At 43.4% G+C, this 107,746-nt stretch overlaps 10 protein-coding genes and 1 long non-coding RNA gene across 15 annotated transcripts; 4 read left to right on the top strand and 7 right to left on the bottom strand.

Annotated features, from left to right (window-relative positions):
• The first annotated feature begins 1,614 nt into the window (after positions 1 to 1,614).
• LOC6602690 lies at positions 1,615 to 2,418 on the top strand. 2 transcript variants are annotated; one of them, XM_026990187.1, is made up of 3 exons: positions 1,615 to 1,824; positions 1,879 to 2,117; positions 2,191 to 2,418. In XM_026990187.1, the coding sequence occupies exons 1-3, from the start codon at positions 1,791 to 1,793 to the stop codon at positions 2,341 to 2,343; spliced, it is 426 nt and encodes a 141-aa protein (XP_026845988.1). In that variant the 5' UTR covers positions 1,615 to 1,790; the 3' UTR covers positions 2,344 to 2,418. The 2 variants fall into 2 exon arrangements, with proteins under 2 accessions (XP_026845988.1, XP_026845986.1); XM_026990185.1 differs by having other exon boundaries at positions 1,615 to 2,117.
• A 27,091-nt stretch (positions 2,419 to 29,509) lies between these two features.
• On the top strand, positions 29,510 to 53,212 carry LOC6602688 (UNC93-like protein). 2 transcript variants are annotated; one of them, XM_002027679.2, is made up of 6 exons: positions 29,510 to 30,618; positions 46,446 to 46,584; positions 50,828 to 50,962; positions 51,054 to 51,459; positions 51,520 to 52,373; positions 52,448 to 53,212. In XM_002027679.2, the coding sequence occupies exons 2-6, from the start codon at positions 46,537 to 46,539 to the stop codon at positions 52,619 to 52,621; spliced, it is 1,617 nt and encodes a 538-aa protein (XP_002027715.1). In that variant the 5' UTR covers positions 29,510 to 30,618; positions 46,446 to 46,536; the 3' UTR covers positions 52,622 to 53,212. The 2 variants fall into 2 exon arrangements, with proteins under 2 accessions (XP_002027715.1, XP_026846022.1); XM_026990221.1 differs by lacking the exon at positions 29,510 to 30,618 and adding an exon at positions 41,492 to 41,575.
• LOC6602689 (homeotic protein female sterile) lies at positions 43,786 to 45,268 on the bottom strand. The gene is made up of 4 exons (XM_026990223.1): positions 45,251 to 45,268; positions 45,008 to 45,190; positions 44,408 to 44,935; positions 43,786 to 44,344 (listed from the first exon to the last, which is right to left on the bottom strand). The coding sequence occupies exons 2-4, from the start codon at positions 45,008 to 45,010 to the stop codon at positions 43,865 to 43,867; spliced, it is 1,011 nt and encodes a 336-aa protein (XP_026846024.1). The 5' UTR covers positions 45,011 to 45,190; positions 45,251 to 45,268; the 3' UTR covers positions 43,786 to 43,864.
• Positions 53,213 to 53,761: 549 nt separating the features above from the next.
• On the bottom strand, positions 53,762 to 55,902 carry LOC6602674 (dnaJ homolog subfamily C member 22). Of its 2 annotated transcripts, none has more exons than XM_026990222.1 (2): positions 55,559 to 55,902; positions 53,762 to 55,504 (listed from the first exon to the last, which is right to left on the bottom strand). In XM_026990222.1, exon 2 carries the CDS (start codon positions 55,464 to 55,466, stop codon positions 54,207 to 54,209), a length of 1,260 nt encoding a protein of 419 aa, XP_026846023.1. In that variant the 5' UTR covers positions 55,467 to 55,504; positions 55,559 to 55,902; the 3' UTR covers positions 53,762 to 54,206. The 2 variants fall into 2 exon arrangements, with proteins under 2 accessions (XP_026846023.1, XP_002027714.1); XM_002027678.2 differs by having other exon boundaries at positions 53,762 to 55,488; positions 55,559 to 55,901.
• Positions 55,903 to 56,168: 266 nt separating this feature from the next.
• On the bottom strand, positions 56,169 to 57,660 carry LOC6602672 (zinc finger C4H2 domain-containing protein). Its single transcript, XM_002027676.2, has one exon. The coding sequence runs from the start codon at positions 57,485 to 57,487 to the stop codon at positions 56,507 to 56,509; it is 981 nt and encodes a 326-aa protein (XP_002027712.2). The 5' UTR covers positions 57,488 to 57,660; the 3' UTR covers positions 56,169 to 56,506.
• A 2,912-nt stretch (positions 57,661 to 60,572) lies between these two features.
• LOC6602669 lies at positions 60,573 to 78,498 on the top strand. Of its 2 annotated transcripts, XM_026990081.1 has the most exons (9): positions 60,573 to 60,625; positions 68,738 to 69,494; positions 72,838 to 75,214; positions 75,287 to 75,413; positions 75,488 to 76,128; positions 76,209 to 76,304; positions 76,920 to 77,054; positions 77,118 to 77,641; positions 77,708 to 78,498. In XM_026990081.1, the coding sequence occupies exons 2-9, from the start codon at positions 68,749 to 68,751 to the stop codon at positions 77,841 to 77,843; spliced, it is 4,782 nt and encodes a 1,593-aa protein (XP_026845882.1). In that variant the 5' UTR covers positions 60,573 to 60,625; positions 68,738 to 68,748; the 3' UTR covers positions 77,844 to 78,498. The 2 variants fall into 2 exon arrangements, with proteins under 2 accessions (XP_026845882.1, XP_026845883.1); XM_026990082.1 differs by lacking the exon at positions 60,573 to 60,625 and having other exon boundaries at positions 68,738 to 69,323.
• LOC6602670 lies at positions 68,179 to 68,508 on the bottom strand. The gene has a single exon (XM_002027674.1). It carries the CDS (start codon positions 68,506 to 68,508, stop codon positions 68,179 to 68,181), a length of 330 nt encoding a protein of 109 aa, XP_002027710.1.
• Positions 78,499 to 82,664: 4,166 nt separating the features above from the next.
• Positions 82,665 to 93,336, bottom strand: LOC6602668 (E3 ubiquitin-protein ligase UBR1). Its single transcript, XM_002027672.2, has 8 exons — positions 93,222 to 93,336; positions 91,667 to 92,256; positions 88,272 to 88,606; positions 86,022 to 88,195; positions 85,832 to 85,943; positions 85,636 to 85,764; positions 84,140 to 85,568; positions 82,665 to 84,056 (listed from the first exon to the last, which is right to left on the bottom strand). The coding sequence occupies exons 2-8, from the start codon at positions 91,839 to 91,841 to the stop codon at positions 82,924 to 82,926; spliced, it is 5,487 nt and encodes a 1,828-aa protein (XP_002027708.2). The 5' UTR covers positions 91,842 to 92,256; positions 93,222 to 93,336; the 3' UTR covers positions 82,665 to 82,923.
• A 1,090-nt stretch (positions 93,337 to 94,426) lies between these two features.
• Positions 94,427 to 97,750, bottom strand: LOC6602667 (integrator complex subunit 4). Its single transcript, XM_002027671.2, has 2 exons — positions 95,652 to 97,750; positions 94,427 to 95,577 (listed from the first exon to the last, which is right to left on the bottom strand). Exons 1-2 carry the CDS (start codon positions 97,740 to 97,742, stop codon positions 94,591 to 94,593), a joined length of 3,078 nt encoding a protein of 1,025 aa, XP_002027707.2. The 5' UTR covers positions 97,743 to 97,750; the 3' UTR covers positions 94,427 to 94,590.
• A 462-nt stretch (positions 97,751 to 98,212) lies between these two features.
• On the top strand, positions 98,213 to 98,950 carry LOC113566088. Its single transcript, XR_003408936.1, has 3 exons — positions 98,213 to 98,269; positions 98,332 to 98,803; positions 98,885 to 98,950. It is a non-coding gene; the product is annotated as an uncharacterized LOC113566088 (long non-coding RNA).
• Positions 98,951 to 99,699: 749 nt separating this feature from the next.
• On the bottom strand, positions 99,700 to 100,504 carry LOC6602665. Its single transcript, XM_002027669.2, has 4 exons — positions 100,420 to 100,504; positions 100,139 to 100,355; positions 100,025 to 100,074; positions 99,700 to 99,967 (listed from the first exon to the last, which is right to left on the bottom strand). Exons 1-4 carry the CDS (start codon positions 100,448 to 100,450, stop codon positions 99,714 to 99,716), a joined length of 552 nt encoding a protein of 183 aa, XP_002027705.2. The 5' UTR covers positions 100,451 to 100,504; the 3' UTR covers positions 99,700 to 99,713.
• Between the last annotated feature and the right edge of the window lie 7,242 nt (positions 100,505 to 107,746).

The following is a 107,746-nucleotide window of genomic DNA, read 5'->3' as shown; positions in this document are numbered from 1 at the left end:
CGCTCTGCTTGGTAACCACCCGAGTCCCCGGTTCGCCCTTGGGGCCTCCGGAGATGGATTGGCCCGATCGGCTTTTCGGATCCATCGAGGATGCTTCCTCGGGACCCCTGTATCCTGGCCCATTAATGCGTTGAAATATAGTAGAGCTTACTTTGGCACGGTAGAATTCTTAAAAAGATCTTATAAATATCTTTTCAAGGCTGTAATATGTAATAATCTTATCTGAAATCACATATCCCGTTAGCAAGTAGAGGTCTTCCGCTCAGGACTACATCCGGCTGTGGCTCAAACTTCGGCTGTACGGTGATCTAGTTAATCAGTCAGGGAAACAAGTTTATATAAATATGTAAAACGTTATAATTTTATGTGTTTATCTGTATGTGTACATATAATGATATTAATAACTATTAAGATTCTTAGCTGTGTAGGTACATACCTCATTTTATGATCGCAGGGATATCCAAAGGTCACCGAAAAAATATATTAGCCAGAGCCAGAACACCCATCCAGTGAATCTTGCCACGCGCTGCGGCTCTTGCTGGTATTGAGGCTGTTGTCTCGTTGGCGTTTATGGCCCAGCGAATTCTGTTCTCCCATCGTGAAGAGTTTCCCACTGTTATCGGGCGTCGTGTGTCGACCCGATTTAATGTTTTATAGTCACCATGGCCTACAAAAAAGCCACAACCAACAAAGCAGTGACAAACATCCAGTCAGTTGTCCAGGGTCAAGTGCGTAGTCATTGCCGCTGTCCCACAGGCGTACACGACTCACGCGTGATATACGGGTACTTGTTGCATTGAGGCCCGAGCTCAGCCTGCTTCCGGGCGAGGGGCGAGTGACTTCGCTGACCTCACTGACGTCTACGTAGCGTGAATGTTGATGTTCTTTTGCTTACACCCTGTTCTCGTGGAGCTAGAGGCTCTAAAATAAAACTAAAATTCAGATTAAAATACTACTGTTTTTTAGTACCAATGATAAGTTTTGAAAATAGCTCTACAAATAACGAACTGCATAAATCAAACAGAAACTCCGCACTTAATAAACATATTTGGTCGCAGTGCATACATACCGGACCTAATTACAATATGTACAATAATAATATTATAGTCCGGAAGGAAGGACGCTTTTTTAACCGTTATTGCGATTTCTTTTATTTAGTCATGCGAATCGATGCACGTCTTTTAACCAAAATCCAAATACCTCCATTAATCAAAATCCATTAAATTCTGTGATATCCACCTATTAACGATTGAACAAAATTTGTATTTGTATCTAAAAGCATCTACATACAAATATGTGACAATTAAAAAATGTACAAGTTAATTTGGCAATTAGTTAACAATACGAATGATGATAGATAATTGCCCTTCAATTAGCCCACGGATATATAAAATGTGGCAACCGTACAAGGTCTGCGAGTATGTACTTCGCAATGGAGCAACTGCCGCAAGTTAAGTGGTACATTTCGCTGCTGGTGATCCTACGTATTGCAATCTGCATAGTGAGTTCAAACATTTTACTGTCTGTCCGTTAATCGTCGGTTTCTGTGTAAGTGGTCTCGGAAGCATAGTACAGATTCCGTAGCAAATGCCTTAACCACTATTGGATCGTTGTATTACACAGAATGAGATAAACCGAATTTGAGTAATTTGTAGAATACATATATAGCTACAAGGGTATTTAACGCTTCCAACTGTGTGTCATAGCTAAGTACAATCTTTCTACCCATGGCAAATTAATCGTTACCCTTCTAGTCAGTCAACTATGAGATCATTGGTGATGAAAAAACAATGGCCATCGAATGTAATGGCATGGAAAATGAGGGTAATATTCAAGTTAGGCAGATTTTGGACATAAGTGACGTCCACTTTGTGATAGCCGATGATCTGGAGACCCTGTACTACAGTGGCGATATCAAGGTGCTATTGGATATACCCCATACCCCGATCACTCTTCAGTTGGATGTTTTTCGCTGGGTGCGAAGCGAGTGGCTACCCATACCTTTATCGATAAAAAGGGACAACTTCTGTCAGGCGCTCCTGGATCCGTGGGAGTTGTGGCATCCTGTGGTCAGGGAAATCCCTAAAAGTCAGCTGAAATGTCCTCCAAATAAGTCAGTAAGCGACAAGAATCCTTGAGAGCCTGTAAAAGATTATGATGTTATCTAACCCTAATCATTCCTATCGGCAGCACGTCTACTCACTCAGAAATATCAGCAACCATTTGTTCGTGAACAATATGCCGTCTGTGGACATTGTCGGCGATCTCAAGGCGGTGGTCCACTTGAGCACGGATCAGTACAAGACCTGTATGGTGGTCTTTGTCAAGGTGTATGCGAATTGATAACCGTGACAAGATATCTGGCTGCTTCTTTTATGGCTTGATCTGCCAGTTGCTCTACTCTGTTTGCTCAGCTTCAATGGCGCGTTCTCCGTTTATGATTCTAACTAAATGATTTGCAAATAAAACAAAATATTTCATATTCATGCACTCGAAAAAATGCCAGAAATGATTACCTTTTATTATTCTTTTTTTTTTTCTTTTTTGTTTTGCTATACTTCCCCCTTGTTGGTGATAAGCCATAACTGAAATGGGAACTTAGCCCAGTAATCCCCTTGTAGTATTTGCCAGAAGCTCAAATGCGGCGCCATGCACAGCCACATGGACTGAACTCATTCTCAGCAGCGCGTGATGGGGCGTACGTATCCACTGCTGACTGCCCCGTGTTTCCCCAACTGCACCCTGAACTGCGGCAATTTACGATGTGTGTAGATTCGGGTTCACTGCTTCTTTCACACGAATTATCTATTTATTTACTTTGGTTTTCCTTTGCACGTGGTCTGCCAGGGAGTCCATTTGTCATGTGGAGCAGTTTTTGATTCAAGAAACTATCGAAATAATCTGATGGGGTTCATAATTAAATTCGAATATTTGGTGGTGATGAACTACGGCTAAGCGCCTGTTTAAACATATGTGTTTTAATTTAATAAATATCACGGCATAGGATGACTGAGAATGAAAATACTCCAATGAACTTAAACAACAATAAAAGATCATGAAAATGTTATTGCTATCAATGATTTTGGTAGAACGGGCAAAGCAGACCGCCCATTTCTATATATTCTTCTTCCACTTGGGAGAAGACACAACGGTTATGCGGGAAACAGAGAGAGCGAGCCCTAGTTATGTTATAATTCTTGAAATCATTCCGAATAAAGAAACTGGCGGTCATATCTCGAGGGAGTGTGTGGGTAAGTGAGATAGAGAATTGTCCCTGAGAACCTGGCGTCAAACAAGACGGACGGATGGACATGGCTATATCGCTCGGAAATAATTCTCGAACGAGTACATACGGTTATGTGTTAGAAAAAGTGCACATATTGTAAATTTTCCAAAATGATTGTAAGTTTTTCACTTAGCAGCTCTCACCACCTATTTTTTCCGCTTGTTTGAGATGTTTTATGGGCTATATTAATTTCTCTGTGCTACCTGTTTATTTGCTTGGGATTGTGTCATGATAAACAAACGATTAGCTGACGAAAGATCAGTCATACAAACAAAACATTTCGAGCCCGCACTAGACTTGTCATATAACAGATACATTAAAATGCATTTCTTTATTTGACTTATTAAATATGACTTTGAGTAATTTATGTGTCTCCATAAGAACTTTTTAAGATGTAGAATAGCTATCAATAAGGGTATTCTAAGTTGGTTGGTCAAGAGCAACATTTTGGCAAACACTAAAAGTTATCATTCGTCACACAAAATATATTATCATTCATTTAACTTTGTTAAAAAAGGAATTGATCAGAGAATATTAAACTATGGATCCAATACGTTTAGTTAATTTCTTAGATCAGTCAATCATAACGTACAATAGGCTTTTGCTTGGACTTATTCTACGAGTATATTAAGCTCCCGAATTCCACTGTTCAAATTCAAATTCTGATAGAATGGCAAATGAGAATCGATATAAAATGCATCAATAACAATATGTATAATAATGGTCACAGCTCATGAGAGCCGATCGAATGTGCTTATATAAGTATGTAAATCTTATACATATCCACATGCTCGTATGTACATACAGATGTATATTAGTTATCAGGCCGAAAGCGCTTTAAACTGGTAATGACTTGTTACTGTCGGATTTGAGGCTGAATCTGTAGTAGACTCCGCTTCAGATAAAGAGGGGTGGGGGGCTGCAGCAGGCAGGATCGTATTGTTCGATGTCGCAAAGAGGAAAAAAATGCTTGCCATGGGTTCCATGTCTTGTTAGAAACTTTCAAGAGGAGTAGCAAAATAAATAGACGAACAAACAATCTCTACGGAGTAAAATAGTCGTACAAAACGGTAGCAAGTGTAATAGGGTAGGTATGCACGTCATTCATATACTATGAATACTTGTACTATGTTATAGTTGTACAATATATGCATATATACATATGTACAATATATAGCTCTGCCCTTCCATTCAAATTGTAAGTCGCTGCTACGGCCGCGACTCTACGTTTGTACCCGATACTCAGTCAGTATGGCTCCCCTCCGGCAGAGGGCGCACACGTTCAGCACGAAGCGTGTGTTAGAGAGAGACAGAAAATAAGTAAGAATAATAAGTAAGATATGGTCGTTCTCTACGATTCTGCGTATTTTTTTCTCGTATCTTCAAAATTGTGGATGCCACAGATTTTCTTTCTTTATGCCGGCGGAGAGAGGCGTGGCAGAATTTTGAAAGAAATTTGATAGTGTGTTATCACAAAAGTCTGGATACAAAATTTCGTTGCTGTTACTCAGACAGACGGACGGACAGATGTGGCTCTAAAAACTTGGCTATTGATGCTGATCAAGCATATTTATAATTTATGTGGTCGGAGACACTTCCTTCTGGGCGTTACACACATCCCTTTCCCGCGAAAATCGAATATACCCCTATACTCTTTTTGAGTTTTGGATATAACAATGTTACGAAATGTAAACAAATAGAATTTCAGTTACGCGCTCAGGGAACATTAAATGGCGCGCACGAATACTCATTTGTAGCCGCTGTAGATACAGAAATTGTTATTAAAATTTCAAATTTAAATCCATTAGTAGCAGTGACCGTATCTGTTATAAGTTTTAAAATTAAAAATTGCAGTCTTACAATTATTTTTCAATAATCAGTTAAATAACTTTTATTTTTGATTTTAAAAATAAAAGATAAAAAATGACTCATAAATTAAACTTTTCAAATAAAAATCCAATATAATTATTTTTTTCTTCTATTGAAATACTAAAAAATAAGTGTTGTTTCTCATTTTTATTAAAAATATTATTACCAAAAATTGGGATATATAAGTTTTTTCTGATACCGATCAATTTTGGTGTATTCCATGTTGCCGAAACATATTTCCTTCACATTGATTTCTTTGGGTAACTTTTGCATTCATAACTCTTATTTGCGATCCCTGATTAGTAGTATTCCCATATTCCCCGCCCAGAATAAGAATAAACGACATATCGTAATTTTAATTGTGAGCCATATTTTTATATAATCGGAATAAAATGTCGGCTAATTGGAGAAACCATCCACAAGCTCTTATGAATGAATTTTTTAAGTTATCTACTTGATTTGTTCTAATAATCTGCAAAGCTTAACGAATTTTGTACATTTTTTAAGTTGTGCCTACGAAAAAGGAGCTGAATTAATTCGCTTAACTCAAACTTTTGATTTCTTATTGAAAATGTACGATTTTTATAAAAATCAGTAAGTACATAAATGGTTAGTTTAATTATTAAGCACTAATTCTAAGATTACACTACACATAAAATACATACAGTACATAAATAAAAAAAAACCCAAAATAAAATTGTCTACTTTGGGATTTGAGTCTATATTATTAAACTTTTGATCTTTACCTTAATGCATTGAACCACAGGAGAAAATGCAGATGCATTAGAAAAACTTTCAAACTAAACAAATCGATTGCATATGGCCATAATTGCAAATAGCAAACGATGGCAACACCTCCAGGAAGCTTTTCAAAAACGTTGATGCAACAGCTCATAAAAGCTGGAATAGATTTAGAATAGAATAGATAGATAGAATAGATAGAAATTATTAAGATTACGGTTACTAAAAAATACGGTTACACTCATTGTTCTGAGATGCAGAGAAAAAAAAATTGCTGCATTTTTGGCAATTCTTTTGAAAGAACGATGATTATAAAATGCTTGATCATGGATACACGATATAGACGAATACCAATCTCTACCTATAGGTATACGAACACCTGAAAGTTTTCTCGAAGGTGACAAAACGAAGATTGGTTCAATATGCTGTTAGCTTTCATAGGTGGTACATAGTATGTATGTACATATGGTCAAAATCGCGAAAAACATTTTTTTTTTATTATTTGGCGGATTCTTGATCATTTACTGCTAATAGTGATCCCAATCTGTCATAGAACACAATTAGCAAGGCGTCATCTGTTGGTTGTTTGCAAAATTCATACTTATTGAATCGCGACGCGTGAAAGTGAATAAAAAGATGTCGAGTGACAAAAAGATTTGTAATATTAAATATAAATTATTTTGTACCTGCTCATCCATATTTTCGAGTATAATTAGGTTATTTTTAAGTAATTAAATAAAATATTTGACCCCTATTTATACCCGATACTCAAAATGAGTATACTCAATTGGGGTATATTAGATTTGTGGTAAAAGTGGATGTGTGTAACGTCCAGAAGGAATCGTTTCCGACCCCATAAAGTATATATATTCTTGATCAGCATCAATAGCCGAGTCGATTGAGCCCTGTCTGTCTATCCGTCCGTCCGTCTGTCCGCCCCCTTCAGCGCCTAGTGCTCAAAGACTATAAGAGCTAGAGCAACGATGTTTTGGATCCAGACTTCTGTGATATGTCACTGCTACAAAAATATTTCAAAACTTCGCCCCGCCCACTTCCGCCCCCACAAAGGGCGAAAGTCTGTGGCATTCACAATTTCGACGATACGAGAAAACTAAAAATGCAGAATCGTAGAAGATGACTATATCTTCTAGTGTGTAAAATCTGAACCAGATCGTATAATTATTATAGCCAGAATCAAGAAAACAATTTCACTCTTTCTCGCTAGGTCTCACTCTAACACACAGGTTTCAATTGCACTTCTGTTAGATCTCACTATAAAACGTATATCTCAGAATTTCGCCCCACCCCCTTCCGCCCCCACAAAGAACGAAAATCTGTTGCATCCACAATATTGCACATTTCAGAAAACTAAAAACGCAGAACCATAGATAATGACCATATCTATCAGATTGCTGAATCTGAATGAGATCGGATCATTTTTGTAGCAAAAAGCAAGAAATCAATTTGCAGTGGATACGCAGCGCCCGACGTCACGCACAGAACGTTGCGGGGGGGAACGTTGTGAGTTGCTGCGGAGACCGCAACTCTACATTTATACCCGATACTTAGTCAGTATGGCTCTCCTCCGGCAGACGCCACTAATATTAAACGACACGGTAAAGAGTTCGTCCGAGAGAGACAGAAAATCAGTATGAACATGTCTGAAACATTTCGTCGGGCGCTGCGTATCCACTGAAAATAGATTTGTTCCTTTTGGCTATAAAAATGATCCGATCTGATCCAGATTCAGCAATCTGATAGATATGGTCATTATCTATGATTGTGCGCTTTTAGTTTTCTCGAATATTCAATATTCGTCCTTTATGGGGTCGGAAGGGGGTGGGGCGAAATTTTGAGGTATAAGTTTTATAGTGAGATCTAACAGGAGTGTGGATACCAAATTTGGTTGCTCTAGCCTTAATAGTCTCTGAGATTTGTGGATATCACAGATTTTCGTCCTTTGCGGGGGCGGAAGGAGGTGTGGCGAAATTTTGAAACTAACTTGTCAAGGTCCGATATCACAGGAGTGTGGATAGCGAATTTGGTTTCTCTAACTCTTATAGTCTCTGAGATCCTTGAAACCTGTGTGTTAGATAAAGACAGAGCGAGAGAGAATATAATTGCTTTCTTGATTCTGGCTATAATAAAAATATAACGATCTGGTTCAGATTTTGCACTCTAGGCCCCTTACTCTTCACACTCTTTATTAATGACCTACCTTCGGTATTAACATACTCTCGAGTGCTTATGTATGCGGATGATGTTAAACTCTGTGTCCAGTATAAGGAAATTTCATTTCATTCTCGCTTGCAATCCGATCTCAATAACTTTCAGTCATGGTGTTGTGCAAACTTGTTACACCTTAATGCCTCGAAATGCAAAGTTATGACATTTCATCGTTCTAGCCCCTGTTTTGGGTCCCTATACCCTATTTGGTGGTTCTCTTGAGAGAATCACCCTGGAGAATGATCTTGGGGTTATGTTAGACCAAAAGTTAAAGTTTTCTGAACACATTTCTACCATGGTAATTAAGGCCATGGGCGTGATTGGGTTTATAAAGAGGTGGTCAAAGGAATTTGACGACGCCTATATAACAAAGACTCTCTATACCTCGCTTGGTCGTCCGATCTTAGAGTACGGTTCCTGTGTATGGTGCCCTCAGTACAAAGTACACCAGGACCGTATAGAATCAGTACAGAAAAACTTTTTACTCTTTGCTCTTACTCTAGTAGACTACTATTAGTAAACCTCCCATCCTTAGTTAACCGTAGAAAAATGCTTGGTGTGATATTTATGCACAACTTGATCAGGGGTGACATAGACAGCCCTGATCTGTTGAGCCGCATAAACTTCACGATTCCTATTAGACTGACTAGAAATTTTATACCGTTGTTCCTTCCACTTTGTAGATCGAATTATTCCTTGCATGAACCGTTTAGGGTCTTATGCTCGGATTATAATTCCCTCTACCATATTATATCCACCACTAATTCTCTTCCTCTTATTAAATTACTAATCCTTACACACCTTTCTAGTAATTAGTAATTGTAGTGGTATTTGTACGCCTAGTTCTCTTAGTAATTTTAGTACTAATTTTCCTCGAATATTAGACTAATAGCTATCTTTCCTGCATTCTGGCGTAACAGCCTTCTGCTGGTTTCAGACGGGCCACTTGATGATGCAGTAATTGCATCGCCTCTTGCCAGATGCAGATATAGTCATCCTCTACGATTCTGCATTTGTTATACCCGATACTCAAAATGAGTATTGGGGTATATTAGATTTGTGGTAAAAGTGGATGTGTGTAACGTCCAGAAGGAATCGTTTCCGACCCTATAAAGTATATATATTCTTGATCAGCATCAATAGCCGAGTCGATTGAGCCCTGTCTGTCTGTCCGTCCGTCCGTCCCCTTCAGCGCCTAGTGCTCAAAGACTATAAGAGCTAGAGCAACGATGTTTTGGATCCAGACTTCTGTGATATGTCACTGCTACAAAAATATTTCAAAACAAAATATTTGCCCCGCCCACTTCCGCCCCCACAAAAGACGAAAATCTGTGGCATCCACAATTTCGACGATACGAGAAAACCAAAAACGCAGAATCGTAGAGAATGACCATATCTTTTAGACTACGGAATCTGAATTGGATCGTATTATTATTATAGCCAGCATCAAGAAAACAATTTCATTTTTTCTCGTCCTGTCTTTCTCTAACACACACGTAGCATAGGCGGCTTTGCTTAGAGTAAAACATTTGCGCCTAGATCTCAGAGACTATAAAAGCTAGAGCAACCAAATTTGGTATCCACACTCCTAATATATCAGACCGAGACGAGTTAGTTTCAAAATTTCGCCACACTTCCTTCCGCCCCCGCAAAGGATGCAAATCTGGGGATATTCACAAATCTCAGAGAGTATTAAGGCTAGAGTAACCAAATTTAGTGTCCGTACTCCTGTTAGATCTCACTATAAAACGTATATCTCAAAATTTCGCCCCACCCCCTTCCGCCCACACAAAGGACGAAAATCTGTTGCATCCACAATATTGCACATTCGAGAAAACTAAAAACGCAGAATCATAAATAATGACCATATCTATCAGGTTGCTGAATCTGGATCAGATCAGATCATTTTTATAGCCAAAAGGAAAAAATCAATTTGCAGTGGCTACGCAGCGCCCGACGTCACGCTCAGACTGATTTTCTGTCTCTCACGCACGCACTCTTTGTCGTGTCGTTTAATATTAGCGGCGTCTGCCGGAGCAGAGCCATACTGACTTAGTATCGGGTATAACCGTAGAGTTGCGGTGTCCGCAGCAACTCACCATGTCCCCCCTCGTTTTCGATTCTGTTTTCTCGAATCTTTGAAATTGTGGATGCCACAGATTTTCGCTCTTTGTGGGGGCGGAACAGATCGGTTATTGATGCTGATCAAGAATATATATACTTTAAGGGGTCGGAAACGATTCCATCTGGACAATATACCATATATAATATACTATATATAATATACTATGGACTATATAATATACCCCTATACCCCTATTTTTAGTATCGGGTATAAATATTAAAATAAAATTACGCAGTTCCATGCTTTCTTGGGAAAATTTAATTTCAAATGTGTGTACGGATGTTACGTAACAGTCCACGATTTTGACCGTAAGTATGTGTATATTTTGAATTCCATTTTTGCACAGCTCTTTAGTTTTATTTTGACGTTTAAGTTGCGTGTAAGCTAGCAGCAGAGAATACAATTTTTAAATATACAGCCAGGCTCCGTTCTTCACATTCACAAAAGTTTTCCGATTTACTTTTGAATACACATAAATTGGGGCTCCCGTTTTCACATTACGCAAGATTTATTCGTTTTCAAAACGAAAACATTTTCGTTCACGAAATGAAAAGCAAACGGCTTTTTATGCAACGAGCCGAACCTTAATTGCAAAAGTAAAAAAATAGATGACTTATTGATACATTAACATATGTAAACTTGACACCTACATATATCAGGGTAATTTAATTTTTGCTTTCTTTATTGGCCAGGGAAACAACAATTTTCGTTTTGGTGCAACAGCAAAAATATGTGAAAACTGGAGAACCTTAAAACGAAACCGAAAAGTTTTGATTGAAAACGTAGTCCGCAAAAGTAAATGAAAAACGGAGCCTGCCTGATAGTTCCAGAATTTAATTTTCGTGAAAATGGCTCTAGAAAAGACAAAATTTTTGATTAACCCTCCGCATCCTCAGAAGGAGCCACAGGAAAACCAGCAAAAAGCCTGACAGAGTGTTGAGATTATACAAGAAAGAGAAAACTTGTAGATGCAACATGTCATATAGGAGCGACAAGGACAACAAGAGGTCGCATATTACAAAAGCTGTTTCTAAGGCAAGATCGATGAGAATTGACAGGATAGAAAATAGCATCAGATAGTGCACACCACGTCAACGGCTGCCGATTGGGTAATTGGGAATTCACGGTGCGAGTATTTCCAGCTTTGATGCAATTTGATTTTCAATTTTAATTTGTCGCATATCGCAAACCACTCCACTTGACTTTACTCCAACGCGCTTCCTTACGTTCGACCAAGACCAGACCACGACAACCCACTGCACCCGCAGGCAGTTCTCTTCTCATTTGACTAAATAAAGAAACAGCATTTAATCAAAATGAGAATAGCAAACACGAAAAATACACAAAGTACGTATAAGTATGTACTTACGAGCACATCGTATGTATGTACAATGTTTTTGCGTCTCTCCGTTCGCATTTGCCTGTTGGGTAAATACTAAATATTAAATTAATTAAATAAATAATATTTTCGGAAACAAATAAATAACATGTTTTATTGCGCAAAAAGGCAAATAAGTAACGTAGAAGGTGGTGGAATAAAGTAAAGTGAATAAAGCTGAACACGCAAATGGGTGTTGCGATGGCCGAAAGACGGAAATCATCTACTCCACTTTTCTCCAGTCCACCCCCTCCACTCAACTCCCATGCAATCTAATCAATCCAAAATCCAATCCCCATTCCAATTCCCATTCATCTCCAAGTGAGAACTTTTCAAACAAGCCGGTGGGCACGTGACCGTGACTTTGACATGCTTCGATGAGCAGTGGGACAGGGGATAGGGCAGACAGGTAGGTGGATCAGTGTCTTTATTATTTGCCTAAACCATTTTCAATTATTTGTATGCAATAATTGATAGATTAACTAAATATGGCAATCATGCAATCGCATTTTTCTGATGAAGGTTGTCAGATTGCTGGATTGTCAGACTCCCTTTGGGTAAGTTAGCAGATGCAGTAGTTTCAGTCATCTAATTGCCTATTATCATTGTGCAAACTGTACAAAATGTGACAGGCATAGTCACTAGACATGGTGGAGGAGGGATGGAATGGATGGAGGTCAACAGAGAAGCTGATGGAACACGATACCCGGTCATTTGAGCGAGCCTGCTAGTATGTACATATATCACTATCAGCATACATGAATAAAGCACATCTATTATACGGAAGTCAGTAAACATTCATTGGCTTGGCTAATTAGGAACTCCATGGAGCTAGCAAAAACATTTCAATTTCAGAAAAATTTTCAAAATCTATAGCTCATAATAAGTACATCTCCGATCAATCGGAAAACTTTTGTGAAAGTGCAAAAAACGGAGCCTGGCCGAGTATTCAGTTATAATTTTCAGCAATTATTCCGCATTACAAACACTGAACGAAACGAGAAAATATTTCTTGCGATTTCTTTTCCAGTGTATGCGGAAGATATCGAAACCGCAAAGCCTTCTTTTATGTGCTTTTTCTCAAAGTGTTAAAGCAAACTGCAGCCGTCAGTTTTCATTCCTTAACCCCTGCCAGCCCCACCCACAGGCCTCCACCAAAACCAAACGGACCGCGACCAGCAAAAAAAACATTGGAGAATAACCAAGCACAAAAAAAACTCTCAAAAATGTCACATTTGCCCATTTGATTAGCACGGTGTTTACAGTTGCTCATAAAAGGTTGTAGACACTGGGCGTTAAATTGATTTTTATGACAGATCAGATCAAATGAGACTCATCTCATCTGACCATAACTGACACTGTTAACTGGTTGTGTCCGGCCGCTCAATTGAATCTTCCTCGAATTCCCCACTTGTCTGGGGAAGCGTTGGCATTACGTGTGTTAAAGATTCCATCGAATTGCTTTCCATACTCGTTTTTTCAATATTTTGACATGATCTTCTAGCATTTACTCGCGAATAGCAGCTTCAAAACCTCTTTTTCGGTGGAAAATTTTGATATGGTCGCGGTTAATTAATATTCAATTAGAGGCTCATAGCGATTTGCGCAATGCAATGTAAATACAATATGAACTGATTTTACTATTTTTTTGAAAAGTTTTGAAGTTTCAAATTTGCATTAGAAAAGTGGTTGTTAATTGGATACAATTTTCGCTTAGATAATCTTTAGATTACAAAAGAAGTAGATGTATAGGGTACAGAGGGCTTCGCGCTTTCATACCTACAAATATCAAGTATCTCGTAGATACGTAAATGATTACGGTGGCAAGAATGTCCTAACCCAACTGGATTTAAGTAGATTTTATTTTTCAAGGTTTTCCGACCGAGGTCTTCTCCCTTCTCACACGTGCCCCCTCGATCAGTCACGCTGATCCATTGATTAGGAGCTGAGGTAAGAGTCGGATATAGACATTTCAATTGAATTGAGCCAGTCATTAGCAATTAACACTATGAACATACACTTTAGCCAAGCCATGTGTTTAATTGACAGCAAGGCAATCATCTCTTTTAATTGATCTCTCTTTCTCCCTAGTCATACTTACAAAATGAATAGAGAATGGTATACCATACCTGTACAGATGTACATATGCACATACAAATCCATATGAATGTGTGTATATGTATGTATGTATATTGTATATTGTCCAACTAGAGAATGCCACAGAAATGGAAAGTTCTTAGGGCGCGGCTGTCGGTTTTGGAATGCTTTGCGATCTGAAAAACTCCGTAACAGGTTAACGCAAAGCACAAAAAGTCACCAGGGGAAGACATCGTGTGTGATCGATACATGAGGTACATGTGAGCAGGTACTCAACAGGAGTAGGCACGTTTCGGATTCAGATATTTAATGTTACTAACAATAGAATAGAATAGAAAACATAGAGACTTACAATTGCTCCTCATGAGCTTAAAACAGAAAAAATATCCGTCCCTGAAGAGAGAAAGTTGCAGAGAGCTTAGCTCTCTGGTTATTATAATTCTCAGAAATCTGCATCACTAACCCCTATTTATAGGGGTTGTTTAACGTAAGCTTGAAATTGTGAAGTGCCCAAATTCCCCGTTTGTTTCTTTGGCCTTATTCGAAAACCAAACTTTAGACGATATTTAAGACGCATGTGGAACAACATGCCACTGTTTTCGAGTATTCGCTGGACCTCTTGAAACCTACATACGTATAGTATTACTGAGATCTTCCTCCGCTAATCCCGCTCTCTCACTCTCACTCTGCCTCTCTCTCTACTTCTCTCTATAGATGTTGGATGGTACGGATGGTATTATAGGTATTCTGTGGCATTTGGCATAGAGAAAAACCAGCATTGATATTAAAGGCATATTGAGGCACAGCCACAAAAGCAGGAACTGCCAGAGGCTGCTATTGTGGGGATCAAAGAACTTCCAACCCTGAGACAATCAAGCCATAACAGTCTTGTCAGCCGACTCTACAAATAATTTCAGGTGTACGCATCCGAATACGAATATGTATTTCCATACGCGCAGATAAACACACTCATGGGTACGAGTGTGTCGCTCTTTTTTCTCGCGAAACGCTCGTGTATGTGTAATTTTTGATTTCAAGACACATCTTATTATATAGTCTTCTAGCTTCTTCTTCTTTTCCTTCCACTCTGACTCCGACTCCGAGTATATTTTGGTTTTTGTTTTCTGTTCCGAAGCTAACAAATCGGTCAACGGGCAACGGACCCCGGCACGTTTTATATTTGGCCGAAAGAACGCAACAAAAAATAATAAAACCGTTTAAATAAGGCTTCCGCAATGGCAAAACTCTTGGACCGACTTCTTCTCAGTCTGTTATCGTTCACCTGATGGCCGCAGAAGATTTTTGCCCTGTCGTAGCGGGTTGGGTAATTTTTCATGAAATTTCAAAAACCCCGCCGAGTTCGAAGAACTCCACACCCACAGAAACAACGGCAACAGCAACAAGGCCTGAAAACAACATAAACAAACCAAAACCGAAACCAAAGAAGAAGGTAAAAATTGGCAAACAAAATGGCCGGTAGGTTTGGCTTATATTAAACTATTAGAGGCGGTTCAGGGGCCGCTGATATCGTTGATATCGGTTGACGTTGGCCAACTTCCAGTCGGCCGACTGCACGGTGGCACACACGAATGAACAGCAGCGAAGAGCTCGGATCACTGGTATTTTTAGTACATATGAGTATGTGGCGCTGATTTACAAGGTGAACCGGTAAGGTAGCCAAGACCAGTTCAAAACCCCAGATCAAGTCGCCCCGCTTCTCCTACACTCCAGCGACAGCTCCACTCCAGCCCCACCTGCTCCGCCGCAATGATGAACCGACAGCAAACATTTTTGTTTCCAATTTTATACCAGTATTTTTGAAAATGTTTCAAAAACAAATGCCAGCTCTAATCCTGAAATGGATTCTGTTCTGTTCTATTTTGATATCAGCCCAAACTCTACAGGGTCCTCCATGTAGATTTCTGAGTCGACGAGTGCTTATTTTCTGCCAAGAAGCATAACCATAATCTTTTTGATGATGTATCACACTACTAATATAACATACATATCTATTGAAATAAGGATAGACTTCCCCCTCAAACGTTTTCCTATAATTCACAAATAAATACGAGCACATACATATGTACATATGTATGTATATTTTGATATTTTTTATTGAAAAATCTTTTTTTATACAATGGGTTACAACTTTGAGCCAGTTCAATCGAAGACTTTCACCCTTAACTGATTTAATAAATTCAATTAAAATCAAGCCGAACCTTACCTCAAACCTAATTTTAGTACCTTTCTTGCTATTCCAGACCTAACGTTCATATCTACAATCACGAGCAGAGTATTAACATTTTGATAACTGCTTAATTAATTTCTTGTTTTCTGTCGAATGACGCATTCATGCGAGTGTTTTTCTACACGTATTCGTTTAGAGAAGAGACAAACAAAAATCGAAGAGACGGCCAGAAAGGAGAATAAGTTAATTAATTAATATATAAAAATGCAACTCGAAATGCTTATCGAAACTTTATTGATTTTTGTTCATTATCGAGTGACATAGGTGATAATTATTCATGGGAAGAGAGAAAATATCGGCGCGGGAATCACCCACATGAGCCAAAGATGACTGAAAGCCAGTCTGAGTAGGTAAAGGATTCATATTCATCAATTCGTCTGATCAGATCTGAACAAGGAGTCCTGGATATTGTATTCTTTGAACATACATGGATGTACATACATATGTATGTAGATTGTTCTTTACTAATATTCTTGACACTTGAATTGTGCTCGAAAAGACAATAAAACCTATTGGTTGACCAGCTCCTGCGATATGGAGGAACAACTAACAACTACGTATGTGAAAGGGGAAATCCCTTGACCCAATCATGTATGCAAGGAATGTCAATACGTCCTTGGCCTTCACATACATATTTTTTGTTTTCGTCTCCTCTCTAGCTCCCTCTACCGCTACCTCTTTCTCTGCTTCTGTCTCTCGTCTTCCATAGTCAAGTATTTGTGAGGTTTCGTTGGACATGGAGGCTTTTTAAATAGGTCTACCATATACTGAACAATTGAATAAAAACTTTATTGCAATGATTATTATCATTGAAACTTTCATCCTTCACCTACATCTACTCGTTTGTAAGTCTTCAATATTGTATCCTTTATATAGACATATTTCAGTCGAATTCCAGTTTTAAGGGTACCCAGCCGTCGCGGTCACCGATGAGGTAACCTTCCGATTTCTTGTCTGGGTCTTTCGGGCAGACGTTTCATTGCTGCTCCCGTTGCTGTCGCTTCTGTGGCTGTTGTCGAACGTGCCGGCCCGGCCACCAACGAAATTTCAATTGTGGAACTTTTATTCGCTTCACTTGTCATTGCTGTTGTTGCTGTAATTTATTGACTCGGATGCTACGTGAGTGTTATTGAAAATGGTCATTTTGTGAATGTTCCTCGCATTGTCAGTACCTCGAACAGCCACAAAAGCCTACCTCCCCACCCATATCATCATTGTACGATATGCTGCCGCCGTCTCTTTGTGCTTGCTTTTTAAGTTTAATGTATTCAAACATTGAACTTTTACGAGTATTTACTGTGCAAGTGACCATACTTGTATGGTAAATGAGGAAGGGGAAGGGGCTAGTCGCCGAGCAGGGCTTGCGAGTATACTGGGCGTGGCGGCAACGGTTCTTTATTCCACTGCCGATATGCATAAGCCAGTACTATTTGCACTATTGAATCTTAAACATATATTTTTTTATAGTTTTATGCAAACCTCAAGGAAAATGTGCCGGTAGACCAATAAAATTAAATAATAATTATAATTTGCATGCGTTTACATGGTCCTTTAGCACACCATTCATGTATTTTTGCATGTTTAAAAAAAAACACACACACACACAAAATTCGAAAAAAGTTGTGGAAAAATAAATGAAATGTAAGCACGACTCTCTGGGACAGTTGTAGAGAGCTCTAATAATGGGCTGAAACATTAAACATCTCGAACGAAACAAATTCTTTCAGATTGACTTGAAACTCCAAAGTTTTGAATCTTTTGTATTAAATTGGTTTTTTTTACTCTTTTATTCGCACGTAAGCTTGCTTTTTTAAACTTAGCTTTTTGAGTTTTTAGAGCTTTTCAATTCAAAAAAGCTAATGAATGCAGATATAATTTAAAGCCATTTAAAGTTTTTCGGCTCATACAGAAAGCCACAAACTTTTTTTTTGTCGAACTTTTATCATGTCACTTATCTTCAAAAACGAATTTCATTTAAATTGTCTTTTTATTTCGTTTTTATAAACACACAGATGCACTCCTGTATGAAGCAAGGAAACCCATGAAATAAATGAACATAAACAAATCCGAAAAGTATGCAACGGAACCATGCTCGTGGCTGAACCTAATAGGAACAAAGATCCTTTACCCGAGGGGGCCTATAAAAATAATATTTGTGTACATAATTTCACCACAAAGTATACATTTTTGCCATGACGCACAATTATCATTTCCATCAGAGAGCAGTAAAATGAGCCAAATTACTAGAGTGACTCTAAACTTTTCCTCAACAGCATTCATATGTTTGAAATTATTCGGCACATTTTGATCGATGGCATGTCATTTGTCATAATGTTTAAAAAAAGACACAAAACAAAACGATGAATATAAAAACTGGTTTCGGCTCTCTAAGCAGTGGACAGGCCTCCTCCAGACAGACAACAAAATTCCCATTCCAATTCAAATTTTGGTCCCAATTTTGATTCCGATTCCTAGATTAAAAGCCAACAACAGAAACTGTTTCGCAAGACAAGCTTCGACTTTTTCATTGATTAGCGATAATCAAGCAAGGGTTGAAGGGGCTCTGACCGGGAGGAGGATGATCACTTAGCGTGCTAGTGTTAATGGTCCACCCTAATGTCGAACGGAACACACACCGCAACGGCAACGGCAACGGCAACGGCAGCATTAATTGAAACATGCAAACAATGTTCAAATATTTTTCCCAAAGTGACGACTTGCCTCCCTTCGAGTGGGGAAGGCTAAGCAAAGTCTGGTCTGGTCTGGTCTGGATTTGGGGGTTGTGGGTTGTGGGTTGGGGGTTGGGGATGCGACTGTAGACTGTAGAGTACGGGCTATGAATTTCACCTGGGACACCTGAAGCAAATATGGAAGCTATCAATTAGATATATCCGCCCCATCTCCTCCTCTGGCTGGCAAATTGATGCTAATTGCAATTCGCGTCGAGCGAAACAAATATTGAGGAATTATATTGGAAAAATAAAATAGTTTTCTCGGTTTGTAGGGGGTCTCCTTGCCAGTCCGCTATTTGTTTAATTTGTTGCAAAAATATTTATATTTGAATTTGTGTTTTTCATGTACTTACTCGTACCGTTTAATAGACGGTTTTTCAGCTTTTTTTACTATTTTTCATCTCATTTCGTTTTAAAGCAGCTGTGCTAATTTTTTCCCGCTATTGTTTGGAAAAACTTACCCTGAGAGCGTCGAAAAACAAAAAAGCAAATAGCCGTTGAGTACATAAATGATTATTTACACCAGGTGGAAAGAGTACTACGTCAATTTGTGTGGCGTGTGGCACAGCCATCAGCAGCAGTGCCAGGCGTTGGGAAGGTCGTGAACGCGACTTCAAAATGTATCTAGAATGATTCGAGCAAAATACCCAAAAACGTACCTAGAAGTAGTCTGGGGCAAGCTAAGACATTGAAATGTAGTTCGCATTTGATATTTACGGTCCCTACCTATTCTTCTGATACTGAAGCGTGTGCTTTGGGCACGAGGGAAATATATACAATACTCGCTAGAAATTGTCTTCTTTCTAAATATAAATTTACCTTTGTAATAGGTACATATATGAGATATTAAACATCGCTCGAAAGCAGCATGTGTACTGAAAGCCTTAGAGCCCATATCCGGTAAATGGACAGTCCATTTCCAAAGAGATCACAAGTTTTTAATTATTAAACATTTATTGTATTTCTCAATACTTGTTTAATATAACACAGAACGTATCTGCTAGCTCGCAATAAAATGCGGGTAATTCAGGTGACTTTCAGAACCGATCACCAATTGCTGGCAAATCATCTTCCAAGTCCATTAACGGAACTCAAGTGCATTTTTAACGATCCCCATGATTCAACGTAAATAAATCTTTTTTAGGGCCTGGCTTATGGGATGCTGATGTGGCCAGAATGAGACACAGGGAATACGCACGCAAGGCTGAGGCGGAGAGGGCGAGAGCCAAAAGAGGGCGAAACCAAGGGCGAAGAGAATTAATGAGCCATTATTACAAAATAATAAACTCAATAAAATGCAATCAACTGGGACCAGCCGAAAAAGGCTCACGCAATCCACCCCAGATCGCAGCTTCGAGCCTCAGACGGTCTTTCAAATTACACAAAAAAAAGTAGAGGGCAGAGAGAGAAAAAGCACTGCCATTGTTGGCGAATAAAATGTCGAATTTAAAGCTGGGTAACAAAAAAAAAATTTCAAATAAAGGGCATCGGGGGGAAAAGGATTGTGGCCAGGCACTGACATTCTTGTTTCGTGTGTGACTTACACTAGTATGGAAGTATGTAACACTACTATTGTGATCACAGAACATTGCGCATACGACACAAGCAAATGGTACAAACAATGACAAAAGTACAATTTGAGAGGCTGGAATTCGACACACTATGAACTCGAAACGCGTTGGGAATGGCACGGACAGTACTGGAGGTACACTCCCCGACACTTGAATACGACATACTAAAATGTACACTTTAGGCACCAATATTTCCGGCACAAGCCATAGAAAACGGTGAATTTGAATTTTCCTCAAATCTCTATTCAATTTAGCATAAATTAAAAAAAAAATAATAGCAATATTCATCAAAGTAGATTGAGAAAAAAAATTTAATTGACATAACTCAAATTTCCGCTCCCAAAAAATGCGACACTTGAATACGACATTCACATTGAAAAATTTTTTATTTTGGATGTGGTCGCGACCGGACATTGAATAAATTCTCAAAAATCAATTAGGGTGTCCTTATTACGAGAAAAAAATGTGGGTTATGGTAAGTCCTTTTCAAAGGACGAAAGCTCCACAATAAAAGCCTCGAAGGAAGTAGGTCCATCAATAATGAAAATAAGTGATGAAATTGGTAAAACTAGGTGTGTTCTGAGTGATTTCATAAAGAACGGGTCAAATTATGGCAAAAACATAAAAAACCGAACCAAAATTGCTACTTCCGAGACCTCCATAAGATCTCATCTGCGAGCCGCATCTTAAAAACACGACTAAAACTCGATTTAAAAATCGAAAACTGTACTTTTAGCTAGTGCTAAAATAATAAAACACGTTTTTTCGAAGACTCCACACCATAAGGGACTGTAATTAATAAAAAACCTCAGCCAACGGACGAAAACTTAGAATACTCCCGTACTTTTGCATATTCATATGGCGTGGAGTAGAGACTGTCGCTATATAGCATTTTCAAAGGGACAACAATTTTAGTTTGAAGGGTCATAAGGGTTTATTTTTTATATTTATAAGGACTCAAGGAAGTAAAGGAAGTGAGGAGTAAAGAAGAATTACAATTGGATAGTTTTCACAGCAGTGTGAGCGCTATTATTCTGTGGTGAGCAAGATCCTAAAACGGCGTGGACCAGTTGATTTTTCATTAAGTCGAGTTTATCAAATATGCAACAAAGTTGAGGGGTTTTTTATTAATTACAGTCCCTTATGGTGTGGAGTCTTCGAAAAAACGTGTTTTATTATTTTAGCACTAGCTAAAAGTACAGTTTTCGATTTTTAAATCGAGTTTTAGTCGTGTTTTTAAGATGCGGCTCGCAGATGAGATCTTATGGAGGTCTCGGAAGTAGCAATTTTGGTTCGGTTTTTTATGTTTTTGCCATAATTTGACCCGTTCTTTATGAAATCACTCAGAACACACCTAGTTTTACCAATTTCATCACTTATTTTCATTATTGATGGACCTACTTCCTTCGAGGCTTTTATTGTGGAGCTTTCGTCCTTTGAAAAGGACTTACCATAACCCACATTTTTTTCTCGTAATAAGGACACCCTAATTGATTTTTGAGAATTTATTCAATGTCCGGTCGCGACCACATCCAAAATAAAAAATTTTTCAATGTGAATGTCGTATTCAAGTGTCGCATTTTTTGGGAGCGGAAATTTGAGTTATGTCAATTAAATTTTTTTTCTCAATCTACTTTGATGAATATTGCTATTATTTTTTTTTTAATTTATGCTAAATTGAATAGAGATTTGAGGAAAATTCAAATTCACCGTTTTCTATAGCTTGTGCCGGAAATATTGGTGCCTAAAGTGTACATTTTAGTATGTCGTATTCAAGTGTCGGGGAGTGTACTATAATACTCGGACTCAGTCAGTATAACATATCTGTAAGTATGTATGTACAATGTACATTCATATGTAATTTCATGGTTTATGTAACGTACACAATACAATCCTGCTCACTCGCCCACTCGCTTACACCGGGGGGATGCATACTGGACGTGGGAGTGTAGGAGAGAGAGAGCTAGCACGAGGCTGAGAGTCAACCACTGGAAATTCATCATTATGGCTATAATAATGATCCCAACTGATCCAAATTCGGCAATCTAGTAGATACTCGTATGTATGATCATTCTCTATGAAGCTGCATTTCAGTTTCTTTTTATCTTAAAATTGTGAATGCCACAGATTTTCACTCTTTGAGGGGTAGTGAAGGGGCTTGGGAAAAAAAAACTTTACTCAGTGTGATATCGCCAGAGGTCGTATAATTTCTGAGAAGCAGGTGTCAAACGTGACAGATAGACGGATGAACAGATGCACATGCCACATGGCATCTGCTTCTCGGCCGCCTTTCCTACAAGCCACTGAATAAAGCAACACTGAATCTGCACTGAGGAGCAACTTTCTAAAACCAAGAATTCGCTTTCGGATTTAAGAACAGAGTGGTTTTCGGGATTTAAGATATAAGATTTCTTCAATTTCTTTTTTTCCAAGTTTTGTTTGTTCCCTCTTTTCATCAATGCAAATATCCACTGTCAGTAGGTATTTATAATTTTCTTCTCTCCAACATTCCGTTTGACCCTTTAACCTCTTCACCTCTTCACTTCATAAACAACTACATATGTTACATCCTACACCCTGCCCCTCCATAAATCGGAGTGGAAAACAACCAGTTGGGTTTATTTAATTGCTTGCATTCCCTTTGTCTCCGGCGTTCCTTCTCCCCGAGTCAAACCTGGTTAATGTACGAATACGTCCTTGACCATCATGGATGCCAAAATATACAACCAGCGAAGAAATGTTTTTCTGTCGAAATATATTAAAGTAGACTTAAGCTTTTTGCCTCAGCGGTTGTTGCTGTTCTTCTGTACGAACATGCAACTGCAGAGGTTGCTCAGATCAGATTGGATCCAATCGAGGCGATGCCCATGCCCCATGTCACGCCGCTAAAGCTGGTGCTGGTGCTGGTGCTGCCGCTGCCGAGACCCAGACCCACCAGACCAGTTTTCGATTGCATTGCGGCTGCGCGGCCGGGCCCGGGTCTGTGCCTGGGCCTGGGCCAAAGATTTATTTATAGACACTGTAACTTGCACTGCACTGACTGCATTGGCTTTTAACCTCCATTTGGAACACGCGGCGTATGAGTTATGTCGATTGCTGTCCATTGAAAATTATGCGACATGATTTTTTTATTGGGGTGGAGCTGAGCTCGTTCTTGAGGGGTATATATGTACATATGTACATAAGAACTTACATTTACCTAAAGCATAAATTCAATTAAATTCAATCTGAATGCTTTTTATTTTAGTTTTACTCCTTGAATAATAATAAGGATTTAAATGAAATGCCATGTTCAGGTGCTGTAATTTTTATTTAATTTTCTTTATCTATTTCTTCCACCCAAGAGAAACGTCAACAAAATTTACTAATGATATTATTTGAATCCTTAGATGGTAAAATATTCTATATTTTCTACTATACGTTCTTGCCTTAGAAGATCCCTCTGGGCCAGCACTACTCGTATATACAATGTGATGGGCTGGCAATAATCGTATTTAGGTCAACCATTGCGCTTCCTTAGTAAAGTCTTAAAATCGTTTTTGACCTGGGGAATTTCTTTGTCAGGTGCAGTTCTGTAAATCAACGAATGTTGTCACATTGAGCCTGTTAGTTGGTTAGGCTCGTTTTCAATATTTAATACCCACAAAGACGATAACCAACTCAAGCCAAGCCAAGCCAGCTTGGACGAAGCCAACTTAACTCAACCCAACCCAACCGAACTTAACCGAACCGAACCGAACTGAACTCAGCCGGGACGGGCCTGTCCGGATCGAACGAACGGTCCACCGATTCTAGTTTGAACCGGCCTCAAGCGGTTTAAGGCTGTTTGCGCGCTGCCGTCTCTGGCACTGGTGCCAGCGCCGAAGTCTTGCCAGTTTGAATAATATTTATTTACATACTCTAACAGAGAGTGCTTTAACTGCGACCACACATGCTAGCTATACATGCACTCTGGGAAGTTGTAAACGGTCCTTGAACTTAACGTCAGCATTGTATTCTTAGTGATTTTAGAGACCCTTGTCCGATTCGCGTCAAACTCTATCCAAATATACGGAAAATCTCTGAAATTTTGTACGTACAAGTACGTATGAGAGATATTTGGATTTTCCGAATGTTAATCATTGAGCTTCTTAACAATGTCCGGCAAATGTGATGAACATCGATTTATTTTTTCCCATTAATGTGGCATTGATGCTTCAATTACCCCAACAAAATAAATTGTATCTCACTTGTAAGTGGTTACGTTTCCTACTGGTCAATATACATAAATCTTTAACTTGATCTAGACATTAGGAAATCCGGAAGAGTATTCAAAACGGCGGCGTTGCGCAAACATATATATTTTTTTACTGGTTTTGTCACTCATTTTCCGATTGCGATCGGAGGCGCCAAGACAACCGGGTTCGAGTGCTGCTGGTGGGGCTGTGGGTGAGCTTTAAACAGATCTCCCCCTCAGAGAGTTGAAGCCAAAATAGAGGAGAAACGACAATTGGAAGATTGATGGCCCTACTGCTGGCTAATAGCTCTAAGCGGACCAGCGTAGCGGTACACGTACGTACCAGTCAACACAACCTTATTCGATACCATCCCGGCCCAGAACCATAGTTCCCGGTATCACTCTCACCGTTAGTCCCTGCAACACTCGCTAGTCTAGACTGCTTTACCGTTGCTCTCGTCGACTTTCTTGGCTTTGGCGTGGGACGTGGGTTGGGCAATTGCAATACTCGAGCTATGGGCTCTATACAGCTGTACAGAACCAAGCACGAGGAGTATAACAGTTAAATCTAGTTGTAACGGGCAGGTAAATCGGCGAAACAATTGGGTACAATTTTGGATGCCTTACGCATCAACAACTCCATTAACTTATATATGTAAATGTCATTAGAATGTTGCAAGTCGCACCCTTTTTCAATTAATGCTTCTTGATAGTTGAAATCAGGATCTCGCTTTGTATGCAAAAATAGATCGCAGTACAGAGCCCCAAAGGGAATTTTAGAAATAGCACACACTACATACAATATGTAAGTACAAAAGATAATGGAAAATTAATTGACCTCTTCCAATTTGCATATACATATATGTACATATGTATGTATGTATTCAATAATAAAAGCAACAGTTTGTACAATAAGAACACAATTTTAGAATGTTTGCAATGTTTAAGAGATTACAGTACACTAAAAAAAGGGTTCTCACCGTCACTAGTCACCGTCTTTCTCTGCTTCTATTATGCTCATTTGACCCTTCACAGCTTTTCTCTGGTTATACATATATCTGTTTATATGTATGTATGTTTATTATTACCTTTGAATTGATTTCCTCGCAGTTCATACCTCAAAATTCACAAAATCGTTGACTCAAAGCTGAACTCGGATTGAAGCGGACTCAAACCCATTGGGTCTGGGATGGAGCGGACCTGGGTCTGCAATCGCCTTAGTGCGAAGTTGTGGCTTTCGTGTGAGTTGTTCTTAATAAATCAACGAAAAGAAACGGAACGGAACGCGACGGAACGGAACGGAACGAGTCAAAGGGATTTTGGAAAAACCGTAAATGCAGATGATGAATTCTCAGCAATGTGTAAAACTTTTTCCTTGGACATGCCATCGTAATTATCTGACCAGAATTTTCTGCAATTCGAACTAAGATGAATGGAACCTGCACCGATTTTGTCAAGATAACTTGACACTAGAAATACTGTTTACTTTCCAAAACTCAAACTTCCGAAAAAAATGTTTGAATCTCTAATCTAGCTAAATTAAGAAGTACCAGATTATGGTTCAGATCAGATGAGTTCGGCCCTATAATGAGTACGATACCAAAACACAGATATATATACATATATTTACGGGGACACCGACAGCCGAGGCAGTGAACTTGAAGAGGTTATTACAAATTCAAGTGCGGCAGCATGGGTCGCTAAGACAAATACACGTTGCCACTGACCCATATTAGTATTAGTGGATCGCTCAGATATATGTTCATGTACATATACATATGTACATTTATCCAGGCGTGCGTGCTGACAAGGGTTTTGTCGCTTTCTTGGAAATAGATTTACAGTTTGGTGATCATAAAATGATTTGCAATTTGGTAAAGTCCAACACAAACAGAACTCTGGCAAGAAGATCCAGAAGTTCTAACGCATTCTTATCGCCCAAGCAACATCCATCCGTCAGCGGGTTAGTCAGAGTGGGTTAGGGCTAGGACACTGCAAAAAACGAACCACCCCGAATGCGATATACTGCTCCCACCCGTATCTGATATACAGATGCGAGTGGAAAGCTCCAAGTGTAGATAGCGGGCCTTATCTTTTGGTTAGTCAGACCCATAATACAGCAAGATTTAAGTATCTTGCGATGACTTGGGTAGCTTCTTTGTTTTTCTGCTGTTCGCTTCGGGGTTTTTTGTCATTGCCATTAGGCCAGGTTGTGCAATTTCACACACATTTGATTAATCGGCAGCGAAAAGTGGCCGGACGGCAGGTGACTATACGTAGAACAGTGTGTAGTACGAGAATGTGGCGTGGAGGCCTTAGCACGTGTTGTGCCACCAATTAGCACCCCATCGAAGTTACTGCTATCATGTGGTCTCTACGGAAATTTCATTAGTTTCATTACATTAAGTTGGTACTCATTTGCCGTTAGTGGCAGTGGCATCGCACTCCCCTTAGTCCACGCCTACGATATGCATCCGGGTGACGCATTCAAGAGGCTAATTAAATCAGTCTACCCGAGATAATTGTACATACTCGTATGTGCGTACAGACATACACATATACATATTATTAATCGCATTCGATCTTGGCAGAATCAGCTTGGGGCAGATCAGTGCAGATTGTTTTATGTACGCCCAATTAAAACTGGAGCTGGAGCTGGACGCTAGAGGCTGGGGACTTATCGGGGACCGCAAATGGAATGGCGTTAACAGGCTAATGAATAAATTAAAAATTAGCTGAGGGTCACTATAAATTGGCACACCGATAGACACACATACACTATATGTACCCACATACATACATATGTACATATATACATATTTACATATTTATACGCCACCAGTGAAAATGATACTGTAAAGCACTAGAGCCACCAAATTTTGTTTTTAGGCTCCTGTGATATCACACTGAGTCATTTGTTTTAAAATCTTGCCACACCCCTTCCGCCTCCACAAAGGATTAAAATCTGTGGTGAGATAGGACAATACGTAGAATAATTAAGAATAACCATATTTATCTAACCAAATTGCCGAATAAGGATCAGAACGGGCTATTATTGTACTCAGGAGGAACAAATGAAACTGCAGTGGCTACGCAACGCCTTCCACGAGCTTAGTCATTCCTTCTCTTTTGCACACTCTTCCTGGTGCAGTGTGCGTTTTCTGGTAAAAGAGAGCTGCGACTCACAACCTTACCGCTCGTTAATGACTGTTTGCGTCTAAGATCTTATTTATATTTGTTTATATTATTATTTGTATAATATAACATAATATAAATTAGAAAGTTATATTTATGTATGTACATACATGTATGAGCCAAATAAAACATGATTTAAGTTGATTTCTCACCAAAAAAAGGTTTTAAGTTTATTTTATCTATTTGATTCATGAAATTCTCTATACATTTATGATAAATTCAATATGCCCAGAAATGAAAGGAACGACCGAGTAAAACCGAAATAAAGAAATAAGTCACCAAAATTCTAACCAGATTCGAGCACGAAGAAGCGAAAAACATTACGGATACGCGATGTTGATAGATCGATATATATTTGCGTCTATACACACACATGTGTACATACATATGTACATATGTATGTACATATGTATGTTTGTATGAATGTTTGTATCAATATCGATGCCTGACAGATCTCGTGACGTTTGGCGATGACGGCGATAAGACGCGAGCACAAAAAATATGACGAAAAGCTAGAACCAAAATTGAGACACGAACACAATGGGGGACGGAGGAGCGGATAGGGTTGGGGACGACAATAAACAACAGTGTCGTTCATTCAAGCAAACAAATAATAAATTAATAAATTAAAAATGAGACGATAAAAATTGCTTGATGGCTGTCGGGCCTGTTGAGGCTGCCGCTGCCTCTTTCGATCGGCTTTTGTTGGATGTAGAAGGAGATGTTGGATGTGAGGATGTGGATGGGAGGCATTGTTTGTTTGTTTGTTGTCTTGCATTAAACAATTGACGCACTCGCCTACGGTGACACACTAAAACACAGGGCCAGAGAGACCAGAGAAGGAGATGGACTATCTATCAATGGCGTTTCGCCAAATGTTTTTTCATCTCTTCCATTAACAGTAATTATCGCAAATTATCGTATTTGTATGTGCTAACTGAACGTCCCGTCGTCGCTACACACAAATCCAATTTCCGTCCACATACACCTACACACACGCAGCCTGCTGAAGGAGGCGTGGCGTCGGAATCCAATAATTTCTAATGAAAGTTGAAAAGCGCCGCTTCAAGCGATTGGTTGGCAATGTGAACCCCACAGAATGTCGAGCCACAGCTAGTATCGAACATGTTCGAGGCCCGTTCGAGCCGCGAGGCAGCGATGCTGCGCAGTGGACTTGGGCACAGTGGTGCAATACAGGTTACATATGAACATACATTTGTATGTATTTCTTGGAACCAATTATCTCTGTATATTCTCTTTGAATTTAGCTTTCCCCAAAAACCGAATCCAGTATTACGATACGGCTACTAAGGAAGATTTCTAAGAACCTCAGATAAGGCGAACACAAAATTTAACAGGATTTTTTTGGATCAGTTTTTTTAAAGAATGTATGCTACTTTGCTGTTCAGACGAGTATAACCTTGTAGAGAAGAATAGAACAAGTTATTCTGTCAGTTATTCTCTATTTTAGTGCAATTCTAACGATTTTCTACCCACTGTGCGATGCTGCGCAGTCGAGGAACACCCACACACAACACTCAGCTCGAATCTGAGCAGACGAAAAAGCCGAAATCAAACACAATCGACAACCGCAACCGCAACAGCAACGAAAAAGAAACCGAAAAAGCTCGTGATCAGTGCACCGCTCTCTTCCCAGCGTCAGAGCTCTTCGGGTGCCAGCGCCAGCGGCAGCGGCAGCGCCGAAGCCAACGCCAGCGCCAGCGTCAACGTCAGCTACGACGCTGACGGCATGCAAACAGGATCTGAGCGTATATTACGTAGCGGTGGGCTTTAAGCCAACATCATTCCCCAGCCGAACGCCAACAACGCCAGCAGCAGATCCAGCGATCAGCGTTAAAAGAGCCACAATCCACGATTAGCCAGCAGCCAACCGCTAACCGCTAACATCGATAACGAGCAGCTGTTTTGGGCCCAGTGTCAGAGAGCTATCTGTCCGCATCTGCCAACAGCAGCAGCGATCCCCCGCCTCATCAGCATCAGCAGCTGAATTGTCAGCAGAAACAAGTGCAAAAGTGAAGTGAACTCCGCCGACAGCGACGCTCTCTCTGTCACCTCCACCTGCTCTGGAAGCTCCTCTGGTCTCTTGCGCTCCGGCTTCGTGCTCGTGCCGTGTTCGCCGCGGTTCGCTTCAGACTCGGACTTGGATTCGGACCCGAGATCGGGTTCGTGCGGCACTCCGCTCGCGCTCCAAGTCGCGCCGTAAATTACTTGCAAAGTTAAATTTAGTCTCGGCTTTTAATACCGTTTTTGTGCGTTTTCGAGTTGGTCGTGTTTTTGTTAACAACAAAATTCCAATAAAAAATCAGCTCGAGCCAAAATCAAATAAATATTCTGAAGAGGAAAGCTCTTCAGCTCCTCAGACGTTTTCACCAGAAGGAGAGACTTTAATGTGACTGCGAGAATCTTGAAATTGTGAAATATTTCCCGGATCCTGTTGATCGATTATCCTGCTGAAATTTGTTGTTTGGCAAATACCCGAAAATATATAATTTTTTTTTCTGTTGAACAACTTGAACGGAAATGTAAGCTACTCGCCCCCGCCAAGAACTGAGCCCCGCTTTCTGCTTAACATTTAGAACAATTGTTTTTCGACGCGGCCACCAGCTCCGAAACGTCCAGCGCAGCAAGCCTTAAACAACAAAATCCAATTACATAACATTTAATTGCAAAGAGCAGCAATTTAATATCATAATTTACAAAAAAAAAAAACGAGCTCACATATACCACACACGCGTACATTCGGGCGCACGCATACGCACACAAGCAGCGTATTAAAAGACGGAAGTGGATTTCGTTTAGCGGCAAAGCGGCGCATCCTGTTTTGGGCTTTTCAACATACACACACGAGAGAGAGAGAGAGACCTCGCGAACACGTATAAGAGTTGCGATTGCGTTTTCCCAAGAGATATAACGGTAAGTGAAGCTGTTATGCTATTATTATATTGGAATATACATAAGTATACTCGTAAGTTCGAACTAGTTCTCGTATTTCGAAGTGCTGTAGCCCGAAAGGACTTAAACGGTGAATGCAGAAAATTCTGGCGAAGTGTGAGATTTGTTTAATTTATTTTACAACAAAATATTGAAGTGTTTAGTACTAAAGCACAAAATTAATACTGTTCGTCAACCCGTAGAACAGTTTTCCAACAGCTGCCTTAGAGATGAATCACAAAATTCAACAATTAAAGAAAAAACAGTCCGTCAAAATAAACTGCGCAAATGGTCTCACAGCAAGCTCTCAGTTGTGCCAATTCCATTACTCGTAGTGGACCCATTAGTTTCGAAATTCCGATAAGATTGACAAAACTAGACCATAGTAAATTCTGTTTATCAAAATATTGAGTATAGTATATAGTGCGATGCACCAGTCGTTGCATCCCCTTGTATGTATATGTACATATGTATGTGCATGTAAGCAGTAAATTTATATTTTTGACTGCCAGAAGGGACAGAAACCCCAGCCAAATGTTAATAATAAACAAACAAATTGCATAAGCTTTTGCGGCTTGTGCGAGGCCCACCCGCAAACAAAAATAACGAAGCGAATCCAAACAAAGGAAAACTCTTGGAAGTCGTTAGCCAATTCTAATAAATTCAAAGCTGGGGTTATTCCCCCCACTTTCGAGGAGAAGTCGTGGAGGGCTCGAGAGATCAGGAACGGATCCAGATGAACATAACATAACACTGAGTCCTATCCGTACGATCGAGAGATCATTACATTCAGGGGAGGACCAGGTGCAGTTGACGTCAGCTTCGCGCTTCGAGAAGGGTGGTCCACTGCATTTGTCCTGCTCACACCCACAACACCATAGATAATAGAGAATAGAGCCATGCATGGACTGCATCTACAGATACCATGCGGCCGCGGTGGTGGCCGAAAATGGTCATGTGACGCCTCGTATCTGCTGGATACGTTCGTGATGTTGGCATGCGCACTGCATGGGGGTTATTTAAGCGCTCGTCGAACATGCGCAGCTTTTCAATGGCCGAGAGAGACTTATAAAGCAGGCAGCTCACACATCTTGCACACATTCACATCCCCCAGAGAGGCCGGCGATCCGTAGCGGATCAGCATAGAAAACTTTCACTGGCGGTCCAGTGGGACCGACTCCGACTCTGACTCTGACTCTGACTCTGACTCCGAGTCCGACTCCGCTTTTAGCTTGAGCTTAATTCGCATGAAGATGCGTTTCAGGCGGAAATCCGCACAAAAATTGCCGACTTCCAATGGCGATTTGCATAAATGTTGTTACGATAACAAATCACCTAGAAAAAATAGCAGCGAGCGCAAACTATGACAAACAGACAAACAGACAAACTGAAATACTAATACTTAGTTCTAATTAAAAGTGGTTGGAGGGAAAAAAACTAATTAACATTTTTCGAGCGCAGCGCAAAGCGAAAAAACACAAAAAAGTTAAGTCAATAGAGGTGAGAAAATCAATTCACAACGACAGACAGCGGCGAAGGCGAAGGCGAAGGCAGCGGCTAGTCAAGTGCCCACTTGAGTGGAAAATCAATGCACTTCCGCAAATATCTCCAAGCATATACACACACAGGTACATATACAGATACAGTCATATCCGCAGGCGCATTCATCAGGTCGAGAAGCACTCGTACACTCAGAAGTGGGGCTTCCTAAACCCTCTTTGAATGTAATTATCAAAAATTGATTGCAGCAGAATCCGGAGTCGCCGCCGAAGTAATTGTAAAAAACAAGCAGCGGTTCCTTATGGGCTCTTATATAACTTTAAAGGGCACCGTTTAGCTAGAATAATTAAGCAACATTTGCAAACGGTATTCAGCCACTCATAATAAATTAGTCAACGAAATCAATGCACTAACTAAGTACAATAGAAGCCAAAAATATTCTGGCCATTAATTCAACAGTTTGCCTGTTATTTTAGTTTATTGGCTAATTAAACCTTAAGAAAAGCAATTATGTAACTAAATATTCGTACTTAATTTGAGTCAATCAACGGGGGTTGGGACTTTTTGAATTATTTAAATCAAATATAAGCATCTAGGAAAAACATCAAAAATGAATTATTTGGTTGATGTTCCGCATCACCTAACATGCAAAGACAAGAACTAACAAGAACAATAACTAGCAACGAAAAAACACACAGATATTAAGGACATTTTATGGGACACTCAAGAATTAATCAATCAAATTCAAATCAAATTTCCAAGCAAGTTCTACAAGTTCTAGATACTCCTAAAACTTATTCCAAACGTTCTGAAAGAGATATACATAGATACAGATATAAATATAAATATAAATATATGTATGTATATGTAAAGATAAATATATGTATATGTATGTATATGTACATAGATATACGCAGAGTGTGACTCACGCCATGCATTTCCATTTGACTTTTTGATAAAAACTTCCTTTTTATTATTGGGCGCTCCTTTTCAGACGAAACTTTCGCCCTTTTGCTGGCTATTAAACAAAACATTATTGTTTTAATTTTTTTTTGCATTGCTTGCTTATTTGTGTTTATATATACGTTTTATTTGTAATTCATTTTCGGAGACTGCCTTAAAGACTGCCAACTCCTTTCGACAAGTATTCGAGGCTGTTGACGCTGCTTGTTGCATCTACAAAAACAAATTTCGCTGTCTGTCTGGCTTTCTGTCTGGCTGTCTCTCTGACTTTTGCTCTTGCTGCGGCTACTGCTGCTACGGCTGCTGTTTTTTATTTTGATATCGTGTTGTGATCGTTTGCACAACAATTTTGCGGCTGTTCTGCCGTGTGCCTGTGCCTGTGCCGTGCCGTGCCGTGCAGTGCTCTTCTGCTCTGCTTCTGATGATTATTATGATGATCGGGTTGGCAGGTTGACTTTATTACTCATACGCCGTGTGTGGCTACTAGAGCCAGCCCCAGGCCCGGCACAGCCTTCTTGACACGGACAGTGCCAAATAGCCGTGCAAATATTTGACCAACTCTTGTTAACACACTCTGCAAATAATTTATATAAACTTGAAATTAACATCAGCCATCAGACAGCAGACAGCAACCAGGCCAAACTGGAGCGACTTCTGAGAGACAGTCGTCGAATCTGTATGTCGAATGTTATCACTTCATTAGAGCTGGCAACTTTGGGTGCAGCTCGTCAAGACCATAATCACAATGATATTGATAATGATAATGATGATGATGATGTTGGGCAAATCTCTCAATTTCCATCTGAACATCTACTTGTAATTAGCTACCTCTCGATCTGCATGCCAGGTGGCCAAAAGAACAAGGCGAAAAGAGCAAGAAGCCTTTCCAGCTGATAAGGATAGGCCCCGTGTGCGGGGCCAAATTGGGAAGTTAACTATTATGGGTAAAACGGTACAGAGGTAGCTTCGAGCCAAATGCACACATACAAATGTACACTGAAAATGTTTTTAATACTATGGCGAATCCTATAGGGAACTATAGGGACAATTCGGGTCTGCAATCCATTCTTCTTAACGCCTTGGGTCGCAGCTTGGATCGTAGCCACTCAGTGGTACTGCTGTTGATACAACATCCATCCAATTCGAGCATTATATAAGCTTCCCCCAACCCCCTTTCTAAGCTATACTCGTCCGCATAAATATGTAAACAATATACAAGCCGTTGCCCCTATCGGATTTCTTTTGTGAATGAAATTAACATGAAAACATGACAGTAACCTTTAGAATCGAAATTTCGAGGCGCTGGAAAAACTTCCACGATGACAATCTGACAAGCACGGAGCCATAAAAGCCGTGAGAAAACTTTCCATAAACAGCGCGCAGGTACAGGCACAGGCTCAGGCTCAGGCTCAGGCTCCAGCAAGTCTGATCTGATGACCGATATATGTATGTATGTACATACATACATACGTCTTGGTGGGGCTTTCACCCAATTGCGGAACACTCTGAGAATAATCCAGTAGCAGTAGAAGTGGCGGTAGCAGTGGCAGTGGCAGTGGCAGGGGCAGGGGCAGGCGCAGGGGCAGTAGGTAACCGCCCAACGAACGATCATTATCGTGATAAGGCGCGAGGTTTATGATCAGGTTTTTATTGTTATTTATAGCCAAATAATTACCAGCTCCGGCCAGCCCGATAAGAGGTAGAATTCCCGGGCCTGGCACCTACTATGTATGTATGTATATGACCAGCTACTTAGTCAGAGGCCACGTCGCTGATGAGCTCGAGAAGCATCCAAAAGCTCGTGCCCGATCCGTGTTCCACGATCCACGATCCACGACCCACAATGGGCGATGGCCGATGGCCGATGCCCGATCCGCGAGGAACGCCCGCCCTCCCCAGATAAGATTCTGTATTTGTATTTCATAATAGTAGTATCATAGAGTGATATGATAGTGAAAGACTAGAAGACTCCCGTCCCGCGTTCAATGGCAAACATTGAACTTTGGAGTTGTTCTTATAAGCTTATACAACACGCTCATTATGCCACATTATTTGGAATAATCGAGATCCGATGTTGGTTTTTTTCGGATACTCTGGTGGGTCTTTCCCACCGAATTCTGCGTCGCAGAACGGCCAAAAACCAAGCAGTTGAGACTGGGGCTAAGGCTGCGCCAGAGCCAGAGCCAGAGCCAGAGGCTGGGGAAACACGAAACACTTAAGAACCGACAGCAAGTGCCAACAAAAGCCAAAGCAGATTCTTGATTTATTTGGCTAACAAATGAGGGAGTACTCGTACTCCTACTCGTTCTCGTGTGTCCCGGACAGGTGACAGGGCACTTTGAGGCCCAAAGAATTCCCTGCCTCGGGCCCCTACCCTGAACACCTACCAGATCACATGTATCATGCAGGGGCCATAATCTTTTCACGCTAACGAGCATTCTGGCCCAAAATAAGTTCCGTTCATACGAGTACACACAATGTGGGTTAAGCAAAGAATTCTTCATACATATGTGCCCGTGCCCGTGCCCGTGCCCGTCCCCGTCCCCGTCCCCGTGCCCGTATGTAAAGCCGTATACTTAGTCTTAGACGCGGACACATCTACATCTACATCAACATCCCATCTCATCTAATTACGAGTATTCTTACGCTCATAAAGAAACAAAAGCAAATAAATAAAACTACACACAAATGAAAATGAAAAGCACAGAAATTTATAGTTGACGCTGAAGCGGAAGTTATTATGACAGATAAAAAAGCGCAAATGGAGGCGAACTCAAAACAAATCAAAACGAAACTAATGCTGGTCTGGCACATCTAAAAAACATGGAATCGCAACAAACTGAAGCTCAATGCAATGTTTTGTTAGAACTTTTTGTGGAGTATATTTCACTCACTCTCTGTTCTGGCAACTGCTGATGCTGCTGCTGCTGCTGCTGCTGCTGCTGCTGCCACTAATTGCATTCTAATCGCAGATGAAGGTCTCGGTCTTGGCCATGTTTAGTTTTTGCTCTGCTGTTCAGATACGAGTCGGTACGCGCACGAGTACTGTGGGAAGCAGTTGGCCAAGATGTGCAAAACGAAACGCTCGGCATACGAGCAATGTGCCGCAATGAGCCGCAATATGGAGTGAAAGAGAACTGGCTTTACCAAGGGATCTCTTCCCTTTTTGTTCCCCTCTGCTGCGCTATATTGAGATACAGAATACTATTTTCATTCAGACTCCTTTCCCAAGAGCAGCAAAGCAAGAAGTGCTGCTTTATATGCTTCGATTCGTTAACCTAAAAGTAATTCGTTGTGTATCGTTATGGTTTATAAGACTTTCAAAAGGGATGAGAGCTATTTTCGATTCTCATACCTGAATACCAGAGACAGACGGGCTGACAGGGGTGCTGCCCTCACTAAGTATAACCTTTTTTATTATCCGTCATCCGCAGCAGACCCGTTCTAGAGCCGGAATTTCCCTTTCAATATAATGTCCTCCTTCAGTTTGTAAGTGCCAGATGCCTTAATCCCAGAAATAAGGTAATTACCGGGGCGGTGCACCGCGCCGGTCTTTATTGCCGGACATTGTATAACTGTTGCGGCCTGTATCGGACGACAAGAAGCAGCGATAGGGATCGGATCGTATCGTATCGGATCGGTGGTAATCTTTATGGCTGCCGCGAAATCAATCAATTTAAATTTGATTAGGCTGTGATTTCCACACGGCCACGGCCCCACGGAAAAGGCCGTATCGTACCATGGCTTAATATACGACTAAAGATACATATGTACATATGTATATATGTAGAAGCTGATATATGATGGGGGCTATGACGATTACAGTCTGGTTATACTGGTGGGTACTCGGTACCAATATAATATTTTATGGCCAACCAAATCACGCGAACTCACTTGACGGAAGCGGCGAATGCCGCTCCGCGTCTGAACCTTAGTTCATATAATATCAGAACAAAATAATGCCCATGTATATCCATATATAAAATGCATATACATGTGTACGAGGGATGGGGAAAATCATTGTTATTAATACGATTATTGTGTGCACGGTTGCGTGTTAATTTTGCTGTGATTCCACCTGGGAGTACCTTTTTGTTTGGCGTTTTTCCCATTTTCAATTTGCAAAATACAATGCAAATGGCTCTGGCCACTCTCCCTCCCTCTCCCGACGATAACCCCTTTCCAGCCCCATCCGCCCATCCGCCCATCCACCCATCCGCCCATCCGTCCTTCCCTTCGATGGAGATTAACTGTTATTAGGGGCCTTGTTATCAGATCTCAAAATCAATTTTGATTTTGGCCTCTTTTTGCTTTGCTTTGTTTCGGCTTTTTTTGTGGCTTCTGTTCGACTGATCTCGTTGACATTCGCGGGAACAATTAAAAGTTTGTCTGTTACTTGAACAAAACAAGATTGTAATTATATCACATATAGATATAGAGATAGAGACAGAGAAAGAGAGAGAGAGAGAGAGAGAGAGAGAGAGAGAGTACAGAGTATGTATGGCCTGGTACGAGAGTATTGTTATTGAGTAATTGTCGCACAATCGCTTTGCCAGTTCAATCAACTCGTCGCCAACAAAGCGAGAAGTACTCGTACTAGTGTTTTCATTTTCATATTCGGGACATTGTCAGCGACACCTGGAGTACGCTTGATACACTTTAAGATGAACTTTTTTTCCTTTACGGCTGTACCACTCTTCAAATGATAAGCGGTAAAAACTTCTGTTCACATTCGTTACACCCTATATCTAGAAACGGAGTGATTGACATGGCCCGAACGGCTAAACTTGGAAGGGTTTCCCTTGTACTGTGTATAGCTTTCTTGAAGCAGCGCAAATGAGCTTGAAAAATGGGAACTGCCACTAGTTCAAGTTTTCAATAATAAATAATAGTAATATTAGTAGTAAAATAAACATCTCTACCTTTACCTTAGGTCCAAAAGTATCCCCCTAGTATTTCTTTGGGGATGAAAAAGAGCGACGGGAATTCTCAAGTCGAGAATAATCCAAAATCCATAATCTGGAATCTATAATCTAGAAGCCATTAGACACTTGGTCGCTAACCATTTAAAACAGTTAAGCCATTTTCGTTGTTACTTTAATTAAAATATATGGAGAAGGGGAAACACAGGCAACATCAAGTGGCTGAGCCCCAGGTATCTGATACTACTCTATAATGAAATGAAATCAGCAGCTAAAAATATTGGCTATAAATAGGCAAACAACGAAATATACATATACATACGTATTGAGGCACACACATATGCATATACATATTTATGTATGTATGTATGCGCCTGGAACACAACGGAGACGAAAAACAAAACCAGTTGAGGACACCGATCCGTAGTTGATGCCACGTCTCCGTCTCCAGCCTTTGCCCACTCCAGATCCACAGACTAGAGACGTTGGCATTCACGTGACCAGCAAAAAAATTGTCATATATTTATTTATGGTGAATACTCGTACTTGTCACACATGCATGTGAACACACACACATACATATGTATGTATATATGTATACGAGTACGTGCGAGTATACCGTCTATACGATTACAATATGCGAGTACGAGTATGTGCATTTTTGGCAGGGTGGCATCGATTTTGGAAAACCTGATTATCGGAATTCGTGTGTATATCTTTTTGGTGTGCCCCTTCGGACGCTAGAATTTTTAATTAATCAATTGTTGGGCTGATATGATAAGTGCTCGCGAGTGCTCTACTGAGCAACAGCCATGAGAGTATGTAAAGAGCCAAGAATAGCCAACAACGCGCTGCTCATTTCATCAGGTGCTATATTCCCAGCTATCTGAGTTTCAAGCGAGCCTTCATTGGGCTTATCGTCTATCGACGGGATTGGTATATTTTCCCTGACTCATTTTCGTAGATTTTCAGTTTTTCCTGTTCGTGTCGTTTATCAATCTATATCTGCTTAGGGCTTAGCCTTCAAATGAGAATGGTTTTTGTAGTTGTCGGTTTGGCATGATAAGCTGTCTCTATCAATCAGCCATTGACTTATGTCGATGGCCTCTCGTGGCTCTAGGGCTTAAGTGTACATTGAGTAAAAGATTAATTGACTTTAAACGATATATTAACGAATCCGAGCACTCTACAATGTATCGGGGAGATTAGATGTATCGGGGACTAAGAAGAATCTGTATAATGATACTAGCACTTACTTACATACATTTGTACATAGGTACATATATCATTTTCTCCCTTATACGCGACAAAATAATTGCCCAACACTGCAAATTGTGCCTTTCACAGCACTGTGCGTTGTACTGTCAAGCCCAAGCTTTCTGAAAAAAACAACCAATGCCAATCAAAATGTATGGTTTCTTTCTATTATTTATATTGTTTCGGTGTCGGTTTTTGTTTTTTGTTTTCTTTGATCTTCTTTGAAAGTGGGTCAGCCAAAGCCAAAGCCAAGCCACAGTCAAACAATCAAACAGTCCAACAGCAAATACTATGCTGTAAAGCTTTAAAGCTGCGAGCCGACTCTAGGCAGGTTTGATCTTCTCCTAAGCCAGACGCCAGACGACGTGTGAATAAACCCATAGATAAGTCAAGTGCGCTACCCCTCAACTCGGGCATCGCATTATTGACACAACTGCTGTGGCCTGACAGTGTGACTGTGACTGTGACTGTGACTGTGACTGTGACTGTAACTGTAACTGTAACTGCAGCCGTAACTCTGGCAGGGACCATGATGCATCATGGCAGGGACTGTCAATGTGGTTGGCTTTACTGTGAGCACTTCTTTTTCGATATGTCGATGGAAATCCTAGAGGCAATTCCATCCGTCATTCTTCATTAGCGGCTGTCACTTGAGTCTCGAGTGGTGCGGGCAATAGCCAAATTTTTAATAATATTATCCCCGCGCACACCCCACCGCACACAGCACTCAACCACTCGGCTCGCTTTAGTCATAGACACTTGCGGGCATGGTATACCTCTTGGGCTATCTAGAACGACATTTGAGTATTCCGGAATTTCCTGAGAAAGTCAAAAATTTACCACAATTAAAACCATAAAAGAATCAAAGCGGAGGTAAGGAAAAATCCCTGAACCCCAACCATCTTTTTTTCCGCGTAACTCTGCCTAATCATTGTCCAATATTTATGAACGGTAGCTCTCCGCCAAAATCACAGTTCACATAATCACGCGCTAATAACTGCGATAAGGTGGCCATAAGACTCTCGCCGCCTCTCTGCCGCCTCTCTGCCGCCTCCCTGCCACCCCGCCATCGATCGCGCCCCGATCATCGATAGGATGAGCCACATGGAGCACTCCACCGCCTCCGCATCTGCCTCCACCATCTGCCCTTCGCCTCTGGTTTCGATTGCCCCGGACTGCCGCGGCCCGTGCGCGGTTATTAATTAGAATTTATGGTCTGGCAATAGCCGGGCCCATATACAGACAATAAATAGCAATCGTATATGTTGTTGGCCTGTCCAATCTAATCGCCGAGACACGAAACGCACAGCTCTTCACAATCGGCCAGGCCAACTTGACCGCTGAAGAGCCGCCTCGCGACAGGAGCGGTCTAGCGAGGCTCCATTGCTGCTATGCTCGTATCTGTATCGCTTGGTCTCAGACAGCCAACAGAAGACCCGTAGGAAGACCCTCAATTTGGGACATTTCCTGTCCCAGAACAAATGTGGAAGGAATAAGAAATCTAAATTGTACCCAAAATCAACAGTGTCAAGCTCGAACTCGTAGCCCTCGTGAAATTCATTAAGTGTTTTTTTCTTTTTTAAATACATCGTCTTGAACCGCTCCTGATGAAGCCGCCAAACGACAGTGGATACCAGACACACGCCCCGTCGCCGATCCACAATCGGCAATCGGCAATCGACAATCGACGATCGCCCATTGACGATCGTTCATCGATCATCGAAAATCGGATATTTCAAAGCGATCCGCATCGGCCAGAGCAGAGCTGCCAACGCAGCTACACCTGCCGTCACATCAGCTGGCTCTTCCTCTTCTGGCTATCTATCTTAGAATTGACCAAGCAAATCACGACTAACCAACCGAAAAATCAGCGCGCCAGCAGCTACTCCGCCTGCTGCCTCCTCTGCTCCTCTCCGCTGCTCCCCTCCGCTGCTCCCCTCCGCTGCTCCCTGCCTCTATCTCTGTCCGATTATTTACAGTTAGCTCCGTCCAGGCGATAACCTTGCCCGTATATATCTTGGTGAGCTCTTGGACCGCCAACTACGATTACCACGACAAAACGACAGCGACGCTGGCTGTGCCGCCGACGCTGGCAGCGACGCCTGCCACTAATCACTCCAATTAGCTAGAAAGTGCTTTTCGTTTAAAATTCGCACGTTGTCGCATTTTCTTGGCATTGTACTACTAGGCTCTGAGACAGCCACTTGGCCAGTCCAGAAAAGTTGTTGTCAGTTGTGTTTAGTTTTCTTCAATTCGAGCCGTATCCCAGAGGAACCCATTTTTTTCGAGCATACTGTGTGAGTGACTGATTGTGAGGATCCTACGACCGAAAACCAACTAAACTAAAACTCTCAAATTCAATTTAATTCAAATCGAAACCCTTCAAAACCGCAAAAAGCCAAAATAAAGCCAAATATCAGGCCACGAAATACATAAGTATCAAAGGTACAACGAGATCTACTGAAATTCGAATGCATGGCATACTCAATACAGGCCAAATGGACCAAAAATATACAAGCCAATAGAAAAAACAAACAAATATGCAATAATATTCAAATGAAAACAAGAGAAAAATCAGAATCTTCTACGCGTACCTCAAGTGAAATGTGACGAACTGTCTTTTTTTTAAGTACGATTATAATTATGTATGTATGTATGTAGTTTTGTCTGCAAAATCAAAATCTTAATCAGAGATTCCATAGACAATTTTCAGTCCATTTCCATACTATGCAAAAAGTTCGAAAAAGTTTTTTCAAAATTCCCAATTCATATCCATATTTGATGAGAAAGTTTTGTGTAATACCATTTTAGGACGTACAGTTTCAACGAAAATCTTTGGGAGGCCAAAACATACATACATATTATATATTTTGTATATTTTACACCCAAAATTCACAACGAAATCAGCCAAAATTTAGCATCAGCTCCATTCCAGCTGAGAAAGAGTATCGGCCCCATGTACTATGTGGCTCCAGTCGATTTCATTTCTCTGTTATAAATAATTGCGGCACTAAGGAGGCAGCTTGGGTGAAGGGCCCAAGTCCAAGCCCAAGTGTAAGCCCAAGCCGTGGCCAAAGAAAAGAAACAAAAACGCCATGAAGCGAAACAAAACCAAACCCATAACCAAAATCAAAAACAAAAATACAGCTAAACGGAAAACAAAACTTTTGGCTCGAGCCCACTTGTAGGCCACTTAAGGCCCGATCTATACACAGAGAAGATAATACCGATACGATACGATACGATACGATACGATACGATACGATCCGATCCGATTGTACATAAGAAACTCATTTCGAAACGGACTGAAACAAAAAGAAAGGCAAATGTAGCAATGATGTTGCAGCTACGAGTATATGTACATATGTATGTGCAATGTACATACATATTAGAGTGTACATACAGATGTACTCGCTTCAGTACTGACGACTGTGATGACTACTCCGATGGGATATTTCGCTAGAATAATAATTGAAACTGAAATTGCTTTTTTGTGTGTTTGTATTTTATTCTTAATGACGTTTGGCGCGTGTTGCCTTTATAAAAAGTCCACTCACACGCAGCAGCCATAAAAATCTTTGGCTCAAACGTAGAAAACCAATTGCTCAAACCAATTTCGGGGACCGAATTCATCTGTCAATTGGCAGTATCTCTACACCATATAGATATTCATAGCCATATGAATATACTCGTATATTGTACATATCTACATTATTATTTATATAACGTTTGTCGGCATTTTCGGTTTGATGCCTGCAATCAGATGTACATATGTTACGAGTATCTGCAATCAGTGAAAGCTAAGAAAAAGCTTAACGCTAAGGGTAAATGCGCGCACGTGCTGGCTAAATACTATTCTGTGCACTACAATAGGTTGTTCTATCTGGAGGGCTCTATGCTTGGACTTGGGCTTGGTCTTGGGCCAGCTACTGGGCTTAGGATACGTAATTACTTAGCATTGCGTGGAAGTTCGTAGAAGTTCGCGGAAGTTCGTGGATGTTCGTGGATGTTCGTGGAAGTTCGTGGAAGTTCGTGGAGCTGATGCTGACGTCAGACTCCGGCCGTTTGTCGTCCGTCGGCGGTAGCAGGTTCTTTATGAATTACGGTTATATTAATAACGAGTATGGCCAGGTTCTTTGTGATTTATGCTTTCGGTTTGTGGATTGTTTATTCACACGCTGCTTAAAACCCCACAAAACGACTGCTATCGGCGTAAACTACGCCGCAATCCGACACAATGTGCTATGGCCAATAATTCAGTCGCGTGTAGCGGGCTTTGAGAACCGAGCTTACAATTTAGCTTTCCCGTTAAGGAGGAAGCGTAACAGATACTGACTCGCTCGATCGCTGTTCGAGAAGCGGTTGAGTAACCCCTCTGCCGAGGGTGTTCACGGTTATGTGAAAGTCGGAGCCCAGCCGCAGTTCATGCTTATGTAACAAGCACTCTGATATTTTAGAGGCTTTGACATATGTGCATATGTGTGTGCAATAGGTACATAACTGATAAGTAGGAACGCATCTAACGGCAATGATTCATAGGGTGACAGAAAGAGAACAGGTCAGAATTTACTCAATTCCACAAACTTTTAGACAATTTCGGGATAACAATCCGTGGAAATGGCGCCCGGAAATGCATTGTCTATTGTAATCTCTGGTCCGGTGGGCATGGCCTGCATTTTCTTCTTAAAAAATGCATCCAACAACATCCCATGGCTGTAGACCTCATCGCCAGGCTTATTATATTTGAAGCAATTGTAGATGATCAGCATAAAGTCGGACATCGCATCGCCGACATGGTGGTAGAAGTTGTTCTCCACTCTATTTATGATGGTGCCGATGTCCATGGGCTTCATGACGACCTCGTAGTATTTTGGCACACCAAGAACCACCGTGTCCACCGGTCGCATAAACTCCGCGCAGAAATCCAGCTTGCACGCCTCGTCAAGTACCGATTTCTTAAAGAAGTCCAACTTATTTGTGTACTTGCCCAAGTTCATGGGCTCTGGCCCTACCTCGGGCTGCACACAAGTCGGCGGAGGATTCTCCTTGCCCGTCGGAGGCTGAAGCTGAACATAACGGAGTGGATTCAGCAGAATAAAACAGTATGGATCATGAAGTCTTCGTCTTACCATCTGCCTCGTCTTGACTGGCGAGCGTGTGGAGGCCACGGAAGGGGCCGGGACCGACATCGTGGATCTCAGCATCTTGCGATCATCGTCGTACGGATACTCGACTCCCTTGGGTATGGCCTTCAATTGCTTCATGAAATAGTCTTCCAACAACTGGCCACGCTCAAAGATTACACTTCCAGATCGATTGTACATGAAGCAGTTATGAATAATCAGCATAAAGTCAGACACCACCTCTCCCACGTGATGGTAGAATTTATTGTTCAATCGCTTGATGATGGTCCCTATGTCCATGGGCTGACCAACGATAGCGTAGTATTCTGGTGCCCCAAGTAGTTCCGAGTCTACAGGCTTCAAAAAATCTTTAGCGAAGGTCTTCCCGCACAATTCAATAAGAACATTTGTGCTCATGAAATGCATCTTGTTTGTGTATTGGCCGAAATTCGAAGGTTGAGGATGCACCTCTGGCTGCACATATGTCTCCATCTGTAGCTTGACCTTACAATCACATAAGTCCTGGGCAAGAGCCTGTAGATGGGGACGGAGACGGGGACATTGTTGAATGAAGCAGCACACAGTCTAAAATAGTCTTAACATTACCATCGTCCTAGTCTTGTTTAGTATTGAGTACTAATTAGCTACTTAGCGACTACTTAGTTCTCACTGACAGTTGAATCCTGTGTGGCTCCACTGGATATTTCCAGAACTGATTTCAATATTGACAAGATTTTTTTACAGCGAAGCTTTTCCACCACTGCCTTTAGGAAATGCACAACTGTTACACTGCTCGGTGTTAGCTAATTAATTTACAAATTGATTTTGTTAAAAATGCAAATTGCTTACACAAGCATCCAAGAACGTTTTCATTGTGGATTCCAGCGCAGTTAACTATCCATGTCACCGCTTACGTTAACCAACACTGGTAACCACTCAGTTGACGTTTATCAACACTGAGTGGAAAATAAAAACAGTCCGAGTTTTTCAAAGCGAACTAAGTTAATCACTAGCCAAGTCACAGTCAGTATTATCTGTCCATTTGCGCATCTTCTACCTCGGTTTCTCGCTCTTCTTGATTGGGGCTTTTCGATGCTATGCATAAATGAATATTAATTTTCGGGTATTGGTATTGTAAAAAGAAACTCCGCGGCGATGGTCATCGGCGACATGATCATATTCGTACATACATAAGTCATAAATGTTGTAGCATATTTATGCTGAATTCTTTTTTATTCTTTTTTAATATTCATTTTATTATAATCATTATGGGAATCTCCGATGCCAATGTCTGACCATACAAAATTTTACCCAATTTTGTTTTTTTGTTTTTTTGTTGCTGTGTTTGTTGTGCTGGACACGAGGTTTCTCTTGGGTGTTGTGTGTTGTCGCTTCAGTTGAGGGGCCCGGATAATGGTCGGGTGCTGCCTAATTTTCAATTAATTGGATATGAACTTGAACTACAGTGGGGGTTTGTGAGTATGGGAGCGGGTGTGGGTATGGGTATCCCGGAGGCTATTAAGAATATGGCAATTAGACAATAGCAAAGCTTGTAGCCAATGGGAACCGATGGGAACATAATCCCAGGCAAACACACACGGCAAGCCTCTGAATCTCATTCGGACAAAGCAAACAGATAGATATTCGTTTGTTGCCAAATATAGAAGTACTCGTCTGTGTATTGTATACGTCAGCGTCAGCCCCGTCAGAGTTCGGTCGGTCCGTCGTCACTTTCGACAGTCCCATCCATTTGTCTACGACAATTATGGCCGACAATTATGGACTGGGGCTGGGCAATTTCGCAAACGAAACCCTTTCTGCTGTTGCTTGCTCGTATTATTATTATCATTATCATTATTATTATTGGTATTGTTATTACCGCTGTGAAGCTTACAAACATACATATGTACACGAATATATACGCATAACATATATGTATAACGTACCGATCGTTTTCCCCCTCAGTTCACGATCTCTCAGATCTGCAAATATGTTTATAATCATGTAATTGCCTAACTCTTTCCTTTTGTTTTTTGTCTTGCAGCACACTCTTCCCTTTGGTTAATTGATTAACCAGGTCCCCCCGAACAGAGCACACTCGAAAAAGGGAACGGAGAACATAGAAATCCAGCAAGATGACTGGTTTTACCAACGGCGGATTCGAGAACGATGAGCCCGTCAAGGTGAGTCTTTCGGATTGCTTTCTGGTCGGCCTGGTCCCAGTAAATCTTAATGAGTTCTGAGCTCTGAGTTCTTCCTTGAATGCCAGCTGTTCTTTGTTATTGGTGAACGTCAATGTTAACGTACGCAATATGAAATCACCGGCTCCCTCAAAGACTTTAACTCGAAGAAAGATCAAACAAATCGCAAACTTTAATTCAAACTGATTGCTTTGTTGGCTGCATTTAAATTGTAATTCCCACCATTCGGTGTTCATTTACATTTCGAAGGATAGCCAGCCGCTACCGAACTGTTTCTTACTCGGTGTTATTATAACAAAGCTACATTTATAAACGGTAAATTGGGTTCTTAGACCCAAGACCTGTTAGCATAAGGAAATTCTGTCTTCAAATTTGTATTCAAATATCCACAGTAGTTGTCCAGTTTTCTAAGACCAATTAACGATATATGGTTTTATATTTCAGTGGGTTCGAGGCACATTTGTAATAACACCATAAAATTATATCGTCCAAAAATCATCGGGAATTCTCCAGTTCGCATAGAACGTGGGCCATGGGCAACATTTTAGAGCCATTGAATATACCATAAAACGCTGCCATTTTTAAATTGTTGTCACATTCTCACATATTCGTTGTATTTTTTTTCCTTTGCCATTCGCTCATGCGTGGATAACTCCAGGCCGCTCTGATGTTGATTTTAGTCTACATATGTAATCGTGTAGCATGTGGCTTATGCTATCCGGCATATAAGTATGTACATACATACATACATATGTACATATGTAGATGCGGTGGTGCTTATGAGCTGGATTACACTTATCGAGTGTCTGTCTGGGTCGTATGCTTTGTGTTGTGTTGTGTCGCATTGTATTGTATTGGGCAGTGTTGTATGGGGCAGTGTTAATGACTCTGTTTGCCTTCGCCAAAGAAATCATGTTTTATAATGAAACGCGTCGGATTATTCATTATGGCCCAGATGAGAAGGAAGTAAGACTATCGTATCCAAAAAGCCGGGCCGGGCTGAGGCGAGCCGCAGATGGAGATGGAGATGGAGATGGAGGTGGAGATGATGCTCGAGATGCTAATGATCATTGGCATGTTGGCCAGTTCGACAGCTGGACAGCTGGACAGTCAACCACTCCTTGGATTTTAATGAGGCGAAATAAATTTCACCTCAAGAAACCGAAAACCGAAAACCAAAAGCCTAAATCTGAAAACCGAACCAGCGCAAGAAGCAGAAAAGAAATGTGACAGCAGAAAGAGCTTAACACGCTCTCACACAGGCACACCTGTATATACATACATACATACACATACATATGTATGTATGCACGTTTACATATGGATGCTCTTGTGTTCGTGTCTGAATAGGGCTGCCAACTCATCCGTGCGAGTGCTGCCAACTAATTCCTAAGACATTTGGCAATCGACGGCTCGAAAAAAAACTAAATCCATTTGCACAAAACCGATTGCACAATTAAGCCACTGACAAGGTTTCATAATAAAATATTGCCAATTTACAATGATCCGAGACCACGCCACGCACCTCCCTGCACCAGCCCAAACTACACCACACTACACCACACCACACCACACCACACAACACCACATAACCCCTATCCACCCTCACCCCACCTCCACTCATACTGTAGTAATCAGTTCTAAAAAACAAAAACCCGTTTTCCTCGTTGTGGTCAAGACACAGAACGACTGCTGCGGTTGTGGTTGTGATTGTGGTTGTTACTGTCGGAGAACGTCCAGCAGAGAGCGAATTTATGTAAAAAAAAAACCCACAGCAAGAGGCATGTAAAGACTTGCTGGGAGTGGCATAAGGACAGTCCCATGGGAAGGGGCAGGGGCAGGGAAAGTGACAGAGGCAGCACGAAACGTGCCGCTTTTCAAAATAAAACGAAATCTCGTGCTCCAAACGCGCGTGCGCAGCATGTTGCACACAGTAGGTCGCTGGCAACATGCTGCCGATCGCCAGTGTAGACCGCCTCTAGGCGCACTGACTCTTACACACACACACACACAAACACAGCCACCCACAGTAACCACCAGTCACCTGGCAGCCAGTTGTAACTGGTTTGCAGCAGTTTTTGTTTGCTTGTCCCAACTAGAGACGCGCGCCGTTGACGCCGTTGACGCCGTTGACGCCGCTGCCGCTGCCAACGCCACGGCACAGCCGCCACTCTCGATAATCATTATGGATCCTCATCTTATTATTTCGCACCGGGCACTCGTGCTGCTGCTGCTTTGCGCTGCTTCGGGCCTTACCAGCTGTTGGCGATTAAAGCCTCGTTCAACACACATGCACACAGAGCCAGAGACAGACAGAGACAGATCGGTTTTCCCAGCAAGCTTTATGCTATGTCATGATATGCTAAAGAAGGTTGCCGCCTAACGGGTCAGCAAGCAATGCGCCAGCTGATTTAGACCATCTCACTTGTAGTTCCACAGTATGATTCTACGCTTTCTCTGCCACTGCGCCCCCTCCAGATCGACTACAAATCCGAACTAAGGCATTTCAGCTGCTTCACCTTTGCCCTTGCCCTTTCCAGTTTCGTTCCATTACGTTCCCGTCCAGTTTTATTTTTTCTATTCGATTCCTTTCTCTGAAAATCAAGCAAATATTTCAGTACCACTTGGTACCATTTGGGGGCACATGTCGGATGAGTAATAGTCGTATTTACGATTCTGGGGCGCGTTGCACGTGGCTCCACGGGGCACTTGGTTGAACGGTTTCTGTTCTGGTGTTTTTCCGATACGAGTACATTCCATTCACATTTTACGAGTAAATGCAACAAGAACCAGATCTACACACAATACTTTTGCGAGTTCCAGGTACAATTCTTAATTTTTATTTGTGTTTGCTGACGTTGTTGCGACGAGTGTTACGTATTTAATATTAATGCTGTTAATGGATCCGTTTTCTTTGGTTTCCCCCTTGCTCCCATCTCTTTTCGTACCCCTTATTTTGCTTTAAATCCTTTCAATGCGATTGTATGACGCTAAAATGTTTTGGAGACTTTTATTAGTTCGACGAAATACTGGCTGCAATTTGCCTACAAACAAAACGGGCATTCCAGACCCGACTCCTAACACACCAGCCTGCAGCCCATACCGCATCGTGTGACCAGCCACTACTATTACGAGTATGTGCTATAATTAAAACTATATTGTTAGGAAAAAAATAAAACTAAATCGAGTGAAACAAAGCAGTAATCGATTACGTCTTGCATAACGACGCGTGTGGCGATCGGCGTGTGGTTAGCCACCACCACCCACTCGGATTTTATGAACTTCCACTGCTCACTCCGCACTGCCCACTGCCACCACTGCCTTACCATCTTCCCATATCCTACCGCACTGCTCAATCACACTCGGTCTTGGTCGACCGATGTAACCTTCTGGCCATGTGCGGCGCATGTAAATTCGGCACCTCGCTCGATGGGCCGATGTGGGTTTCCTTTCGGCCAGTTCTCGGATCGATTTGGATTGTATCGTGTGCGTTCGGTGGGTTTTTGGGGCCTGGGGAGCATTTTTATGGCCATTTAAAGGCCGCATCACGCATGCGCCATGCAAAAGCGCCCGCGAAACGCGAGCAAAACGCGTGCGGCTGTTCAAATTGGTTTTGTCTCTTGATTTTTAGAAACTAAAAGCGTAAAATGCGCCAAGACATAAATAATTAATTAATGTGTATGTTGTGTGCAGTCTGTAGAGTGGAGACGCGACGAGAAAATGAAAGCTATCGAAGAGAGTTGCCGAATTTTGGATACTCTTACTTTATAAATATTAAAATGTGCAATTTTTCGCATGACAAATGTTCCAGTAGATCTTCATTCAAATCAAATTTCTAACATATCGAAGCGATTTCCATAAGAATAAGGGAAAGAATAATAATGGATATACATACATACATAGTACTACTACTATGATAGTAGTCCTCTGATTTTGATGGAAAGAAATTTGTTGAATGGCTATAAGCCATTTTTTTTAGGTATCGGGGAGCCATACTCGTAATAAGAAAGTTATCTCAACGAGCATCGTGGAAGCGAGGAGATAAGAAAGAAAGTAGGATCAGTGGCAAGACCATTTGCCTCATCCCCTCCCGCTTATTACACTCTTTTCTCCACCTCCTTACCATGGATGCCGTGGACCCAAGCCCACCGAAACAGAAACTGAAACTGACGATCATCCATAAATGCTGATCTTTTTCTCTGCACTTTTTTTTGTTTATTTTTAGCCGAAAGCTGGTTTTGAGCCCGACACCGCCTCGTTACGAGAGAAAGTTGTGCTGAATCCGGCCGAGAAATGGCGCATCTTAAAGAATATCTCGATCATCTCGATCGCCTTCATGGTGCAGTTCACCGCGTTTCAGGTGAGTTCCCTTTCCTACTATTTCCCAACTATCCCGTGTATCTATTCCCACTGACCAGGGTCTTTTCCGTTTGGCTTTTTGTTATCTCTAGGGAACAGCCAATCTGCAGTCCTCGATCAACTCAAAGGATGGCCTGGGAACAGTCTCGCTGAGCGCGATCTACGCGGCCTTGGTGGTGTCGTGTATTTTCCTGCCCACCCTGATCATCCGCAAGCTGACGGTCAAATGGACTCTGGTCTTTAGCATGCTCTGCTATGCGCCCTACATTGCTTTCCAGCTCTTCCCGCGCTTCTACACCCTCGTCCCCGCCGGCATACTGGTTGGTATGGGTGCAGCGCCCATGTGGGCGTCCAAGGCTACCTATCTGACGCAGGTGGGACAAGTGTATGCCAAGATCACGGAACAGGCGGTCGACGCGATCATTGTGCGGTTCTTTGGCTTCTTCTTCCTGGCCTGGCAATCCGCTGAGCTCTGGGGCAATCTTATCTCCAGCTTGGGTAAGCATCCATCACACAAACACCCAACTCACGATCCTCTCTAACGTTTCCTTCGCACAGTCCTTTCCAGTGGTGCCCATGGATCCAGCAGCAGCTCTAACTCCACGATCAGCGAGGAGGATCTGCAGTACTGCGGCGCCAACTTCTGCACCACCGGCACTGGGGGACATGGCAACCTGGAGCGTCCGCCAGAGGATGAGATCTTCGAGATCTCGATGATCTATTTATCGTGCATCGTGGCCGCCGTCTGCATCATTGCCTTCTTCCTTGATCCACTCAAGCGCTACGGAGAAAAGCGCAAGGGCTCAAACTCCGCCGCCGAGCTCTCGGGCGTCCAATTGCTCTCGGCCACTTTCCGTCAGATGAAAAAGCCGAATCTGCAGCTGCTCATCCCCATCACCATCTTCATCGGCATGGAGCAGGCATTCATCGGTGCCGACTTCACCCAGGCCTACGTGGCCTGTGCCTTGGGCGTCAACAAGATCGGCTTCGTCATGATCTGCTTCGGCGTTGTCAACGCCCTATGCTCCATACTGTTCGGTTCTGTCATGAAATACATTGGCCGGACGCCCATCATTGTCCTTGGAGCCGTGGTGCACTTTACCCTCATTACGGTTGAGCTCTTCTGGCGGCCCAATCCCGACAATCCCATCATCTTTTACGCCATGTCCGGCCTATGGGGCGTCGGCGACGCCGTCTGGCAGACCCAGATCAACGGCCTCTACGGGCTGCTGTTTCGCCGCAACAAAGAGGCGGCGTTCTCCAACTACCGGCTGTGGGAGTCGGCTGGTTTTGTGATCGCCTACGCCTATGCCACAACGCTGTGCACCCGCATGAAGCTCTACATCCTGCTGGCGGTGCTCACGCTGGGGTGCATCGGCTACGTCATCGTCGAGATACTCTACAGGAAGAAGGTGAGTGTCCCTCAGCCTCTCAGCCCGAATGTAGGCAATCAATTGATAACACCGTCCCCTTTCACCCCTTTTAGCAACGCAAGGTCAAGAAGCAGGAGAAGCTGGAGGCTGCCGAGAAGGAGAAGGAGGCCGCTGCTGCGGCTGCCGCAGCCATTGCTGCTGCCGAGGCCAATGCGATCGACGGCGTCGAGGAGACCGACGACGAGCTGGATGATCTCGAAGAAGACATTGTAGTCACTCGCCTGTAATCGGTGAAGACGGTGCCGATAGCTGTTAAGTGTTCGATCGATCGATCAATCGATCAATCGAATGATCGAAGGGAAGCGTTGTATAGCCCCCGGCGTACTTAGTGCATTGACCCCTCCCCCCCACCACACCATACCATACACCATCCCACACATCGATTGTCACGCACCATCCCTACCACCCTCTCCACTTCTCCACAGCCCCTCCTCCAGAGAAAACCATTTAGCTCAAAGACCATCCATACCGAGACGCACACACATGCCCCTCGATATGCATGCACTCGCATGTGTGTGTGTGCTTGGCTAACTTTAATTTGTACATAAAAAGAGAGAACCGAGAGAGGGAGAGACAGTGAGAGGAGAAAGATAGGCAAGAACAATGAGAGAATGAAAGCAGAATATGCAGAATATATTTGCATTTGATGTGTGCAAGTGTACGCACGCTCCCACTCACACATCACGAACATATATGTATACACACACACACACACACACACACACAAGCGTGCATATGTGTGTGCGGGCCCCTTTAAGCCTAAAAAATTGTTATTTTATTTTAAATCGTATTTTAACTATAATCCCTACCATAAATCACTTTTTCTTTGTAAATTGATTTTTTTTTGGTTGCCGCTGACAGAACAGAAAGAAAAACGTGATATTTCGCAACACACACTTCCAGACTACCACTCACACACAAACACACACGTACAGTCACAACAAAAACTATGCGATCCCATAGTCAAATTGTTGTAAACCTTAACTGGATCTATAATTGATAAATATACGATAACAAGACGAAGCAGTGCAAAGCAAACCGTAATTAAATAATTATTATATCTATAAAGAAAGCAAAAAATCCAGCAAGCAGAATGATATATACACGATTTTTGCTCAGTATTATGTTTTAAACTAAATCTAAGTGAGTTATTGTTTCCTGTTTTACCTTTTTCGTGAACGTAATCATCATTATGACACTCTGGTGGTTTCCGTTTGAGCAAACCCATTCCATTTCGAGTTGGGGCCTCCTGCAGACCAAGGTCTTGCAAAGGAACGCTAACACTCAATCAAGGATCAATCCCCTTACAGAGAAATCAAATCATATTCAAATATGAGCGATCACACACGCATATGAAAATACATACATACATATATACTTTTTCGTTTATTGAAACGTTTCAACTATATATTAGTGCAAAAATTTACACACACAAAAACATTGTTTACAACAAATTAAAAAAAAAAAATTATACTAAATATTTTCTTTTTTTTTTGCCTAGATTGTTAAGTAGTTCATTATATTATGTAAAATATATAAAATAAATAAATGAATATGAAACTAATGGTTGAGAAAAACCTCATTGTCGTCGTGATCTACCAATTTGGGCGGGGCCACGGGCTTCGGCGTAAATAAGTCACGCTTTGAACCAGAAAAAGGCAATCCACCTTATCTGGATCCACGTAAGCGGTTGCTGAATAACTGCTAAAGATAACATTAGTTTCCACCTAATTCGAAAGAAATATTTACGTAAGATGTGGGCTAACTTAGAGACTAAAGCCCCCTTAGGGTGCGACTTTTTCGAGCTGTTTCCTAGAGAACAATTGCATCGTCTTCCTGGAACTGCTTGTTCTTTCGCCGGCGGTTTGACTTGATCTTGCTGAGCACGTTATAGGCCTGCTGGATCTCGATGAAGCGCTGGTGGGCCTCGTTGCGCAGCGCCTCGTCCTTGACCTTATCAGGGTGATACTCCTTGGACAACCTGCGGTAAGCCGCCGTGATCTCGGCCTGCGACGCAGTGGCACTAACGCCCAGCACTTTGTAGGAGTTCCGCTCGCCGTCCACATCCATGCTCTCAAATACCTCCTTCCAGGTCTCGTACCAGCCGTGATGCTGTGCGTAGATGTAGGTGTCGTGCAGGGCCTGCTTGAGGTCCGTCCACCAGGCGGAGGCGAGAAAGTTGTGAAGGGCCTCGTGTATTGGCACCTCGCCGCCATCCTCGTCCGCAATGGTTCCGTTGAAGTAGACGAAGCTGCCCCAAAAGGTGCAGTAGATCAAAATGGCTCCCGTCAGCTTCAGGGATCGCTCCACTGGTCGTCCCCGACGTGGTGGAGTTCGGCGCCATTGCTTTGAGATGCCGTCAAAGGTGAGGGCGGACACCAGTCCCGTCAGCAGCAGTGAGTATGTCTCGTCGTAGATGAAGTACCGCGCTGGGTAAGCCAAATAAGCGGCCAGGAGACAGTGCCACCAAACGCCCTGCTCGCGGCCAATGTTCCCAACCAGCCAGATTCCCTGGGACACGAAGATGGGAATGGCCCAGTGCAGGAAGGATAGGTCGAAACCAGCTACAACTGTCTGCGGTATGGCCATCGCGAACAGCTGACCAAATAAATGACCGATCATCACCTGGCCCACGAAGCGCTTGGAGGAGTACGGAGGCCGCTGAAAGGCCTGCAGCTTGGCCACGAACGCCTTGACGAATCGCGGGTCTTCGTTGGCATCCCGCACGTACTCGGGTATCAGGAAGAGTTCACCAATCCAGCCAATGCCCATGTAGCCGCCCAGCGTGCATGCCCAAATAAAGGCGTGACGATCGCGGTGCAAGTAGAGATGATGCAGACCGAAGATACCGCCAAACAGCCAGAGAACGTAAGCGACTACCACTGACTTCTGGGCAGGCAGGGTGTTGACCTCCGTGGAAGATTCGCGGTTCGTCGACATGCGTCTATTTGGCTTGCTCTTGATGAGCGATTTGTCTGTGGGCGAGGGCGGGGGACTGTCGCTGGTGGTCGATTTGGCCTTTGCCTTTACAGTGCCACCGAACTTCGGCGACACAGTCTGCTTGGTTCCCATCTTCGGATGTGCACTCGGAGTACTAGAAGGAATAATCACTTTATTTGAATACGAGTTTAGTTCGAATGCAAGCAAAACTTTGGTAAACTGACCCAATTTCTTCGTGAAGAGTGTCGTTGCGCACGCGCAGTTGAATGTGACTGTTCCAGCGGCGGGAGTGGAGCGGGAAGCAGCAGCAGCAATCGGCGCCCAACTTTCTCTTTTCACAAATTCTGCGCACGCAGCCAGCGCAGCAAGAACAGGCAGAAGAGCTGGAGGAAACAGTTAGGGAACCGCACTGATGCGTTAAATTTCTATTAGTTCTTTACGCCTTTTATCCACGCTGCGAATTTAACTTTGACACAACAAAAATACAGACAATAAGTGCACGAACAGTTTGTTAAGCCAGAACCACTCTGTTGTTCTGCTAACTGTTTTTTATGGAAATCTCACTCTACTATTTACAGCGCAGCGACGGAGCGGAGGGTTTTAAAATTGAAGTAGCAGCGCAAATCGGCTAAGGCGTATGCAGAAAAGCCCTAAAGCGTAGACTAAAATCCCAAAAAGTGTGAAGTCAGCCAGGGCTGCATACGCACAATTGGGAAACATAAAACTCTTGTTCCGTTCCGTTACCTATTTTTGACCATTCTGATAAAAATGTATATTACACTTTCTTATTGATTCAATTCAGTTTTATTTTTTTTTTCAAAACGCTTACAATGCTTACACGTATAATGTATTTTAATGAAATTTGACACGTGATTTGCTTTTAAAAGTCTATAAATTAGCTTTAACTTACAATTTAAATCGAAAATTAAATTTGAGCAAAAACACTCTTCAAAAGGTCTTAGAAACTACGGTTTTCTTTTTTTGAGAATTTGTTATTTTGCTTGATGCATTTGCTTGGTAATACTTTGCTTGGGTTAATAAATAGTTGAAAAAAAACCTCTAGTCCTAAGGTTCCTTCCTGGACCTGGCCGGGAAATCTTCACGAATAGATTGATAAGAGTAGTTGATGTTCCTGCCGGTGGACGTGGATGTGAACCTGCACCTCCGGTCCTCTAGTTGTTCTTTTTCTTGGGCTTCTTGGGATTCCGTGAGCGCGACTTGGCCTTGCAGAGCGGGCAGATGGGGGCATTTCGATGGATTTGCTGATGGCACGACAGGCACGACTTCATCGGTGGCGGCTGCTGGCGGAGGTTCACGTTGAAGTCCGAACGGAACGACGGATGGTGGCCGATTCCAATCGACGGTGTTTGCTGAAGACGATTTGTTGGCGGAGGTGGAGGCGGCGGGGCCGAGAAATCACCTTTTCCTAGACGCACAGCGGCCGCGGCGGCAGCTGCGGCAGCCCCAGCGCTGCCTGCTCCAGGCGGGGCCGGTGGCATAAAAGCGTGTCCTGGTCCACCACCACCGCCGCCGGCGCTGACTGAGCTGCTGCCGCCGCCACCAGACGATGAACTGGGGGGCAAGGCGGTAACCGTGGCCTCGGGCATCAAGGGATGACGAGCGTGTGGGCGAGCCAGGGACGTTGGCTGCGTGACCGAGGCTGCTGCTGCGGCTGCAGCGGCAGCCGCTGACTGGGCGGCCACCTTGAGGAAGTTTGTCTGAAAACGATCCTTCGATATGGGACTACCCTCCTCCTCGTGCAGGTCGCGCAGCGGACTTAGGCCGAGATAGTCCCGTCGCATGTGATCGATTTGGTACTTGAGTGCCAAGTACTCCTCGTATACGCGATTGGCCATGTCGAAGGAGCGCGTCTGGTTCTCCTTTGTCTGCTTGATGATGTTCTCCATATCGTTGATGTCCGCGTGGATCTGGCGCAGTTCCTCTACGTGGGACATTTTCTCCTCGAGCAGGTGCTCCATTTCCTTGCGGTACTCTTCCAAACACTTCTCCTCGTCGTCGCTCAGCTTTACCTCCTTGATGATGCGCACCTTAAGTTTCTCGAGGGCCAGCGTCTTGTCCCGTATGTCCTTGATGGCTTCTAGCTTGGCATAGTAGTGTCGCTCGTTGGAGCTGGATATCTCGCTGGTGGCCATTTTGTGTCCGTGTGGGCCTTGTGTCTGCCGTGGCTTCCCCTTTCACTGAGCTGTTTGCTTTTATCTCGACACGCTGAGATTGGGATTTTCGATGCAGATGCTGGCATCCACGTCAGCTGGTGTCACTTGGGCACAATTTCAATGCATAAACTTTTTAATTGAATTTTATATTTAAATCTCAAATATTTGGTTTTTTCACTGCTTTCTGTATATGTATATATCGATGTTCACGTCGATGTCATCGATGTTTGGATGAACATTGCGACATCGATGTTTTTTCTAAAACATCGATGTTTTTTAGACTTTTTGTTTAGACGTTTGACCAATTACCAAATTTTTCCGAGCCAAATGAGGTGCGGCTAAGAAAAAATATTTATAAAGAAGGCACATACCAAATTACTCTGGTATAAGTGTGAAATGTATGTTAATGCATCAATAATTCAACTATTTTTTTCCTTTTGCAATTAAGATTCGTTTTGTTGTATTAAAAGCCGTTTACTTTTCATTTCATCGAAGAAATTGTTGTTGTTTTAAAAACGAAGAAGTCTTGCGGATTGTGAAAACGGGAAATCGAAAAACTTTTGCGAAATTGAAAACCGGAGCCTGGCTGAATAATTAATAAATTTCATTTTTTGATCCGCCGGGCAGTCTTTGGCCGTCATGGCGACAGGAGGCTGATACACAGTCCTTGTTCACTGGGGCCGCTGATGCCACACCCTCCGCGCTGTCTATTTCAATGGCGTCTATGCTATGGGCTATGATAATGTCGAATGGCTGTCCGGAGATGGCCAAGAGGCTCCTGCTTGATGCTGTGACTTCTGCCTTCGATCTGGAAGAAGTTATAGAAGGATTAGGGGTATCCTCTACCGCGCTCAGCAACCGCTTATCTTACCCCATTAATTTGTTGAGTGATCGGGTCATAGTTCACGGCACGGATTTTCTTGCCGGTCACTGGCAGCGTCACATTCGTATTCGCATTTGGGAGGCCCGAAATTCCTCCAGATACAAAAGTACAGGGTCTCCCGGTCCACAAACGAGGGAAGAAAATTTGTACAGCTGAGCTTGCTTTATATAGATTCTTCGCCCGCTATTCGTGCCGACCTGTTGACCAACATGCAAATCAGAGCCAGCGGTTCCACGCACAGGTTTTGTGCTTTTATCCATCCAGAGTACCATCCGAAATCCAATTGACTGTGGGACGCCTCCAAACTGTTGTTCTATCGCAATGTTTCAGCAGTTTTCGTGGCCAAAAGAGCATAACCAATTTCGAAGGCTGTGAATCGATTTCTTTAAGATTTATGCTTCTACATTATTTACATTTTGCTCAATTTATTACATGACGAATACACGCTAACGCTACTGTCCCATCCAGTTCACATTCATGTTCACAAGGCCGTTGGCCATTTCATTCAAATCCGCCAGCTGTGAAAGTGATGTGAATAAGAGGTATGGACAACAGGAAACACGTCTCAGAAAATGAACCGCATTCAAGGTAAAATTCACCCCTTTTTCCGAATATACTATGAGACGAAATCGGCTTTTGAGGCTCGTAGGCCCCTTGCTCACCTTTTTGTATAGCCCTTTTGTATTACGACTCATTTCTTCGTCGCAGAAGAGACAAGCAGTGTATTGTAAGGTCGAGTGATAACGGTGACACGCTCAGAGCATTGGCACAGTCGATCATATCGTTAGGAAAATGTAACGTTGTCCCTCTCGTATGTCTTATGGTATTTCTTGTAGTGGAAACAACTAATAGTAGTGACCATAAAGACCCCATATATTGGCATCAATATCAATATTTTTCGAAGTTGTAGCACGACTGCAGGCAACTTTTCAATAGAAATAACGTAGTTTTTAACTTGAAGATAACAAACAAAAAGACACGCGTAATTAATGGTTTTAACAATATTTTATTAATATGATATTTAATATGTTTTTTACAGTATTTCCATTAACTTTTCTAGCTCTGCGGCATAAGCTTCAGATTCGAATTCGTACGACATGGTCATACCAATTACGCATAGATAATTATTAGGTGCTTCGTAGTCAAAGCAGTACTTCCCAAGCCGTCGCAAGCGATACCTAAATTATTAATATCCTTTCACTGACAATACAACTTTACCTTATTCATAAAATAATATTGGCGCTGCTTAGTTTCATGGAATTCTTCAATTTTGTCTTGACCAAATCAAGCTGGCTAAAGACCCGCTCATTTTCCGCGTTTGACCATGGCAATGATAGCATTCGGAGATCAGCAGCTGCCAGCTTAAGAAATTTGCTGTTTCACCACAATCTTTATAAAAGTAAGCATAACTCCAAAACTTAGTATTTTCGCTGATTTTTTTGATTTTATTAAATGAAAATCGGTATATGTCAAACATCTGGTAAACTAGTGGTGGTATTGGCAAATATCGATCAATCTCACACTTTTTATGTAACCGATGGCAGCATTAAAAAAAGCTGAAAAAGCCAAAAACGTTTCTAAAAATACCAAATTCCCGCAGCTGTCTTTAAAAAAAGCCAGATCTGACGGGAAAATAGAGAGATCTGCAGCCCTGGTAGTATGTGTAGTATAAATTAATAGCCGCGAAACGAATTATGCCAAGTAGATTTTTGTAAAAGACAAAGGACCGAGAAAACTGGTGATAGCTGATCATTGAGCTCTGGTCATGATTTTCCAGCGTGAGGTGCGCGTTGCGTTGCGGTTGTGTCAAGTGTTGCCCCACATCCATTCCATCCACACCAGCGAACGCCGATCGCCAGTCGTACAAGCGAGCGATACAACAATGCGTCTGAGTGTGTGTCCGTGTGCGTGAACGTGAGGCATCCGAAAATTATTCATTCCTCGAATCATAAAATAAACGAAACGGAACAAAACGGCCGGCGGAAGGTAATCAATACGCGTATTATGTGAAGAGCCGCCCAGCTAAAATGTGTCAACAGGAACTAGTGGAAGCTCTAGCATATCTAGATCTTCTAAAGATATCTCCCTGATACCAGACTTGTTTTTCACTTGGGCCGTTCCCCTTTGTTTTCTTTTTTTTTTATTGTGGTATCTTCTATTGTTGTTGTTTGTAAAATACAAAAAAAGCACATAAATCGGATTCGTAATTCTAGTTCGACGCCAGCAATCGAAAGGTAAAGTTTTTGTATTATTTTTTCAGGCTTCAGTTTCGTGAAACCTGTAACACCATTCACCAACCTCTTACCCTGAAGTGTTTATCTTTCACCTGCATTAAATTCGTGGGCTCCTGAGATGTACTTATTACACCGCCCTAGGTATTTCTCTGATACGAAAACGATAGGATGGAAACGACCACTGTACATAAATGCATTTGTACCTCGTTGAGCCCGCATATTCCCATTTGTTGATAGTTTTCGATACTAATATTGGCAAATGGTCTGCAAATACTCTGTTTGTTGTAAAAGCTCCTAACTGCTTATCGCTACAGCTTTACTGCCAGAGCCAGAACCGGACCAAGAAGATAGCGGTCAACGGCGTCACCTGGTGACACAGAACGGCACAAGTGTCTCTTGGCCCGTCTCTCACTCTCTCTCTCCACTAACGTGGCACATTTCGCTGGTGCTGGTGCTCTCTGTCCGTCCGTGCCTCTTAATTGTTTGGCAATTTAGGCAATTATAAACATATTAGGTTTTCTGGCACACATTCACCGAAGAACCTTTCCCCCCTCCATCACTCCATCATACCCGTATCTGGCTTTTATACTACGAGTCGTACTCGTACTGCTATACGTCTTTCGAGTATTGTAGATAGTTGTGGCCCACGGCTAATAGCTACATATTTATGTAAGTCGATCAGATCAGATGTTCTGTCGCACGAATAAAGCTCAAACTCGCCCCATTTATTTGACCGGGTACCTGAACAAGTTCGCGTTGGGGTTAATCGCTTTGGTCCGCCCAGAACTACTGTCTTCAGCAAAGGCCATAAGCCAGCGCATGGTTGGCCTAGACTCTAGAGAGCGAGAATTATAGGGAGGTGAGCGGGGATAACGATAACTGTCAACTAATCGCTGCCGGCCCCTACCCCAGTCCCCTCCCGCAACAGAGCCTTGGTCCCTTGGTCAGCGCAGGCGCGACATCCACGTCTACGTCTGTGTCTGTGGCTGTGGCTGTGTCTGTGACTGTGTGTGTCTGCGTGTAGATCAAATCACAAATCGATGTAGACTTCCATGCTACATACTGAATGCGACATAAAAATGCCGTCAAGCAACTTGGAAATCGAGTCGCTCTGGCTGGAGCCTCGGAGACTCTCTTCTGTCTTATATAATTGGGGCCATGGCAACGTTATGCCCACAGAGTGCTCTGTGCCCACTTCCTCCACAACTTGTCCGTCTTTTTGCACTGTGCTCAATGAATATGACCCTTCCCTCGCTGGAAAGGGGAGGGAGAAAGAGGAGCTGGGACGACGACGAATCAGCTTTTTATGCGCTCTCTTATCGCATTGAAAAGCATAAACAAACAAAATGCAATGTTTCAACTCTGTTCATCATTCACACTCGTGCGAGTATGTGTGCATGCAGCTGTTTGTCCATGGGGAGTAGAGTGCTGTAGGGCTACTAGTGGGTACCGGCAGCGACGCTCCAAAGTGGATAGGATACTCGCTATTAGATTATACGAGTACTCGTACGGGTATTCGGGTACAGGGGTGAGAATCCCCGGCCAGAAACGTAGTACATGATTTATTCCTAAACTTCCTATAAAATACAGAAATAATTCGTTTGAATGCACATACATATACATACATACATATATGTACATACATACATTTGTATGCATCTAGCTACTCGTATTTGCTCAAGCCAAGGCAAAATATAAACAATTACATATAAACTAAAAGCATTGCAAACGATGGTCGAAAAATGAACATACCCTCTGCTACTGCATAAAAAACAACCAGACACTGTACAAAACAACAAACAAAAAGGGAGAGTGCAAGTGATTCATTCGAATAAGCACCAATTGCATATTCCCCGGGCAAATGCACATGAATGCAGATTCATTTGACATTGTTTATCCATGTACATATGTATGTACATATTCACATACATACATATGTATGTGCGAATGCATATGTATGTACCGTATGTACATACATGAGTTTCAGATGTAGTTTTAATAAATATTTCCATATATTTACACCATATATTGCTTTGGCAAATGTTCTCTCACAAACAACGGAACCAAGCTCAATTAAAGTTTTTAATGGTGCTATGTGGAAAAACAAAAACAAAACCTAAAAACGAAAACCAAAATGGGAGCAAAGGTCTATGCAGTACATTTAATGCAGGCCAATCGAAAAATTACCAAAAAAAACCAAATCAATTTTGAAACCCATTGGCGGTGTAAAATGTGTGTGGTAAATAACGGTTTGTTCTTTTTTGTATGTACATATGTATGTATGTATATATGTATGTATGTATGTATGTACATATGTAAGTATGGCCATTTAATGTGCATGCGCCAAAATGTGTAGCTCGTGTCTAGTATTCCATATTTGATAGGCTTTTAGCTTTGCTGAGATACGAGTATCACAATCACAAAGCTTAATCGATAAACTGTTCTTTAAGGTGGTACGTCATTAGCTGAGACGTGTGAATGTTTTATATTTTTATAAAATATAAAATGCAAGTGATCTCTGGAACGCGCTGGACACCATCAACCAATCACTACACTGGGAATCGGCCAATTACGAAGTTTCCCGAACAGATTTTTTCGGTATTTGGCAGTCGAAAATGTAATTGAAATTTGGCTGGCATTTCTGGTGTGCTAATGGAAAGCTGATAAGCCAGGCCGAGCGTTTAAAGCTCTGCCAGTAGCTCACTGGTGCTCTGCGGAATTTACTCGACAAAGGGAGAGCAAGGCAGAGATCTGATTGTAAGCTCCAACAATGAGCCAGACTGTTGACATTGATAAGAACATTGATTTCAGCGATTTCTCAACTGAATTGATCTGCCTTCAGACCAGCTTCAAATTCCTAATTATAAATACGATATCCGGAAAAAGTATTCTATATGTCTATACTTCTCTATACTATATTAATATGTTATGATTCATTTCTTATACGTACATTCATATGTACATACGTATTGTTGATCAGCATCAATAGCCGATTCGATTGAGCCATGTCCGTCTGTCTGTCCATCCGTCCGTTTGTCCGCTCGTCCGTTCGTCTTGTTTGACGCCTAGTTTCCATACTCCTGCAATATCACACTGAATCAAGTTTGTTTCAAAATTTTGTCATGCCCCCTTTCGCCCCCACAAAGGACGAAAATCTGTGGCATCCACAATGTTAAAGATATGAGAAAACCAAAGATGGCAGACTGGATCAGATCGGTCAATTATTATAGCAAGAAGGAACAAATCGATTTGCAGAGGCTACGCAAACCCAGACGCGCTTTTTCTCTCTCTTTCTCACACACTCTTCGTAGTACACTGTGTGCGCCCTCTGGCGGAGAGGAGCCGTGCTCACCGAGTATCGGGTATAAAGGTAGAGTCGCGGCCGTGGCAGCAACTCACAACGTTCCCCCTCGTTAAAGCTATGCATATGTAAATATAAAAATTTCAGGGCTTTTTCTCTAGGTGTACTTATTCATTGCAAAGAATACATACATACATATGTACATACATACGTATCCACGCATGCATGCACATAAGTAATATTACATCAATCGCTGGGTTTCCGCCGATCGTCATTATCATTGTTATCACTGCCTTTTTGGACCTATAAATAGGTGTGCATGTATTAACATATGTACATACATTCATACATATCTACATTGATATGTTAAATGATATATATATTATATAGGTATCGTACATAGTACATACGTAATTTATCCCAAATCTTGTTCCGATAATTTCTCGGCACAAGTGAAGCTTCTGTGGAACATATTTATATGTACATATTTATATATTGTTCATACGAGTATGTACATACATATGCACACGCGATAATAATGACCTTTGGAAATCGGATTGCTCAGTGTCTTGTGGGAGGCGAGGCACTACTTATACTTGGATCTGAGAGAAGCCCTCCTCCAAACGAGGACACGAAGACGGCGACACCAAAAGATGCGCGGGGCACAGTGGGACACCGGCCGAAAAGAGCTGGCAAAAGCATTTTTCTGAGGGTGCGCTTTGAATAATATGAATATACGCACCTGACGGAGCTTTCAAAAATACACACAAAGAAACTTTCAGTTTCGCTCGAAAATGTAATGGAAATTGAAATGCATTCTACGTTTAATCACATGCTGCATTTCAGATCGAATAACATGTAGAAGGCGAAATTTTTAAAACTAACTTGTCAAGGTCCGATATCACAGGAGTATGGATACCAAATTTGGTTGCTCTAGCTCTTATAGTCTCTGAGATCCTTAAACTCACATTTTGCAATAGGCAAAGCCGACCTTGGAACCTGTGTGTTAGAGAGAGACAGAGCGAGAAAGACTGAAATTGTTTTCTTGATTCTGGCTATAATAATTATACGATCTGGTTCATTTTGCACTGTAGACGATATAGTCATCCTCTACGATTCTGCGTATTTTTGTATCTTTTGTTTTTTTGTATCTTTGAAATTGTGGATGCCACAGATCTTAGCTCAATCGACTCGGCTATCGGCAAATAGTTGTTCTTTAGAAATTTTTAGTTTATTAAATATTCCTTCCAATACAGATGATTATTTTACAAAATCAAACATTAAGACCCAGTTTTATCATAACATAGTTATTTTTGTGTACCTTTGTTAAAGTTATGTTGGATTAAAATATAAAGCAAAAATATAAAATTATTATGTGTAGCAAAATGTTGTATTAAACCTTCTTTATCGGTCCAAAAATATAAGAATTTCGAATGCCCAGGCAGGATCGTAGCCCTCCTCCTGCCCAACCGACCGAGTGGCGCTGCCGCCTGGAGATGTGGTGGATTTCATACATATGGTAGAGGCAATTATAATACGAGCATAAGACTCTAAACGGTTCATGCTAGGAATAGTTTCTAGTGGATCTAATAGGGATATAACACCACGACAATCCACGAGGGTAATTCTCTCACAAGAACCACCGCACTGGGTGTAAAGAGCCAACTGTACATTTCGAGGCACTAAGGTGTAACAAATTTGCACAGCAGCACGACTGAAAGTTGTCCATGCTGAGTGGAGGTACAAGTGGAATTGCAGAGATGGTGCTCGTGAGGAGTTTAAATGTTCTTAAACATTTTAGGCTTGACTTGCTACCTTTTTTATGGAGAGGCACCATAAACGATTCCTTCCGGATCGCTAGGGGTCCACACAGGAGCTCGGCGCAGTGCTTGGGTACACAGCCGGGAACTCCTGCAGGACGCGACGCCAGGACGAGCCCTGGCCTAACGACTCGAAGATCATGAAGCACCATTTACTCGGGTAGACAACATTTTGGAAAATGGTACTTTCAAATGCAGCTTGGGAAGTTTCGTGATATCTTTATCTACATATGTATGTACATATATGCGTTCAGAAGTATTAATTTAGCGAGAGTATGGCCGAATGTCCCACTGTGCGGCTGCTATAGTTGCAGCTGATTTTCCGGGAAAACAATATCAGGATGCCAGCTCAAACATTAGTGTACATGTACATACATATGTATGTATGCATGTGCAATATGTAGTGTCCGATCTAACGTGACTCACCCGCACTCACAATCGCCCTCACGAGCGCACTCTCTTTGAACAAGTTTATTCATCCAAGATATCCAATGGAAAGCACAATGAAAACAGAATGAGAATGGGAATGGAAATGACTACAATGGGTCTACTTAAACATTTATAAACAAAATCATTGAGCACTACAGAAATGGAAACGTCAAGAGAATCAGGAGGCGAACGCGATGGCGAAGGAGAGGGATGGTAGAGGGAAGGAGAGAGCCCAGGGAGAACAGAACTCTCATTTAAAGTGGAGCGACCCCTTGAGCGACAACGACCACGACAGCGACAGTGCCAGCAGATGGCTCTGCTTTGCAGATTTGAAAAGTTCAGGGAACTGCAGCACAACACACTACTGGCTCCACCAGACAGCCAGAGAGAGAGAGAGGGAATGACTTATGTCGGTATACTTATGTATGTACATATACATGTATAGCATATGTAGGGGAATACCCTACTCAACAGCAGGTACATACATATATGTATATGCAAATGGTGGTGATAATATCATTCCTATTGAGGACAACCTATGTTGTGCTGGTAGATTAAGACCTTCCCTGATTTCCAGCTACGGCATTTGGTCACAAAGGAGTCGGCAGTGATCCGTTTTGATTCCTACATCTGTTTGATCTTCAGCGCAGTGCAGCGCTGAAGCAGCTTATTTCATCAATTTATTAGTTTAATCACAACTTTGACGATTAAAGGGGTATTTCCGGGAATCCCGGAGGGTAAACGGAACGGCCAGAGGCCCGATATTTTTATACCCGATACTCAAAATGAGAATTTGGGTATATTAGATTTGTGGTAAAAGTGGATGTGTGTAACGTCCAGAAGGAATCGTTTCCGACCCCATAAAGTATATATATTCTTGATCAGCATCAACAGCCGAGTCGATTGAGCCATGTCTGTCTGTCCGTCCGTCCGTCTGTCCGTCCCCTTCAGCGCCTAGTGCTCAAAGACTATAAGAGCTAGTGCGACGATGTTTTGGATCCAGACTTCTGTGATATGTCACTGCAGATTGGAGAAAACTAAAAACGCAGAATCATAGATAATCACCATATCTATCAGATTGCTGAATCTGGATCAGATCGGATAATTGTTATATCCAAAAGCAAGAAATCAATTTGCAGTGGCTACTCAGCGCCCGACGTCACGCTCAGACTGATTTTCTGTCTCTCTCGCACGCACTCTTTGTCGCGTCGTTTAATATTAGCGGCGTCTGCCGGAGGAGAGCCATACTGACTTAGTATCGGGTATAACTGTAGAGTTTCTGTGTCCGCAGCAACTCACAACGTTCCCCCTCGTTTTTTGTGCTTCTTATTTTTATAGCCGATACTCAAAGAGAGTGTAGGGGTATATTAGATTTGTGGTGACAGTGGATGTGTGTAACGTGCAGTAGGAAGGATTTCCGACCCCGTATATATGTATATGTATACTCTTGATCAGCATCAATAGCCTAGTCCACACTCCAGATAGATCGCACTGTTACAAGTTTATATCAAAACTTCTCATCGTATCGTTTTATCCCCAATGAGTGTACAGCTTAGATCCCCCTCTTGAGCCCACGCTCATCTTTGGTCGCTTTCAGCTGAAATAAATATTCCACAGAAATTTAAACTAAAACAAAGTAAAAACGCTGACTTTCGAAGCGAAACGTGAAAGCGATCTGAGCGAAAGCCGTCGGAAATTATTGATGACTGGTCAAAACGATTATTGATTATCGATCGTTGATCTAATTTAGTCAGAGAACCAGAAATTGAAGGAAACACGTGTCTTTGATGTGTCTGCCGTCGTTTAGTACAACGCTTTGTGCTTTATTTGGCCAATCGTTGACAGTCGATGATCATTTTCACTTTTGTACATATTACATATGTCAATATGCAAAAAAGAACTCTACCTACGCCTACCCCTACCGTACTTAATCTGAATATAAATAGAAATAAATCTAGATCTAAATAAATGATAATGAGATAATCGTCGGGCTAATACTCGGGCTAATTGGAGAACTGCAGCCGTCGCCGGGCGACGGCCAATCGCATCAGCCTGCGCTGCTCCAGCTCGTGCAGCTGCTGCCGGACGAGCAGTCGATGCAGCAGCTCCACCTTGGCGTAGCTCTCGGCTCTCCGGTGCAACAGTAGCTGGTGCTCTGCGATCCGGGGGTCGATTCCGCTTCCATTCGAGTCCCCTGGGCTGATTGGCCCGACAGTTTCTTCGGTTAGAGCATGGCCTTGAAATATGGTCCGCAGGAGCTGCATCAGCAGACGGACGAGGGTGAGCCAGAAACTGCTCGACTTTTGGCAGAATGTATCAGTGATCGTGGCCATCCTGCTTGCTTGAATTGATGCGATCGAGTGTGAGGGCCAGCCATGGAGGTCGGGTCTTTATACAAGCCTCAGGCACCTGCTGCCTTTACCTGAAAGCCCTCTCTATCTCCCTAAGCCCTCGAAATTCCTCAAAGGTAATCCCCATAGGGCCTACCTGGACACCTATCGTCCGATACCATGATATCCCCGCAATAAACAAATAAAACGCAATCCTTTCTCTCACTTTCAGACGACTCTGCCATGGAACAGGCTCCGCGACCCGTGCCGGCTCCGCGGCGGCTCTGCACCGAGCTACGTCCCGCCAACTATGAGAACGTCGAAATCAAGCCTAGCAACAACAATAACAACAACAATACTATCATCAGTTTCAAGAAGCTGAACATCAACGCGGAGAACTTGCACGGCAATTGTGCGGAGAAGAAGCTGCCGGCAAGTGGGCAGAACAAGCTGCAAGTGCTGCAGGAGAACAGCGCCGAGCAGCAGCAGCCCATCTATGGTCCCGACGCCAACGAGAATGTCCCGACAGAACCGATCTATGCCGCGCCCCGACCAGCGCCGAGACAGCGACTCACCACGGAGTCGCTCCCGCAGGAGCCGCAAGTCGAACTTGATGTGGACGCGGTTCCTCTGAGAGCTGTGCGCACAGCTCCCCAGGTGCCTCCGAAGCCGCCCATCCTGGAACAGCGCTTGTCGATATGCAGCGAGATGGAGCAGCAGGGGGATGCTACGGCCTCCTCTCTCTACGGCTCGAACGCCTCGCTGGACTGCTGCTCGCAGGGCTCGCAGAGCGGCAAGTTCAAGTCGCAGTCACCCGGGTACGTAGACGACGTTGATCAGCGGGGTCAGCCATTTCCGGAAGATTCCTCTGACCCGGGAACACCTCCGCCAACGCCAACACCACCGCCACCTTCGACATCTTCATCGACGTCGCTCGATCAGTCCTCCAGCTGTGATCAAGAACAAGACCAAGATCGAGAAGATGACAAGTAAACTTTACCGAAATGTTCTCCTTATACTAGATCTTTCCCTTTCCTTCTTCTTTGGTGTTTCTCTAAACGGTTTCTCTGTTTTTCTGTAGATGCACCCTCACCTGTTCCCTAGTTCCTTGGTGTCCCAACATCCATAGTTTGACTAACCTAAAAATCAGATCTAAATCTGGATCTGGGTCTGGGTCTGGCTAATCCTTTGACGTTTCACGGTTTCGGTTAGCTGGTTTCTTCCCATCTCCGGTTGTGGTCCCTCGGGGAGACTCGAACTCCTTGAGCAAACGATCTCATGTTATTATTATTTTTGTACTAACTCTCTCCAGTTTTGGGTCATCGTCGTCGGCCGAAGTTGGCGCACGTGCGAAGCGAGTCGTTACTTCAATAATTCGTTTTGAATTGTGATTTGGAATGGAACTTTGATTTGATGATACGATATATATGTAATTTGATATTTGATTGAAAACTTATCAGAGTTGATGGAGTTGTACCCAATGTCGGGAGTATTCTCGTAGTTAGCTGATCCTGTATTTTAATATATAATTCAGAGACATTACCCTTTATGTAAGGTCCTTCGAATCTCTTACTCGATAACACTAGGATTTTTATTGCCGCTTCGAACCAAACCGACTGTTTCTGATATATTCGGCTTTACAAATTTGTAATGAATTTTTTTTCACGGTGTGGTTTCTTTTTTGGAAAACTTTTAAGAACTGGTATTTTTTTTAATGTTTTTCAAAGGTTGTGCATCTTTTTTTAACATTACTTAAGTATTTATCTTACACCTGGTGGTATCGCACTTTGCAATTTCGAAATAAGACCTAAACACTTTGGAGCTTACGATCATCGGCTCGATAATATTAAGCTTTCAAAATTTATAATTTATTCCGTTACGTACCTTCCCAAATGCAATTTACCTTTAAAATATGTTACGAATAAAATAGTTTGGTATTTTTTGTTTCAAAAATAACGGTTGTATTTCGAGTAACGGAATTTAACGGTAAATTGTGGCAGCTAAGTCTACACCTTAGCCGTTTGTCCATAGATATTAACAAACGATACAAAAAAAGAACGCAGCCTCTGAAAAAAAACAAACTTATGAAAATGTATTATAAATTGTTAAGGTCCCAAATGTATCAGAAAAGGTCGGTTGGTTCGAAGCGGAAATAAAAATATACATTTTGTTGCCTAGTGTAATTAATTTTTTTTGGTACCAATCTTAGCAATGGGTTAGCAAACGAGCCTTAAAACTTGTGTTGAGATAGCAATCAAAACTGCAGCAACGTTTTGCAAAATAAATTGCAGCTCTAGCTACGCATCTTCGTCTGCAGGAGATGGTCTCATTGGCAATAACACCTGCCAAAAAGCTACTTCTGCATAGTCGAGTAAAGAAAGCTCGCTTGTATTGGTCCAACGAAAAATCAAATTGGGCTGAATCTAAGTGCTCGCGAATCATATTCTCGGATTAGTCCAAACTGAATATCATTGGAGCCGATAGTTCGCGGGCAGTTCGCCGCAGAAGAGGAGGCTTTTCCGAAAATTGGTGCATTGCCACCGTAATAATGATTAAAAGGGCATGGTGAATGCCCCAGTATGGGATCAGTTACTGAGAGAGAAGAAGATCCCAACTTTCAGGACGAATCTGCACCTTGTCGACTTTCGGTTCAACTAGCTTTGACTATTTTTCAACGACAGAAAAATTTTGAAGCCGGACTTGGACATTAAGTCCCTAGATTGGCCATCTCGGGGACAGCCCCGACCTCAATCCGATAGGCCCTTATGACTGCCAAAATAATAAACTATGGTTGAGTTAGGCGAAATTATAGAAGAAGTTTGTTTTGAGGACATAACGGATGAATATCTAACGGCTTTATACGATTCGATGCGTTCCCCATAGCGTCAAATGTTCAATGAAAGCCACGGGGGATAGGGGTACCACAAAACATTTATTAAATCATAATTTGAAAGAAACATCTCGTGCAATAATATTGTTTATTGTTAGTTAACAGAAAACAAAATAACATATTGTAAAAAATTTCCATCGTTTGATAAAATTATTACATAAAAAGTTGAAATTACCAAATGGGATAAATAACTGATTTATTAACACAAAAACAAAATTTAAATATCAGAGTGCGGCTTTTTTTGTCGTTGGTTGTATGTATATATGAGTATCAGGTGTAAGAGTAAAGCCGCGACCCTTGCCGCGTCTCACAACTTTCCCTCGGGTTTTATTTGATGTCAGACCTGATGTCTGCAACGCTGACAACGCCATGCTTGTCTAGTTTGGTAAAAACTACATAGTGTCTTAGCTATTGAAGCGTATGTATGCCCTCGTACATGTGTATCTGGCTAAAACGAAGCGCTGATCGAAAATGAATATGGAGTGTCGTGGGTGGAAGTAGATTTGTAAGCTAGTCTTTAGTAGACCCTTTAGCTAGCCTTCCTTTCTTCTTAATGCTATCATACATAGGCACTCGGCTGTAGTCTTTCTAAGTCTTCAGAGATGTTCTTGATGATCACCTTGATCGTCTGTGCAATACTATTTTGGGATGGAAACACCTAAAATGGGAATGAGAATATGTACGCTTCCTGTTGTTCTGCGCACCGGCGGAACTGTGGCTATGTGTTGTCCCGGAACTGTGTGGGACCTCCGATGCTCAGCAAATCAAGATCAAGTGGTTTCTGTCAGATCTGCCCCTGAAAATAACCTGTCAGACCCGACGCGTCGCTACGTTTCAAGAGCTATAGAGATCAAGGAGACGTCTATAATTAGAGTGAAGTTTACGTGGCATGATGTGCGATTATTGAAGCGCTTTCTTACAGCTCGAGCTCAATGGCAACCGGAGGAGAAGGCTATCTGCGAGGGTCCTTGGCAAATCATCCGATTTATCTACACCGCCGATGCATAGCCTTACCTCTGAGCAAACTTCGGTGCGCCGATGTTTACAAACATAATACATACATACATATGTAGCATTAAAGTAAGATTAAGCCCATACATCTATATATTTGAAACGAATACCTGTAGAATACAATATACAGATGTGCGCATTGAGACGGCTGATTCATCTGAGGGAAGTTCTTGGACCCAGCGCATTTCTCTTCCCAGCACTCCCATTCCCATCATGGGCCTAGGCCTAGCCCTAGCCCAATAAGTGTTCCCGATACTCCTATTCACGTAGTATTAGATCTAACACGCACACACATTGCACTAGTATACGTACGTAATACTTGGATTTCATTTACTTACCAAATGGGAATGGGACGAACTCTCTCTGCCACAAGCAAAACTAACTCTCTCTCTCTCTCTCCCTCGATTTCATGTTGCCTCAAATGAATTCAGGAATCTTCTGCGATCCTTGGGCACCACCTCGAAACTGCTGGGCGAGGCCATTGGCGAACGGATCACGTTCAAGGCCAAGGGTGCCAAGAAGCGTCTGGACAGGAACCTAAGGAGCTCCACGGAGGCGATCAGCAATCTCAGCGCTGACGCTGGCAGCCGTCTGAAGAATGCCAGCAGGCGATTCGGGTCGAACTTCACCTTGGGGGGCAGAGGAGGCCATGGGGACAGAGAAGCGGAGGGTGGAGAAAGCTCCGTGGGAGAGTTTGACCTTGAGCGACGGCAGACCATGCCCAACACGGATGTCTTCAATGCGATACAGTTCTCCAGTCCCCTGAACCGGAATGTCGTCGGCGGAGGATTCACCGATCTCCGGGATGAGGCAAAGGTCACTGCCAAGGTCAAAGTTAAGGATCAAGATTTGCCAGCTGGGGGGGACAGTGCCGGGGATGATGACGGCTGTTATGAAGTGCCCAAGGTGCAGGGTAAGCCCCCCAGCTACGATGAGGCACTGAGGGCACGTCCCTCCCCACCTCCCCCGCTGGCCAAGAATCTCTCTCAGGAGCAGGTCCAGCTACGGACGCAGCAGCGTCCCCCGATCCGCGGAGATGACGCAACGACGTCGTCTCCGCCATCGTCCCTGCCAATGCCCGCGTTCCCTCCGCCGCGCCTCTCCCAACAGCCAGAGCGGTTCCGGCTGGACGCACTGCAGCCGCCCGTGCGGCAGAAGCGTCGCAAGAACTACGAGCACATCGAGCTGCGACGTCCCCCCGTGGACTCCGCCGAGCTGAAGGAACTGAATCGGGCAGCGGCGGTAGCGGAGCGAGAGGAATCGCTGCTAATCTGCGCCAAGATTGCCGCCGAAGAGGCGAGGGCCCCAAAGCCAGAGCGTAGCGATTCCTGGCAGTTCTACGGCGAGGATGTCGCTTCGCAGCAGGGAGAAGCGGTGCAGGAAGAAGACTCCTCCCGGGAACCTGTCTATGCCAACCAGGAAGCCACCTACGGGAAGCTCTTTGAGATGGCCACCGCGGGGAGCAGTCGCGGCTGCAATTTGTTGACCCCCAACCAGCAGCAGCAGCAAAACCAGCAGCAGCAAGAGCTGGCCTGCATCAGCGAAGATGGGGAGCTGGACAGCAACGACGGAGCCGTCGGTGGCTGGTGCGCGCCCCAGGAGCTGATCGAGGAGTTCGATCCATTAATGAGCAGCAAGTGCTCGACGCTAGAGCGTTCCAACAAGAGCAACGAGCTGCTACTGCTCGAGCACCTACTGGAGGAGGACACCTACGGCACTGTGAAACAAGAGCGGGATCAGGACGATGTCAGCATGTGCACCTCCGAGGAGGATCCGCCTAGTGGATGTGCGGCCACGACAAGTGGTCGCCAGCCCCAGATCGTGCACCAAAATGCGCAGCTGCTGAACGACAGCCTGGAGCATATGCTGGACCGCGAGCAGGAGCAGTTGGAGGCACGTGCCAGGCCCTATCTGAGCAAGATACCCGAGGGGGCCGCCAACAGATCCATGGTGGACTTGGCCAGCGCCTCAAGAAATCGCACCAATTGGTTTGTGGCAGACGGTTCTACCGTCACACCCACACCCACAGCCACAGTCACCTCCACGTCCAGCAGCAGCACAAAGCCAGCACTACCAATCGAAGGCGACAGCCCACCCACCTACCTGGAAGCCATTGGAGGAACAGGAACCAGCGGACAGACCGCCCCTGTCAGTAGCGAGTCTCGTTCTACGCTTAGCTCTCGTCTGCGGAAGACGATAACCACCTTCTCGAGCGTCAAGCTGCGCATGGATGTGATGAAGAGGCGCTCCAGCTTTAAGGCGGGGGCCCAGAGGCAGTCGGAGGTGAAGGTGGCCCTGCAGATGGTCCCCCGGCCCAGTCTGTCGCCGCTTCTGGTGCGCTACGAAGGTCCCCTTGTGCGGTTCCCCTCGGGCGTGGTCGAAGATATACTCAAGGAGATGCAGAACCGAAAGGCCATACTCAGGGACCGCCAGTTCCAGACATTTCTGGACCAGGAGATGAAGACGCCAAGGGAGTCGATACCGTTGGACACCATAACCACGCTGCAGTGCGTCAGCAACAATCGCGTCACGGACACGGCGACCCACTTTTACTGCTTCGAGATCACGACATCGCAGCCGAAAAACGGAGGCAACGGAGTAAGCGACAGCATGTCCTCGAATCCCAATCTGGTGATGACCAGCAGCTCGTCAGGGAACGTCAAGCAGCAGCGGGTTTCCCATCTGTATGGCGTGGGCAAGGAGTCCGAGAGGGGCGTCTGGATGCAGAAGATCCTTGAGAGTCTCACCAACAGTATGCCTGTCAAGTACACATGCCACTATTACCGCGCGGGTTGGTGCTACCTAAAGGTGGGTGAAGCGTTAAGCTCCTCCCTGAGACCCCATGCCTAATGCGTTGCATTCCGCTCCGTTCCGTTTCAGAACTCCATCACGTCAGAGTGGAGTGGCACCTGGTTGGTGCTTCGCAAGAGCCAGCGACGTCTCATCTTCGTGTGCGAGGCCACTGGGAATGTGGAAAAAATGGACTTGCGCAAGGCGCGATGCATAGGTATGCATGCTATATAAGAGCTATGTAAGAGCTATAAAATAACATTTAATTGCATTTCTATCCCTCTGAAATAGTGCTCAAGGAGAGTGACGAGTCCATCGACAACCTGCACGTGGGGATCGGGCCAATGCTGATGATTGACTGTCCGCCGTATGCTGTCTACATGATCATGAGCTCGGCACGAGAGACAAAGATCTGGCGTCACATCATTCGGGAAGTGGCACACAACAACGGCTTTTCGCTGGGGGATCAGCAGTTGACGCGGTACGATGTACCCGTGATAGTGGATAAGTGCATTAACTTTGTGTACATCCACGGGTCCATGTCGGAGGGGATCTATCGCAAATCAGGCTCGGAGAACTCCATGCACAAGCTGATGAGCGCCTTCCGAGCGGATGCCTTCAATGTGGAGATCACCCGAAACGAGTACAATGAGCACGACGTAGCCAATGTCCTCAAGCGGTTCATGAGGGACCTGCCCGAGCGCCTCCTGGGCAAGCTAACCGACAGCTTCGTCTTCGTCACCGAGCTGAATTTGGCCGCCGAGAAGATTCCCATCTATCGTGAGCTCCTCGCTCGCCTCTCGCCCATCGAGCATGAGACCTTGCGCCGGATCGTGGGCCACCTGGTGTTCATTAGCTCGCAGCAGACCAAGAACAAGATGAGCGTTCAGAATCTAACCATGATCTGGGGCCCAACGCTGCTGGCCAAGAAGGTGGGTCCCCTGTCAAACCTTGGCTACTATATTTAGGATTATGTGCATGATTATCTGTATGTTTCCGGCTTCTCCAATAGAGCGATGAGCTAATCTACTCTCAGAAAGAGGCCGATGTTCTCAGCGATCTCATTCTTCTGTACAAGAACCTATTCCCCGTCAGTGCCGATGAAATTGTAAGTTGAACGCTACCTTACTTTTAATCTATGAATGTTTTTATACCAGATACTCAAGAAGAGTACAGGAGTATAGGAGTATGTGGTAAAAGTGGATGTGTGTATGACCCAGATGGAAGCGTTTCCGAAGCCATAAAGTATATATATTCTTGATCAGCATCAATGGCCCAGTCGATTGAGCCAAGTATGTCTGTCCGTCCGTCCGTGTGTCCCTCCCGATGAGCGCCTAGATCTCAAAGACTATTAAGCTAGAGCAACCAGACTGTATGTGACTGTGATATCAAAATTTTGCCCCGCCCCCTTCTGCAGTCACAAACCACGAAAGTCTGTGGCATCCATAATTTTAAAGATACACGAAAACGTTGAATCATAGCAAATCATAGAAGATTGCCGAATCTAGATCAGATCGGGTCGTTATTATAGCCCTAAGGAACAAATGTACGCTACGCCCAGCTACGAGCTCTCTCATTCTCCCTCCCACACACCCTTCCTCGTGCAGTGTGAGCGATCTGGCAGAAGGGAGCAGAGAGCAACACACTCTTTTGACTGAGTATCGGGTGTATCACAACGTTCCCGCTCATTCTTTACAACTATGTTATATTTTATTCAATGCAGAAACGGGAGCAGGCCATGCTGGCATGCCTGCAAAAGTATTACGCTGCCGCCGAGACGCTCAAAGATGCGGTCAAGCAGTCGGGGGACATAAAGATCTGGATCAGCCTGAATCCGAATCCAGACAACATCACAGAGGTTTGCCATCAGCTATGATTGATCACTTCAGTATGTACTGATCTAATCGCTCTATCCGTTCAGGAAAAGATGCAGGTGAATGCAACGATTTCACCCACCAAAACCGCCTACGAGCTGTGTCGGGAATATTCCGTCAAAATGCAACTACCAACCCATCAGCTGACGCTCTACGAGGTGATACTGAACGGCAGCCTGGAGCGGCCCCTGCACCATGACACAAAAGTGTTCGACGTGATCCTTAACTGGTCGTACTGGCCGGAGGAAGATCGCAAGCACAACTATCTGATGGTGCGGCCCATTGAGATGCTGCGCGAAATACAGCGGGCGATCAAGAATCTGGCCACGGTGACGCCCGGCAAGGAGCTGCGCTTCGCCGACAATCGCACCAAGACGTTCAAATCTCTACAGTGCGAGCTGCGCGACGGCAAGATTGTTATTTCCAAGAAGGACAAAAACGACAAGACAACTATTATCAGGGAGATATTTCTGCAGAGCTGTACGGCGTATGTGGGCTGTGAGCGCAAACGAGACTTTCCATGGAGCTGGGCCATCACTTTTGTCGAGCGCACCCAGGCACAGATAATGAGGTTTGAGTCTAAAACTGATATCATCAGAGCAAGGTGATTTCTAAGACTTTCATCTCTCCATTGCAGATCGCGAGATGCTCCCTACATTGGCCATGTTCTGGCCGGCAGCGAGTGGGTGGATCGTACTATTTGGTATTCGAGCATCTGGTATTGCCTCTACGGTGACAATATTTTACCACCAGCTGAGATCATCCTCAAGTAAAGGAAGATCTGATCAGCCCTAAACCATATTTTTGTCTCTCTGTTGCATTTCTTTAGTTATTATGTACATACATAGATACTCTGAATTTATATGAAATATGATTAATTTACGATCCGATTTTCACCATCGTTCCACCCCGCCCACTAACTTTTCGAAGTTTTTTTTTCCTAAACATAATATGTCGAATAGCTTGGCAAACAATCTACATAGTAAATAATACTATCATACTAATGATCCACATTATCTGTACATAATCATAATCGCCTAGAACCAAAATTGTACATTACCATAAAAACATTATTTTTACTTCTTTGCATATGTATGTATAACTGAGTGTATGCCATTTGTCGTCAATGCATGTGTGTGTAACTACCGGATCAGACAAGCTAGATCCCTCAAGGGCCGTTCGATACAGTCTAAGTATCGAAATTACTTTCTGACTTGAGGAATTAACTGTCGGCTACATAAAGCCAAAAAGGCAATATTTTCATATTTTTAATATCATTTTTTATATATTTATATATATACTTGTTTTAATGGGGTCTGCGATTATATACAGTACATAAAAATATTTTGTACCCATTCATTTTAAAATCAACACAATCCAGAAAAGGAAATGTTCAGTGGAAATAAAAAGAATACGGAATATACTGTTCATTAATCCGTTCATTATCTTAGAAATAAATTATTAATAATTTTAGAAAAGTATGTGAACATAGTTGTAACGATTCAGACGAGATTTTGGGGAATGGGAGAAGGGCGCACACTGTTATTCCCGGCTGGGATCCTCGGCAATTTGGATTGGTGATCTTGCCATCCTCTCGTTGGTTGCCTATCCTCATTATTATTAAAATTATTAAATATGCATGCTACGACGAGATTCATGAAGGATCTAAAATTGCATCGACGCGTGCTTTCTTCGCCGCAGGTCTCATTGACCCTCCCTTTCTTCGTCATTCCTAGATCGCGAGTGAACATAAACGGAATGACCCCTTTGCGTACCTATGGGATCTTTGGGATTTATTGACCTACAATATAGGAGCGAATCTAACTTAAGACTAAGCAAAAACGAGGGGGAACGTTGTGAGTTGCTGCGGAGACCGCAACTCTACATTAATGCCCGATTCTTAGTCAGCTTTCCTTGGCTTTCCTCCGTCAGACGCCGCTAATATTAAACGACACGACAAAGAGTTCGTGCGAGAGAGACAGAAAATCAGTATGAACATGTCTAAAACATGTCGTCGGGCGATGCGTATTGATTTGTTCCTTTTGGCTATAAAAATGATCCGATCTGATCCAGATTCAGCAACCAGATAGATATGGTCATTCCCTATGATTGTGCGATGTGATTTTTAGTTTTCTCGAATCTGCAATATTGTGGATGCAACAGATTTTCGTTCTTTGTGGGAGCGGAAGGGGGTGGGGCGAAATTCTGAGATATACGTTTTATAGTGATAGTGATAGTGATACTCTAGCCTTAATAGTCTCTGAGATTTGTGGATGCCCGAGATTTGGGGTCTTTGCGGGGGCGGAAGGGGGTGTGGCGAAATTTTTAAACGAAACGGTCAAGGTCCGATATCACAGGAGTGTGGATACCAAATTTGGTTGCTCTAGCTTTTATAGTCTCTGAAATAGTCTAAGAAAAGCCGTCTATGATACGTGTGTGTTAGAGAGAGACAGAGCGAGAAAGAATGAAATTTTTTTCCTGATTTTAGCTATAATAATTATACGATCTAGTTCAGATTTTACACTCTCGAAGATATAACCATCCTCCACGATTCGGCGTTTTCTGTTTTCTCGTATCTTTAAAATTGTGGATGCCACAGATTTGCGCTCTTTGTGGGGGCGGAAGGGGGTGGGGCAAAGTTCTGAAATATTCTTGTAACAGTGACATATCGCAGAAGGCTGGATATAAAATGTCGTTGCTCTAGCTCTTATAGTCTTTGCGCACTAGGCGCTGATAGGGACGGACAGACAGACAGGGCTCAACCGACTCGGCTATTGATGCTGATCAAGCATATATATACTTTATGGGGTCGGAAACGATTCCTTCTGGACGTTACGCACATCCATTTTCACCACAAATCTAATATACCCCAATACTCATTTTGAGTATCGGGTATAAAAAGAAGGGCTTTAAAGACTAACGAACTGGATAATGACTAATAATAAATAAGACGAACAATTAATTTCTTTAGGTGCATGCATAGAGTCAACGAGCAAGACCGTGAAGGGAGGAAGAAAACGGAAAAACAATAGGGGGAATAATTTGAGTGCTTATCTCTCTCTCCTTTTCTTCGTGAGTGGATTACACTTTGCTCAGTTTGCTTTGCCCCTCAGCGGGCTTTAAGTCGAAAAACAAAACCAAATGAATTTGTTTTCTTTAACTTTTAACATTTAACATTTGATTTAGCCAATATCACTTGGCCGCATATCCACGAAAGCGCTTTCTCGATGAAATCCGGATCTGAAAAGGAAACTCCAATCGAGCCTCAAGATTGAGTAACACAAAGGCAAAACGAAATCAACACACATCTTTTTGGGTCTTCTCTTTTTGCCCTCGCCTTCGTCTGCCTTTCGCCGCTGACAATGACTATCACACACAGAAAAGCTAACAAACTTATTTAAAATAACTTAACACTAAAACATATTACTAACGAAAGTTTCTGCCTTTTCCGTTTTTTCCCTTTCTTCAAATTCAGTACGTTTCTCCTCCGGAACTTTTCCGACGATGAGAATCACTGGCACCATTAATTTAAAGAGCTCGCTATGCCCCTGACAGCTTTTGGTTAGGCTCTCGTTAACTTCCTTTTAGTGCCTCAAAGCTAGCTCTCGAAACAAAACAATTCAGTTCTTTTTCAAAAACTACTCAATAGCCCCCACTTTGAGGTCGCCGAGTTAAGGTTGGATTCTCCTTTCCTGGGACACCAAATTTCCTTGGAGTCTCAGAATCTTTGGAACAGCTAGACAGATCTGGGTCTGTTGTGAGTCGAAGACCCAACCAAAGAAATGTGGCGAACCGCTGCGTTCCCCTCCTGCCCTTCTGGAGCCAGTTGCTCCAAAGCCAGGTGCTAGTCCGGAAAAGCTTATCCAGGAATAATAAAAGCTGTTTTCCCTTTTCTTTTTTGATGCACTTGAAAATAACTTGATGCTGCCAAAAAAGCGCATCATACGCTCTGAGCTTCAGAAACTTGATATCTCCTTCTGGAGCTCTGAACCGAAAAAATTATCTGGAAATGACACGAATAAAAGAAACTCAAGCACAGAATTGCCAGTGAAGGCCAATGCCATGCCAAGAAGTTTCTCCTCCTGGAGAAGAAGCTCTCAATGCGACTTCTCAACTTGAATAAAGACGACATTCGAACTTAGACGATGATATTACAGAAGACTTTCACCTGAAATGTCCCCTCAAGAAAGGGAAATTAGTAAATATAGACTGCTGTAGATTCTGTGCAATGGAGCAGGACACAGAATGAATATTCTGCGATCTATTAAAGAGTCTTCAAGTTTGTGAGAACAACCGGATTTGGGAAATAAGTCCTACCAAAGTGATTGACTTCATTAAAATACAGGGATCCTCCACACAATCCTACTGGCCGGTACAAAAGATGAATTTATTTTCGAAGTGCACATGGCAAATGTTCTCTTAATTTGCATGGCATATTCTGTAAGTAGAAGTAGTCGCTACTGACCGACTCTGCGCTCTCCAGCAGCAGCACGAGGTGCTGTGCGACGAGCCGTCGTTAAATTGGGCATTGCTCGTTGCAGATTCAATAAAAAATATTTTCAAACTGCATTTTATTTCAAGTTTGTTGGTTTCTTCCAGTTTCTATTTGTCAGATTTTGTTTCGCAACAATATTTGGCTTGAACTTTACATAAATCGATTTTGTTGTTGTTGTTATACAATATATAGATAGAAACATGTTTGTGTATGTTTGCATACATATATCTATCCATAGATAGTTACCATATGGAGGTGTTAAGTATATTCTGATAAAGAAACATGAAATTTGACTAACTTTAGTATGTTTGAAGTCATCTTCTTGTCGTTAAAGGTTTGCCGAGTGGAGTGGAAGGAGAATACATATTGTTCGGAAGTGTGCAAAGTTGAGTTTAAGGTGTGCCAATATGTGTGTCAACGTATTACGGGTGTCAGTGTTCTTCGGATGGAAGTGCGTCCCGGCAACCCACCCGGCTATTTGGATTGATGAATACACATATGTATGTATATCTTCGGGTTAGGTTACGCTACCGCCTTCTTTTCAAGACTGCACATAGCCCTGCTGCTTCCCTTCTAAGTGTCAATAATTGTGGGGATTTGGATAAAGATTCAGAGATTTCTATGTACACAGACTTGGGGAGTTGCTGATGACATGGCCGTGGTCATGGAACAGACTATAGATCAAATTATCAATCAGATAATCAAAGAAACACAGAGTGCTCATTTGTTATATTTTCTTTCTTTCTTTTCAGTTACTCTTATCTGCTGTGGGGGTCACATGTATAGTCTCGTGTATAGTCCTTGAAGGTGCTGGCAAAATCTAGCCTAGTTTTTTTTTAAGTGTAGTATATGTATATTATATATATATATAACTAGAGAAGGTCCTCGAAATTCGGTCTACTACACAAACTATCAAGAAGTTTTCTAATGTTAGCTCAAAAAAAATTTAATCAAGTTTTTATGTGTAATAGTGTAAGAGAACGCAAGACGATTTTACAAAGTTGAAGCTGGACGTGTGTAAGGATTGTAGTTTTAGTTCGAATTTAGGTTTAGGTTTCTTTTGGTTTTTCGTTTTAGTACTCAACGTGTTGAGGTGTGTGTGTGTGTGTGTGTGTGTGTATATGTGTGGGTGGGCGTGGGGTGGGGAAGGGGGATCTGTTTCCTTTCCAAAGGATAACTTGTAAAATGCTTAGACGTATAAATATGCTCTCCTAATGTTAGTACGTAATAATCACATTGACTGTCGCCATTGCCATCGCTCTTGCTCTCGATCTCCTACAGCTTCATGTTCAGCTCCAGCTCCAGTTCTTCCCCTTTCGTTCCGAAGCTGAACTACTACTTCTCGCTCTTCGTTCGGACTACATGTGATGCCATTGCGTTACAGCCACGTTGGCATTATCATTGAGTCGAGCAATTTCCTCGTGCAGCTTGTGACCCAACCACTGCATAAAGATGCGGCGATAGGCATACTGGCTGAGGCGCAATGGATTGCCGCGCCTTAGGCCCTGATCCGTCTCCCCATACTCGTCCAGATACGGTGGCTGGACATAGCAGCCCTTGCCACGGCCTAGATAGACAACCTGGCAGTCCCGTATGCGTAGAAATATGCCGACCTCGGCGCCGCAGCTGTGGGCATGATGGGTGCAGGCCCCCACCGACATCTTTCCCAGCTCTGGCTGACAGCAGTACGACTGTCCACAAAGCACTTTGCCACAGATCAGGCACATCGTAGGGGTCTTCATTTCCTCGCGCTCGTTGTTGGGACAGAAAATGTCCGATACGCTGTTGATCAGATCGCTGTAGTCCTCAAAGAGCGGCTTCAGCTCCGGCAGGGGACGCAGACATGGTAACACCTCCACGGGATCTCCATAGCGTAAACTGCACTGCTCGGCCTGGCGCAGGATGTGCGGATGCGCGGCAAAGTTGTGCATCACGGTGGCATAGACTGTCTCCATATCGAAATATACGCCCATGTCAGCATCCAGACCCAGGTACTGGCACATCAGGTCAAATCTATCCGGTTGTTCTGTGGGGAACGTGTCGGGGAACTCAACATCGGTCAGGCAGCGGTAGAAGAGGCAGGCGCATCGCAAGAATGCTCTCATCTGACACTGTACATACTCCAGCATCAAGGCCAGGTGCTGCAGCTCGCATGGGATTACCACAGTCTGCTCTTGGTTCTGACTCTGGCTCTGACCCTGGTTGTGCTTCTCCTCCGCCTCCTTTTGCTGCACCAGCTGGCGCATTCGGGCTGGCACATTGTAGCGACGATAGAACGCCACCATATTCTCCTGGATCTTCGAGGGAAGCTGCTCCACATATGCTAGCTGAGAGAGCTCAGTTGGCGCCTTGCCAGCCTCCTCCTTAGCCCGCCGACTGTCCAGCTGTTTCTCAACGTCAAAGCAGATGACGGCCTTTGTGACATTGGCCAGGAACATTGTCTGCAGCATGTAGAAATCGAACATGCTGCCGCTGGGCAGAAAAGTGTGTTCTATGCAACAGATTGAAAATCAAGAATCAGTAATCAAGCAACAAAGAGAGCGATGCAACGCACTGGATTCGGATTACACTTACCATTCTCCCTCACCATGAGGTTGAGGACCCCAAAGCTTAGCTGGACTAGCATGCGGAAGCAGTCCCATTCGAGGACACTGGTTCCCTTCTGGTTGAATATGGTGTCCAGCAGCTTGGACGCCAGTTCGGGTCGCTGCGGAGCCCAACTCGAGTAGAGGGCGCAGGCGCGCACCAGGTTCGTGGTGCACGTCTGATGGCGCATGGGCATCTCCACCTTGAGCGGCTTCCGCATAGTGTACATGTAGATCTCAAGGGACTCCAATGTGTAGCTGCATGTGTCAAAGACCAGGTACGGGTTCTCGGCCTCGCCGCCCACTCCGCCCTCTGTGACAGCGTTCGGCTGTTGGCTTATCATCGCATTTTGCAGCGCCTTGTTGAAGGAGGTCATCACCTCCATACAAGTGGCGTGCAGCTGCGGCTTCGCGATCAGCTGCACACTACGCTCGAACTGAGCCAGATCGCCAATTACATTCGACCTGCGCAGAACGCTCGGATACTGCCACATGGTGTTGTCACCGGCTGGAGCCGATAGCTCCCCAGCAAGAGTCCTCATGATCTCCACGAAGCAGTCCAGGGGCAAGTAGCTCTCAGAGCTGACAGCCGGCGGCACTCCGGGAAGGCCGCCGGGAATAAGTCCGACCAGGGGCTCGCTGACGGGGAGCACAGTATTGCTGAGGGCCCGGCAATACGGACAGTGGAACTCCACGTTGTGGCCCTGGCTGAGGGCGAGACGATTCCGGTGGAGGCGACGCTGCTCCTTAGACTCCTCGTTACTGTAGTACTCCTGCCAGCACTTGTAGTGCATCACGTGTCCGCAGCAGCTCACGTGCATGCCGCACTTGCCCTTGTAGTGGCTCGGTGTAGTCAGGATCACGCGTGAGGTCTGCACAAACGCAGAGCTAACGAGCGGTGGTCCGTCCGGGTTGATGCTACAGTTCTCGAAGCACAGGATGCATTTGAAGCTGTTCTCCTGCGACTGGTAGTGGGCCCGGTTTGGCCCCAGGCAGGCCGGGTTCTGCTTTATCACTAGAGCTGCCGCACCCTGGTCCTCTAGGCTCTCATCCGATATATCCTCCCAATCCATAGCGGTGCTGCTCATGGAGGATGCCGCCCCCCGGCTACTAGAGGCTCCTGTTGAGATTGAATCCTGCTCCAGGTCGCTGTTGGCAAACATCTCAGCGTTCGACTTCATAAAGGACTTTTGGGCACTCTGCATCTGGGCCATAATCTTGGCTCGACGCTCGGCGGCTAGCTTGGCGCGGGTCTCCTTCTCCTGGCGTGCCTGTTCCTCGGATGTCAGCGGCGGCTCTTCGCCCGCAGTCTTCTTCTGAGAGCCGCTGGGCCCGGCCGCTGCTGCTGGGGCCTGCTTGGCCTGCATATCCTTGTACCGTTTAATGGTCCAAAGCACAAAGTCACGATGTGCCTCCAACTGTGGCGAAATGAGATCAAATTAAAGGACATTCAAGGCAGGCAGTATATAAAGCGTGGGCACTAACCCTTGGGCAGCGTGCTAGCTCGTCCAACTTGTCGAGGATTCCAAACTGCTGCGCGCGCTCATAGAAACTGAGAAATGGGTAGTGCTCGCTAAGTTCCTCTTGGATGGCAAAGCCGAGCAAATGTAAAATCTAAATTGAAAAGAAATTACGATTGTTAGAAGCAGAAGCAGAAAGAACAGAGCAGGAAACTACATACCTTCTGCACATGGGATTCCGAGAAGGAGCGACTGCGAATGTCCAGAGCCCGATCCATAGTCAAAGTGCAGATGCTGAGGAACACATTGCACTGCAATATGTTGGCCATGGACCTGTAATGGTAGCAAGCGAAAATTGGCATTAGCATTAGCAACAGAATCCTCCATACGAGTATGCTCAAGCGGACTCACGTGAACGCTGGAGTCAACTGCGGCAGCATGGGGGGCGGACAGCAGACCAGTTCCTTTTTGGCCTTGCGACGCTCTCGCTGCAGCTCCTCGGCCTTTGATTTATCCTCCTTGGTGTAGTGATAGAAGTACACGTTGAATTCTTCGAACAGCGACTCCTTCAGAACGTAGACGCCCTTCCGATCGGCACCCACGGGCTTCTTGAACGTGGCCACCGTGTTGATGACGTCCTCGAAGACACTGTCACTGTTGCCGCCGGTGGTGTCAGGCAGGGCGCGACTCAGCTCCGAATGGGAGTAGGATTTGATGCACAGCAGCTGGATGATCTCCTTGCGCAGGCGATCTTCCTCGGTCACGAGCGATACTCCGGGCATCCAGCGCTCCCCGATGATGACGATGAGCAGCTCGAGGAACTCGTCGATCATTGACAGCTGGCGCATGAACTCATCGTCGAGGGGGGACTCGGCCAGCTTCGATTCGTAGTTGGACTGGGCCCATCCGATCAGATTGAACTTGTTCAGGGCATGGATGAGGAACTCGTTGCTCTCCATAAGAGAGGCACCAATCTGCAGGCAGACAATGTCCCTGTCCAGCATCTCGACGCGGCAGCGCACATTTTTGTAGAAGTACAGCTGGTGGAGCAGAGAGTAGCCGTTGCGGCGCCACATTCCGGCGGCCACCTGGGCAATCATCGCATGGGTGCACAGCACCGGCTCTATGATCTCGCGCGGCGTCATCTTGATGTTCAGCGCCTCGGTTTCGGCCACCAGGCAGTCGTAGCTTAGGTCGTGTGTCCCCAGATGCAGGTAGATCCCGGCATAAAAGCGAGTCAATGGCAGATGAATGGACACCGGCCGCACCGAGACATCGTATATGAGGCAGTTGGCCACATGTCCAGCCACACTCTTGGCCTCCGCCTCCTCGCCTCCGACAATAAAGTTGTTGCTCACCAGAGCCCGCACCGTCATCTTGTAGAGTTTGTGCAGCAGCGTCTTGTCGGTGGATGCCCACTCGATCACCTGCGAAATGGTCGTGGCCAGCTTTATGTGCAGATTGAAGGCGCACTCCCACTCCGGCTCGTAGTCCATGTGCTGTCCCGTCTGGCGGGTAATCGACTCCATGCCTTGCATCACATTTAGGACTCGCATCAGAGCCTTGCAGCCCTCTAGAAATCCAGTGCGCAGCTCATTGCTCAGGACGTCTGGCTTGAGGCTGAGCAGATAGCGCAGGTCGTACAGAATATAGTTGGCTCGCTTGAAGAAGGTGAGGCTGGCAATGTTCTTGCTGAAGTGGAGGGTGCGATTGAGGATGAATTTCTCGATGGCCACGTAGTAGAACGTGTGCAGCAGCTTGTCGAATATGCCCTCCTTGGCGATCAGGCGATGGGCAATGCTGGGGACGGTGAAGAGCTGCACACTGAGAGAGACTATAGAGAAGGCGTGGTCGTGGTCATCGTTGATGAAGTCTTCCACCATTGTCGCGTAGCGGCGTGAGAACTCTTGGGCCAGCACCATCTTGTTCTCGTACTCCATGAGCATGCCCGAGATGAGGAGGCGGTGCCAGCAGGTGCGAGCGGTCTTCCACAGCTTCACGTCGTACTCGAGGATGTGGCGGATGCAGAAGGACTCCTGCTTCTGCTGCACCAGCTCGGAGAAGGTCTTGCGGAAGAGGTAGTGGCGGACAAGGAACTCCTGGAACCAGCTAAGCAGCTGGAGGGCGAACTGCTGGCAGGCCACCGAGTTGATGTGCAGCACGGAGGTTCGCAGCGACTGGTTGTTGCGGAGATTGGTAAGGAGACCGCTCGGTGGTATCATCTGGTTCTCTATGGCCGTCTTCAGCTCGTTGCACGCCTTGAAAGTGTCGCACTTGACCACGGCCCTGCCCTCGCGGTCTATGGCCGCCACTATCTCCATGGCCTCCTTGTGGCGGCACTTGGCGATCTTTGTCAGCGTCTGGATGACCTGGTCAAACGTGTGCGACTCGTCGTTGTACAGCACCGTGCAAAAGTGCGCCCCATCCAGCTCCAGGCCCTCCCCGTCGAGGCACTTCAGACTGGCATTCGGCTCGATCTCCAGATAGTTGACACAAAACGCCAGAATGGCACTGAAGCAGATCTCGCTGCGCTCCAAAACGGCCCCACTGATGATCTTGCTCTCGAGCGGATTCTTTCGATTATCCTGCAACAGATACGGAAACGGATTCGGATGGTAAAGTAAGGGGTAGCATGTTAGGAAGCACTCTCGTTTTACTCACCAAATGCAGATGACAATAGTGATCCTTCTTCCAGGCCTCATTGTCCCCACAATCGCAGCAGCCACCGCCGCCGGAGGTGGACATTTTGTACTTGTGGAAGCGATGCGCCGACCGCTTAAAGCAGTTTACGCACAGCACACAGGTGGGATCCATGCCACACTCCCGGCAACTGTAAGTGGGCTCCCCATTTTTGAACACCTTGCCGCAGACGGTAGCGGTGTTGCCCTCGAGCCGCAGCTTCTCCAGCGCCGATTTTGGGTTATCGCCAAGCATGAACTCGACCAGAACATCGATTATCTCCTCCTTGGCCAGGGCTTCTTTGAACATGCATTTTACTAAAAAATATAAGAAAACGGAGCAACGGAGAGGCATGAAATAGTTGACAAGGTTACGAGAACATATATGCTGGGGGTGGGTACTATGCTGGCAAATGAATTCGTTCGGTGACCCAAGACATTCAACGTCGATGCCTTCTTTAGGTGGACACTACACTACAAGCAGGAAGTAGGAGGCGGGAATAAGGAGTATATGTATATCCCTAAACTCTGTCGAGTATCGGGTATAGCTATGATAACGTAGGGAAGTAAGAACATACATATGGCTGACATGTTCTGCAACAAATCGCTCCAATTGATAAGACAACACATCCATCAACCTCTGTATGCTGCACCATCAAGCGTCCCATGTGAAACCAGCAGAAGGCTGTTACGCGCGGATACCAGGCAAAAACGCATTCCTCCTTCACGAATGCTCCAGTAGCCGCTTGTGTGGAGTAGACTTCGAATAGAGGGTATACATATGTATACACATGCTCATACATACATACGTGCGTCACAATATTCAATCATTAGCCCCACTCTAGGATTAATTTCAGTTCTAGACAGCATGGAGACTACTTTGGTGATTCAAAGTAAAATAATTCGGACTTACTCGGGGGATAGAGACGGAAGAGACCCCGTGAGTGCCAAAGTGAGTGGAAAACACACTACTTCAGTTAGGGTGAAGGTGGGGATGGGATGTGGGATCTTGGATAAACGCATTTAGTCATTGTTTAGCGGTGTAGTATTACTTGCATTAGTACAACATACGTGCATATACATGCATTTGTATGTTCATATGAACATACATATGAGTAACACAATCATCATCGGTCTGTGTAAAATATCTCAAATATTTTGTAGAGCAGGTTAAACAGCATAAAGAAAGATATCATGACAATCATGATCGTGATGATGACGATGATGTTGCGACCGCAAGAGAACTGGAGATTGGAGGCGAAGAGAAACCTTCCATCAAAACGAGTTTTCGAATTGAAATCAAAACCACAAATCGTCAAATACAACAAACACAAATACAGTTCAAGGTCGCGCCTTCATATGCAACACATACATATGTACATATGTACGTATGCAGGTATGAACTCTGCCTGCATCGTTCAAAGCGAGACAGATAGATAGATACTATCCAATGAGAGTAAGAGAGTAGAAGTAGGAGCCAGAAGAAGAGAGCGCGAGCGAGGGAATCAGATGTAAGAGCGACAGCGGTTCCCGTTAGCTATTTTTATACCTGGTACTCGAAGAGTACAAGGGTATATTCGATTTGTGGTGAAAGTGAATGGGGATGTGTGTAACTTCCCAGAACTTCCGTCCGTCCGTCCGTCTTGTTTGACGGCTAGTTCTCAGAGACTATAAGAGCTAGAGCAACTTAATTTTGAGTCCAGACTCCTGTAATATCACACTGAACCGTCCCCTTCCGTCCCCTTCCGCCCCCCACGAAGGACGAAAGCTGCGGCATGCACAATTTGACGATACGAGAAAACTAAAAACGCAGAGTCGCAGATAATGACCATATCTAGCAGATTGCCGAATCTGGATCGGATCGGAGCACTATTATAGCCAGACGGAACAAATGAAATTGCAGTGGCTAGGCAACGCCTTCCACGCTGTCACTCTCTTTCTCTTCCCTCTCTTTCACACACTCTTCCACAATCAACAACGCATCTGAGAATCTGACGTCACAACGATTCTCGGGCTATCAACGAAAATAATAAATACAACAAAGTCTGCAGTGCACATAGTATGTATGCACATACATAGTTCGTACATATGTACATGCATATACCTACATACATATGTATGTACTGTTTTTTGCTATGTATCTATAGGTGATTCTTCTATTTACTGACGAATATGTGCATGCAAAACGTTCCACTGTAAAACACCTACATATGTACATAACTACGTGTGCAACAGTGTGCTGCTGAGGCGTAATAGAGTGGAACAAAGAACGGAACGGACGGGCGAGGGCCTAGAACAGAGCAGCACAGAGGAGAATCGATCAGCACGGAAATGAACGGAACGGAACTGAACGGTAAAGATCAGAGCTGAGGCGGAATTGTCCATGCCATATTTCACACTCCTTGGGAAAAGCAAACAAAAAGCTCAGCCCCTCCCCACACAAAGACATGTCCTTCCGGCGACATGCCAGCGATAGCATGTGTTAATCAGCTAATCGCGCCGAGAGGAAAGGAGAAGTTTAAGGCACCCCAACCAAATACCCAAGTACTCAAATGGGAACAAAATTAAGCAGAAACAGAAAAGATTTGTTTAAGGAGAATGTATTAACACGAATGACAAGTATCATCATATACATACACATATAAATACATATATGTACTTACATGAATATATGTATGTATATACTCGACACACGAATGCATTCACACAAGAAAGTCTGTATGTCTAATTGTATCAGCCGTTTATTGGCTCCACAAAGAGACAAACTCACAAATTCAAAATCCATCCGTAAGTCTGAAGAAAGCTGGAAAAGACTGAGGACACGTCAGAGGACTGGGTCTGATCTGGACAAGGGCCAGGTAAAAGCAAGTTGAATAAACCGAATTGAATTCAAATACAAATAAACATATTTCACATTCTGTTTTATCAGTCATTGTCGTCACAACAACCGTGGCCCAAAGTCTGTCCTCACAACAGTGTCATCTTAACATATACGATTTCTGTTCTGCTCGGTTGCCTACGACGATCTCTATGCGAAATTGAGAAAGTAGAAAGCGGCAAGGTCCTATCATGGTTATCTTGGATCCTGGATCCTAGCCTACGAGTCGAGTATGTGCTGCTCCCAACAGTTTACCCCTGCACGAGGGGGTATACGAGCGGTTTCATATGTCAAGTCAATCGAACTTCCAGCTTTGCTGTTCGCTCTAAAGCTTTGTGAACAACACCCCAAATATAATAATAACAACAGATAAACAGTGGGAGGGAGGAGCGGCAGATACGGGGGGTAGACGCAGTAGGCGCAATACCGAATCGTTTGCTCAAACGGCAATAGCTTAAGAAATAAAATGAAACCCAAGAGCGAGCAGCAGTGCCTCTCACCTGTGTCCAGCTCGTTCTGGTAGTCAAAGTATTTGGGCGACTCCTTCTTGAAGAACTCAATGAAGTCGTTGCGTGTCAGTGTGCCAGCCTGGAGTTTCAGCCGCCACTCCTTCAGCGGGGTGCTGCACTCGTCCGGGGGGCCCACTACAACGTCGTCCATATCGAAAAGATCCATCTTCTTCCTCCCAGTGTCAGTGTGTGTCCCTCCCTATGCTCAATGCCCGATGCAGTGTTCGATGCTCGTGGCGCTGGTGTGAGTGTGATGTGTGGGATGGGGTCGCTCTGCTGCAGTTTTAATGCTTTTGGTGTTGTGTTGGTGTGCTTTCAGAGCTTTTTCGATTCTTGCTTCTCTTCTCTTCTCGAGGGCGACTTGCTGTCTCTTTCTGGCTCTCAGCTGTGATTTAAGCGTGGGTGGCGGGTGCCTTGTCCTTCGCACCTAACGCCGTTATTGCAACCGTTTGTCGTCGTGGTTATCGGGGCTGCATTTGTACCAATTTGAATCGAGGGTTAGCGGAGGTGCTTCTGTGACTCTTTCCGCGATGATGAGCACTATCGTTCTCGTGGTTACTTGAAAATTTAATTATCAAAAGCTGAACGGAAACGAGAAAATAAAACACATTTTTGAATACAGCGAATTTTCACGCAACGATTCCGATTCACGTTTCACTTATTTTTGTCAGTCACTTTTGTAGTTGCCCTAAGGATTTAGTTTGAATCAATATCCGTACAGAACACACTAGGCACAGGCACACTTCGACGCAGTTTTATGTTGTATATATGTGTACGAGTATAACAATTGTTGTTTACACTCGTACACCTGAGATAAGGAAGCAAGAGGTGAGCGAAGTGTTGTTGGGATTACGAATTTGGATTTTTTGTGAGGAAAACAATGCGTGCTTGCAAAAATGAAGGCAACACGTCGTCTCACCTTGCCTTCCCTAGCCTCGCCTACTGCCGCTGTGCTTGGAGGAAGAATTTTCTGTTCCGTCCCGTTCAGTTCTACGCTTTTCGTCGCGTCTTCGTGTACAACAGGAATATGCAAGTCGCAGTTTGCAACTGTTGCTTGGCAGACTTTTTCGTCTCTTCTGTATCCAATTTTTTGTTGTTTTTGCATTAGTTTTGGCAGCAAAACAAAACCAAAACGCACGCGAGCTATTGCCACGAACCGTAATGTAAGTGTGAGAGCGACAGAGAACGAGAGTGTGGACGAGTGAGCGCGCATGACAAAAAAAAAACAACAAAAAAAGAGACAAAACATACGAGGGGTCCTCCTTATATGTATATTATTTCGGATATATTTATATTAATCATTTTTTTAGTGATCTTTTGTTTTGTTGCGTTTTTTTGTAGTTAACTCTCAGCTCACTCGCATTTTTTTGTCACTATGGCATCGCGCAGGGTTGGGGTTCCCGAACCTGATCGCAAAGCGAGTTTCCTACACACACACACACACACAGGCACGTACATATGGTAAATTCATGTGTGTGATAAAGAGGCAATCGGGCAGCTGACGAAAGAGAATTAAGCAACACATCACACACAAATGGGCACATACCGTACTACGTTTCGATTTCTATAAATCTATCAACTATGACTTTCTGTTTACTTTTATTAAACTTCGCACATAAGCAGACAACGCGAAAACTGCTGCAGTTTTAAAATGTGCCATGCACAGTGACTCCCTCAAACTCAATTTCGCTTTCAGTTTTTCGCTTTGCTTTTCACGCCAGAGCTGTAATATCTATCGATTGCCTCATCGACTATCGATAATAGTGGTGGAAGTTTTAATAATACTAGTCGCATATTCAGGCACTAACTATTGCATTTTGCGTTTTCAGCCAAAAAATTTCGTTTTTGTTTTTAGGTGCTTCCGTTTGTATCAAATTTGCATCACATTTTCTCGTGTCACATCTCACATGAGTAACACCTGATCCGATACGATGTATCTATAGCCGAATCAGGCTGCGTCACCTGCACGAAAACGCAAAGTGTTGCTGCCCGGACGATTGATTTAAGAACCAAATTTGGGATGGGCACAATCTAAATTACTCTGGTTATGGTGTCAAATTTATGTTAATGCATCAATAAGTCATCTATTTTTTTTTCTTGTTGCAATTAAGAATCGTTTTGTTGTATATTTAAGCGCTTACATTTTCATTTCCCCGAGAAAAAAGTTTCCTTTGTGAAATTTTCAAAAATGAATCAGAGCTTTTCTGAAAAATAATCCTATTTGCCTAGATTTTTCAAATCTGGTCAAATCAAAAAGCCTGAGCTGAAAATGATTTGTCTATCGTTGAGACTTATGGTTCGAATTTCTTCTATGCATGTTCTAGCATCATTCATGGTTATTATTTGTATCTTCTTCAGTTTTCTGGCCCCTTTTTAAGTAAAATATTTGATTAAAAAATGGTTGTTCGCAGCGATGGATTTTTCTTCGATTGATAAATCACTTTCGCCACTCCATTTTGATTGCGTAAGTTTAGCTATTGCGATAGTTTCTCTGTCTGCAGGTCTGCAGGAGGTCTTTGCATTATATAAACAGTCGTATCGATAGCGAGGAAACCCAATTTCCAAAAGTTTAAAAATCGCATATCGGCGCTCAGAACTAATAATAAGCTAATAAATCTATATAAACAAGTTTTCTTCCGAAAATAGCCGAAAAACAGAGAAAACTGCATAGAAACAGGATGATGCGGCTAAATCGACTCTGCTGTTGCATGAATGCTTCCGCATGTGGCCAAAATTATGCATGACAGACTGTAAGGGGGCATAGACGAAAATTATATTGTTATTTAATTGGATAATTTACAATGTTACATCTCTAATAACTAGTTTATCCATGAGCAGCTTCGTTGCTTTGTCTGCTTTCTGTACTGCTTCCTTCTTGACTTTACAGATTCTTTAGTATAATTGATCTCTTCCCGCTAAATTCCTCGCCGCACTGGCTTTGGAGCAAATAAGACCTTCGCCGGCTTGCAAAGCTCTAGCTCACTGCCCGGCCGCACAGCCAGGCACAGCTGAATCTCCACGAGCGACGCCTCTGTCCAGACGCTGTGAGACAAGAGGATCGTCGTCCTTAGACGCACATTCGTTTCGTGCTCGCCCTGCTCAGTCATGATGGGCTTGAAGTCCGTCATTTTGGGCACCACTGTGTGCATGTGCTGATCGGGGTACTTGATCTTGATTCTCATGTCCGCCTTCTGCGACTCTTGCAAGTTGTCAATCTCAGCCACAAACGGAACGGCTGCAATCAGACCAGCAGTCACCTTGATTACATTGTCCTGGGACTGCAGCGGGCACGGCTCGATTATGCTGGCCATACAGCGTCTGATCTTTTCATTGGCAGGCGGCAGAGCTAAAGGCGGGGCATTCTGCACCAGGGGCAGAATCTCGCGGAAGACTCGGCCTGGCTTGGGATCCGTGATAGCGTCTAGTTTGGACAGTAGCTGACGTGTGAAACTATCCGGCTGGACGTTGTTGGCCGATGATTTTATGGACTTCTCTTCCTCTCCCCCGATAGCCACAATGGTTGGGATTGGGAGCAGCGGCTGCTCTTCATCCTTCGTGTTGGCCTTTATGTACTCACTGATGTCCCCTGCAGTCTGGAGCAGCATCTGGCAGGGACCAAGGGCGCTTTGCGAGCGATCCTTTACCACAAGGACCAGATGCAGGGCACTGGCACGCAGCCGCAACTGCTTTACCTGTAGAATGTCCCAGTAGCTAAGACCCGAAAACGTGTGCTGCAGCTTGAGACACTTGGTGACGAGGGCGGCCAGCGATTCCTTCAGTGGGACACGACTTCTGTGCGCTCTAGCGCAACGCTGCATCTGCTCAATTTGAATCTGAGCGGACAGGAAAGTTTCCAGAAAGTTTGACGTCCCATACAGTCCCGAGTCGATGTCCCCAAGGCGCTGGAGAGAATACGCAGAGAATGAACATTTTCTAATGGTTTCGGTTTCATTCAAGGATTCATAGCTTAACTTACTTGGAGATTGGACTGGGCGGTTTTAAGTAACTCCACGCGACCGTCGGGCATGGTCACGATCTCGTCGATGTGGCTGAGAATCATTTTGAGGTATCCAGCGGAGCTTCCAGCCTTCTTGACCGCATCATCGATCCGATGTTTTGTGCACGAGGAGGAAGCACCCTCGATGGGCAGCTGGGGGACCAGTTTCGGCATGCTGTCCCTTAAATACGCATAGTGACGGTGTGTGGCCGTCGGCAGGAGGCTGATGATTGGCATCAGATGCTCGGCTGCATTGAAGACAAGAATAAGTACGCAGAGGTAGGTGGGATCCTCCACATCCCGCTCGGGGGTCTCGAAGAACGGATGCACGTAGAGAAGGTGAACGGCCACAGCCATGACAAGGTGCGGATGCTTCTGTCCAATCTTCCGCATGCAGGCGTAGGTGGAATGACGATCTTGCGGATACTTGGCCAACACATCGAGCAGCTTTTGGACCACCATCAGCAGGCACGTTTGTGTCGAGACCCGGCATGCGCCCAGCATCAGATGCAGGCCTTCCCTCACGTCCACCGAGTAGTCTTCCAGCGAGCTCAGCATGGTCTCCAGCTGATCCTCCCGCAGAACTATGTGTCGAGCGATGGCTGTCAGACTGTATATGGCCTTCAGCCGGACATCCTCAATCTCGTCGTTGAACATGTCCACCAGGAAGTCCAGGCTGGTCAGAGCAAAGTCCGGCCGCGACAGTGCCAGCTTGCACATGGAGGTGACAGCAGCCGTTCTCACCTCCAAAAACTCGTCCTCTAGACCGTGGATAAGGGCCCCGCAGGCCCCACTGGCGATAATCGATATGCTCCTGGCATCTAGGTGCTCCTGTGGAGCATCGTCCGCCCACCGCTTGCCCGACGACCACTCGCCGCTGGCCACCAAACGCGCCCCGCGCTCGTGGGCCGTGCGCTTTCTGCGCAAATTGCTCATTAACTTCTTGTCAAGCGTCTGATGGAGGAACTCTCGACTGACGTGGGTCATACCGCCCAAAAGCTCGGCAGCCAAGACACGAATCTGCAGCGAGAGATCACACAGTGCTTCGCACACTTTGCTGAACGCGGCATCAATCATTCGGATGTCTTCCTGCTGGCGCTCCGAGGCAATAATGAAGTCGGGATGACGGTTGCCCAGCATGTACACCAGTCGCAGGGCTTCCTTTCGCACGCACTCGTAGTCGTCTTTCATTGCATCTACAGCCCGCTTGTAGAGCACCGCCGGCAGGTTGGATCCCCGCTCGCCCAGTGTTAGCAGAGCATGCAGAGCCTGCGCTCGCACCCCTGAATCCTGCGAGTCTATGTAGAAGGCCAATTTCCACGCGTAGTGGCGCTCGCCTTCCATTCGCGTTGCGAACCGGCCAATCACCAGCATTGCGTTTTTCTGCGTGTGTGTGGAGCCAGAACGCAGTGCCTCCTTGGCCAGATGAGCAACTTGTGTGTTGTAGGCCATCGGGACAAGGTGACGCCGGCGATCACCGATCCGGTAGAGACACATCATTCCCTGAGCCAGAACCTTTTGTGAGGTCTCCTTGCGTAGTAAGTAGATTAGGTGGTCTATGATTAGAATGACGCCCGCCTCCGTGGTGCACTCACAACCTAGGCCGGAGAGCAGCTCCAGCAACTTGACCCGCACCGAAGTGTCGCTATCACGGTCCTGCAGCTGGAACAATTGATATATTTTCGCAGAGGCCTCTTTCAGCTCGACCATATCCACATCTTCGTAGCAGATCTCATCCGTGATCTTGACAAGCACTTCCAGTAGCTCCTTGGTACTGCTTGGGCTAATGGTAGCGGTTGCACTCGTTGCTGTAGCCCCTGTATTACTTATTGGCAGGGGTGCAGCTGGGGGTACAGCTGCCGGCGTTGTCGTTGCTCCACCAACTCCACAGGCGCCTGCTACTGCAGTAGCTGCTCCCAAATAGGGATCGAGCTGTGCCAGCACCTGCAGTTTTCTTTCCACTGGCTTTGCTTTGGCGGCCACAGTTTGAAGGCGTAGTTTCTTGAGTGGCGGCGCTCCATCAATGGTCTCAACTAAGGACCCGTGAGCCTTTTTGAAGGCCAGTGCCATAATTTTACTATTTTGTTGATGCAATTTCAATTTGTAATGAAATTCTCCGTAAAATATGAAACGAAATGGAATGCAAGAACATCGATGATACTATTGATAATATCGATAGTGTAGATGGTTTTCTGCGATAAATTTCAACCATCGATGTATAGTTTGAGAGTAAAAACCCTCCTCTGGGCTCTGCACACTGAGCCCATCCCGGGGGAATGGTGGGATTTTTTGACAGATGTGAAACTCCGATTCACACTGCCACCATCCACCATCCGTCAAAAACAGCTGATGCCAATAACAAGTTCATTCAATTTGCGCGGAAGACATATTAATTCTTGGTTCTTATAATGGATGATGAAGATATAGCAATTATTTCGGCTGTGGTTCAACAGCAAAATATTTTCTTGCACCAACTAATAATGTTGCTGTCAATGAATATTGATGATGACGATGATGACTTTAAAATTGACGAGGATGAGATGCTTGACTGGGTAACTGCCATAAAAACACAAAAGCCAGGAAGATTATGGTCGTTTGTGAGTACTTCTACTAACTTCAACCATAGTTTAACGTACAAGGACATATTTTATGGTTTTAGAAGCGGTTCGGGACATTTTGGGATAAAGACTTACCAGAAAACAACGAGGCGTTTTTCAAAGAGAGTTTCCGAATGGAGAGGCCCTGCTTTGATATTTTAGTGAATCGGCTTGAAGTGCTGCGAAAGAAGGACACCAACTGCCGAGCTGCAATTCCTTTGGAAAAGCGCATCGCCATTGCGCTATACACTTTGGGCTCGTCCTCTGAGTACCGAACAGTTGGCAGGCTTTTCGGTGTAGCTCCATACAGTGTGTGTAATATCCTGCACGAGTTTTGCAGAGCACTTATCGACGAGTTTTCTAAGGAGTACATGTCGCCCAATTACCTAACTTCCGACAAAATTGATGAGTGCGTAAAGGGATTCGAGGCAATTGGGTTTCCTCAGTGCCTAGGTGCAATTGGTAGGAAATCAATAAGAACTTCAGCAATATGTTTACATATAAATTGGTTTTTAAACTTTTATTGGATTATAGGTATGCAAATATCTTGCACAAAAATATGTATTTAGCAAGTTGGTTTAATGTCCTAAATTATTTAAATCCGATTCTTTTTAGATACAGATTTACATATGTAAATATCGGCTCTGCAGGAAGGTGCAATGACTCGATGATATACCAGAAGTCAAGCCACTAACCATACAGTATATAGATGTGCCAGTTCATACAACGAAAGTGTCACACACCGGCTTGCGCTATCCGTACCCCAGAGTGACGTCATCATGAGAGAGAGAGCGCAGAGAGAACATCTTTGCATGTGTTAGTACACACGCAATATGTTTCGACAAAAATATGTGATTGTGTTTTTTCAGATTTTTTTAACTCTCTCAGGTCTGATCTGTTTTGCCACCAGCATGTTTTAGTGTATGGGTGCACATGCATATACTGTATGGTTAGTGGTCAAGCCTTGCAAAACATATCGAAGCATCGGCATTACTCCAAGAGAAAGCCAAGGAAATAAGCGGAGTAAACGTCCCTGTAATGCTTATCGGGGACTCGGCATTTAGGTTTTCTAAAAAGCTGATGAAACCTTACCCGTTTTCCACAGTCGCCTCTTTGGAACAGCGAACGTTTAACTACAACCTTTCCAAAGCTAGGCGAGTGGTGGAAAATGCATTTGGGCATTTAAAAGCCAGATTTCGAATAATCGGAAAAGGTCTTGATAGCCACCACAAAAATAATAGCGCCATAATAATGAGCTGTTGTATTTTACACAATATATTAAATATGCACAACAGCGCGATTAATGAAAATTGGGAGCTTGCAAAAAATGAGCAGCGCGAACAGCCCGATACCAGCAACAGTTCTGCTGACTTTAATCAGTCAGCAGAACAGATACGATCTGCAATCGCAAAATATTGTGTAGACCGTAATGAAAATTAAAAACTCATTTATTTTTATTTTTTAAAACTTCTAAGAGGTCGTTCTGGAATTTTGTTTGGGTGCTGATCAAGTCCTGCACCATCTTCTCCTGCCTAACGTGGTGGTCCTTTTGATGTTCGAGACGCTCCTGGGCGATCTCTGCCAGCAACGAAATGTCGGTCTTTTTCTTTTTCTTTGGCGGAGGCCCAGACAAGGTGCTGGAGCTACAAGATCCGTCCAGGTCCATCTCAATAATATCCGAAAAGTACTCATCAGGATCTGCAATGAACACCTTAAATGAAATATATTTTTTAGCAATAAATTAATAAAACTTACTGTCGTTGTCCAATGTGCTCTGTTCCATGTTGTTTATCCATGTTTCAATCCTGCAAAGTATAAAAAAATAGTAGGTTTCACAATCTTTTATTTGGCAGAGTCAATAATATTTACCTGTATTTTTTGGTCATGTTCTCGAGCTTTGTCCTTATCTCGCCCCATCCAAGCTCAATCCCAGCCTCCTTCATGGACTCGGCCATCTCCATGTACACATGTGAATTTTTGCGTGGTCCGCGCAAATCTTCAATTTTCTCCTGCCATATGTCAATCAGCAGGCACTCAAGCGCGGCACTCCATTTCACCCTGCCGCCTGCTGTTGTTCTCTTCTTTGCTGCATTGTGTAATAATATTATATATTATAAACAATAAAAAACAAATATATCTATTCAACGTACCACTGGAGGAGTTTTCTGGCACTAAATCCATTTTATTAATAAGTTTTTCGAAAATTTGGTCTGCTGTCCTTCCGAGCTGTTCTGTTGTTGTTTTTGTTTTTTGTTAATTTTGTCACAATCAATGTTTACGTTTTCGCAGTGAATTCCATTTTTCCATTGTGAATGACAATTATTCAGAGTTGCATTTGAAAACCATCGGCTAACTATCGCATAGAAACGTGCGGTTTAGGAACATCCAAAATGGATGGTGGACTAATTGGGAAATTTTCGGACCGGCAAAACCAAAAACACTGAATGGCAATGCGAAATAGTTCGCGCCAATTCGTAATTCGAATATTAAATACTAAAAAAAATAAATAAATAAAACAGACACAATACAAAATGGAGAAACCAGAAATTGGTGATAATTAGTAAACAAATTATGTATGAATTTCCTTTTATTATTATTATTATTTTGCAGCTAGTAAATTAACAAACAATACACGCGAGTCGCTATATACATTTGTTATGATGGTACTGCGGATTTACGAGGATCCTAAATAATTCCGTTAATGTCGACCGGCACAGATCCAACTGCGGCTCTAGTATTATTTCTGCAACCAAAGCGGATTAAACTGGAAAATCTGCTGGAGATTGTTCGGAAAATGATTCAAGTCCACAAGGAGCAGCAGAAATTACAGAATGAGCACCAGGAAAGAAATTGCTAGCCGCCAAGGCCAAACCAACTTCCAAACAGAGCTGCTGCAATTTTTAAGGGAGTCCAAAGAGCAAAGTTTATTGTACATACTTAGGACGCGACTTAGGACTTTGTAAATGGTTTTCCTTGATACTGAAAACATGTCTACCATGTCTGCAACAGATTTGCCCAACTGGTGATTATAGTAAATCAATTGGACAACGTCAAAGCTTAGTCTTTTGCCAGGCATTTTAAAAATTTGAGAAAGTTAGTCTGTAGATGTGCACCGGTCAAAATTTCGCAACCAAATCAAAGTCAATGCAAATATAGAGCAGCACTGAGCAACGCCAAAAGCATAGATTACGGTAAAGTCCCTTTTTTCTAAGAACGAGATCAAAACAGAGCTCGAAAACGAAATGTGTAAAGAGTTTCTTGACAGTGTCAAAAATGAGTAGTCATTGTTTTTGTTGTTTTGTAAGTTACCTATTTATAGTTTTGTTATTCTTTTTTCCAAAAACTACTTTATATTGAATCCCTAAATGGTTATGATTGATACAATTTGATAAATTTGAATCAAAGGCCATTATTTTCTTATCCAAAGTCAAAAAATTAAATTTATTTTGAGTGTGTAAAGAGTTTCTTGACATACTGTATGTACATATGTATATAGATTGTTTAGAAACAACAACTTTTAGAAACACTTCACAGTCCAGGTTCAACAAGAACTGGAATTCCTGTGTGTAAAACTGATTCTTCCCGCTTTCGCTATATTAATTACTTGCTCGTATATTCCACCTTGTTTGGAAATCTCAATATATGAGCAGCACTTGTCTGTTTTAACCGCTGTTTCCTCCTCGCTATCAGGTAAAGATCATATGATAGTTCTTGGTGACTTCAACTTGCCAGGAGCTGTTTAGTCATCGGTAAACGAGTCTAGTAACCTTCTGCCTTCTCGACCTGTCCCTGTTTCAAGTCAAGTTTCAAGTTTTCAAGTTTCAATGTGAAAAATTCCTTGGGTCGATTTCTTGATCTGTGCTTTGTATCGTATCCGACCATAGTGTTGTTAACCCGACCCTTCCGCCCACTATACCTGAAGACGCCTACCATCCTACTTTCGAAGTGTCACTAGATATAGGACCAACTGTATTGGATCGGTCGAGTAGGCTATCTAAGCGCGTCCGCTGCTTTCGTAAAGCCGAGTTTGCGAAGCTTAATAACCTCATTAGGGATTTTGATTGGTCCTTCTTATACTTGGGCACTGATGTCATAAAAGGCACAAACATTTTTTACAATGCTCTTGGCACATTTTTTGATTCTTGTGTCCCGCTTTCTTGTCCGATTAGATCTGGAAAACGCCCTTGGTTTACCAAAGAGTTATCCAGCCTAAAAAACTTAAGATCAAGACTTTAAAAAAAATTTTGAGAAAGTTGGTTCTCCTACTTCTCACTCTCGCTATGTAATAGCTCGGTCAAACTTTTCGTTCTTAATGCCCAATGCTATAAGAACTACCTATCTCGATGCAGGATAAGTTTTTCATAGGACCCAAAACAGTTTTAGCTTCGTAAACAGTAAGTGTAGAACGTCCGCACACCCATCCTTGCTATCATTTTGTAAAACGTCGGCAAATAATGATCAGGCAATTGCCGATTTTTTTGCCAAATTTTTCCAATCGACCTATTCTGAGGAAACCTACTCTGGTCAACCGTACCCATACGGATTACCGAGGTAGAACGGCATTTTCGGTAGCTTGTTAAATGAATGTTCTTTACTTCATGATCTTCGACTAGTCAGGCCGGTGGTTCACCGGGTCCAGACGGGGTTCCAGGTTGTGTACTAAGGTACTGCGCCGAGGCACTATGTGGACCCTTGCTTAAACTATTTACCCTGTCCATCGATTCTTCTATCTTCCTCCCGATCTGGAAGGAATCGTTTACAATACCTCCACATAAAAAAGGTAGCAAGTCTGACGCAAAAAATTATAGAGGAATAGCTAATTTATCCGCTATTCCTAAAATGTTTGAGAATGTTTTAACTTCGCACTTGCAACATATCTGCAAGTCTCTTATATCTCCAACTTAGCATGGATTTATAAGGCGGCGATCAACCACCACGAACTTGTTAGAGTTTACCTCTTTCATTAACTTAGAGACAGATGGTATTTAATAAAGCATTAAACTCTGTAAACCATTCCCTTCTAGCAAATAAATTTGACCTTTTATTAATGACTTTCCTTCGGTATTAACATACTCTCGAGTACTCGGATGATGTTAAGCTCTGTGTCCAGTATAAGGAAATTTAATTACATTCTCGCTTGCAATCCGAATTCAACAACTTTCGGTCATGGTGTTGTGCTAACTTGTTACACCTTAATGCTTTGAAATGCAAAGTTATGACATTTCACCGTTCTAGCCCCTTGTTGGCTCCCTATACCCTATTTGGTGGTTCCCTTGAGAGAATCACCCTGGAGGATGATCTTGGCGGAGGTATCTACATGTATAGGTATCTAGGGACTCATGACTCCTATCTTCCGATTCGATTACGACCTCGAATTCTGGTCGTCGATCAGCTTGGGACAAAGAGACGGGGCCGTAACTTCTCCACCACAAAGCGTTCAATCAATGAACGGTTGGGAACGACATTAGCTCCCCCTCAAAGTTGTGTTCGCTCTGAGCGCTTTCAGGCAACAACATAGATTTCAAATTGCTTTAATTGTGCCTTTTTTTTGGTTGCTGCTGCTGCTTGCTGGATGGCTTCTTCGGAAGATTGCATCCGCAACTTATAGCCATGTCCAAGATTATAAAAACGACAATTTCCTAATATTTTCCTTTTTTTTTCCTTCTCCCCGTGGCACTTACCCCAATCGGATTCAGCGCTGTAGGGGTTATGACGGCTAAAACACAATATTTTCCTCTCCCCCTTAAATTTCCAAACACAACCGTTTCAAACTCTTTTTGATTCATATTTTTGCTCTTCACTACTTTTTGGGGACGATACACAATCGGCTCAAACGAAGTTTAAAAGGGAATGGCCAATAGGGACACCAGCCTGCTGGCGGCAAGTCCTCTAACAGGTCCTCTAATTTTCCACAGAGAGAGCCTGACGAGAGAACCTGTTAACGCATTTTTATCCATCGTTCGCTTTTCCTCTGAGCACTAGATGGCGCCACGTCAAAATTCAAAACTTCCTGCTACAAGCTCGACAAATCCCTGCTCTTACCAAGGCCCAATAAAAATGATTGAAAGGTTTGCTGTTATTATACCCGATACTCAAAATGAGTATTGGGGTATATTAGATTTGTGGTGAAAGTGGATGTGTGTAACGTCCAGAAGGAATCGTTTCCGACCCCATAAAGTATATATATTCTTGATCAGCATCAATAGCCGAGTCGATTGAGCCCTGTCTGTCTGTCCGTCCGTCCGTCTGTCCGTCTGTCCGTCTGTCCGTCCCCTTCAGCGCCTAATGCTCAAAGACTATAAGAGCTAGAGCAACGATGTTTTGGATCCAGACTTCTGTGATATGTCACTGCTCCAAAAATATTTCAAAACTTTGCCCCGCCCACTTCCGCCCCCACAAAGAGCGAAAATCTGTGGCATCCACAATTTCGACGATACGAGAAAACTAAAAACGCGGAATCGTAGAAGATGACTATATCTTCTAGAGTGCAAAATCTGAACCAGATCGTATAATTATTACAGCCAGAATCACGAAAACAATTTCACTCTTTCTCGCTCTGTCTCACTCTAACACACAGGTTTCATGGTCGGTTTTGCCAATTGCAAAATATGAGTTCAAGGATCTCAGAACCTATAAAAGCCAGCGCAACCAAATTTGGTATCCACACTCCTGTGATATCGGACCTTGACCGTTTCATGTCCAAATTTCGCCACACCCCCTTCCGCCCCCGCAAAGGACGAAAATCTGAGGCAACCACAAATCTCAGAGACTATTAAGGCTAGAGTAACCAAATTTGGTACACACACTCCTTTAAGATGTCACTATAAAACGTATATCTCAGAATTTCGCCCCACCCCCATCCGCCCCCACAAAGGACGAAAATCTGTTGCATCCACAATATTGCAGATTTGAGAAAACTAAAAACGCAGAATCATAGATAATGACCATATCTATTAGATTGCTGAATCTGGATCAGATCAGATCATTTTTATAGCCAAAAGGAACAAATAAATTTGCAGTGGCTACGCAGCGCCCGACGTCACGCTCAGACTGATTTTCTGTCTCTCTCGCACGCACTCTTTGTCGTATTTGTATCCTTTGAATTCAGAAACCTTAGCCGCAAATATTAAAGTATATTTAATTGAAATGGATTTCCATCCACACAAGTGAGTTGGACTAGATTTCCATGCCAAGTAGGTAAGCTGCTATTTAAGGGGAGGTTCCCCTTCTAAGGGTGAAAAATTACCTACATTTCAGTAATTTTTTGTATAAATACTAAATACTTTGAATACTTAGTTATTCTGCGAAAACGTGTTGTTAGGTTTCATTTTTTCCAGCGCGAACACACCTTTTTCAATACGAGGTGATCATGGATATTCGTCTTCTACAATTAAGGACACTAGAAAGTTTTAGATACATAGTTGAGACGCATATATATTTTTATATGTTTGTATATATTGCTGATGTAGTATTTAATGACATTCGTAGGATCCACTTAGTTAGCAAAAAGCGTTTCCATTCAAATTACTACGATACGAATTATTGGCAGACTTTCCATCTTCCAGGACAGCTTCCAGGTCTTAATCCATTGTTCGTCTTACTGCCATACTGCAATTGCTCTATAGATCGTCAATTGTTTTCTGTGTGGAGTGGCTAGGGAGTTCTATGAAGGTCTTCGAGGAGTTGCAGTCTGATCGCCGCTCAGATGAAACAAGGCCTTAAGTACCAATATCAATTGCCGTATATCCGCGATAAGGACTGCATAGACACACAATTGGAATTGTTGGGTTTGGATTGAATAGAATAATTATTAGACGGGTTAGAGGGATGGTAAAAGAGTACAAAATGAACTTTTTTTTCTATGGTTTATTTTTCATTATAGGTTTTACAGCTTACACATTTTCGTTTTCAATTTTCGCAATTTTCGTTTGCTCCTTTGCAAAGATCTGACTGTTTTCTTTTTGTTTGTGTGGTTGTTACTTATTAGATACATTCTGTTGCTGCTGTTGTATATGAATTTGTTAATCATGGGTTTTTTATATTTGATTCGCTAAGACTCACTTAAAAAGGGTATTCTGTACTCTTGTGTTTGTTCTGCACAATTCGTAAGTTAATTTTGTTTAGGTCATTTCTTATTGGTAATAACTATACGCAAGAAAGTGTTGCAAAAGTTGGATATAATGGAGTGGTTATATAAGTAGTTCTGTTCTTGTAGCTAAACATTGTACACATATGTATGTATGTACAAACATACTCTTACGTAGTCGTACATACGTGCACATATACAATGTATATTGATCATCTGAATCTCAGTATCGTTATCATCGGTATACATTTCATTATCGCTTGTGTTATACCTTTCTCGTCTCGTCCCGTTTCCTTTCGCTTCGTTTTGTGTTTGTTTCTTTTTAGGAATCACAGTATTGTGCAAATGACCTTCTTGTTTGAGTGGTACAAAAACTCGATCTTCAAGCAGCATATGAACATATGTATGTACATATGCTTCTATTTATGTTTCTATGTAAATGCAAATGCAATTGTAAATGTAATGTAAAATAGAACCCGACACAGGCAGTGCAGTTTTGGGTTTGTATGGTTCTCACCCTCTTACCCATGGTGGTGCAAAAGTCTGGTTCGCTTGGATATCGATCCGGCACCGATATCGAACGATTTCATTCCACCGATGAACACTTTTTCTCGAAACAAGAGGAAATATTTTCTTGGTTTTGACTTTTGCTATTGACTATTTTGAGTTTTCATTTGGGAAATCACAATATATATATGCAAAATCTTATACATCTCTCTATATATTGTATATATATATTCGAACATTAGATTTAGATCGTTGTCCTCTATACATGTAAATATATATTCATATATCCATATATTTAAATATGTGTACATATTGTAACGTGTATGTACGTGTATATAGCATATTTGTTTGTATGTATTGTATTATTTAGCTTTCTTTTTGTCCTCCTTTGCGTTCCTCCACAGCTCTTACTGCTCGGCTTTTCAGTGTGGGTGTGTGTGGGGGTGGTGGCGGGGGTGTTGTTGTTGATGTGGATTTTTGTGTGCGTGTGTGTGAGCTTCTTCCACTGCATGGCGTAACTTGAGAAGGTGGAGCATGCAACGAGCCAGGCTCCTCCTCTCTGTTTTAGTCCCCTACTTTGCTTCAAAGAGCCGATCGTCATCTACCTCAATCGTTGGGATATGCGTGGTGCAGGTGAATAGTGGGAATCGTTTTTCCGTCCCTCAGTTTTCTTTGGAGTTTGTTTGGGGGAGGGGAAACTTGTTTATTGTTCTCACTGAGTACACCCAAGTGGGTCAGCCTAAAGAATCGAGTATTCGATTGAAAACTATGCTCAAGCTGGGGTTATACGAGTTCATTAGTAGTTCATTAGATAGCTAATTGAAATAACAGCAAACAGAACGCAGTGCACGAAATAGATTAATTAAAAGAAACGACACATATGA

The sequence above is a fragment of the Drosophila persimilis genome, unplaced genomic scaffold (genome assembly GCF_003286085.1).
Source record: "Drosophila persimilis strain 14011-0111.01,24,50 unplaced genomic scaffold, DperRS2 tig00000520-arrow-pilon, whole genome shotgun sequence".
In the NCBI taxonomy this organism is placed as follows: domain Eukaryota; kingdom Metazoa; phylum Arthropoda; class Insecta; order Diptera; family Drosophilidae; genus Drosophila; species Drosophila persimilis.
Note: the sequence above shows the minus strand (reverse complement) of the source record. Positions and strands in the feature narration are given on the sequence as shown.

Excerpts from the sequence above, each read along its gene's own strand:
- LOC6602674 (XM_026990222.1), bottom strand. The coding sequence starts at position 55,466 with ATGGGAACCAAGCAGACTGTGTCGCCGAAGTTCGGTGGCACTGTAAAG.
- LOC6602668 (XM_002027672.2), bottom strand. The coding sequence starts at position 91,841 with ATGGATCTTTTCGATATGGACGACGTTGTAGTGGGCCCCCCGGACGAG. Across the intron at positions 88,607-91,666 it reads CCAGAACGAGCTGGACACAG|TAAAATGCATGTTCAAAGAA; the intron begins GTGAGAGGCACT and ends TATATTTTTTAG. Across the intron at positions 84,057-84,139 it reads CCTCATGGTGAGGGAGAATG|AACACACTTTTCTGCCCAGC; the intron begins GTAAGTGTAATC and ends TCTGTTGCATAG.
- LOC6602669 (XM_026990081.1), top strand. The coding sequence starts at position 68,749 with ATGGAACAGGCTCCGCGACCCGTGCCGGCTCCGCGGCGGCTCTGCACC. Across the intron at positions 69,495-72,837 it reads CAAGATCGAGAAGATGACAA|GAATCTTCTGCGATCCTTGG; the intron begins GTAAACTTTACC and ends AAATGAATTCAG. Across the intron at positions 75,215-75,286 it reads CGGGTTGGTGCTACCTAAAG|AACTCCATCACGTCAGAGTG; the intron begins GTGGGTGAAGCG and ends GTTCCGTTTCAG.
- LOC6602689 (XM_026990223.1), bottom strand. Across the intron at positions 44,345-44,407 it reads CAGTCAAGACGAGGCAGATG|CTTCAGCCTCCGACGGGCAA; the intron begins GTAAGACGAAGA and ends CGTTATGTTCAG.
- LOC6602672 (XM_002027676.2), bottom strand. The coding sequence starts at position 57,487 with ATGGCCACCAGCGAGATATCCAGCTCCAACGAGCGACACTACTATGCC.
- LOC6602665 (XM_002027669.2), bottom strand. The coding sequence starts at position 100,450 with ATGGATTTAGTGCCAGAAAACTCCTCCAGTG. Across the intron at positions 100,075-100,138 it reads AACATGACCAAAAAATACAG|GATTGAAACATGGATAAACA; the intron begins GTAAATATTATT and ends TATACTTTGCAG. Across the intron at positions 99,968-100,024 it reads GAGCACATTGGACAACGACA|ATCCTGATGAGTACTTTTCG; the intron begins GTAAGTTTTATT and ends TGTTCATTGCAG.
- LOC6602667 (XM_002027671.2), bottom strand. The coding sequence starts at position 97,742 with ATGGCACTGGCCTTCAAAAAGGCTCACGGGTCCTTAGTTGAGACCATT. Across the intron at positions 95,578-95,651 it reads CCGCCCAGTCCAATCTCCAA|CGCCTTGGGGACATCGACTC; the intron begins GTAAGTTAAGCT and ends TATTCTCTCCAG.
- LOC6602670 (XM_002027674.1), bottom strand. The coding sequence starts at position 68,508 with ATGGCCACGATCACTGATACATTCTGCCAAAAGTCGAGCAGTTTCTGG.
- LOC6602688 (XM_002027679.2), top strand. The coding sequence starts at position 46,537 with ATGACTGGTTTTACCAACGGCGGATTCGAGAACGATGAGCCCGTCAAG. Across the intron at positions 50,963-51,053 it reads TGCAGTTCACCGCGTTTCAG|GGAACAGCCAATCTGCAGTC; the intron begins GTGAGTTCCCTT and ends TGTTATCTCTAG. Across the intron at positions 52,374-52,447 it reads AGATACTCTACAGGAAGAAG|CAACGCAAGGTCAAGAAGCA; the intron begins GTGAGTGTCCCT and ends CACCCCTTTTAG.
- LOC6602690 (XM_026990185.1), top strand. The coding sequence starts at position 1,791 with ATGGCCATCGAATGTAATGGCATGGAAAATGAGGGTAATATTCAAGTT. Across the intron at positions 2,118-2,190 it reads AATGTCCTCCAAATAAGTCA|CACGTCTACTCACTCAGAAA; the intron begins GTAAGCGACAAG and ends TCCTATCGGCAG.